The 144,179-nt window shown below is 37.8% G+C and overlaps 1 protein-coding gene across 1 annotated transcript; it reads right to left on the bottom strand.

Annotated features, from left to right (window-relative positions):
• Positions 1-31,334: 31,334 nt before the first annotated feature.
• Positions 31,335-89,232, bottom strand: LOC149185285 (uncharacterized protein At2g34160-like). Its single transcript, XM_089417876.1, has 5 exons — positions 88,774-89,232; positions 53,635-53,683; positions 47,292-47,354; positions 31,824-31,888; positions 31,335-31,697 (listed from the first exon to the last, which is right to left on the bottom strand). The coding sequence occupies exons 1-5, from the start codon at positions 88,972-88,974 to the stop codon at positions 31,596-31,598; spliced, it is 480 nt and encodes a 159-aa protein (XP_089274002.1). The 5' UTR covers positions 88,975-89,232; the 3' UTR covers positions 31,335-31,595.
• Between the last annotated feature and the right edge of the window lie 54,947 nt (positions 89,233-144,179).

The following is a 144,179-nucleotide window of genomic DNA, read 5'->3' as shown; positions in this document are numbered from 1 at the left end:
TTTTGGTGTTGTTTATTAAATGATCTAAGTGATTCAAAGCTAGTGGTGAGTATAATTTCCTATATCAATGTGTTTTTCAACTGGTTCAAAGCATATTGGGACTTATTGTGTTGTTGGTGATTAGAATTGCCTCTACATGCTTTCCAGTTAGTTAAGACTCACATTTGAGTCTTAGTCAGTCGGTGGTGGGTAGAATCATGTAAATATACATGCTTTTGGGTTGTTTGTGGGCATATTTATTATAAATCTACAAGTTTTTCATCATATTATTATGTTCATAGACTATATTTAACTTTCACCTATACCATCTTTACCCGACATCATACTGACAGATAGTCACGAGTGCACAAGCAAGAATAACAACACATGGAAGAAGTATATTCTAAACTTAAGTGTTTGATGTGAAAGACAAGTGTTGTGATGTTGATTAAGTTTTCTATAATAGATGAAATGCTTCTAGTGGTCCAACAAAGAAATATTTGAATATGTTCATGAGTCATAGAACAAGAGCAAATCCTTCTTTAAGAAGAACATGTTTTCTATGATGATGGTGTAGCATGCATCCCTCTAGAAGCATATGATAAAAGATAAAAGATATCCAAGAATAGTTGATTGTCATGGGTTGAAATATGGTGGAGGAAGACATGGTGGTAATCACATTAAAAATTCTATCATTGCGAACGCTTTATTAAGACCCTAAACATCATTTCTACAATATTAACTCAAAGTTTGATAAGCTTTTCAATAAGCTCTTATAGTAGTATAGATGGAAGAAATAGTTCAATAGTAGCAGTGTGATAGATGGTTCCATGTAGGCCTTTGCTACCAAATTAAAGGGACGAGGAAAATGGACCAAGAAGAATAGGCATAGTAGTGGTGAGGATATCGCCAAGGATTAGAAGACCATCAATTACCATTAAGGTAGGCCATTTGAAGAACCACTACAAACAAGAGGTTGGATGGCCAAAAACTCAAAAGGAGTCCCTCATCAATACGCTCATGTCATAGATCATATAAAGGAGTTAACCTTCCATTATTTTATGGCCACACAAGCATGTCACCCCATGTCATTTGCTTGGTTCATTGATTTAGGTGCATCACGCCATTTCGCCAAGTAAGACTAGTTCACAAAGTACGTGCCTTTCTTTCAAAGATCTATATGGTCTTTGGAAAAATAAATGTGCAAAGTTACTTTGGAGGAAAAATGTTAAACCTCCTCAAAGTACAAGGATGGAGCTTAATCCACTTTAAGTTATTCAGATTATGTAACATTACCCCCAACTAGTGTCAACTTCAACAATCACAAGTGCTACATAGTTGACAAGAATACCAAGAAGTCTATTACTCTTTGTTGACGACCATGGATTTTTCATAGAAGTGGAGATACTGGATAGGTCACACTGCATACAATAACAACCAAGAGTGCATCATATATCAATGCACTATGGCATCACAGGTATGGACACCTTAACTTGACCTACCTCTTTGAGTTGGCATGAGAGAATATGGCTAATAAAATTCCAAACATTCAATAGATCTAAGGAATTTTTGGAGCTTGCAAAGCAGGGAAACAACATAGAGCAACATTTAATGAAGGACAAGGGTGGAGAACACAAAAATCCCTTCAACTGGTTCTAATTCATGCAAATATTTTTGGACTAACAAACATGGCACAGTCAAAAGCTAAGTATTTCATTTTATTTGTTGATGTTTATAATAGGAAAATTGGGTGTATTTTTTGAAACTAAAAATCCAAAGTGTTTTAACAAATTTCAAAAGTTCAATGTTTTAGTAAAAAAGGAGTCACTTGTCACATTACCTCTCTTAGGCCTAATAAGAGTGGTGAATTTTGTAAGGACAAGGGTGGAGAACACAAAAATCCCTTCAACTGGTTCTAATTCATGCAAATGTTTTTGGACTAACAAACATGGCACAGTCAAACGCTAAGTATTTCCTTTCATTTGTTGGTGTTTATAATAGGAAAATTGGGTGTATTTTTTTAAACTAAAAATCTAAAGTGTTTTAACAAATTTCAAAAGTTCAATGTTTTAGTAAAAAAGGAGTCACTTGTCACATTACCTCTCTTAGGCCTAATAAGAGTGGTGAATTTTGTTCTAAAGAATTCAATAAATCTTATTCTAAGCAGGGGATCAAAAGGCAGTTTACTACACCTTACTCTTGACAACAATGGGGTTTATCAGTAGTTGAGATGTGGAATCATATTATTATAGAGATGGCTAGGGGGGTTGTTGTGGCCACCAACAACCCCCCTCTTTGTTTAGTATTAGCAATAACACTAAGCAAATGGGGACCCTTAATAAAAAATTCAAAAAATAGTTTATAAAACTTTTTGTATTCTACTCCTTGAAATTATGTCGCATCGTGTGGAGAAGATAAAACACCCCCTTATGAGCATAATAAAAACTGCGAAGAAGCGACGCGAAATTCATCGCATCGCACACATTAAGAAGTGCTCTTAAATGAAAATCTTAAGAAATCTCCAACGGCCGATGTGCGACGTCACATATCGCAATATCGCATAAGCATCACACAATGATTTAATGACTCACGCGATCTGCGATAAACGCGATCTTGCGATATCTGCAATCTGCGATAAACGCGATCTGCGATAATCCGATCTGAAAAAATTTGCGATGACACATCTAGGTAATGCGATGACGCGATGCTGCTATCGCCCATCGCAAATTTCCTCGTCTCAACATTCAAAAAAAAGCAGTCTATAAACCAAAATTAGGCTCGTGCCTTAAAGGAAATTAATGAACATATGCCAAAGTGTCAGTGAAGGACAGTTTTGTGTTTTTTGAAGAGTCAGTTCACGATGGGTGTCATGATTTTATACATTCATAGAGGTTAGAGCTTTCGTATCAGTATTTATTATCATTACTCTTTTCCTTTGCGTGAACTTCAGGAATGAAAAACAGGAAACAATATGAAGCAATGAGCAGGAAACATCTAAGGAAAAGGGGAAAGCGTTAATGCTCGGAGAATAGAGAAGAGATGCCTTCATGAACGGATGTCGCATGCAACAGAACCACGGATTCCAGAGTATCACTCAACAGATGCTGAGGTCGATAGGTGGTTCAACATTCAGGGTCAGAAAGCTCACAAAAGCAGCATGTTTACAAAAAATCCTGAAACTTCTACCCAGTAAAGGAAAAAGGCGCTAAAGAAGGAAAACGCACCAGAAAAGCCTGGATCAAAGAACAGAGGCAGTTTTCGATGCGCGATTAGTGCCTAGCGCTAATCGCGCATCGCTAAGAAAATTGTTCAGAAAGAAAAGTCCCTAACTTGCTTAGTCATTCACAAGTCCGGAAACTGAAATAGCAAAAGCAGAAGCAGTTTGAGGGAAATTTGGGTTGTTGCCAAGTATATACGCAGTAAATTTTCCCAACCAGAAGATAATTCTCAAAAATATCTTCTAGTGTACTAAAAAGTGGTGCCAGCGCTTGCCATTTCTGTTTGCATAACTCAAACAAAAGCAGAAGGCAACCAGCCGACTCTTCCCAGGCGAATGTTGAATGCTCGCAACATTTAAGGAGCAAATGCAGAAATAGTTAGGAATTAGATTCAGTTTTTAGAAATAGTTTTGCTTTAGAAGAAGGGCGGTCATTTAAACCGTATCCTAAATTTATGTAATTAAGTTAATTAGTTAGCAGTATTTAAACCCTTCTCATGCATTTGGAGAAGGGTCCAGAAATTTGTCAAAAAACTTGTCCTCAGAACATGCACTTTTGCACCCTCGGAGGGGGTCTTTGATGAATGGATGGATCAAGGTTTATTAATGTTTGCATTTGATATCTGCTACTGATGTTGCACTTCTGTACTCTTAGTAGATGTTAGAGCAAGGAGAGATAAATCATTGTTGCTTGAAGCTTATGAGTAGGATCAGTCATAAATGGTACTTTTATCTCTTGACCATTTCTGCTTATATTCTTAAAGTGATATACAGTTTTAGTTGTTTATATGTTATTGCATGAATGTGTGAGTTACTATTTGGCACTTTTGTACGGTGGAGCCATTTGTTTATGTCTGATATATGAATAACTTATTATGCGATATGTTGTTCACAACTGTTTTGCCTAACTTTCTATGCAAAGTAGTTCATCTTAATTGATTTCTATTCTTATGATAGCTGAATGATCTTTATTACCAGTTATTGTTTGAAATCTCTTTAGATCGCATAATAGAAGAAATACACCCCGGGTTAGCATAGATTAGATGTGTTGTTTTTCATTAGATTACAATAGCATAGATTTAGTTTAAAAGTTTGAATTAGATTAGCTTTAAGTATTCTTAGATCAGCAACATCCAACTCTGCACACACACACACCCTTAGATTGGGAAACTGGTCCCATTATCCCCAGTCGGACCCGCTATACCAAACGGATAAGGAGCTGCCAACCAAGGTCCGGACCGGGTGGGTATCCCCCTTGTTGTCGACCCGATTTTCGGGGCTTCAACATATCTGGCGCTAGAAGGAGGGCCCGAACTATGAATGGCACCTAAATCAAAATCTAAATACCATTCTGAGAGTAAATCGCCCTCATCAACTCCCCCGACTTCCCCAGTACGTTTAAATCCAGAGTCAGAAGTCGCTCGAGTATTAACCGCTATTATGCACCCTAATATTTCAGACCAATCTACCATTGAACCCCCTGAAGTTCAAACTCTGATTCACAAACTCTAGGGATTTTCCATTTCTACTCAGAGGTCTGATAAATCTCAAAGCAGTGTGACTTCGCAGTACAATCCTGCTCATCCCCTGACCAGATTAAAGAGTGAAAAATTTGGCATCCAGCCAACTGAATTGCCTCTCCCCACCAGGAAAAGAGCGAGGAAAACACCACAAGAGTCTGACAGTGAGACTCTTTCATCTACGTCATCCATTTCAACTCCCTCACCGCAAAGTCAGCCACCCACATCTTCATCCCAAACCATCATCCATCCGCTTACTGGAACTCCCACAACCCCTCTTCAATCACCTACGATCATAGTGTACTCATCCTCCCAGCCACAGGGATCATCTTCTGCACTTTCATTCACTAGCAACTCAACGATGGCCCAGTCTCCATGGAATAATCCTGGGGCAGTCTTAATGCCTCCACCCTTGAGTCAAATACCGGCCCATCCTGAGAAATGGCTACCCAAATTCAATCCAGAAGCAGGCATGCTAGCTGAAGAACACATAAACAATTTCATGCTTTCTGTCAATCTCAACGGAGTTACTAACGAAGATGTTGTTGTTCGGCTTTTTCCCTATACAATGCAAGGAACAGCCGGGTCATGGTACTTTTCATTACCCTCCGGGTCTATCACAAGTTGGGACATTTTCCAAAGTCAATTCCTTACCAAGTTTGGTGATGACAGATCAACGGAAACGTTAATCAATGACCTATCCAATCTTAAAGCCGAGGCTAGAGAACCCATCAAAGATTTCAATTTACGGTTCAATAAGATCCTCAACAAAATTCCCACTGCTTCCCAACCCAGCGAAGAAGTACGATGTGAATGGTATATTACAGCCTTGCCATCAAACTTAGCAATCTTCGTGGATAGGGCAAATAAAACAACCTTAGTTGAAAACTTGACAGAGGCGATAGCAGTAGAGAAACGCGTAATAGCCCTGGAAAAGAGATCTGCGATAGAGGAACGCAAGTCTAAAAAAGTCACCTTCAAGGAAGACTCCAAGAAGAAACAAACGAAAGACCCTTTCGATTTGGAAGGATTGCAAAAAGTATTAAAGACCATGTCCAATGAGATGACTGACATAAAAAAACAAGTAGCAGAAACTTCTTCGAAAAAGCCCTATAGAGCTTTTAAAAGAGGTCCTTCGATGGATGTGAAACCACCCAACGCTATTTCAAATGTCGAATCTGAAGAAGAGGAAGAAGAAGAGAATACCACTGAAGGTCAAATTGATGACGAAGAAGTTGTGGAATTACAAGGAATGTGGGATTTCATCCTCCCACAAGAAGAAGATCAAGAAGCATTTCCGGTTAGCACACGAAGCAAAAATCAACTTGATCCTCCCCAAACTACCCCTAAGCAGAAGAGCACAAGCTCTACAGCAAAAGATAAAGTCGCAACAAAAAAACGACCACTAAAGCGACTCAACCTAGCCCGGTCCAATCAGATCAAACAACTCCATCAAAAACACTAATAGTGTCGGATGAAATGGAATACAACATTATTGACGACATGAAAAAGACTAGGGCTAATATTACCCTTTACGAATTGAGCAAATTGAAACATCAACAGAAGATAATGATGAAAGAATTACATTTCGTGCCTATTACATCTTTGCCTACAACTGTAGCTTCCCACAACATGGGAAAACCTCCAACCAACACGATTAATAAGATTGATCCTAATGACATCGCCTTGATTAGAGGAAGATCAAGGTCTCACACTCCCCCTTTCCTTCTCACTTATGAAATTTTCAATAAAAATGTGCACAATTGTTTGGTAGATTCTGGTGCTTCAACGAATATTTTACCCAGATCAATATGTGCCAAGTTAAATGTTCAACCACAAAAATCCGCAGTGCGCATAGTTCAGCTTGATCGATCTCAAGTCGAAGTGATTGGTGAACTTAATCAAGTAACCATAAGATTTTCATCCAACCCAAAGGTATGTCAGGTTATTGACATTCTAGTGGCTGATATCCCAGAATTCTATGGCTTGATTCTTAGCAGGGATTGGTCCGAAAAACTCCATGGATACTTTTCAACCGACTGGTCACACATGTGGTTACCCTATAATGGTAAACCGAATCAAATAAAGGTTGAACGAGAGTTACACCAGAAGTACATAGTAACGGAATTGGAGGGAGAAAATGAAGCAGTAGCGTATAACAACAGTATCATAGGCAATTACTCGGTAGATTCTTTTCTCGGCAATTTCAATGCTCATACATCACCTTACTTAGAAAATTCAGTTTTGTCCCAAGTCGAAAATTTTTCCCAAACTGATAATTCAAAGTGTGTTAATTTTGTAGATAAACCTGTAAATACATCTTTGTTTTGGAAATTATATTTTGATGGCTCTAAATCTAACGAAGGAGCAGGAGCAGGATGCGTTCTGATTAGTCCAGAAGGAAATAAGACCATGCTTACGTGCAGACTCGAATTCGATTGCACAAACAATACAGCAGAATATGAGGCCTTGGTGCAAGGCCTATACAAAGCAATCGGGTTGAACATCAAGTATCTTCAAGTCTTCGGAGACTCTGAGATTGTTGTCAAACAGGTACGTAACACTATTCATTGCCTATCAAGTCATTTAAAACACTATCAATCTTTGGTGTAAGATCTGACTGAGCATTTCATAGCATTCAATATTTCTTCAATCCCGAGACTCCAAAACGCAAGCGCAGACCTTTTGGCTAGCGTAGCCTCTAGGCTTATTCCCTCCGAAGAGTTTAGTCCAGATAGATTCTCAATAGAATTAATCTTTAGACCATCCATCCCTGACAACATTACAAATTGGAGAGTATTCAACGAAGATCCTGATATTGTAAATTTCCTCACTTCCGAAGGATCCTACTCCAATCAGATAATTGACGAAGACCATCACAATCGACTAATACAACAAAATGGCATTGATAATGCTATACCGAAATCGATGGTTAAGTTAGAAGACCTATACGATTTAAAAAATCGGTTTAAAAGGTCTACCAATTCAAAGCTCTACAGTTCAACTCTGAAGTACGAATTAGTAAACCTAGGAACCGACGATAAACCACAAAACATTAATCTAGGCATCGGCTTAGCCTGTGAAGAAAAACTAGCGTATATTCGTCTTTTGAGACAATATAAAAATGTCTTTGCCTGGAATTACGATGAGCTGAAGACGTACGACACTTCTATCATTCAGCACACTATTCCTATGATTGACAACGAAAAACCTGTCCAACAAAAACTGAGAAAGATCCACCCCAATTTAGAAAATCAGATAAAAACAGAGCTAAATAAGTTGTTAAAAGCCAGAATAATTTTCCCCGTCCGACATTCCAAATGGGTCTCCAATATGGTACCCGTTAGAAAGAAAAACGGAGATATTAGAATCTGCATCGATTTTCGAAATCTCAACAAAGCCTGTCTAAAAGACAATTTTCCTCTCCCACCTATGGAGCAGATATTACAGGCAGTAGCAGGCTCAGAACTGATGTCTTTCTTGGATGGATTTTTAGGATATAATCAAGTGCTGGTACATCCCGATGATCAGTTGAAAACCACATTCAGAACTAAATGGGGCACATACGCATATCGGAAGATGCCATTTGGTTTGATCAATGCCGGTGCTACATTTCAGAGAGCCATGGACATCGCATTCAAGGGTTTAGTCAATAAATCCGTAGTAATTTATTTGGATGATATAACAGTGTACTCCAAGAAACGAAGCGACCATCTCAGAGACTTAAAACAGATCTTTCAACGATGTTTAAGGTATGGGATTTCACTGAACCCAAAGAAATCTTTTTTCGCACTAAGTGAAGGGGAACTTCTAGGATTCATAGTGTCAAAATCTAGTATTCACATCGAGCCTGACAGAATCAAAGAAATTTCTGAAATATCCCTAACTCATAATAAAAAAGCCATGCAATCTTTCCTTGGTCAAATCAATTTTGTAAAGAGATTTGTCCCAGATTTTTCACGAATTGTGTCTCCTTTACAAACCATGATTAAAAAGAATTCAAATTTCAAATGGGGTCAAGATGAACATGAAGCATTCAACCTGATCAAACAAGCTATCATTAATGCTCCATCTTTAGCAACCCCGAATTTTTCAGAATCTTTTATCTTATACACATTTGCCTCAGAGAAATCACACGCTGCGATTCTAACTCAAGCAAATCAAGAAAAAGCGGAAGCTCCAATCACATTTTTTAGCTCGAATTTACAACGTGTTGAACTCAACTATTCAGACGTGGAGAAACAGGCATATGTTGTTTTCAAAGCGATCAAATATTTTAGACCTTTCTTACTTAAAACCCATACTAAGGTCATAGTACCGTTTCCAGCGGTAAGAAATCTTCTAGTACAGAAGGATGTGGGTGAGAAAAGAGCAAATTGGATCACTGCTTTACAAGAATACAACCTTGAGATCAAGCCAGCAAACATTGTAAGAGGTCAAGGCTTCTGCAAAATGTTGGCCGGAGCATCACAGATTTCTGAAAATTCATCTGAACAGGTACAACTGTATGAGGTAAGCCTAAACGATGCAGAATCATTATATGCTGACATCATTTATTACCTTAGGAATGGATATGCTCCATCACACCTAGATCACACTAAGAAAAGAGCTCTGAGATTGAAATCTAAACAATATCAGCTCATAAATGATGTTCTTTTTAGAAAGAATTATGATTCTGTTCTTCTTAGATGTCTTGAGAAAACTGAAGCTGAAAAAGTTTTGCAAGAACTCCACGACGGACCAGCAGGCGGGCACTATGCTGGAGATGCTACTGCACATAAGATCTTACGTGCAGGATATTACTGGCCTATGTTGTTCAAAGACTCACACTGTTACGTAAGGAAATGTCAAGTCTGCCAAACAACTGTTGGAAGACAAAAGAAGTCGTCCCTGCCACTACATCCGGTAAACATCGAGCAACCATTCAGTCAGTGGGGCTTGGACATAATAGGTGAGATCGTTCCTCACTCTTCTAAGCAGCATAGATACATCCTCACGGCAACAGATTATTTTACTAAATGGGTAAAAGCAGTTCCTCTCAAGACAACTAATTCTGAAAATATTATTGAATTCATAGATCAATTTATAATCACTAGGTTTGGATTTCCAACGGCTTTAATGTTTGATAATGCATCATACTTTTCTGGAAATGCAATGACTGAGTTTGCACTTAAAAGAGGGTTCAAACTGAAATATTCGGCCAACTACTATCCGCAAGGTAATGGGTTAGCTGAGTCAACAAATAAAAACCTAATCAGGATTATTAAAAGAACAGTTGACCAGAACCAAAAGAATTGGCACAAATCTTTGGTAAATGCTTTATGGGCAGATAGAATAACGAAGAAAGCTTCAATCGGCACTTCTCCCTTTAATTTAGTTTATGGGAAAGAAGTGGTTCTTCCAACTCACTTAGTCATCCCCTCTTTGTCTTTAGTACAATACATCGATGAAGTATCTACTTCCTCCATACAACTAAGACAAATGGAAATAATTAAATTAGAAGAACAACGAGAACAAGCTAAGAAAACCCATGCTCATCACCAAGCACTAATAAAATCCTCTTTCGATTCAAACATAATGACCAGAAAAAGTTTTCAGATGGGAGATTTAGTTTTGAAATGGGATAAGGCTCATGAAGAAAAGGGCAAACATACGAAATTTCAAAAGATGTGGCTTGGTCATTTTCAGATTGTTGAAGTCATAGGTCCTACATGTGTGTTGCAGGATTTAGCAGGTAGAAGGGATTCTTTGCCTGTTAATGGACAAATCCTTAAAATATATTTTCCATAGAAGATTATTCTTCTATTTTTGTAGAATAGTTTTTCTTTTCTTTTTCATAATAAAACCAATTGTGAGTGATTACTACAGGTATTCGCGGAAAAGACACCAATTCTCTTTCAGATTTTGAGCTTTTGCTTGTATAAGTAGCAAAAAATTTTGAAAATTTGATTTTTATTATTGACAGATACAGTTAAAAACTTTAGCCTAGATATGATACTAGTTTCAACTTCAAAATTTGATGAAAGCAACCTTTAGCGAAGGAATTGTTTTATATCAGCACAATGAAAGGTATCAATAGCAAAATAAGGCTTCTCTGTAAGACTGTTGTTTTCAAACTCTATTATTGTCGTCCAAAGCTTTCTTAAGGAAAAACAATGACTTCCTCCCCACTAAATAAAATCGCAGCATTCAGAGGAACAATCCGAGAAACACTATATCTCAAAGAATAAGAGGTCTCATCACGAGCCAGCTTATCATGATCACAGATATTATAACTTGCTGACTTTGCCAATACTGTCCACCAAAACAGGGCAACGACTCAAGATTGTTGCAATCAAAAGACAAGGGGTCTCATCACGAGCCAGCTTGTTCAGCAAAAGTATAAATCAAGTGAATGACTGTGTCATAATTTTGGCTACCAAACCAAGACATTGTTCTTTGAGAATAAAAAAGGAAAAAGTGTCGATGTGGATTTTTCTTCGAAGGTTGTAGATAGCCTTAAGCAGGATAAAGGATCATTGCTGGGTAACAGGTAACCCTGTCGAGGCTATAGACGCCTGCTGGCAACAGAGGCTCTACCTACGACAAATGAGCATATTTTAAAGCCAGCACACAGAGAAGACTTTATTTCATCTTTAAAAAGACCAAGTAGTGGCTGATATAAGTACAAGAACAAGCCTGAGGAAGCAAACAATTAGAATAGAAAGAGGTTGAAACAAAATATCATTGATAGGATAAGGCATAATGTACTCTATCTGTCCATAACAAAGCTTAGATTTATGAAAAATTTTCTGTTTTGAAAGTTTAGAAAAATTCAATAGAAAAGCAGAGATAGCTGGTTCTTCCAAGTGAATCGCCATTGTTGTGGCCACCAACAACCCCCCTCTTTGTTTAGTATTAGCAATAACACTAAGCAAATGGGGACCCTTAATAAAAAATTCAAAAAATATTTTATAAAACTTTTTGTATTCTACTCCTTGAAATTATGTCGCATCGCATGGAGAAGATAAAACACCCCCTTATGAGCATAATAAAAACTGCGAAGAAGCGACGCGAAATTCATCGCATCGCACACATTAAGAAGCGCTCTTAAATGAAAATCTTAAGAAATCTCCGACGGCCGATATGCGACGTCGCATATCGCAATATCGCATAGATTTAATGACTCACGCGATCTGCGATAAACGTGATCTTGCGATATCTGCGATCTGCGATAATCCGACCTGAAAAAATTTGCGATGACACATCTAGGTAATGCGATGACGTGATGCTACTATCACCCATCGCAAATTTCCTCGGCTCAACATTCAAAAAAAAGTTGTCTATAAACCGAAATTAGGCGCGCACCTTAAAGGAAATTAATGAACATATGCCAAAGTGTCAGTGAAGGATAGTTTTGTGTTTTTCGAAGAGTCAGTTCACGATGGGTGTCATGATTTTATACATTCATAGAGGTTAGAGCTTTCGTATCAGTATTTATTATCATTACTCTTTTCCTTTGCGTGAACTGCAGGAATGAAAAACAGGAAACAATATGAAGCAATGAGCAGGAAACATCTAAGGAAAAGGGGAAAGCATCAATGCTTGGAGAATAGAGAAGAGATGCCTTCATGAACGGATGTCGCATGCAACAGAACCACAGATTCCAGAGTATCACTCAACAGATGCTGAGGTCGATAGGTGATTCAACATTCAGGGTCAGAAAGCTCACAAAAGCAGCATGTTTACAAAAAATCCTAAAACTTCTACCCGGTAAAGGAAAAAGGCGCTAAAGAAGGAAAACACACCAGAAAAGCCTGGATCAAAGAACAGAGGCAGTTTTCGATGCGCGATTAGTGCCTAGCGCTAATCACGCATCGCTAAGAAAATTGTTCAGAAAGCAAAGTCCCTAACTTGCTTAGTCATTCGCAAGTCCGGAAACTGAAATAGCAAAAGCAGAAGCAGTTTGAGGGAAATTTGGGTTGTTGCCAAGTATATACGCAGTAAATTCGCCCAACCAGAAGATAATTCTCAAAAATATCTTCTAGTGTACTAAAAAGTGGTGCCAGCGCTTGCCATTTCTGTTTGCATAACTCAAACAAAAGCAGAAGGCAACCAGCCGACTCTTCCCAGGCGAATGTTGAATGCTCGCAACATTTAAGGAGCAAATGCAGAAATAGTTAGGAATTAGATTCAGTTTTTAGAAATAGTTTTGCTTTAGAAGAAGGGCGGTCATTTAAACTGTATCCTAAATTTATGTAATTAAGTTAATTAGTTAGCAGTATTTAAACCCTTCTCATGCATTTGGAGAAGGGTCCAGAAATTTGTCAAAAAACTTGTCCTCAAAACATGCACTTTTGCACCCTCGGAGGGGGTCTTTGATGAATGGATGGATCAAGGTTTATTAATGTTTGCATTTGATATCTGCTACTGATGTTGCACTTCTGTACTCTTAGTAGATGTTAGAGCAAGGAGAGATAAATCATTGTTGCTTGAAGCTTATGAGTAGGATCAGTCATAAATGGTACTTTTATCTCTTGACCATTTCTGCTTATATTCTTAAAGTGATATACAATTTTAGTTGTTTATATGTTATTGCATGAATGTGTGAGTTACCATTTGGCACTTTTGTACGGTGGAGCCATTTGTTTATGTCTGATATATGAATAACTTATTATGCGATATGTTGTTCACAACTGTTTTGCCTAACTTTTTATGCAAAGTAGTTCATCTTAATTGATTTCTATTCTTATGATAGCTGAATGATCTTTATTACCAGTTATTGTTTGAAATCTCTTTAGATCGCATAATAGAAGAAATACACCCCGGGTTAGCATAGATTAGATGTGTTGTTTTTCATTAGATTACAATAGCATAGATTTAGTTTAAAAGTTTGAATTAGATTAGCTTTAAGTATTCTTAGATTAGCAACATCCAACTCTGCACACACACACACCCTTAGATTGGGAAACTGGTCCCATTATCCCCAGTCGGACCCGCTATACCAAACGGATAAGGAGCTGCCAACCAAGGTCCGGACCGGGTGGCTATCCCCCTTGTTGTCGACCCGATTTTTGGGGCTTCAACAGGGGTGTATGTTGTAGAACAAGTGTGTTCCAAATACGCTTTGGGTTGAGGTAGTGTTCACAATAATATACTTGTTGAATAGATCTCCAACAGTAGTGATAAACTCTAAAGAAATCATGGCTTGGAAGAGAGCCTAAAGTTAACCATCTTAATGTATTTTATTCTACTGCCTACAGTTGATTCCAAATGAAAAGAGAACCCAAGTTACATCCAAATAGAAAAAAGATGACAATCATGAGCTAGAATGATAATCATAAAACCTACAAATTAGTTGATATTGACACCAATTAGATGAGCTTTGGTAGAGAAATTATTGTGACGAGGAAGTTGGAACTTTTCACACTTCTTTGAGTTCAGAATTATTAACCAGTGGTGACTAATGATTTATGTGTCAAGCTTCAAGTAGTTTGAATTGAAAGGGGGAGATTCTAAGGATGATAAGTCTTTTAGGACAATAATTTCTAATATAAATAGCCGCAATCAACATTCAAATGACATAGATATAGGTGGGATAAGGAAAATCCAACAAGAGATCCAAGTGGTGGCACAACACCATTAGAGATGCTTAGATAGTTGAAATGATTTGAGGGATGATTACTAAGAGAAAAGAGCAAATAGAAACCAAATAATCACTTTGTTTTGATGGTCAATGTTCAAGAACTCTATTAGCCAAACTTTCTTGAGGCAAAAGGGAAACCTAAACGGGAAAAGGTCATGGAAACTTAACATGATTTTGATATCAAACTTGGATCCTCACAACTCTTTCGTTAGTGAAGAAACTTGTTGCTTGTAAAAGGGTTTTCAAGCGCAAAGTATAAGTACAAAGCACGATTAGTTGCAAAAGGGTTATCTTAGTGATAAGGCATTAACTACAAGGATACCTTCACACCTACAACAAAGATGAGCACCAACCAACTTGTTTTAACCATGGCAACACAATTTGACTGGAAGATCCACTTGATGGATGTGAAGAGTGCCTTTTTTACTAGGAATTTGTAGGAAGAGGTCTACATGTATCAACCACAAGGTTTTTAGGATTCAAGTAGGGAGCATTTGGTTTGTAGATTGAAGAAGACTCTATATGGTTTGAGTCAAGCATTTAAGGCACAGTACATCAAAGTCGAGCTCAAGGAGGTTAAACAGAGAATTTTCTCTAAGATCTATGGCATAATTAATATATTGTTTCAAGTTCAAAGATTTGTGGTCTTTGCACTTGTGGAAGCTGTCTTGTAGTCTTGATGTCTTGTTGAAAGATCTCTATAAGGAAAAGCTTGTTTTTGTAAAACCCCAAACTCTGGGCTCTCTTGTTATTTTGCTCTGTGATCTCTAATTTCTTATCACTGTTATCTATTGGATTTTCTAAAGTATAATTATTTAATGGAGAAAATGAATTAAAAATGTTGAAATAAATTAATAAGTAATGATCAATAGTTTAGAAATATGGCCACTTGGTGTTTCAACCGGGGACACTCAATTTGTACAATAAAAACAAAATTTATCAACTAGGTGGGTATGCAAATTCAGATTGGATAGATTTTGTCAATGATAAAAAAAACCCACAAATATGTTTTCAACATTAGCATGGGTGCAATCATTGGACCAACAAAAAATATATATAATAGCATTTTCATCTATTAAAGAAAAATGTTGATTGGTGAAACAAGTGACACCAAACAATACCAACACCCTTGTTATGTGACAAACAATCATAAAGAGATGTTTCTTAAAAAGTAATAATAATTATTGTTATTATTATTATTAATTCTTTATTTATTTAAATTCTAAAAGTTACTTTCAAAATAATTTAAATTTTAAAATACAACATTCCAAAACTGAAAATGCTAATTTTAAAAATCAAATCTGTATTTAAAAATATATATATATATATATATAATTAAATTTAACAAAAAAAAATTAATATAAGAATCAAATCTCAAATAAATACTATTTATAAATGTTTATTAACCAATTTTTGTAAAAGATATACTTGTTTCCACTTTCGATAAGAGTAACCTCAATATTTATGCACAAGTTTTTTAATGACACAAATATATTAATATCAAATTAAATCATTTCATATAACTTTTTAATGAAACAAATATATTAACATCAAATTATGTCAATTTATATAATTTTCTAAAGACACAAATATATTAATATCAAATTAAATCAATTCATATAATGTTTTAATGACACAAATATATTAATATCAAATGAAATCAATTCATATGATGATTACGTTTAATGAAACAAAATTAAGTGAAAAAATTAATTTATTGAAAAGGAAAAAAAAAAAATATATATATATATATATATATATATATATAATTATAATTATAATTATAATTATTTAGAACTTATAATAATATTAACACATTAATTAAATATCTATAAACATATTTTTAATGCATTTAATTATTTTAAATTATTATTATTTATTATAATAAAAAAATACATATATATATAACACTAAACCCCAAAGTTAGAGATAAGGTAAAATTTCATAAAGGGAAAAATCCAAACAAGTTTCCATAAAGGGAAAAACCCAAACAAGTTTCCATAAAGGAAAAAACGCAAATCAAGACAACTACAAGATAGCTTCCACAACCACAAGTGCTAAGACCACAAATCTTTGAACTTGAAACAATATTTTAACTATGCCATAGATCTTAGAGAAAATTCTTTGTTTAACCTCCTTGAGCTCGACTTAACCTTGACTTAACCTTGAGCTCGACTTAGAAATAGATCTCGGATGGTAATAAAACTTGAACAAGGTAAAACTTAGACTAGTAATAAGATCTTAGACTAGTAATAAAACTTGAAGGACAAGGTAAAACTTAACACCTCCTTGAGCTCGACTTAGAAATAGATCTCGGATGGTAATAAACTTGAACAAGGATATTGTGCACTTAACCTTGAGCTCGACTTAGAAATAGATCTCGGATGGTAAGATCTTAGACTGGTAATAAAACTTGAACAAGGACAAGGTAAAAGTTAACACCTCCTTGAGCTCGACGTAGAAATAGGTCTCAGATGGTAATAAAACTTGAACAAGGTAAAACTTGAACAAGGACAAGGTAAAACTTGAAAACCTTAAGCTCGACTTAGAAATAGATCTCGGATGGCAAGATCTTAGACTAGTAATAAAACTTGAACAAGGACAAGGTAAAACTTAACACCTAGATCTCGGATGATAAGATCTTAGACTAGTAATGAAACTTGAACAAGTTAAAACTTGAACAAGGACAAGGTAAAACTTAACATCTCCTTGAGCTCGACTTAACCGTGAGCTCGACTTAGAAATAGATCTCGGATGGTAATAAAACTTGAACAAGGACATTGTGCTCAGCTTAACCTTGAGCTCGACTTAGAAATAGATCTCGGTAAAAAAACTTAACAATACAAAAAATATATATAATAACGTTTTCATCTATTAAAGAAAATTGTTGATTGGTGAAACAAGTGACACCAAACAATACAAAAAATATATATAATAGCATTTTCATCTATTAAAGAAAATTGTTGATTGGTGAAACAAGTGACACCAAACAATACAAAAAATATATATAATAGCATTTTCATCTATTAAAGAAAAATGTTGATTGGTGAAACAAGTGACACCAAACAATACCAACACCCTCCTTATGTGACAAACAATCATAAATAGATGTTTCTTAAAAAGTAATAATAATTATTGTTATAATTATTATTAATTCTTTATTTATTTAGATTCTAAAAATTACTTTCAAAATAATTTAAAATTTAAAATACAACATTCCAAAACTTAAAATGTTAATTTTAAAAATCAAATCTGTATTTAAAATATATATATATATATAAATATAATAATTATTATTATTATTAAATTTAACAAAATAAATATAAATATAAAAATCAAATCTCAAATAAATACTATTTATAAAAGTTTATTAACCAAATTTTATAAAAGATACAAATCCCAATATTTATGGACAGTTTTTTTAATGATACAAATATATTAATATCAAATTAAATCAATTCATATAATTTTTTAATGAAACAAATATATTAATATCAAATTAAATCAATTCATATCATTTTTTTTAAAGACACAAATATATTAATATCATATTAAATCAATTCATATAATTTTTTAATGATACAAATATATTAATATCAAATTGATTTAATCAATTCATATGATGATTATGTTTAATGAAACAAAATTAAGTAAAAAAATCAATTTATTGAAAAAAAATATATATATATATATATATATATATATTTTGGAACTTATAATATATTAACACATTAATTAAATAGCTATAAACATATTTTTTAATGCATTGAATTATTTTAAATTATTATTATTTATTATAAAAAATACATATATATATATATATAACACTAAATCCCAAAGTTAGAGATCAAGGTAAATTTCCATAAAGGAAAAAATCCAAAAAAGTTTCCATAAAGGGAAAAACCCAAACAAGTTTCCATAAAGGAAAAAATGCAAATCAAGACATTAAGACTACAAGATGGCTTTAAGACTACAAGATGGCTTCCACAACCACAAGTGTAACCTTTGAGCTCGACTTAGCAATAGATCTGGATGGTAATAAAACTTGAACAAGGATATTGGATCTCGGTAATAAAGATATTGAGCTCGACTTAACCTTGAGCTCAACTTAGAAATAACCTTGAGCTCGACTTAGATGGCAATATCTTAGACTGGTAATAAAACTTAAACAAGGACAAGGTAAAAAAAATAGATCTCGAATGGCAACTTAGAAATAACCTTGAGCTCGACTTAGATGGCAAAGATATTGAGCTCGACTTAACCTTGAGCTCAACTTAGAAATAACCTTGAGCTCGACTTAGATGGCAATATCTTAGACTGGTAATAAAACTTAAACAAGGACAAGGTAAAAAAAATAGATCTCGAATGGCAACTTAGAAATAACCTTGAGCTCGACTTAGATGGCAATATCTTAGACTGGTAATAAAACCTGAACAGGACAAGGTGAAAAAAATAACCTTGAGCTCAACTTAGAAATAGATTAAGATCTTAGATTAACTTAGAAATAACCTTGAGCTAGATGGCAACAGGACAAGGTGAAAAAAATAACCTTGAGCTCAACTTAGAAATAGATTAAGATCTTAGATTAACTTAGAAATAACCTTGAGCTAGATGGCAATATCTCAGACTGGTAATAAAACTTAAACAAGGACAAGGAAGGACAAGGTAAAGACTGGCTGGTAAGGACTGGTAAGGGTAAGGTAATAACTGGTAATAAAACTGGTAAGGGTAAGGTAATAACTGGTAATAAAACTTGAACAGGACAAGGTGAAAAAAATAACCTTGAGCTCAACTTAGAAATAGATTAAGATGTTAGATTAACTTAGAAATAACCTTGAGCTAGATGGCAATGAAAAAAATAACCTTGAGCTCAACTTAGAAATAGATTAAGATGTTAGATTAACTTAGAAATAACCTTGAGCTAGATGGTGGTAAGATCTTAGACTGTTAAACTGGTAAGAAAACTTAACGTAAAAAAAATAGATCTTGAATGGTAAGATCTTAGACTAGTAATAAAACTTGAACAAGGACAAGGTAAAACTTAACACCTAGGTAAAAATGGTAATAAAAGGACAAGATAAAACTCGAATGGTAAGATCTTACAAGGTAAAAAAAATAGATCTTACAAGGTAGGATCTTAGACTAGTAATAAAACTTGAACAAGGACAAGGTAAAAAAAATAGATCTTGAACAGTAAGATCTTAGACTAGTAATAAAACTTGAACAAGGACAAGGTAAAACTTAACACCTAGGTAAAAATGGTAATAAAAGGACAAGATAAAACTCAAATGGTAAGATCTTATGGTAAACTTGAACAAGGACAAGATAAAACTTGGATGGTAAGATCTTATGGTAAACTTGAACAAGGACAAGGTAAAAAAAAATAGATCTCGAATGGGTCTAAGGATCTTAGACTGGTAATAAAACGAACAAGGACAAGGTAAAAAAAATAGATCTCGAATGACAAGGTAAAAAAAATAGATCTCGAATGACAAGGTAAAAAAATAGATCTCGAATGACAAGGTAAAAAAATAGATCTCGAATGACAAGGTAAAAAAATAGATCTCAAATGACAAGGTAAACTCAATGACAAGGTAAAAAAAATAGATCTCTCGAAAAAATAGATCTCGAATGACAAGGTAAAAAAAATAGATCTCGAATGACAAGGTAAAAAAAATAGATGATCTCGAATGACAAGATAAAAAAAATAGATGATCTCGAATGACAAGATAAAAAAAATAAAAAAAAATAGATCTCGAATGACAAGGTAAAAAAAATAGATGATAAGATAAAAAAAATAAAAAAAAATAGATCTCGAATGACAAGGTAAAAAAAATAGATCTCGAATGACAAGGTAAAAAAAATAGATCTCGAATGACAAGGTAAAAAAAATAGATCTCGAATGACAAGGTAAAAAAAATAGATGATCTCGAATGACAAGGTAAAAAAAATAAAAAAAATAAAAATAGATCTCGAATGACAAGGTAAAAAAAATAGATCTGGAATGACAAGGTAAAAAAAATAGATCTCGAATGACAAGGTAAAAAAAATAGATCTCGAATGACAAGGTAAAAAAAATAGATCTCGAATGACAAGGTAAAAAAAATACAAGGTAAAAAAAAATAGATCGAATGACAAGGTAAAAAAAATAGATCTCGAATGACAAGGTAAAAAAAAATACAAGGTAAAAAAAAATAGATCGAATGACAAGGTAAAAAAAATAGATCTCGAATGACAAGGTAAAAAAAAATACAAGGTAAAAAAAAATAGATCGAATGACAAGGTAAAAAAAATAGATCTACAAGGTAAAAAAAATAGATCTCAAATGACAAGGTAAACTCAATGACAAGGTAAAAAAAATAGATCTCTCGAAAAAATAGATCTCGAATGACAAGGTAAAAAAAATAGATCTCGAATGACAAGGTAAAAAAAATAGATGATCTCGAATGACAAGATAAAAAAAATAGATGATCTCGAATGACAAGATAAAAAAAATAGATGATCTCGAATGACAAGATAAAAAAAATAAAAAAAAATAGATCTCGAATGACAAGGTAAAAAAAATAGATCTCGAATGACAAGGTAAAAAAAATAGATCTCGAATGACAAGGTAAAAAAAATAGATGATAAGATAAAAAAAATAAAAAAAAATAGATCTCGAATGACAAGGTAAAAAAAATAGATCTCGAATGACAAGGTAAAAAAAATACAAGGTAAAAAAAAATAGATCGAATGACAAAAAAATAGGATCTCGAATGATGTAAAAAAAATAGATCTCGAATGATGTAAAAAAAATAGATCTCGAATGATGTAAAAAAAATAGATCTCGAATGACAAGGTAAAAAAAATAGATCTCGAATGACAAGGTAAAAAAAATTGATCTCGAATGACAAGGTAAAAAAAATAGATGATCTCGAATGACAAGGTAAAAAAAATAGATCTCGAATGGTAAAAAAAATAGATCTCGAATGACAAGGTAAAAAAAAATAGATCGAATGACAAGGTAAAAAAAATAGATCGAATGACAAGGTAAAAGGTAAAAAAAATAGATATCGAATGACAAGATCTTAGACTAGTAATAAAACTTGAACAAGGACAAGGTAAAAAAAAGACTGGTAATAAAACTTGAACAAGGACAAGGTAAAAAAAATAGATCTTGAATGGTAAGTAAAAAAAGGACTGGTTATAAAACTTGAACAAGGACAAGGTAAAAAAAATAGATCTAGGTAAAAAACTGGTAATAAAACTTGAACAAGGACAAGGTAAAAAAAATAGATCTTGAATGGTAAGTAAAAAAAGGACTGGTTATAAAACTTGAACAAGGACAAGGTAAAAAAAATAGATCTTGACTTGAACAAGGACAAGGTAAAAAAAATAGATCTTGAATGGTAAGATCTTAGAACTTGAACAAGGACAAGGTAAAAAAAGACTGGTAATAAAACTTGAACAAGGACAAGGTAAAAAAAGTCCTGGTTATAAAACTTGAACAAGGACAAGTTAAAAAAAATAGATCTTGAATGGTAACAAGGTAAAAAAAATAGATCTTGAATGGTACTTGAACAAGGACAAGGTAAAAAAAATAGATCTTAAATGGTAACAAGGTAAAAAAAATAGATCTTGAATGGTAAGATCTTAGACTGGTAATAAAACATGAACAAGGACAAGGTAAAAAAAAGACTGGTAATAAAACTTTGAACAAGGACAAGGTAAAAAAAAACTTGAACAAGGACAAGGTAAAAAAAAGACTGGTAATAAAACTTTGAACAAGGACAAGGTAAAAAAGGACGTTATAAAACTTGAACAAGGACAAGGTAAAAAAAATAGATCTTGAATGGTAAGATCTTGGTAATAAAACTTGAACAAGGACAAGGTAAAAAAAATAGATCTTGAATGGTAAGATCTTGGTAATAAAACTTGAACAAGGACAAGGTAAAAAAAACACTGGTAATAAAACTTAAACAAGGTAAAACTTGAAGGACAATGTAAAACTTAAACTAATAAAACTTGAACAAGGTAAAACTTAAACAAGGACAAGGTAAAACTTGAACAAGGATATTGTGCTCGACTATGAGCTTGACTTAGAAATAGAGACTATGACTATGAGCTTGACTTAGAAATAGAGACTATGAGCTTGACTTAGAAATAGATCTCGAATGGTAATAAAATTTGAACAAGGACAAGATAAAACTTGAAAACCTCGGATAGTAAGATCTTAGATACTTAACACCTCCATGAGCGACTTAACCTTGAGCTCGACTTAGAAATAGATCTTGATGGTAAGATCTTAGACTAGTAATAAAACTTGAACAAGGACAAGGTAAAACTTAACACCTAGACTAGTAATAAGATCTTAGACTAGTAATAAAACTTCAAGGACAAGGTAAAACTTGGAAAACTTAAATAAAACTTGAAGGACAAGGTAAAACTTAACACCTAGACTAGTAATAAGATCTTAGACTAGTAATAAAACTTCAAGGACAAGGTAAAACTTGGAAAACTTAGAAAAGATCTTAGATACTTAACACCTCCATGAGCTCAGACTTAGAAATAGATCTTGATGGTAAGATCTTAGACTAGTAATAAAACTTGAACAAGGACAAGGTAAAACTTAACACCTAGACTATTAATAAGATCTTAGACTAGTAATAAAACTTCAAGGACAAGGTAAAACTTGGAAAACTTAACACCTCCTTGAGCTCGACTTAGAAATAAATCTCGGATGGTAATAAAACTTAAACAAGGTAAAACTTGAACAAGGACAAGGTAAAACTTAAACTAATAAAACTTGAACAAGGTAAAACTTAAACAAGGACAAGGTAAAACTTGAACAAGGATATTGTGCTCACTAACTTAACACCTCCTTGACACCTCCTTGAGCTCCTTGAGCTCGACTTAACCTTAACCTTGAGCTTGACGTGAGCTTGACTTAGAAATAGATCTCGGATGGTAATAAAATTTGAACACAGACAAGATAAAACTTGAAAACCTCGGATGGTAAGATCTTAGATACTTAACACCTCCATGAGCTCGACTTAACCTTGAGCTCGACTTAGAAATAGATCTTGATGGTAAGATCTTAGACTAGTAATAAGATCTTAGACTAGTAATAAAACTTGAACAAGGACAAGGTAAAACTTAACACCTAGACTAGTAATAAGATCTTAGACTAGTAATAAAACTTCAAGGACAAGGTAAAACTTGGAAAACTTAACACCTCCTTGAGCGACTTTCTCGGATGGTAATAAAACTTAAACAAGGTAAAACTTGAACAAGGACAAGGTAAAACTTAAACAAGTAATAAAACTTGAACAAGGTAAAACTTAAACAAGGACAAGGTAAAACTTGAACAAGGATATTGTGCTCGACTTAGAAATAGATCTCGGATGGTAAGATCTTAGACTAGTAATAAGATAGTAGACTAATAATAAAACTTGAACAAGGACAAGGTAAAACTTAACACCTAGACTAATAATAAAACTTGAACAAGGACAAAGTAAAACTTAACACCTCCTTGAGCTCGACTTAGAAATAGATCTCGGATGGTAATAAAACTTAACAAGGACAAGGTAAAACTTGAACAAGTAATCAAACTTGAACAAGGTAAAACTTAAATAGATCTCGGATGATAATAAAACAACAAGGATACTAGATCTCACTAATAAAGGTAAAACGGATATTGAGCTGACTTAACCTTGAGCTCGATTTAAACAAGGACAAGGTAAAACTTAAATAGATCTCGGATGGTAATAAAACAAGGATACTAGATCTCGGTAATAAAACTTGAACAAGGTAAAACGGATATTGAGCTTGACTTAACCTTGAGCTTGATTTAGAAATAGATCTCGGATGGTAAGATCTTAGACCTCCTTCCTTGAGCTCGACTTAGAAATAGATCTCGGATAGTAAGATCTTAGACCTCCTTGAGCGAGCTCGACTCCTTGACCTTGAGCTCGACTTAGAAATAGATGATGGTAAGATCTTAGACCTATCTCGGTACCTTGAGCTCGATTTAGAAATAGATCTCGGATGGTAAGATCTTAGACCTCCTTCCTTGAGCTTGACTTAGAAATAGATCTCGGATAGTAAGATCTTAGACCTCCTTGAGCGAGCTCGACTCCTTGACCTTGAGCTCGACTTAGAAATAGATGATGGTAAGATCTTAGACCTATCTCGGTACCTTGAGCTCGATTTAGAAATAGATCTCGGATGGTAAGATCTTAGACCTCCTTCCTTGAGCTTGACTTAGAAATAGATCTCGGATAGTAAGATCTTAGACCTCCTTAAGCGAGCTCGACTCCTTGACCTTGAGCTCGACTTAGAAATAGATGATGGTAAGAACTTAGACCTCTGGATCTCCGTAATAAAACTTGAACAAGGATATCGAGCTCGACTTAACCTTGAGCTTGACTTAGAAATAGATCTCGGATGGTAAGATCTTAGACCTCCTTGACCTTGAGCTCGACTTAGAAATAGATCTCGGATGGTAAGATCATAGACCTCCTTGAGCTCGACTTTAACCTCCTTGAGCTCGACTCCTCCTTGACCTTGAGCTCATAGATCTGGGATGGTAAGATCTTAGACCTCCTTGAGCTCGACTTAACCTTGACCTCACTTAGAAATAGATCTCGGATGGTCATAAACATGGTAAAACTTGAATAAGGATATTGAGCTCTTAGAAATAGATGGTAATAAAACTTGAACATGGTTAGAAATAGATCTCGAATGGTAGTAAAACTTAAACAAGGATATTGAGCTAGACTTAGAAATAGATCTCGGATGGTAATAAAACTTGAACATGGTAAAACTTAACAAGGATATTGAGCTCTTAGAAATAGATGAACATGGTAAAACTTGAACAAGGATATTGAGCTAGACTTAGAAATAGATCTTGGATTGTAATAAAACTTGAACATGGTAAAACTTGAACAAGGATATTGAGCTAGGCTTAGAAATAGATCTCGAATGATAATAACATGGTAAAACTTGAACAAGGATATTGAGCTCTTAGAAATAGATCTCGGATGGCAATAAAACTTGAACTTGGATATTGAGCTTGACTTAGAAACAGATCTCGGATGGTAATAAAACTTGAAACAAGGATATATATCTCAAACCCTCCAACACTTTATCATGGAAATTTTACCACTTTATCACGGAATTTCTTAATTTGTAGATAGGCTTTGTTACAATACCATGGTTTATCAATACAACATGTTTCTATGACACTTGTCATGACATTTGTATACATCACTTTATCATGGAAATTTTACCACTTTATCATGGAATTTCTTAATTTGTAAATAGGCTTTGTTACAATACCATGGTTTATCAATACAACATGCTTCTATGACACTTATATGACATATTTATACCATGGCTTATCATACCACATGCCTCAAAAAATCAAAACTCAATTTGTAAATAGGCTTTGTTACAATACCATGGTTTATCAATACAACATGCTTCTATGACACTTATCATGACATATTTATACCATGGCTTATCATACCACATGCCTCAAAAAATCATAACCCATTTCATATGACACCATTTTTTAATTAAAAAGTTTAATTGAAAAGGAAAAAAATAAATAAATCTCAACTTTTGATTTGTGTATACTACTAAAATTAGGAGTTGTCTTTAGTGCGACTTTTTGGAAGCTTTTATAGTGGTTTTTCTAGTTTCTCTAAAGTCAGCATGAATTTATTGAAATCACAAGCTTGATGGGTAATCTTGTGCAATCCAAGTTCCCTAAAGGTTTTCTAGGGTGCTGAATCCATATATACAATCAAAAAACTAGTTTAAATAACACAAATCAAGATTTCACCTCAAATTTTTCCACCAGATTCCGGCGCTGGAAAGTCCAAAAAATCGCACTAAAGACAACTCCCTAAAATTATTCTAAATATTTCATGGAAATTAAGTCCAAAACTAAAGACAACTACCTAAAATTATTCTAAATATTCCATGAAAATTAAATTCCTACCATCGACACTAGAAATAGACATTATACATACAAATGTTAATAGAAATAAATATATCAACATTATACATACAAATGTTAATAGAAATAAATATATAGTTAAGACAAATAGAAATAAATATATAATTGAGATGAATATAATAGCCACATATTTTAAAAGAAATAAAAAGTAAATTGGATTAATTCATTTTAATCCATTCTAAATTACTTGAAATAAACATTATACATGCACAAGTTAATAGGAATAAACATATCAAAATAAATATATAATTGAGATGAATATAATACCAAAGTAAATTGGATTAATCCATTCTAAATTACTTAAAATAAACATTATACATATAAATGTTAATAGAAATAAATGTTGAATTGAGGCTTCTGTGATCCATATCAAGTTTAAGAGACATATCAAGTTTAAGAGAAGATCTTCGGCGAAAATCACAAGATAAATCATTTGTCGACGCGTTTCGAACCAACCAGTGTGGTTCATCGTCAGGATAAGTTGAAGAAACAGATCCAGCTTAGCATGTTAAATAGTCTGAGCAGAGACTCCAACGGCTAAATCGACCAATGGCTAATTTTGACCTACGGACCCAGGTCAAATTACTATTCATTAATTTAATAATATTATTATTATAATATTAATAGAATTTTTTTTTTTAAAGATTAATTAATTTATTAACTTTTATATATATATATATAGATTAAAGTTATAATATTAGGATTCAAAACAGATTAGTTTAAGAAGATAATTCAATTATTTATTTAAATTATTCACTAATCAATGTTAATATATATATATATATATATATATATATATATATATATATTTTATATTAACATTGATTAGTGAATAATTTAAATAAATAATTGAATTATCTTCTTAAACTAACCTGTTTTGAATCCTAATATTATAACTTTAATATATATATATATAATAGTTAATAAATTAATTAATCTTTTAAAAAAAAAAAATCTATTAATATTATAATAATAATATTATTAAATTAATGAATAGTAATTTGACCTGGGTCCGTAGGTCAAAATTAGCCGTTGGTCGAGACTATTTAACATGCTAAACTGGATCTGTTTCTTCAACTTGTCCTGACGATGAACCACACTGGTTGGTTCGAAACGCGTCGACAAATGATTTATCTTGTGATTTTCGCCGAAGATCTTCTCTTAAAGAAATAAATGTATCGAAATAAATCAACATCATACATACAAACGTTAATAGAAATAAATATATAATTGAGATAAATATAATAGCCACATATTTTAAAAGAATAAAAAGTAAATTGGATTAATCCATTTTAAATTACTTGAAATAAACAAAATAAACATTATTTATGCACAGGTTAATAGAAATAAATATATAATTGAGATGAATATGATGATGATAGTTAATGCTAAGACCAAACTTGGTCTATCGGACCTAAAGAAACCAATTATTTATTTTGATTTAAGATTTTATTCCTATGCTCAAAAAATTTGGAGAGAAGCCTCCCGAGTTCATTATAAATTTGACATTGTAAAAAGCTAGGAAGGTCAGTATTGTAACAAAGATTGTGAAAGTGGGATCCTATAATTTTGACATTGTAAAAAGCTAGGAAGGTCAGTATTGTAACAAAGATTGTGAAACTAAGATCTAATGTGGTTGTACACGGGGCACTCTAAGAGGAAGTGATTTTCATTCTCGATGTTCCTGTTCTCACATATATGGCAGATCCTTTCCATCCATGGTGTTTTAAGAACTGCCCAACGACCTATTTCACTATGGAGCTCATGAGAATTCGTTCTAATCTTTGCTATATTAATTTTCTTCTTTGAGCTAGTTAAAATAGAGAGATACTTTTGATCTTCTAGGGTGAGGTTGATGACCTTCTTATAATAACTCAATTTTCTTTTAGCCGCTAAATCTTTCTCACACGACATATTTTCTTTGAACTTAGAAGTAACAATTTCTTTAATGTTATTAATGTTTTGCAATGTATCATTCTCGTTGATCTCCCAATAGTGTAACCAGGCCCTTGTGTTTTTATGCCACCCCCGATTGAGCCTTAGGTGGTTTTGGCTGGAATTTAAAGCTAGCTTAAAAAGTCTATGATCGTCTATATTATTGAGTTTGTGCTTGTACAGCAGAAACCTTGTGCTTGTACAGCAGAAACCTAACCATAGTTAGGCTCTCAATAGGGAAAAGACTTGCTTCTATAAAAAGAATAGGATAGGGTGTATTACTTTTAATTTTCAGGTTATAAGTTATAAAACGCTTCTGCATTTGTTCAATCTTTCTCCATGATTCTCTAGAGATGCTGCAACCCCAAACCATACATTTTTTCTTTGAACTTAGAAATAACAATATCTTTAATGTTATTAATTTTTTGCAATGCATCATTCATGTTGATCTCCCAATAGTGTAACCAGGTCCTTGTGTCTTTATGCCACCCCCAATTGAGCCTTAAGGTGGTTTTGGCTGGAATTTAAATCTAGCTTAAGAAGTCTATGATCGTCTATGTAATTGAGTTTTGTGTTTGTACAACAGAAACTTAACCATAGCTAGGCTCTCAATAGGGGAAAGACCTGCTTCTATAAAGATAATAGGATAGGGTGTATTACTTTTAATTTTCAGGTTATAAGTTATAAAACACTTCTGGATTTGCTCAATCTTTCTCCATGATTCAAACTTAGAAGTAACAATATCTTTAATTTTATTAATGCTTTGCAATGCATCATTCATGTTGATCTCCCAATAGTGTAACCAGGTCCTTGTGTCTTTATGCCACCCCTAATTGAGCCTTAAGGTGGTTTTGGCTGGAATTTAAAGCTAGCTTAAGAAGTCTATGATCGTCTATGTAATTGAGTTTTGTGCTTGTACAACAGAAACCTAACCATAGCTAGGCTCTCAATAGGAGAAAGACCTGCTTCTATAAAGAGAATAGAATAGGGTGTATTACTTTTAATTTTCAGGTTATAAGTTATAAAACACTTTTGGATTTACTCAATCTTTCTCCATGATTCTCTAGAGACGCTGCAACCCCAAACCATATAAGATAACCGGAGTGACTAAAGTTTCAAAGAGGAACTTCTTTTTATAATAGCCACGTATTTTTAAAAAAACAAAAAGTAAATTAGATTAATCCATTTATGAGAAAAATATAAAATAACTAATTTATAAATAAATAATTATATTACCAGTTATATAATTAAAGTATAAAATAACTAACTTATAGTTAAATAATTATATTACTAGTTAAATTGAAATATATTCACTTTATAATGGTATATTAAGACGTTTTTTATTAAATTTCAATATTGGTTGAAATTTAAATATAAATTAGAAGAGTTTTTCACCATTGAACAAGATTCAATTTCCATGAAAACACAACTTAGACACAGGTGTTCTAAATTAGAATCGAGTTGTAATTGTCCAAGGAGTTTTTCACCATTGAACAAGATTCAATTTCCATGAAAACATAACTTAGACACATGTGTTCTAAATTAGAATCGAGTTGTAATTGTCCAAGGAGTTTTTCACCATTGAACAAGATTCAATTTCCATAAAAACATAACTTAGACACATGTGTTATAAATTAGAATCGAGTTGTAATTGTCCAGGAGTTTTCCACCATTGAACAAGATTCAATTTCCATGAAAACACAACTTAGAGACATGGGGCACCTTGATGTAATAATTAAATATATAGTTGCACCCAAAAATAATATATTAAATGGTCTTTTAAACCAACACATAAGTGAATTAAAGCCCAAAATGTAATAATTTAATATGTAGTTGCACCCAAAAATAATATATTAAATGGTCTTTTAACCCAACATATAAGTGAATTAAAGCCCACCTCACAAATAAGTGAATAAAAGCCCATCCCATGTCCTTTAAAACAGTTCACGCAATATAAACCAAATGATAAAATAAGACACATAAGTGAATCAAAGCCCACCCCTGTAATAGTTTAATATGTAGTTGCACCCAAAAATAATATATTAAATGGTCTTTTAACCCAACAGATAAGTGAATTAAAGCCCACCCCACAAATAAGTGAATCAAAGCCCACCCTATATCCTTTAAAACAGTTCACGAGGTATAAACCAAATGATAAAATAAGATGCATTGTTAAAGTACTCTTTTGAAAAACCCATGGGCACACAAATTCAACTATGTTAAGAGTTAGTCTGGCTCAGGCCGGATACAATCTGCAGGTAATATTGGTTGGCTTAGGTGATCGTCTTAATCAAAAACTAGTCCCACAAATCAAGGAGGACAGCCAAACAAACCCAAAAAAAAATCGATTTGCAAATTCCATTGGCAATCTAATAGAAATATGCAACTTTTTTCTTTGGCATCCCAACCCAGAACAATTCTCCTATTTACTGCTCTAAATAAATCACCTAAACCGGAAATCTAAAGTTACAAGAATCAAATATTTGGAAAAAACAGATTACAGTCTTCAACTGAAGTCGCTTAAGACAATATACTAAAAGATTATTTTGTTTTCCCTTCATTGTTTTGCCCTCTGCTAAATTGTGTTTTGGCATCCCATTGTAAAAATTCAAGTAAACATCAAGTTGTTTAATATATATAAACTTTAAATATGATTTCATTAGCAAAAACTACTATTTTAATTTTGCTTTTCCAAACATAGCCCCAGAAACTTACTGGAATGCTAGAAATTTCAGGCATACAACAGAAAGTTGACTACATCAACTTCCAGGCAAGATATCACGAACTGAAACTTTTTGTTAGTCATCTAGAACCATGAAATGTTTTCATGCGAGTCATGAAACCGCTTAAAGAAAGATTGTATTTACACTCGAGCAACAAAACAAATCCCTACAAGAAACCAATATTTACACTCCAGCAACAAAACAAATCCCTACAAGAAACCAATCGCAAAACAATGACATGGTGTTACAATGCCCACTCTGAGTTCGGGTTAATAAGCTGATGAACCACTAAGGATACATCACTCAATTATGCATGCTCACCTGCACGCACTTTTCTCAGTTGCTTACAACAACACAATTTACAGCACTCTTACAAGACAAAAGCAAACCCATTTCCTAAATTTCAATATGAAACAGCCGCCCACCTACAACAACAAGATAAAAGAATTGACTTTCATCCTAAATAACAGTGCTTCAACACCAAAGGCCTGTCAAAATGTAAGGTAAAAAACCACATAACTCATCATCTAATCTTTAACCATGTACAAATTAAGACCGGGCAGGGCCATTTTGTCCTCAAAACAAACAACATTTACTGGGGACTACTATTTTCATCCCCACCGAGTTGCCTCTCCTCGGAAGCAGCAGCCATCAGCTCATCAAACTTGTCAGCTTTCGTGAGTATTATTTCAACCTATCCAAATGAGCTATCAGATACCACATTTCTCACAGATTGAAATTGAAAAATGCATTATGTGACCAAAATAGGTCAATAGAAAAATGTTCTTTCACGAGTGTTTTTACATCAAACATGATATACCTTGGCTTTCTGGATGGGCCTTTCCCTTGTTTCATCTTTCATTTCAACGGTGGATGTCAAAATCTCTGACAAGTCAGATAACCATGCAAACAAATATGAATTAGAAAATTTACAGACAGACCGGAAACATATGAAGCGATCACTTACTTTAACATGCTTTTTGTAAGATATATGAAGCGATAAAGGACATTACTTTTAAGTGTTTTTTGTAAGATACATTGCAATGGCTGTAGACTTCATGGAAAAGAAATACGCATATTCCCTACGAATATGTATTTCTTGAATAAAGAAAAAACCGATTAAGTTCTGAAGAAGGGATTATAAATTATAACGCCGTAGGTGTGACTAAGGGAAAGAGTGTTTGACGGTTAGATAGAGGACTACTACTGTACTTCCAGGGTGACAGATGAACCTACTTTCTATCTTCGGTAGACCTGATGGAAAAGAAAGAAACCCCTTACATAAAGAACAAACAATTAAGTTATTTAAAAAGGAATTATAACTCCCTAGGTGTGACGAGACCTCCAGACTATTAGACGGTTAGATAAAATACTTCCACTACTGCTCTTCAAGGTTGACCGATGAGCCTGCTTCTATGTTATTGTCTCTCATGGCTTCAGATGAGCATGTTGAGAAAATTAGTAAAAATAGAGGCCACCTTCAATAATGGATCTAAACCATAAGGGGAAATCCAGATAGCAATTCTGTACAACAGACAACAATATCTGCAAAAGATCAAGAGAACCATAAAATGAAAATTAACAAAAAATTATATTATGACAACTGAAAATAACGTACAGAAGAACCAAGATTATATTATGAAACAAGGATACACTAAATCTACACATCTGTGTTGTAATTCAGTTAAAGTTTAACAAGGAATCGCCAGGAGGTTGCAGGAACAAATGCAGAAGTTAGCTCAACATATTAAAAGATGCAGAGAAGATTGACACCAGGGTTATAAGACGTATAGTGGAGAAAAGCCCCTAATGGACTAAAAAGACCACTGTCAAATCTGTGCTGTATCTTAGTGCGCATTATACAGGAGAGACCTCCACAGTCAAATCTGCGGTGTATCTTGGTGCATATTAAATGATACAGGAAAGACAGCCACTGTCAAATCTGCGGTGTATCTTGGTGCATATTAAATGATACAGGAAAGACAGCCACTGTCAAATCTGCGGTGTATCTTGGTGCACATTAAATGATACAGGAAAGACAGCCACTGTCAAATCTGCGGTGTATTTTGTGCACATTAAATGATACAGGAAAGACCTCCACTGTCAAATCTGCGGTATATCTTGGTGCATATTAAATGATACCCGACAACATTTGATACGTGAGACAAAGAGGCTTGAGATTCTATCAGATCCAGACTGCACATGTAACAACAGTTCACATACCCTGTAACTCCCTCACGACAGTCTTGCCCATCATCTTGTCTCACGAGCAATAATTACACTTCAGTCCCACACAAGAGTGCTTGCTCTGAACCCGTCACTTCTCTATAGTCTTTAACTGGGCCACAACAACAAATACTCCAGTAGAAAATCAAGACTACCTGCTCCATCATGAACTTCAAAATTTAAATAACTTGGTCATCATCATGAGCTATAAATGTGATCACTCTTGACCCTATAAGGCTTACAAATCCACATAGAGCCCACAACGAACAGAATTCCCACTCTCTCAACTAGCAAACAACCTCCCTAGCTAGTCCGAGTCCCCATGACCTCCCCTACTGCATCCCTGTCACTATCAAGTCCTAGTCTGTGCAACCACCTACCAAGTCCATGTCCCTATCAAGTCCTAGTCCGTGCGACCTTGCAAATTCCCTATCGAGTCCCTGTCAAGTCTCTGCGACCTCACTACAGATTGCCCACTCTCTAAACTAGCAAACAACCTCCCTATCAAGTCTCTGTGACCCCTCGCAGTCAACAGTTCTAGAGTTAACTTGTTAAGCCAACGTAACCAAAACACCCACTCACTAGCACATGACCAAACCAAGCGTTACACATGCCACACTGGGACTTACAGTCATACACACTTTTATAGCAATACATACAACTACATGAACTTACAAATATCTAATACACAATCTTTACATCCTTGGCAAGCCCGTGCTAGAAGGAAAAGGCATGCTTCAAGCTAAACTAGGGCCATGAGAACTGACCCCATGAGTATGCTTCGGCCATAGTGATTTTGATCTCATCCCCCAGAAGTTGAAGTGGTAGTCAGAGTGAACTTGCTTGACACACTGAAAATCATATCCTTAGTCTTACCACAATTAAGTGTCAATTCCAGAACTGGAAAAAGTGTCAATCTGTTTCTGCAGTCCCTTGAGTGGAGGCAAAGAGACACACATCATTGACAAACAAAAAAAACAGAGATCAAAATGTGGTGTAGACAGTATTGATGATAAAGAACACAATAATAATCAAGTGAAGCTATCCGATGGTCCATCAGAGACAAAAAAGAAAAGACATCAAAATGTCGTACAGACACTATTGATGATTAAAAAAACACAATCATAATTAAGTGAAGCTATACCATGATCCATGATTCTCAGGGATAAGCTGAGGACCACAAAGATGTTGAAAGGCGAAGGCATGACTCCATATCTCACCAGAATTCGGGATGTCCGTGATGGGCTAGCAGCAGTAGGTGAGAAACCAGATGATAGTGAACTTGTGCGAATAGCACTAAATGGGTTTACTAGAGAATGGGCAACATTTGTTTAAGGAATCACTAGACAAGACAAAATACCTGATTGGGAGAGCCAGTGGAGTGACTTCACACAAGAGGAGCTAAGGCTCAGTCTTGCCCAAGGTTCCACCAGCAGCAATCGCAAAGCGCCAAAGCTTGAGAAAGAAGAGAATGTAGCCCTTGCATCAAAAAGGAAGGCAAAGAAATGTGACAAGGCTCAAAGGGAGGAGAAAAGAAAAGAAGGATGTCAGACCAGGAGGTAACTCCTCAAAAATGCAATGTTCCACCAAGACTCCAGGATGGGGAGACGCGGGTGCAGGGAGACGCACACGGGGGACGTGTGTAGTATCCTCAAATTTTAGGGAAATTTAGGGGGAACGGGGGGACGTCCAAGTATAAATACAATGATACATACATAATTGAATTAAATAATGAAATACATTGATCCATACTCATCATCCTTACTAATACATACATGATTCATCCATAGATCACAAGATTCAATAATGAAATACTCCAATCCATATTCATTATTCGTTATTCACCATTCTAGAATCTACATTGATTTAAAAATTAAATTCATCATTCATCATTTTAAATTCTAAATTGATTTAAAATTAGAATTCATCATTCATCATTCTAAAATCTAATTAGTACTAAGCAAAATAGACTATAATAGATACTGAAATCTGAATACTGGAATAGTAGATTGATATAACAAAAACTCGGAGTGATGAGTCTAAAAGTCGCTCTAAATTTTAAAGTACAAAGAGGGCTTGGTGCTCTTGATTAAATACTAATAACATACCTTTGGACATGACAAAATGCAATGGAAACATTGCAATCCATCGAATCTGGAATAGTAGATTGATATAACAAAAACTCGGAGTGATGAGTCTAAAAGTCGCTCTAAACTTTAAAGTACAAAGAGGGCTTGGTGCTCTTGATTAAATACTAATAACATACCTTTGGACATGACAAAATGCAATGGAAACATTGCAATCCATCGAATCCTGAATTCCTGAAAAACTATTAAGTCTGCTGGATTTTGAGTGAGATCTATAATTCTACTTTCTCCATATGAAATCCAATGAGGCCGGAAGCACTCTCAAACATCCTGAGTCATTTCATGGTAATGTTAAAAATTTAAGTAAAAGGATGAAAATGAAAGATAAAGGAGAATGTCACTTTACCATGAATTGCATAGCATTAGCAGGGAAATATGGTCAAATACTAGATTTTCCCTATCATAAATCATTGTTTAAAAGCAAATTAAATCGATGACACATAGCCCATATTGAGGGGACGCCCAGGCATCCCCCTTTTGGGGATTCGTGTCCCCCACATTGGGGAAATGTCCCCCCTGCGTCTCCCCGCGTCTCCCCAAAAGGGGGATGTGGGGAAACGTTTCCCCAGACATCCCCCCCGTCCCGGGTGCGTGGGGTGCACGCACCTGACCTTGGGGGACACGTCCCTGTGGAACACTGCAAAAATGAGATTCTATTATTCATTTAGGTTGTTTGTTATTATTGATCTGAAATGGGGCACTAAAGGCTTCTTGTCAAACTTACAAGAACCTCTCCCACTCCAAAGCTTATATATTCCCAGATCTATATTATAATTGACAATTTGCGAAATTAAAAGAACTTGAAATAGGTGTATGCTTATGATTGTCCTTAACTGTTTATGTGCTTGGAGTTCATTTGCTTATGCTGAAATAAAACTCAGATAACAGTAAATAAAAGCAGCAAATAAACATCATACATAGCAACAAGATTCAGCGAATAACCAAACCACATAGACAGCTAGTTTAATATGGAGTTCACCCTAATATCTTGGGCTACGTCTCTTTGAGCTCTAATCAACTCGACTAGGCTCTTTGGGATTATGGCTTCAATTCTTTTACAAGTTCCACACTCAATTCCATTGGTTTACAACTGAACCTATGGGTTTAGAATACCATCTTATCTCGCTGGTTGTCCTTACTCTGCAAACAGATCTAAGCTTCTCTGGACTTGACTCCTTCAATCAGTGCTCTGAGCTTCTTGAGCTTCTGGCTTCTCTGACTCCCTCAGAATTCTCTTAACTGTCTCTGGAACTCCTCCTTCTGTCTTCAACATGCTCTGGACACCAACAACAGCATGATCATTTGATCTCTTTGTTGTTCTGCAACTTCACTACAACATCATGGCTCTTAGAAGTCTGCTTTGAGCTCTCTGGCTCTGCGGCTCTGCCTCCAACCTCTGGTGGCTCTGCCTCTGTCAAGCACTCTGGTTCTCAGCTCTAGCTCTTGGCTCTAGCTCTCGGCTCTAGCTCTCGGCTTAGTGACTCTCTAGCTCTTGGCTCTCTGGCACTTGGCTCTCTCTGAGCATTCCTCTGCCTGACCCTCTAAGAATCCTCTTTCTCTGTGCTTTCTGTGTTTTACTCGGCCTCTGCACATCCCTATCAATTTTTTTTCTCTGTGTATTTGTAACCATTTGGTTACAGTCCTCCATCATGGAAAACCACACGTTTTCACAAAAGAATCAGTTTCTCATGGAAATGAACCGGCAGGCACCGGAAACCCAACCGTTCAGCCTTCCTCCTGCATAAATCCTGCATTCGAACACATAACGCAATACATAGGGAAAACTAGCGAAAACACATCATTGAGCGTTTAACCGGACTTCAAATAATATAGAATCGCCCCTATAAACCTGTTAGGTCCGTGTTCTTCATCGCTCATCGCAAATCGCATTGCATAAGGCCAAAACCCAATTACACGGAAATACAAAGAAAATCCGCAAATCCAGATTTCAAATAATATGAAATCGCGTCTATAATCCTTATCGGGTCCGCCTTTGGTCGCAATATCGCAATCGCATTGTCACATGGTCAAAAACCCAAATACACGGGAATACACAGAAAATCTAAAATTCCGGATTTCAAATATTATTCAACCGCGTTCATAAACCTCATCAGGTCCGCGCTTTGTCGCAAGTCGCAATCGCACGTCGCATTGGCATTGGCTCCTTGTATCGGGGATTCGCTGATCATCGATCGTCGATATCGGCGCATTGCTATCGGCCCCAATCGCATGTCGCATATCACAATCGCAACGGCCCCAGGGGTCTTCCCTTTGACTGTGCCGATCGCCGATCGCCGACCATCGCATATCGCAATCGGCTCGCCCAGGGTCCCGATATCGCATGGTAGCCTACCTCCGATCCGATATATCAGAGATCGCTAATCGGGGGTCCTTAAGGCCTTTGGTCTAAGTCCTCCCTTTGAACCTTCCGATGCGATTTTTCCATAGAAAGCCTTTATTTCTCTTAAGTCCCATTTATATAAGAAATTGCCTCCTTTTCTAAGGATAATGGCAAATTTTTTTTACAACAACTTTCTAATACGAAGTCCATTTTAGCCCATTCAAATTGCGTTAGATTCAGAATGAAGAAATCTACGCAATGAGACTATTTCCAAGAGCATCCTTTGACTTTCATTTTCCTCTGTGAGGAATAATTTTTAGACTTAGAAGTCTATTCTAGATCCATTTTGGATCAATTATATACATGAGGGAGTGACTATTGAGTTTCATCTCCCGATGACTCTCTATTTTCTCTATTATTTATTTACACTATTTACAGTTGTTCACCCAATCCCTATGATTAGGTGTCAACATTCCTCCCCCCTTAATTTGAAGGGATATTTCAAGCTTCTCTCTTAAGCGCTTTGGTGAAGATGTCTACAATCTGCTCATTAGTGGAACAATGGCGAAGATGGATTGTTTTGGCCTCAACATGATGTCGAATCAAATGATATTTTGTATTGATGTGCTTCGTTCAATCATGGAACTTTGGGTTCTTGGCCAACTTTATTGCCAAGGTATTGTCAATCATGAGCGGAGTCGAATGTACTTGTTTTACCTGCAAATCTTCCAGAATTTTCCTGAGCCACACAATTTCTTTTGTTGCCTCAGCTGCTGCCACATATTCTGCCTCTATTATGGAATCTATTGGAACTAATTGTTTGCGTGATCTCCAGGAGAAAGCTCCTGATCCAAGACTCATAGCATAACCCAAAGTAGATACCCCAGTTTCTTTGTCTCCATCGAAGTCTAAATCAGAGTATCCAATCAAGCTGAAGTCGCCCACCTGTGTATACTTGAGTCCAAAGTCTTGAGTTCTACTTTAGAACTCTTTTTGCAGTAGACCAATGTCCCTCACAAGGCTTTTGCATAAACCTAGAGAGGATTCCAACAGCAAACGAAATGTCTAGTCTGGTAGTAGTCAAGTAGTTGAGATTTCCTACAAGCTGTCTATACTTTGTTGCATCCTCAAATTCTTTTCCTTCAATGGATGTGAGCTTTAAGTTTTGTTCCATTGGAGTAGTCAAAGGATTGCATTCAGCCATGCCAAACCTGTTCAACAGATCTCCAATGTACTTCTTTTGAGAAAGGAATATGGACTTCGAATGTTGAGTTACTTCAATACCAAGATAGTAATGAACATAGCCCAAATCAGTCATTTCAAAACCTTTCCTCAATTCCTTCTTTATGGATGCAATGTAGCTCTCATTGTTCCCTGTCATCAAAAGATCATCTACATATACCACAAGATATACAACTGTTTTGCCAACTTTCTTGACAAACAAAGTTGCATTATCAAAATAATAATGTTTGAAATTGAGTTTCAGAAGATGCTCAATTAGTTTTTCATACCAGGCTTGCGATGCTTGTTTAAGGCCATACAAGGATTTCACAAGTTTGCATACTTTATGTTCATGTCCTTTCACAACAAATCCTTCAGGCTAGGACATAAAAACATTCTCTTTTAGATCTCCATTCAAGAAAGCAGTTTTTACATCCATTTGATGGACTTTCTAACCGTTTTGAGCTGCTATGGCAAAGAGTGTCTGGATGGTAGCCCATTCTACTGTGGGGGCAAAAGTCTCCTCATAATCGATCCCTTCCTTTTGTGCAAAACCTTTTGCCACAAGCCTGGCTTTGTGCCTATCAAGTGAGCCATCAGCTTTATACTTGTTTTTGTAGACCCACTTGCAGCCAATTGGTTTAGTTCCCAATGGAGGATCAACCAGCTTGCAAGTGCCATTCTTTATCAAGGCATCATACTCCTTTTGCATTGCTTCTTTCCATTCATCATGAGAAGCAACTTCTTTGAAGGAAGTTGGTTCAAAATCTATAGACAAATTCAATTGACAATCATAAGAAACATCCATTTCAACAGGTGAATCAAAGTCATCTACATCACCTCCATTTTGCTGGGTTGAATTTCTAGTTCTGTCTTTCCAACCTCATTAGGATGAACACTTTCAAGTGTCTTTGTCAGCCACTTTGGGGAACCTTTCTGAGATGGTCTAGGCTGCTCAATTGATTGAGTTGGGACTGAATCAAGATTGAGTCTCCCAATTCTGTCAATCACATCACTCAAAGTATCATCTGTTGTTAGAGTTTCATGTGGGGGAGAGAGTGCTTCAAAAGAAGATTCCACAAGTTGATCAAGATGTGGAATCTGATTATCAAATTCTTGAAATGATTTCGCATTTGCGAATCTATCCAAGCGATCAAGTTGTCGCTCAACAACATTGTCAGTTTTGGATGATTCAAGAAAGATTACATCTCTAGATACAACAAACTTTTTATTGACTTCATCATAGAGATGGTATGCTTTGGAGGTGTTTAAAAACCCCAGGAAGATACACTTACGACTCCTTGCACCAAGTTTGTTTCTATGTACCTTTGGTATCAAGGCATAACATGTGGAACCAAAGACCCTAAGATGATTTACCGAAGGAATGTTCCCGTACCACATTTCATAAAGAGTCTTGTTTCTAATAGCATCAGATGGACATCTATTCTTTACATATAAAGCACATAGAACTGCATCAACCCAAAACATCAATTTTACATTCTTGAAAAACATCATGGAGTGCACCATATTTAAGATTGTCCTATTCATTCTTTCAGCTACTCCATTCTATTGGGGATTATAAGGCACAGTTGTTTGATGTTTGACCCCATGTTGGCGAAGATAGTGTTCAAATTCATTTGAAGTGTATTTTTTTCCATTATTAGTGCGAATAGAGCCAATATGAGATTGTGCATCATTTTCAATCCATGTATGAAAGTTCTTGAATGTTTGAAAAGAATCAAATTTGTTCTTCAATAAATAAACCCAACACATTTTGGTGTAGTCATCAATAAATGCCATCATATATTTATTTCCATTTGCAGAAGGACCAGGCATTGGACCACATAAATCTGAATGAATGAGTTCAAGTTTTCTATGTGCTCTAGAATGTGAATCATGAAAACACTATTTGTTATGCTTTCCTAGAATGCAAGCATCACATTGCTTAAATTTCCTAGGAATTGTAGGAAAACCAGTAACACCATTTTTCTTCAACGAGTGGAGGTTGTCATAGTTTAAGTGTCCAAATCTAACATACCATAATAAACTTGATGGAAATGTACCTTCTTCATAATGAGAATTGTATGAGAAATTTTTTGCACGAGCAAAGGTACCCTGCAGCTTGAGAAGCCTTTCTTCTTCTATCCCTATCATGACAAGTGAGTGGTCTGATGCTTTTCTCACCTCAACCTTGCCATCAAACATATGAATGGAGGGTCCTTACTGGCGAATGTGGACCAAGGACAACAAGTTTCACCTCAACAAGTTTCACCTCAATGAATGCATTTTTTTTTTAAATGTTGTGTACTGTAAAAAATATACTTTTGCTGCAAAAATTTACTCCTGATGGTAAAAAATCTAATTCTGATATATATATGGCAGAGGTATATTTGATGGTATTTGAAGCAGTATAGCGGGGTATATACTAATTTTATATACCCTTAATGTGTGGTTAAGATCCAAGACAAAAATCGTGTCCTACAATTTGATCCAAGGTGTAGGTCCAGAATAATTATTGCAAGAAACAAAAACAAAAACAAAAAACTCAAGTGGTACTGTTCTACCGCTATCATACTTCAAAATCCACGATCTACAACAAGCTGTGTAGACAAAAAAAATGCATACCACTGATCCTTGGAAAACACTGACTTCCAAAGGAACGCTCCAAGCATTAAATCAATACCCCAATCAAAAATTCATCGCCCATAACTGCAAAAAAAGGCATAAACCAAACCCAACCTATGCACTACAACAATAAATATCAGGCCAAAAACTGCGAGTATGGAGGCCAACAAGTCAGATTTCTACAACTCTGTGGAAGCGGCGGAGGTGGTATAATGTATCGGAGCCGCAAAGCATGAAAGTGGTGGTATCGATGGACTGATATTGCATTTAAAAAAAATGGAATTCAATACTCAATTTCCACACGACCAGGGCTTGACAAGTCTCGGCGCTCAAGCTTGTGAAAAATTGCCTTTAGATGCGGGCTTGATGCCCTGAATTCGCTCAAACGATGGCTCATGCCCCAGCGCAAGCGGAAGTAACCACGACAGAGAGCAACAAAACGCCAAATTCGAAAAGGGCTCGGCTTTGGAAACAGTGACCAATGTGCAGAGGTATGCCAACAGTCTCGTTTAGGATCGCGTATTACCTCGCTAGTAAGGGTTGGCAAGTGGTGCAGCCAAGCTGTTAAGTTTGATGATATTCCGTGGGGAGAGTGGGGAGACGAGTCATTCAGGCAAGAATAGAAAATGCATTATGACAGTGTAAGTAAGGTGGGTTCAGGCCTCAGGAGCATGACAAAGGTGTCAGTGCTACAAAATAGGCAAAACATAAGCAAGAGGGAGTTACAAGGGAAAACTGTAATGCCAAAAATAGCGTAGCCAAAAATAGCGTTGGCTCTAATAGGCAGAACATAGGCAAGAGGGAGTTACAAGGGCAAACTATAATGCCAAAAATAGAGCTGGCTTTGATACCATGTCAGAGCAGGAGGTAACTCCTCAAAAATGAGATTCTATTATTCATTTAGGTTTTTCATTATTATATACATGAGGGAGTGACTGTTGAGTTTCATCTCCCAATGACTCTCCATTTTCTCTATTATTTATTTACATTATTTACAGTTGTTCACCCAATCCCTATGATTAGGTGTCAACAAAGGAGTTGTCGAAGATCAAATGCTTCAAGTGTGTTGAGTTCGGTTACAACAACACCCAATGTCCAAGAAAAAGGACAAGAAAGGGGCAAAGCTTCGACAGAGATAGATGAGTTAACCTCCAGGTTGAAGGAGTTTGCATTGATAGAAGCTATACCTCCAGATGCAGGAGGAGTATGATAACTTCAGAGTTGCAGGATTGGGCATGGTCCGAGGAGGACATCATCAAACAAGTGTTTCCTCATGGATTATTACCTTTGCTATAGGGGCCAACAATTTTCAATAGCAAGAAGATCAATGTCAGTTGGGGTAGTCAGATCTTGAGTGACAGTGCAGAGACTATTTGCATTTAGTTACTAGAGGGGTGTGGAGATAGATGAGCGCAGACAGTTACTCAATAGACAGTGCAGAGATTAGTTGCAATCAAAGACTCAAAAGACAATTGCAGAGCCTATACAGGGACACAATGGATCTGAATGTTAGTACTTGGTTGCAGTAGTTGCAGCAAAAGCAACAACATGAGAACAGATGCATCGCCTGCAATGCAAGGAGGCACAGTGCAGTGTCAGCGACAACACAGATGCAGGGTGGTTCAGCTACAGGGTTAGCAGATGAATTAGAGTATACACAATGGTTGGACAGTGAGAGCTAGTTGTATCACAGTTGTCAGACTTCAAGATATTCATGAGGTTGATGGATATAGTAGTGAAGTGGAGAAGACAAAGAACACCTTCCTCGCTAAGAGGGAGTGTTAGTTTTTGGTAGCATCAGACAAGTGTTCTGGTCTCGACTTACTGTTAGGAGGCTAAAGAACACAAGGTCTCCAAAAACCAAAAAAGGTTTTAGGAGGAAAGACCTAGCGACTACTCAATGAAATTAATTGATCAAAAATTAAAAAATGCCTAACTTAGGGAAATCAATTAATTAAAGGCAATTAATTGAGAAAGATCAAGAAAGCTCTAGAGGCTCACACAGATCAAGTCTAAGATGATCTTAGTCATTGGTAATGATTTAATCATCGTCGTTGGCGATCTAACGAGAGATTATAAGAGCAGGTCGATGGGTTGAGGAAAGATACATCAAGCAAGAGGGAGAGCGAGTTCCTTAGGCAGGATAGAGTTATCCAATACAGTGATTCAGCAATAAGAAGAGTTCGAGCCAGAATCAGTGATTGAGGAAGCAGCTACAGAGAGGCAAGGATTTTCCTAGTGTCAAAGAGCCAACAGTACAGAGGCCGAATTATCTATAGAGAGAGGTCGAACAACTAAAAACCCCAGTTGAAGTGCCAAAAAGAGATTGTTTCAGTTGTTGGAGGCCAGAAGATCACCCGAAAAGCAAGAGATTTACTTCTAGAGGCAAAGGAAGGCAGGACAACTGAACTGGAGCTAGCTAGCAAGCTATGAAAATTTCCCTAACCAGGCAGTGTAAGGGAGGCCAAGTTATTTCTCAAAAGGGAGAAAAAATCTCCATTATATTTTGTCGAGAGAGCTAGGTAGGTGCAAAGACGTGAGCAGGCAAAGGGAGGCCAAGTTATTTTTAGAAGGGACAAAAAATCTCCATTATATTTTGTCGAGAGAGCTAGCTATGTGTAAATTTCCCTAAGGGAGACCAAGTTATTTCTTGGAAGGGAGAAAAAATCTCCATTATATTTTGTCGAGATTATTTGCTAGAGGATTGCCAGTTAGGCATCGAGTTTATTGTACTCAAATTTCACTGTTGCATAACTCAATTTTTACTATATTTTGTTGAGATTATTTGCTAGAGGATCGCCAGTTAGGCATCAAGTTTATTGTACTCAAATTTTACTGTTGCATAACTCAATTTTTACTGTTGCATAATAAAATAAACCCTCATCTACTGCACCGATTTTCCCTTTGGGGATTTTCCAGTGACTATCCCTTCGGGGATTTTCCAGTGACTATTAGTCCAATACTCAAATTTTACTGTTGCATAACTCAACTTTTACTGTTGTATAATAAAATAAACCCTTATCTACTGCACTGATTTTCCCTTCAGGGGTTTTCCGGTGACTATTAGTCCAAAAATATTGGTGTCACTTTTATTATGTGTGCATCTATTTTATCAGTTCCAACATTTCTTTAGCTTCTGCAAAATTTATTTGTGAAGAATTGTAATGTGATTTATTCAGTATTAATCAAAAAATTAATAAACTACTGACTAGTTAGAAGAGTAAATTACAATTGTTGCAATTTTGCAGAATTTATTTGTGAAGAATTGTAGTGTGATTTACTCGGTATTAATTAGAAAATTAATAAACTACTAACCAGTTAGAAGAGTAAATTACAATTGTTGCAATTTTGCTATGAAGAATTGTAGTGTGATTTATTCGGTATTAATCAGAAAACTAATAAACTACTAACCAGTTCGAAGAGTAAATTAAATCTGTTGCAATTTGAGGAAATTTCACAGATGCAAAAGTTTACCAATTTCTCTTTGCATGTGGCATACCATTCAATGTTCTTCAATCACCTTATTGGCATGAAATGGTTACCACCATCAATGATGCCCCTAAAGAATGCAAGAGCCTTGGGTATGACAAAGCTAAAACCATGGGACTTGATCTGGAAAAAGTCGAAATCAAAATAGTTTGAGTAAATTCACAAATGCTTGAAATGAATATGGGGTATCCATTGTATCTAATGGCTGGAAAAATGTAAAATGAAAGTCTTTGATAAGTGTTCTTAGTGTGTCTGCGAGTGCAATCTTCCTTTCATCTGCAATCTTCCTTTCATCTCATGACTACTCAGATAAGTTCAAGACTAGGATCAACATTACAGAACCATTAATTCAAACAATTGAACCTATTGGGTCATACAATGTCATCCAAGTCATTACTTAATAATACTTCTAACATATTTTGTTCTGGGTGTTTGGTTCACACAATGAACCCTTTGATGCGTGACATTATTAAGATAACACAACCTGAATACAAATGCATAGGTGCATTGTACAAGAGAAAGTACATGATAAGATTTATTACCAATCATGAAAGTGTCCAAGTGTCCATAGCCTTTTTCTACAATCACTCAAGGTTAGGGCTATTGAAGATTGCAAAGACTAGATTTGCTAGCTATTAACTCACCTTCAAGCACCTTTTGAAGGTAAGAGGCATCGGCTAGAATGGTATCAAGTGAATCATGGCAGGTATTAAAGGACAGGGCTGCAACCACATCCGATTTTTAAGAGGTGGAGGAAATCATTCTTGATGATCAATCTTGGGCAAGTGTGAGGTATGTTTTGCAATTTACCAAGCCCATTCATAACATGATTCATTTTGCAAATATAGATGCATCGGTGATTTGGGGGAGGTGTATGAGCAGATGGATATCATGCTAGGGAAAATCAATGATATTGTTCAGTCGAAAGATGCCATATTGTATGAACGTATTCACAAAACATGTGGTCAAACAGTGGGATAATCTTAATGTTCCACTCCATGCCTTAGCATATGTCCTTACGCCAAAATACTACTCTCCATCTTGGTTGGCCAAACCTGCACCTAGGAGTGGGGTTAGGAGAAAACCCCATACAAATCCAGAGGTACAAAATGGGTACATGCTAGCATTAGACAAGTTGGTCCCTAACAGGGAAGAGTGTGCTAGATTACGTGGAGAATTAAGCAAATACTTCAATCAAACTAAAATGTTTGGTATTTTGCATGCAATTGATGATAGCGATACACTAGACCTCGTTGAATGGTGGAACATGTATGGCTCTAGGGTACCTTAGGTAAAAAGCTTGGTTTATGTACACTACAACTTGAGTTTGTTGACACATTATTGTGAGCAGGCTCGATTTGATAGAGCATGGGACAGCAACCCAAAGGAGGATAATTTGGAGGATGAAGCCTTACATTTAGAACAATTGGAAGCAAAACTTTTGGACGATGAGGATGATGGTCATTAAGCAACAGCAATAGCATCAACAACAATGCCACCCCCATTCACTAGCATGGCTCAAGTTGCCGCCACCTCCATTTACAACATTGCGTGGAGGTCATGTGCCTTTAGTTCTGACATGGATAAAGACCATTGTAAAGTCAGACTATGCAGGAGGAGACTCCCATTGTTCATAGATCACGAAAAAAGAAACTAGAATTTTCTTGTCGCAAGAAATTGGAGTAGATATTGAAACTTTGAAAATTTAAGGTTGATGAGAATAGTTGGTGAAGATTATAACTAGTAGATGATTGATGTTATATGGTTTAATCCATGGTTTTATGCTCTTTATAAATAATTCATCATTCTACATGCTTTTCGACATATATGCATCAAAATATATAAAAAAAAATGCTCCCGAAAACACTCCCAACCCGAAAGCTTCTGAAAATTGTCACTCCCACTCCTGCTCCCACTTCCAAGCAACCTTGATTTGATAAAACAAAGTAATTTATTCAAAAAGATGCTTTGTTTTTAACATTTTTTAGCCAAAAAATATACAAGTTATTTTTTTAAATTGATGACAATCATAATAGTGTATATGGCTTGTGTGCTAAACATCATAAGTTCATGTCTTTGGGAGAGACCTGTAGTTCAGAATTTAGTATTTATCACTTGATAAAATAAAGTCTATGTTGGCAATACTACTGCAGAAACAAACCAGCCAATCTAAAATATCACATGTAAAAGTTTCTACTAGGAAATACTGCAGGGGCTACTTACTACCAAGAAATCTTACTTTTCTCAATGGCCAGACCATTGTTCTTTAGTATTTCTGCAACAGTAACAACTGTAGCAATAGCTGCAAAAACAACAAGAGGCAACATTAGGGATTTTAATTGAAACAGCCTTGCCAAAAATGCAAATGCAACTGAACAATAAATAAGAAAAAATTTATTGTTCTTCCTTAATAATGCAAATGAATTTCAATCCTAGTCCTTTTAAAATTTTAAATACACACAAAATAATTCCCATGCGCAAAAATCTAAAGATAAGCATTACATGCATCTCTAAATGATAGTACAAAACATTACAAGCAACCAAAAACCCATCACCATTTGATAAGCACCCTTAAAAAATAAATTTACCAAATAGTCCTAGAAATGACTACTATGATTCATACCCAAGAATTTGCATCATTTGCCTCGTGCTTATGTATAGAAGTACATCCATGCATGTGAAAGTGCTTAGTTATAGTTAAATGCAATAACCCAAGAAACAATGTCACAAACAATTTGCATAATTGCCTCAAGCTTGCATGTAGGGGTACATGCTTGCATTGAAAATATTTGCTTCTAGGTAAATATGTAGAGGATATGATGTTAATCTCAACACCTGGAAAGATCACTAAACAGGAATTTGCTTTCCCATAATACTAGTCGAAACTTGTAGGTCTTTATGAAACGGTGCCAACTTTCCATACCTTTATTGTGTCATCAATTGATTTGTCATCTCCTTCAACATTGAGTATGCAACTGAGAAACTCATAAACTTTGCATAAGTATTTCTTGTCTCGAGCCAACTCCTACAATTGATAGTCCAATAATGGACCTTTGAAGATAGACCTTTGTTAACTTTAAATGATATTGTTTCCTTTTTGAATTTGTATCGATGACTTGAGGAACTTTTAGAAGTGCTACTTGGATGATGTTGGTATTCAAACTTTAACTAAAAATCACCACCACACCTTTTAAGAGTTACAACCATTTAAAGAACTCCCCCTCTATGTTATCCACCCTTCTTTTGATCACATAATGCATTACCTGCCAATCATATTTATTAACGGCAATGCAAACCACAATTAATTAATTTTCCTATGACAACCACTTACATTATCACTTGACACAACCCTCAAAAGCACTTTTGACATTGTCATTTCAAACAAAGAAGACAGCAGCTTGATTTTGTGCAATGATGGCAGAGCAGTGAGAAAACACCCTTTCACAGACAAACCAACACAAATAGTGATGCAAGGCAGCTATGATTGATCAGAATGTGTTGAACTTTATGACTAATTTATGCCAAATTTTTGTCTTGATGTGACCCCTTCTTTTGCTTTAATGTGCTTGGTGTAATGTCTTGCACAACCAAGTGTACTTTTTTCTCTGCATTTTTTTGTTCCGTCCACCCTAATTTGTTTTTTGAAACTCTATGCAATTTCCACTAACTTGTTTTGCCACCTGAGATGGTTTCAAGGTTTGATGAATGCCATACCAACATATTCTTAGTTACTAAGTCTTCTCAATCTGTATTCTAACACAAATCATTGGTTAGGATGTTAAGCTTTTTCAAGTTCTACCATATTATAAGGTTGACGAATCTGAGTCTGAAGACTTTGAGCCAGATGATGTTTAAGTAACTCTTGTTGACAATCCCATTTCTAGTAGTGCTGAATCGGTGATGAGATTGATGAGTGATCATGTGGATCGATGGTTTGTAGTAGGTTAGTGGCCTAGTAGCTTGTACCATGGTTGTACCCATTAGAGCCTCATTGAATATGTATTGTGTTGCTGATATATATCACACTTAGATGAGCAAACTTTGCATATTTTGTCTCTAATGGTTTGGAATCATGGTTTAAGAATCTTAAAAATAATTTTTTCATAAAAAATTAATAATTTTATGTATTTTTTTTAAAACTAGTTCATTGAATCCAGTTCGATCCAGTTCTAGTTTGAAACATTGTTTTGATATGTAGCTGGTTAAGTTTTTTTAAACCTATGTAACCTACCATGCCAAATGAAGAGAAAGGAAACCCTTAAAACGGTTTGAGCTCAACTCCTCTCAGAATAAAAAATAACAATTTTCCTAGATCTGTTAGTTCTCCAACGAATGCAAAGTATTATTCCTCAACAAACTCCTCATTAAATTAGGAGTGAGCTATTGGGATCCATTCTCACTTACTTGAAGAAACAATCAAATAATCATCCTCCCCCAAGGAAAACAATACAATAATGTTTTCACCTTAATTAACTCCATTGAATCATTTAACAAAAAAATAGGAACCACCTCCAAAACGAATGCAATAAATTGCTATTCCTCAACAAACTCCTTACTAAATTAGGAGTGAGTTGTTGGGATCCATTCTCACTTACTTGAGAAACAACCAAATAATCATCCTCCCCCAAGGAAAACAATACAATAATGTTCCCACCTTAATTAACTCCATGGAATCATTTAACAAAAATAAGATAAATGGAGTTAGTTAGGAACCGCCTCCAAAAATAACCAAGAATAGAGCAAGCTTCTTAAAGTGGTCGATTGACTTTGATAGGTCTTTCATGATCTCTTCCTCAAATAATGAGGAATTAGCCTCCAAAATGGACCTCTATCAACAATGCATAAGCGAGTAATAAAATATCCAATCAATAAGTAAACTATGAGTCAAACAATAAATCATGAAGGTGTCTCCTTAGAGAAATCGAGTGTAATGCAACATATCCAAGGAAATGAGCCCGGCCAAGCATTAAGAGACTATGTAGTATGAAGTTTGAACTAAGGTATGGTTACATCGCCTACTAAATAAATATGGCTGTCTCCACTCATGCAATAATATGTGGGGGCTTAGAAACGTGGGATGGCTCCTCTACCCACTCAAAACATGTGATGCCACCTTCAACGTGAGTTTTACAACATCATATAAAAATCATTTGACCCATTGTAGGCTCAAATCCCCATTTCATCAGAGATTCAACTGCCCAATGAATATATGGTTGACTTGTGGATTGAAATGTGGAAGTGACCCATCATTAAAATACCATTGTTTGCCCTACATGATGCCATCCTCATAGATCATGGGCTCACACTTGCAAATGGCTAACCAATGTTCTCGTGGGATGAGAAAAAGCAGCTAGCATCAAAATTTGGCTCCATGTAATACAAGTGCCATGTCACATGTATAGTAACCATCATGTCATCACCTTGCCACAACTTCCTCAACATAGGTCGATAACCAAGGTTTCATGTTATGAATTGATAATAGGAGGTAATGGGAGGTGGTTCCCATTACGATCTATTAAAATATGACATCATCTCCATCACATAGAAAAGGGGCAGCCCACATACACATTAATTAATATTTTCTTAATCAATGTTTAAGAGAGTACTTCAAGGGTCAAGGAGCTTGAGGACCCACGACTTTGTGAAATAAGTGGGGATATGTATGTATGAAGGGATCGGCAAATATACCCACCCTCACTATGATTTAAAGTGCAAAATGGGTTAGCCCTATTAAAATTATACTTTCCTCCATATATGTGCCATCAAGAGGAGTATAGATGATAAAGGTTTTGTACCATGATGATTGAGTGGTATCTCCCAATACATAAACAAAAGTCATATGTATGAGTCTTAAGATGAATAACATAATATGAATCACCCACCAATGATACACCAAAGAACATCCCATTACTATTAATCAAGGCATCGAGTGAAACCACAAACTCTTAACCTCAAATCTCCATCAACCATAGATATGCAACCATGAAGAAGGAACCAAGCCAAGATGAAACAACACAAAGGACCGAGCCTGATGTGGCAGCAGCTGCAGCTGCTACAGAACGACATGTCAACAGTGATCGACGTTGGCAGGGTGGGTTGGTTGGTTGGTATACTGGTGGCCCTTTCATTATAATTTCTGCTGGTGAAAATTTAAATTTAAACACACACAAAGTGGCATAATGGTTGTCAGGAAGCTGGCAGATAAGTTGGCAGCAAAAACCTGTAGCATAGACAGTGTGAGGCAATGGTGGCAGCAACAGCTGACTCTGGAAAAAGCGGCTGGAGAATTTGTCAGCAGCGATGTCAAACAGTGATGTGGGCAGTTTTGGAGGCAGTCAAGGCTAGTCTGTAGTGGAGAGAGGCTGCAACTCTTGGATGACTATGACAGCTGCAGCCCCCTTTTTTTAATTTATTTTATTTTTTATAACTATTTTCTTTTGTTTTTATTTTTTTTAAATCATGTGTGTGTATATATATATCCCCCTTTTTTAATTTAATTTTATTTTTTACAACTATTTTCTTTTGTTTTTATTTTTTTTAAATCATGTGTATGTGTGTTATTTTTTTATTTTAACGAAAAAGTGCCAATTTTTTTGTCCCTTTTTTTCTTCTTTCTTTAACACTTTTTTTAATTATTTTTTTATATTTATTTTTTAGTATTTTATTTTTAATGGCCAAAGGCCTGACAGCAAAATGGAGAACCTCCAACAAGCTTGTGGCTTGAAGCCTCAATCATACTGCAACAACCTTGACGAAAAATTGATGGCCAAAGGCCAGGATCAGAGAATGTGACTCTAATACCAATGTAACGAACAAAGTTCGTTTACACTTTGATACCAATGTAACAAACAAGGTTCGTATACACAGTAAAAATATTCAGAATATCTAAAATATAAAAATACCCATTATAAGACCAAGTATTATTTATATAAAAAATGTCGAATGTATATGAACCAATGTAACAAACAAGGTTCGTATACACAGTAAAAATATTCAGAATATCTAAAATATAAAAATACCCATTATAAGACCAAGTATTATTTATATAAAAAATGTCGAATGTATATGATATGATATGTGATTACAAATGAGGGCCCGCTTATATACCTAGACAGGTACCCCTTCATAAATGGTCATCCTTTAAGACATGCATCTTCAGTTAACTAATTATATTTAATTAATCATTATTTACGATATTATTATTTATATTATTATATTATTTTTATATATTATATTCATAACAAATTAACAGCTCCAAGCAAAAGGGCACCAGCCCTCAAGAGCCAAACAAGTAATATCTTTTTAGGATTTAAGCCCAGACAGGTAGCTATAGAAACTCCCTGCTTTCACCTACACAGCTCACCTTTTGTGACAATTTAGAATTCAATATATATAGGTTTATTTTACTAAGTGCCGAGTGCTAACCACCTATCAAGATGTAGGTATTTTATTACGTTTTATCTAGGGGTGTGTACCCACTCCTGACTCAAATGGACATGATCGATTTCACTCATTAACAGCTCCCTAGCAGGAAGGAACCAGCCTATGAGGAGCAAACATGTCACTTTTTAAGGATTTGAGCACTGTTGCAGAGCTATGGAAGCATCCTGCTTTCACCGACCCAACAGAATGTTCTTTAGTTGATATGATATAATGATTTTTATATATTATGTTTATGGTATAATATCTTCTAATATTGATCTTATGCCAAATTCTATAACTAGGAGAGTGTTAATCCTGATTTAAGTTAGAGGTGCTGTAAAATTCACTGCCACCCTTCCACAGGGAATAGATAAAAAGAAACAAGCATTCCCCACGTGATATTTATGTGTGGGATATAAAATTAGTCCGTTCATCAAGTATTTGAAGGAACCACAGCTGTCTATTTAATAAGCTCATATGCTAAAACCCTGCACCAAAAAAGACCCAAAGAGAAGATAACTGCAAAGTGTCTTTTGTATATAAGACCTCTGTTGACAGAATAAGCTGAAGCCCTTTTACATGCAGAATGGTGCAAAACATTGAGGCTGGAATACGCTTTCAAAACTTAGAAACATAAAAGCTTAGAGCGTTATTAATTATGCAAAATAAGTAGACGTAGAAGAATGATAATGCTTCCCGTCAGTTTTCCTTCAATGATACAACCCGTCAGTTTTCCTTCAAGTTTTCCTTCAATGATACAACCCGTCAGTTTTCCTTCAATGATACGACGTAACAACACAGAACTGGTATAAGAAAACATTAGTCCGACAATATAACATATACCTGATGTAAGAATGGAATGGAAGATTAAACACTTTACTGCTGGAAAAATACTCCCACCAACATTTAAAGATGTAACACTAATGAAGGCCAATTAGTAGCAGAAAGTACTGAAGGTCAATTGGTGCCAGAAACACTCTCACCGTAAACAAGCAAACAATTATCTATAATGTTAATGGTATAGAAAGAAATGAATGAAGTTCCTTTCAAATTAGGTTTTAAGCCACAGCCAGATATTAAAAACAAAGAAAACTTTAATAAATGGACAAAATCTATTCTTTCCATTGAGATTTCATGAGAATGTAGAAAAGTTCATGTACCCATTCCCAAAGCCGACAGCTCCACTTCATCATGTTGCTGCAGATATCTCTGAAAGAAAAAATAGTATTCATGAGTTCCAGAAACAGCAGCGCTTCATATTCCCAAGGCAAATAAGCATACTTCAAATCATTAAAATATGATTATGTATTCATTTGATTGAGTTGATTAAAACTAAGCACATTTGAATAAATGATTCATGAAAATACGTCCAATTTCTATTAGCTTTTACTTACCCTTCAGACAAGTGCACAAAGAATGAACATGTCATACAATATATTTCAATTTAATAGAAGTTTCTAGCAGTGTAATCTGAATAGTATTTATAAATCATTTGTTTATTCCTACTACAGTTACTACAATTATATTTATGACATAGGAAATGCATATAACTTGCAGTCAATAAAAGAAGCTAGCACACACAATCAAAAATGTCCATCTGATTAGCTCTACAAAAATTCATGTGTTATGCAAACTAATGTTTTATGCCTGAAACAGTAGACAGAGTGCCAACTATGTTATATAGATCTCAACCATCATTCTCCATCTAGGGGGGAACATACAGACGTCCCCCTTCTGGGGGAGGGGGATGCCCAGACAACCCCTTCTGTGGAAACATGTTAACATTTCCCCATGTGTTTCCCCCAAAGGGGGATGATGGGGACGAGATTCTGGGGTGAACCAAAATCCCATTTCCCCAATAAAATAGTCTTGTGGCCTGTGGGTTATGGGCCCACTACGCTTCCGCTGCGGATTCTTGCTCCACCATGACCAGCCAATCCTCAGGGATTCACCTGCACTGAAAAAGTGAGATTACAGGATCTGTTGTCTTCAAGCGCTTGAATGACCCAACCCAATTCAAGCTCTCCCCGCACTCGCTTCTTGTTCTCTGTTAATACTGCTCTTCCCAACTGTTTTGGCAGTGAAGCTACGCCAACCACATATATTCGATCAACAATGACTTGTGTTTCGTAGACTAGAAACTCTCTGCCGCATAAGATATGGTGACCCGCTAATTTGCTGAATGCCAAGAAAACGATATCAACGTCTTTCACCAGATTTGCTTGCAGTCTGCTTCCTTCAACTAAGGTCGGATCCCAAACCTTAGCAGTGTTTACAGTGTTGGTGAGTCCTTCGAAGGTGGAGAAGGCAAAGAGACACCGAAATCCGATCTCCTGGTCTCCATCTCCGCCTGAATACAGCCCTCAATTCTTCATAAAACTCTACCGAAAAACGTGCACACTCACACGCTTATTCTGTGGCATTCATATTTTCATTTTCAGCTGAAAAGAAAACCGGAAAACAATTCAAACAAAAACATACAAAGGCACAAATTCAACAAAGAGGCATTTTCTTTATTTACAAACTCAGATTACAATTTAAGGCATCTCAGCCTTAATCAAGAATTCTCCAGCAACTACATTTTTCCCTCTCTCACACGCACAGGTTTTTTTTCCTCTCTTTTCTTGATTCACTAATGAATCCTTCAGTTCTTGTTATACATACATTCAGTTTTAACTGATTTTTTTAACTAAAATTAGTTCATTAACCAAATCTTGTTCAAGGTTGGCCTGGTTGTCCATGTGGTTGTCCACGTGTCTCTTTCTCTAATTTTTTTTCATCAAGGGTTCGGATGCTCCTGCATCAGGGGACATGGGGAAAAGTTTCCTACGTGTCTCCCCATCCCCACAGCGTGGAAAATATGGGGGCATGTCCCCATATGAGAGACACATCCCCATGGAACACTGAAAAAAGGGACTGCATTTCTGCACCTGTTGTACTTGTACCCATTGTACACCATACAAAGTTCCATAATCTAAACAATGGGGATTTCACTAGAAAAAGGGAAAAAATCAAGTAAGCAAATTGGAACACTCAATGAATTGTAGTGCATCTACTTGTGAAGTGCCATTGTTTGTTGTTAAATGTTGTCTCAATGTTCTCATGCGTAATTCAAAGTAGAAAACAAAAAAGAAATGCCTTCAGTAAGAAGTCTAAAATTTATTTTAAGCATCCATGGCATCATGAGTTGCAACTCTGCTGATTCCCTTAATTGAGAATGGCTTTCCCAAACTACAATGTTTCCCTTTCTCTGCTTACAAATAAAGACAAACTCATTAGGCTTCAAAAATATTTTTGAGAGTTTTGTTTTAATGATAAAATGACATGAAGATCAATAAAACTGAAAGTGCATTTGAAAGTGAATTCCTGAAGGAGCTTATCTACAAACTGCCCTGGATACACTGGAACAATTAATGACAACAGATCTACCATATTCTGAAAGCTTTAAGTAGTTTATTACCATAGATCTTAGGTTTAAGGATACTAACATAGTGCTCAAAATTATGGGAATAACTAAAACAGAAATAGAAGGAAAAAGCAAATAAACACACCATCCACAAAACTGAACACAAAATGTGACCTGGGAAACCCAATATGAACTAAAACCCAGCTAGGAGGTTAAGCCTATGCTCTGCTCTCTTTTTCTCAGTTATGAAATGCAAGTAGAAAGAACCAGGCACTCATTAGGGAGTTGCCATGAATACTGTCACCTGAATGGCTTCTACAGAAATCTTCTACCTCCCTTTGGTAGGATTCGATATCCCATTCCTAGATGCTCTACTCTACTGTGGAACAATAACAACACCAAAAGAATGGTTCCCCTTCCCTTCCTAGTGGCCCGGTATTTAACATAGCCTTTTTTCCTTCTACAAATTTGTTGGTTTTTTCATTACCCCTAGGCATTACAGCTATAACATTTTGTTTGGCCAATGAACCACTCATCTTGTACATCCTTCTCCTAGACTGCCTCTTCATTCTTTGGAGTTGGCCATCTAAGGCTTTAGATTAGTATGCTCTTTTACTTCCTGATTTTTGTCTTATATGGGAGCCACTTTAGCACTCCCATTTTGTACCGACATCATTGTACCTAGCACAATTCCATTGACATCAGTTGGACATTAATACATTTATCTTATCTTATAATGATGCTTTTGAGTTAGAGACACCAACTCCCAGAAGGTCCAAACTTGTTTTATAGAGCCGCCATGAGGAGGGCCATGTTGCGAGAGATATCAATGACTTGTTCTTCCAACTTTGAACATCTCTCATCTACCTCATCCCAAGGGTTGTTATGACTAGACTTATCTGTCATTGCTAGGGTTCAAAGACATTTTTCTTAAGCCAATTCCTAGATCCTACAACTTCCCATGAAACCCTGAAGAATACCGCTCTAATACCAATATGATCTTTTATCATTAGAACAATCCATCACAACAGATCTTACAATATTCTAAAGATCTTTTGTCATGTAATTTATTACCTTAGATCTCAAATTTAATTTAGATCCATCCACAGTATTGGGATCACCTTGTTCCCTATCAAGAAATCCTATCCCAATATCACATCAAAGTCATCCATGCGCATCACAATGAAGTCCAATAAACCCTTCCATCCATCAATCTAAACTAGAAATCTTGTTGCCAATCCACTTAGATTTTGGCCTTGGAATTCACTACCTTCACCATTGTCCTACTTGGGCTACCTGCATCCAAGCTGCTCTGCTAAACTTGCATTCATGAGATTTTGTGAGGCACATGTATCAACAGGTGCTAGTATTATCCTTTTGTTGATCACAATGTTCACAAAGACAACCTGTGCCTCCAACTGTCTTCCTCCTTCCCCAAGACACCAAATCCTCATGAAAGAATCATCATGAGAACAATAATCACAAAAAGCTAACATACCTCTTTATGTGCACATCTCCATACTATTGATATACCAGGCCAAATATACCTCTTTGATATGAACACCTTGAGCCAATTCCTAGTGGAGCCAAGGCAAGTGCATTGGGTAACAACAAAGCAATGTTCAAGTACTTGAGAGGTACAGTGAAGTATGGTTTGAGGTATCTTGGTGGTGACGGAGTGAGGCTACAGGGATATATAAACTTAGATTAGGCAGGGAGTGCAACAAACAAGAAGAGAAACTCAGGGTGTTACTTCAACCTTGGATTAGCAATGATATCATGGTTCAGTAGAAAGAAGAATTCAATAACACTAAATTAAGCTGAGGAAGAGCATATGGCAGCAAGTATGGTGAGTTATGAAGCCATTTGGCATCGGAAGTTTCCTGCAAAGTTGTTTAATCAAGGGTTGGAGTTTACAATGATATATTATGATAATCAAAGCTGCATCAAACTCTTTAAAAATCCAATGTTCCATGGCAGGTCCAAACTTATCAAGATTAGATATCACTTCAATAGAGATAGGATCCAAAAGGGAGCAGTTAAGCTTTAGTATATCTCCATAGATGAGTAGGTTGCAGACATTCTGACCAAACCCTTGGCTAAAAGGAAGCTTGTATTTTACAGAGACAAGATTGGAGTGGTGCAAAATACCTTCTTCGCTAAGAGAGAGTGTTGATGTTTGTAGCTTAGACAAAAGTACTTTCGCATAGGTCTAAGTGTTAAGACGTGTGGAATTCTTCACCTTAGCAAATTTAGTTTAATTAAAGGAATCATTAAAGTGAAACGCTTTTTATAAAAGTGAGTTCAATATCTAAGAAAATGTAAAGTTTAAATTGGAGAAGTAAATGAACCTAAATTGTTGATCTAGACTTCATCTCAACTACCAATTTCATTGAGATTATGATTATCGAGAATTAGTCATCAATGGTTAATTGATTCAATCAATAACTCAAGATTTTAAAGGCAAGCCTAAGTGAAGGAGAAAGACACAAGAACAAGAACTCAGTAAGAGATTAAGGCACAAAGGATAGCAACACAAGCCCAAAGAAGATAAAAACAATGAGTAGCAGTAGCAGAGATCAGCCAAGTGTAGGCCATACACTTCAAAGGGAGAGAGGGATATTGTACTTGTCAATGCAAATTTAGGCTATATAAAGGTCATACAATAAGTTGGGCGCATAGAGTGGAGGTCAATTTCTAAGAGGATCAGCCAAGTGTAGGCCATACACTTCAAAGGGAGAGAGGAATATTGTACTAGTCAATGCAAATTTAGGCTATATAAAGGTCATACAATAAGTTGGGCGCATATAGTGGAGGTCAATTTCTAAGAGGATCAGCCAAGTGTAGGCCATACACTTCAAAGGGAGAGAGGGATATTGTACTAGTCAATGCAAATTTAGGCTATATAAAGGTCATACAATAAGTTGGGCACATAGAGTGGAGGTCAATTTCTAAGAGGGCCATTTTTCCAGTTAAGGGAGCACTTGTAAGCTTTGATATTATTTTAACAAGCTGATTTGAAGGGGAAAAAATTGTGCTTTTTCAGAGATTGGTTTCATTTGCTTCACTATAATTTATTTTACAATTTAAAAGTCCCTAATGGGTGCATCATATTCAATATACTAAATTTAAATTTAAATTTGTTTCTGGCAAGGAAATTACTAGCAAGTAACTTGCAATTTTAATATTGAAGACCTTACTTGAAGAGCTTTGCTTGGAACCCTTTCTCATCCACTACGTTACTATTATTCAACATCCACATGGCCTCTCAAACATCTTGATATGAGAATAGATGGCAAGAAGAGAGGGTGGGAGTTGACTTGGATTGAGGGCTAATTAGGGACATCATATAGGGAGGACGCAAGGGTAAAACATAGATTTTGGGTCTAGAAGGATAGGAGAATGGTGAGGGAAGAAGGTGACCTTAAAAAGTATAGGGGAACAAACAAGGGAAGCTCTCAGCTCATGTCTCCATTGGGAAATGAAGAGGCATTTCTTATGATGTAGGCAATGATACGCAACTTTAAGATGCAAGTAGAATGGGAAAGTATAAATGAAGGTGTCTCAAAGTTGATGGAGTTCACAATCATTGTCATACCATTTATTGAAGGCACCAAATTTGGTTTTAAATGAAGGTGAAATGGAATTGGTGTGATGGGGGTAGGATTGAAGAGCAACTTCCCAAATGACGAAAAAATAAAAATGTATTTGGCATCGACAAAAGTGAGGCATGCAAAAATGGACTTAAACGACAACCTCTAGTGGAGATAAGAAGTAAAGATGTCAAGGTCACCCTCATTAAAGAGGGGTGGTTCAAAGCATATCGAAGGGGAATCACAAGGATTATTAATATGTAGGGAGAATGATAGAAGGGCTTGTTCGTCTAACACAATGAGAATCACCAATAAGTGTTGGATGAAGTCAAGTAGAGTTTGGCTTGCCAAGATATAATCACCTACACTTGCACCTTTGTAGGTCAACAAAAAAGAGTGAGAATCAAGGAGGTTGGGAAAGTCATTAAGGATCAATAGCTCATGGGATCCATCAAGCTAGTATAGATATTTGTCACCTTGTGAGAGGCCCTACTGCATCAACTAATGCCCACTAGAGTCTTATTAAATCTGGATTTATTTCTAGATGCAAAGCACATCCCCAATGCAATCATGAAGAGGACTTTGAAGAGAATAGGTATGGCCATCAGCACAAGATGCAAGAAGATGTAGCTAAGTTTATAAGAGGATGTATGCTTTGTTGTACCAACAAGCCTAGTAACATCTATACTATCCCTTACTTCTACCCACACATAAATAGGAAACCATTTCCATGGATTTTGTGGAAGGCATACAAACAACTAGGAAGGAAGATGACTATCTAGCAATTTGTTTTAGTCATAATTGGTAGTTTCTATGATTCACTATAAACAGCAAACTAAGAAGAAGCAGCTGCAATTCCGACCTAAGCACCAGACTATTGATCAAATCTTTGCACTCAAGACTATCATTGAAGAAGCTTGACATCGCTCTTCAAAAGCTTATTGTTGTTTTGTAGACTACCAAAAAAGTTGATTGTTCCCATAAAGGCTTTATGCCAAATACTTAGAGACATTGGCATCTCAATGACCCTTTTGTCAACCATCATGCATTTATGAGTCAATCCTTAGTCATCTTTGAACAACATATAGGATATTAAATTTTATTTAGGGTACTATTGGGGTAAAATAAGGTTGCCCTGTGTCCTCAAGATCTACATTGAGAAGCTAAAGTCCTTGCATAAGCACATTCAATACAATGACAATTGCCTTCTACACCATGTTTTGATTTCTATCTTGATGTTTGTGGAGGATGTGATCCTTACATCCTGATAGCCTCATCCCCAAATGAATTGCAAAGACAACTAGATGCCCTAATCCTTTTCTATGATCTTTGTCAATTGATGGTCAACCTAAGTAAAACCAAGGCTATGATCTTCAATGTGTCAAAGAAAATCCTCTTTGATCACCATTTTGATTTCAAAGAGGAGTAGAGCGAGATCACCAACTCATATATTTAGTTTGTGACATGTGCTTCAGCCCAAACCAACAAGGGTTGTAGATCCTTGGCCCTTATTAAGAAGCAATGTTTCCAAAACCATTTTCAAAACAGATAGGCCAAGATGTCATTCATGGGCACTCTTGTCCGATCCACGATTATATATGTTTCTGAGGGTTAGGGATATTGAAAAGTGCAACAAGAAATGCTAAAAATAGCACTGCTATAAATAGCAATTCAGCCATTATGGATCTTAGCTACAATGGGTGAAAAGTGAAAGTGCTAAAAATAGATTTTCTAAAAATAGCATTTCGGGATCCCTTCTTAGTTTAGTCAGTCCCTGGACTAAACATAGAAAGTAAAATTCGAATTTGATATTAACAGCAGTTTGTAAATTGATTAATTAATTCATCTTGAGTTATTTAGTTAAGGAAAGTCAAACTTGAAGTCTATGTGAAGACATGCAACAGTTTCTCCTTTGATTGAGGGATTTATCCATCAGTTAAAGAGATAAGAGTGAGTTGTAATATGGAGTTGTAATTAGTTGGCTCACTTAACTGAGTCAAGTCCAATTAGATTAATTTAGTAGTTTGTTAAATTAATGAGAATTCAGTTAGTTAATGCTTGCATGCATGTAACTACTGTATTTCAGATAACTGAGTATTCACTCATGGATAACTCATGCATGTCAATTCAATCAGAGAACCAGATGAGATTAGATGGAGTGACAGTGTACTATCAGTTGCTAGGATATTCCTTGGTGAATATTCCTTGCATGCAGAAGGAATATTATTCCTTATGGATTGCGCAATTGGACCTGAAGTTACAGTGAGTGTGATGAGGCCAATTCACACGTGATATCATTGGACCCCAATCAAAACTACGCAAGGAGGCTTGGATGACTTGAGGAAGATATATTCTAAGTCTATTGGGTCTGTGAGCAGTGTTGTTTGATTACAGAGAGAGTAGGATAGCCTAAGAGCTGATTCTTTTTGTAACTTGAACAAGACTTCCACTTGTATGATAATACAAAGTTGGGGTTTTAGGCTGGTGCTTTCCCCAGTGTTATATCTTCGGTGTTATGGTTGATTACTTCTCATTCTCAGTTATATCTGTTCATGCTTGATGTTGCTCATGTTCGATTAAGCTTCCGCTAAATTGTTTGTAGAAGTAGATCAAGTGTTTTGCTTTAGTACATTGCATTACCAGGTGATCTATAGTGGGAATTTCTACATGGTATCAGAGCAACAGTGATCAAGGAAGAACAGTAAACAAGCAAGAGAAGTTCGAAGTTTGGTTTCTAAATATTGAATTGAGTTCTTATCACATCTATTTCACCAATGGCGTTCAGTGGTTTAAGATTCGAATATGCCCTTGATGGCAGTTCGAATTATATAGCCTGGAAGGATCGCATGGAGGCAGTATTAGAAGATAACAGTCTAAAGGACTTCATTGATCAAGAAGTCTAGATGCCGACTAATGCTACTCAACTAGCAGAATGGAAAAAGTGTGTGGCTAGAGCAAGGAGAATCCTCCTAGAGGGAGTTCGAGATCACATTGTCTCGAGCCTCCATGGGAAGGAGACTTTATTTTCGATGTGGAAAACATTGAAAGATCTTTATCAAAATAGCAGCGATCAGAGGAAGCTAGCGCTGAAAGATAAGCTTTGAAAGATCAAGTGCGAAAAGGGCGACTCAATCTCTATGTTCCTGAACAAGCTCACCACCTGTAGGGATGAGTTTGGAAGCGTAGGGATCATGACAGCTGATGACGACATGGTGAGTCTAGCACTCCTCAGTCTTCCTAAGAGCTGGCATAGCTACCAGGACTCGATTGATGGAAGAGAGAAACTGCCAGATTGGGAACGACTTTGGTCGAACCTAATGCAGGAGGAGATAAGGCGAAACACCAGGGATGGATCTTCATCAAAACAAGATGATGAACAAAATCTAGCTTTAGCGAGTAAAGCTAAGAAAGGGAAAGGGAAGGCGTCCCAATCCAAATCTTCTCATGGTGGGAAGAAGGTTGACAAGTCAGGTGCGATGCTTTCACTGTCATGAAGTGAGCCATTATGCAATGAATTGTCCACAAAAGAAATCCAAGAAGGGTTCCTCCAAGGGATCTGATGGTGATGCATTAGCCTCACAGTTTGAGCAGGATTTCTCACTTATCTCATGCATGGTTTCATCCATGGTGGGATGTGTTTGGTACCTAGACAGTGGAGCTTCTTTCCACATGTTGGGTGACAAGAAGCTTTTCAGTACATTGGAGGAGAAGGATCTCCAGATGCGGATCGAGATGGGCGATGATGGAAAGTACTGTCTCCAGTGAAGGTACAGGTGTGTTTCAGAGGGAGCATGGTGCTCCTCTCACCCTATCTGTTGTTAAGTATGTACCAGGTTTGAAAAAGAAACTTATATATGTTGCTATGCTAGAAGATAAAGGCTATGATATAGTCTTTAGTAAAGGAAAAGTTTTCCTGAGGCATATCAACACCGGACAGACCAAGCGAATTGGGATTCGAGTAAAGAATCTCTACAAGCTGGAGGTAGATGACTGTGTTGCGCTGAGTTCCAAAGCAGAGGTGGTGCAAAGCCAAGATGTTGGCAAGCTATGGCATGGAAGACTAGTCCACTTGCATCACGAGGCCTTGAAGATCATGCAGCAAATTTCTACCCGCTTACCCAAGGGAAAACTGGAGCAAACAGATACATGCAAAGAATGCACCCTGGGTAAGTATGCAAAAGATTCCTTTCAGGATCGGGATAGTAGAGCTGAAGCAATCCTGGAGCGAGTTCATTCAGATGTATGTGGACCATTCTCTACAGCCTCCACCGCTAAGCAAAGGTACTATGTTATTTTTATTCATGATTTTTCTCGTAGATGTTGGATCTACTTTATGCAAAAGAAGGATCAGACCTTCTTGAAGTTTTGTAAGTTTAAAGCCGTGGCAGAGAAAGAATAAGGAAAGAAAGTAAAGCCTTGCAAAGCGACAATGGTGGAGAGTATGTTTCCCAGCAGTTTAAAGACTTCTGTGCTGCAAAAGGAATTAAATGGGAACTGACAACACCTCATAACCCACAACAAAATGGGGTGGCCGAAAGGAAGAACAGATCTATTGTGGGAGCAGCTCAAGCAATGTTGCATGACCAAGGCCTACCACTTCATCTGTGGGCTGAGGCATGCAATACAGCAGTGTACCTTCAAGACAGAAGTCCTCATCGTATCTTGGGGATGAAGACACCTATGGAGGCTTTTTCAAGGAAGCGACCAGATGTGAGTCACTTCCGCATCTTTGGATCATCAATTTATTGTCATGTGACCAAAGATGCTCAAAAGAAGCTAGACCCAACAGCTAAGTTGGGGATACTTGTGGGGTACGCGGATACACCCCACAACTATCGTGTGTTTCTGCTTGCCAGTCAGAGGACCATAGTGCGCAGGAATCTAAAGTTTGACGAGCAAAGAACCATGCGAGTGTCACTTGAGAGGGAGCTCAAGTTGCATGGCGATGAGGAACTTTTAGTTCCAAAGGAGGAGGAACCTCCTGATGATGTGGATCAACCACATGCAGAGGATACAGTAGTGGAAACCACCACTCGTGGAGAGTCTTCCAGAGACAGGTGGAAACGCTCGCGGGAAGCTGACAGAAAGATGCTAGATGTGAGAGAGAATGTGGGGCAACCATCCTCTCAGCACAGACAAAGGAGATCTCCCGAGAGATACACTGGCTACATGGCCCTGGTTGGGGAGTGTGTAGCGACCGAAACCTTCTTCTTTTCAGGAGGCAGTGCAGCAACCAGTCTGGGTTGATGCAATGGTAGAAGAGTATGATTCTATCATACGAAACAGTGTGTGGGATGTTGTCCCTAGACCTGGGGACAAGTCAGTGGTTAGTTCTCGATGGCTTTACAAGGTAAAGCAGGCAGCTGATGGCAGTGTTGAGAAACACAAGGCAAGGTTTGTTGCCCGAGGTTTCTCACAGGTTGAGGGGATCGACTACGATGAGACCTTTGCTCCCGTAGCAAGGTACTCATCTATCAGATCGATGCTAGCTCTATCAGCTCAGATGGGTTGGAAGATCCATCAGATGGATGTGAAGACGACGTTCCTCAATGGGAAGATTGAGGAAGAGGTATACATTGAGCAGCCCAAAGGATTTGAGACCTTCGATCGCAAGTCGCATGTTTATCGACTCAAGCGAGCACTATATGGGTTGAAGCAAGCACCCCGTGCTTGGTATACCAGGATCGACAGCTATTTCACCGGATTAGGCTTCACCAAGAGTGAAGCAGATGCGAACCTTTACCACATCATGGTAGAAGGTAAGCCATTGATTATTGTACTTTATGTCGATGACCTACTTTTGACAAGTGATGATCAACTGATCAAATCACTTTTGACAAGTGATGATCAACTGATCAAATCTTGCAAGGAGGACCTTGCAAGAGAGTTTGAGATGAAGGACATGGGCCTCATGCACTACTTTCTAGGCATGGAAGTGTGGCAGAAAGATGGGGAAGTATTTGTGTCTCAAGGCAAGTATGCCAATGAGATACTCAGGCGCTTTCACATGGAGAAGTGCAAACCCATGCAGACTCCTCTAGTTGGGAACTGGAAGAAGGAGGATGCTACTTCAAGTGAGGTAGTAGCTGCTACTGTTTATCGACAGCTGGTGGGTTCACTTATGTATTTGGTGAACACACAACCCGACTTATGCTTTGCGGTGAACCAGCTGAGTCAAGCTATGGTTCAGCCTACCAAGCTATTTTGGAAGGCAGTGAAGCATGTGCTGAGATATCTCAGAGACACTACACAGTACGGATTGTGGTACAGACAGACAGAGGGAGTGAAGCTGCAAGGCTTCACGAATGCGGATTGCGCTAGTAGTCCATCAAACCGGAAGAGCACCTCTGGAGGAATCTTCATCCTTGGTTCAGCTGCAGTTTCTTGGTATAGCAGGAAACAGAGATCAGTTGCACTTAGCTCAACAGAGGCTAAATACATGGTTGCTAGTCAGGCAGCATGCGAGGCCATTTGGATGCGGAAGATTCTAGTGGGATTGTTTGGTCAGATGATAGATCTTACAGTGATATACTGTGATAATCAGAGTTGCTTAAAACTCTCTGAGAATCCAGTGTTTCATGACAGGTCCAAGCATATAGATATTCGTTACCATCATATACGGGACTGTGTGGTCAAGAGGATTATGATGTTGCAGTATGTTTTGACCGAGGAGCAGGATGCAAATATTTTGACTAAGGAATTGTCAAAATGCAAGTTCGAGTTCCACAGAAACAGGATCGGGGTTACTGATAATCCCTTTCTTGTTGAGAGGGAGTGTTGAAAAGTGCAACAAGAAATGCTAAAAATAGCACTGCTATAAATAGCCAAGCTATAAATAACAGTTCAGCCATTGTGGATCTTAGCTACAATGGGTGAAAAGTGAAAGTGCTAAAAATAGCTTTTCAAAAAATAGCATTTTGGGATCCCTTCTTAGTTTAGTCAGTCCCTAGACTAAACATAGGAAGTAAAATTCGAATTTCATATTAACAGCAGTTTGTAAATTGATTAATTATTTCATCTTGAGTTATTTAGTTAAGGAAAATCAAACTTGAAGTCTATGTGAGGACATACAACAGTTTCTCCTTTGATTGAGGGATTTATCCATCAGTTAAAGAGATAAGAGTGACTTGTAATATTGAGTTGTAATTAGTTGGCTCAGTTAACTGAGTCAAGTCCAGTTAGATTAATTTAATAGTTTGTTAAATTAATGAGAGTTCAATTAGTTAATGCTTGCATGCATGTAACTATTGTATTTCAGATAACTGAGTATTCACTCATGGATAACTCACGCATGTCAGTGCAATCAGAGACCCAGTTGAGATCAAATGGAGGGACAATGTACTATCAGTTGCTAGGATATTCCTTGGTGAATATTCCTTGCATGCAGAAGGAATATTATTCCTTAAGGATTGCGCAATTGGACCTGAGGTTACAGTGAGTGTGATGAGGCCAATTCACACATGCGATATCATTGGACCCCAATCAAAATTGGGCAAGGAAATAGGTGCCTTGGAGGACTTGAGGAAGATATATTCTATGTCTATTGGGTCTGTGAGCGGCGTTGTTTGATTACAAAGAGAGCAGGATAGCTTAAGAGTTGATTCTTTTTGTAACTTGAACAAGATTTCCACTTGTATGATAATACAGAGTTGGGGTTTTAGGCTGGTGCTTCCGCACTGTTTTCTGTGTTATGGTTGACTACTTCGCATTCTCAGTTATATCTGTTCATGCTTGATGTTGCTCATGTTTGATTAAGCTTCCACTAAATTGTTTGTAGAAGTAGATCAACTGTTTTGCTTTAGTACATTGCATTACCAGGTGATCTACAGTGGGAATTTCTACAAGGGACCTAGTTTAAAGTATAGTTGGTTTTTGTTAAAATTGGCAACTAGGGCAAAAATCCAACTTGGATAACTCACATGATGGAGATGATACTTTTATTGGATTTCTCTTTCCGAGAGGTGCAAGATTGATTTAAAGATCATCTCATTCTAACAAGTATAAATGGAATTATGAATTTATTTCTTCTATGGACAAATTATCAAGGTCGGCCAAAAGTCAAATGTAGGCTCATGAAGTCCAACAGACGTGTCTCTTCACCCTCAACATTGTGTATATATAGAGGAGTCATTTCCCTCATTTGGTCATTCATCACTCGCACATCTTTCTCTCTTCATCTGATTGGGTCGTACGAATTTCAGGGCGGCCTATTCCTCTCCACATGTGGAAAAATTTGACTAGGTTTTCTAATTTCTACATTGACCAAGTTGCAGCCAGCTTTGATCAACATTGATCAAGCAGTGTTTGACTTTGTTTGAATGCGTTTTTTGTGGGAATATCTCAGTTTGGGCAGGCCACATATTTGGGCACAAAAACCAAGATTTTCAGGGTTGTTTGACCAGTGTTGACTACAGCAAGTTTGACCACATAGTTGACTATACGTTGACCAACTTTGACCAAAATTTCCAAACTGTATTGGGCTGATTTGGACTATCCTTGAAGGCCGAGTTGACTAGGTTTGACCGCGCTGATTTTGGAGGAAGATTTTTGTTGGTTTGACTAGCATTGACTTTCTGGTTAGGGCATCCTGTTGACTACAGTTTGACTGGACTGTTTTATAGTGATTGGACAAGTAAATTTTGTTGAGATTGCAACAAGATGATGGAGCTTAGTGAAAAGAATCGCCTTCACTAAGTGGGCCCGCAGGCTATTTTTGGCGCAAGTCTATTTTTAGACTATGTCTATTTTTAGACATATGGATCATGTCTATGTTTATGGATGATTGATCAAGTTGGGAAAAATAGATGGACTTCTATTTTTGATGAAAGTGTGAGTGATCACAGTGTGAGTGATCAAGTCTATTTTTAGACTGGCTGTCAAAAAATAGAAAAGTCAAATATTATTATCTCACAATAATATTTGGACTATAAACTTAATCTTATTCTCTTGGAGCACTTCAGTTTGAGCTACGGAAGTGGCACATGCAGCTGTCAGAAGGAAATTCGTTTTTCTTATGAGTCAGTTGAGTTGTTGCATGCATGACTTCAGTTAGAACTCAAGTGAGTTGAGTTTAGTTGACTGGAGGTACAGTTGATGGAGTTGTGTTCAGTTTAACTTAGTTAAACTGGTTGTAGTTAGTCTAACTGCAGATAGACTAATGATGAGTTGTTAAACTAATTATTAACTCATAATACAACTAAAGAATACATCAGTTAACTCAGTTGCATGTCAGTGCATGTTCAGTTCAACAGGGACAAGTGGTAGAGAATCAGATTGCTATCAGTTGTGACTATAGTTGTGCACCAGATCTTGCACAATCAAAGGATTGAGTATGCCAATGAGTTTGCTCACGTATTTGGCCCGCATTTTAGCCTTTGCTCACGTCCACAAAGAGTGAGTGACTATTTTGCAGGTGAAAATCGAGTTTGGGAAGCTATTCTCATGAGTTCTCGAGCAGGTATTGAGCAGTGGAGGCAGGCAAGCAGTGGAAGAGATTTGGAGATCAAATCTGAGCTGTATTGTGTGTAACAGGTGGAGATACTTGTGAGAAGTATTATGCTGTGTAATGTTACATGACTCAATCAATATAATATACAGATAGTGTGGGGTTTTTAGCGAGATGCTTTCCCCGGGATACATACTGTGTTTATGAGTTTGATTGATGCTTCTATGTGTGCCTGTGAATGTTTCTGCTTCTGTAAATTGATGATCAACGTAGAGGAGATTATGTATTATACATGTTCCGCTTATAATTGTATGATCAGGATAATCTCTGTGAATATGTGTTAAATTATTCAAAATTTCTACAAATTTTGTATGATGTCTATTGAACTTTTGAAGAATAATAAGAAGATTTGATCAAAGGGTTTCCCCACATTGGGCTTTCTCCTTGGCATCCGCCAAATATTATTTCCTCGTCTTGGCTTGTCTTCTACTTATTATTTATGTTCTATCTGCATTTACTATTATGTTAATGTGATTTCTAATCTGGACATTCATATTGGGCTAATAAGAAAAATTGAAGTAAATTGCCCTAAAGCATAAACATACCATTGTTATCTAAAATTAACATGGTATCAGAGTTGAGGTGAAGACAAAGCCCAAACAAGAGTGAGAAGAGCAATCACTAAGATTTGTTGGACAAGGACAAGATTCAATGGCCTCCTCATATTACTTCAAATCTTATGACAAGCTCAATGATAAGTCTGATTATCATGCAAGGAAGATATCTCTTGACTTGACTTTGGAAGAGCATGACGCTATGGATTATGTGCAAGAAAAGACTGTTGAGCCTCCTTCAATTGTTGAACCTCCTTCAAATGCATCGACTGCCGCTAAGACAAAGTACAAGAAAGGTGAAATCAAAGCTAAGAAGATCATCAAGGGTTCTATTCATAAGCATTTAGTTGCTTACATCTCTGATTTGGGCACATCTAAGGAAATGTATGAAAAATTGGTTAGCATCTTCAAAGCTAGCAATGCAAACCAAGTTCTCTTCCTCAAAAACAAATTGAAGGACATAAAGAAGGGAAGAGGAGAATATATCCAATCCTACTTCATGAGGATTACCGAAATCAAAAATGATCTTCTATCAATTGGATAAGTTATTGCTGATAGGGAGCTCACTCTCATTGCCCTTGGAAGTCTCCCTCGTGAATGGGATGTGTTCAACACTACTATCGTCAACACTGATCAGGTTCCAGGTTTTGATGAATTGTTGACTAGATGTACTCAAGAAGAAATGAGAATGATAGAGAGAGGCATGCCTTCAAATAGGAATGATCCTACTGCATTCTCTGCTCATGCTAAAAAGAAGAACAATGCAAGTTCAAAGAAGCAATGTCAAGGAAAACTAGGATTCAAAGATGGAAGGAATAGGCAGACGCTTCATTTGTAACAGGTTTGGCCACTATGCTAGGGAGTGTCCTAATAAAAGGGATACACCTTGGGATAATGACAACATCAACCGCAACAATTTCAGGGGCAACAACAATCAAAGGAATGTCAGATTCAACAACAAAGGAAAAAGGAATGCTCCCGCTACTCAACATGGAAATGGTTGACCTCCCAAAAGATCAAGAAACTCTAGGTATGATGAATCTAATGTTGTAGATAACAAGCAAAAAGAATTTTATCTTATATATGCCCTCTCTACTGCCTCTCCTCCAGATACCTTGGGAAATTAGTTGATTGCTAGTGGTGCCTCAAGGCACTTCACTAGGTATAAGGAAGTTCTTTCAAATCTGATGGAAAAGGATACAAATTTGGAAACCATTCTTGGAGACAATGCCACCTATCCCGTGAAAGGAGTTGGGAATGTTACTCTTCAATTAAATCAAGGTAGCACCATTCATCTACCATCTCGGCAATGGAGGACAAAGGATTCAAGGTGGCATTCATTGATGGAAAGGCACATGTTTGGAAAAGAAATTTCAAAGAAGAATTTACAGGATTCAAGGTTGATAGCCTATATCAAGTTGGAAGAAGTCCATTGGGAGCTATGTCTTGTGACACATCTCTTCAATCTAAATTATGGCACCTAAGGTTTGCTCATCTACATTATAAGGCTCTACCCAATGCAAGGAAGATGGTGATTGATATGCCCAAATTTAAAATAAAAGACAAACGCTATTTTGAAATTGGTTCATTCTAATCTACCTAGTATGTTACCCGTGACATCTTTGGGAGGATGTTTATATTATGTTATCTTTGTGGGTCACTTCTCTCGCAAAACTTGGATTTCTTGAAGAAGAAGGAGAAAATGTTCACATGGTTCTGCTCTTTCAAATCCTTGGTTGAAAATCAAACAAAGAAGAAGATCAAAATATTGAGGACTAATAATGGAACCGAATACGAATCAAATGAGTTCAATGACTATTATAGAGAAGTTGGCATTAAGAGGGAGACTACTACCGCATATACTCCTGAGAAAAATGGTGTTGTTGAATGGAAGACTTGTTCTATTATAGAAGCCGCTCGTGCCATGCTTCATGATCAAAGCCTTCCAAAGTTCCTATGGGCAAAAGCTGCCAACACTACCGTATGTGTTCAAAATAAATGCCCTCATCAAGCCTTGGACTCCAAAACTCACGAAGAAGTTTTCACCAGTAAGAAACCCGATGTTTCTCACTTTAGAATTTTTAGTAGCCCCATGTATTTTCATGTGCCGAAAGAAAAGAGAAGCAAATTTGATGCATCTGGGAAGAAAGGGACATTTGTGGGCTACAACGAAACTTCTAAGGCATATAGAATCTATGAGACTAGTCAAAGAGAAGTGGAAATAAGTTATGATGTCACCTTTGATGAAGATGTTTCCCTTGGGAAGATTAGGAACCCTCCTATTCCAAGGAAAGACAGAAGCAAATACAGGAAAGCAGGGAGAATCGCAGGATGAGTCGATGCCCGATGGTGAAGGACCGATGGATCCCACTGATCTACCTCCCCATGAGCCCTCCTCCTAAAAAAAGAGACCCTCATGCCTTAGGGACATTCTCGAAGATGCCGAGAGACATATTGCACCAAGGGGGACATTTCATGAAAGTAAGAAGTCGAATAGGTACCAAGGGTACTTAACTGCTATGAGCACCATTGTTCAAACTACGCCTTGCACATCCAAAGAAATTGTGAAGCACCAAGTTTGGAAGGATGCTATGAACGAAGAGTATGAGTTGATTATGAAGAATGATGTCTGGGGTGTGGTCCCTAGACCCAAGGACAAATCTGTAGTCACCTCGAAATGGCTCTACAAGATCAAGCATTGAGCTAATGGAAGTGCTAAAAAGTTCAAGGCCAGGTTTGTTGCTCGAGGCTTCTCTCAAAAGGAAGGTGTGGACTATGACGAGATATTTGCACCAGTTGCCCGATATACCACCATCCATTCGATCATTGCCCTTGCTGCCTCACAAGGATGGAATTTACATCAAATGGATGTCAAGACCGCCTTCTTGCATGGTTCACTTAAGGAGGAAGTCTACGCTGAACAACCCGAGGGGTTTGAAGTTCAAGATCATAAGACACATGTATGCAGGTTGAAGAAAGCCCTCTATGGGTTGAAGCAAGCTCCCCAGGATTGCTATGAGAGGATCGACAATTATCTGATGAAGTTGGGATTTACAAGAAGTGAAGTTGATCCGAACCTTTACTTTAAGGTTGAAAATGATAGACCTCTCATCCTGGTATATGTGGACGATCTCTTTCTGACAGGTGCAAACCCTCTTATTCATCAATACAATAGGGAGTTGGCTTCTGAATTCGAGATGAAGGTTCTAGGATTGATGCACTACTTCCTAGGCTTGGAGGTCTGGCAAAAGCCAGGTGACATTTTCCTTTCACAAGCAAAATACATTGTGAAGCTACTTGCAAGTTCATGACTACTCTAACGGAACTTAACTTCAAGAAGTTATGCGGAAGTGTTGTTGGGCCCAATTTGGGAAATCAATCTGAGTATTGTCAACTCGTGGGGGCCTTGAATTTTCCTTTCCCAAGGAAAATACATTGTGAAGCTACTCGAAAGACTTGGGATGGTGGACTGTAAGTCCATGACTACTCCGATGGAACTTAACTTCAAGAAGTTATGCGGAATTGTTGTTGGGCCCAATTTGGGAAATCCTTCAGAGTATTGTCAACTCATGGGGGCCCTGATGTTTTTGGTGAAGTCTCGTCTGGACATATGCTTTGCAGTGAATACATTGAGTCAGTTTATGGTCGAGCCTCATCACGTACATTGGATTATTGCCAAGAATCTCTTGATATATCTTCGGGGCACAATCACTTATGGACTAAGATACACTGCAGGGATTTTCAGGCTCCATGGTTATTTTGATGCTGATTGGGCTAGCAGTGTGGTGGATCGTAAGAGCACATCTAGATGTTGCCTTTCACTAGGTTCTACTTCAATATCTGTTGCTTTGAGCACCGTCGAGGCCAAATATATTGCTACTTGTATGGCCTCGTGTGAAGTTGTTTGATTGATGAAGCTCTTTAGTGAGTTGTTTGGGCATGTGCTAGATACTACCGTGATCTACTGCGACAACCAAAGTGGGATTCGTCTTTCTAAGAATCTTGGGTTTCATGACCGCTCCAAGCATTTTGGTATCAAGTACCACTTTATCCGAGATATGGTACAACGGGGAGCAATAATGCTTCGTCACATTGGGATCAAGTCACATATATTCTTACGAAGCCCCTGGGGAAGGTCAAATTCTTAATCTTCCGTGAACGACTTGGATTCGTGGAGAGACCCTCTTATGAGGGTCCCATTTTAGTTGGATATTGAGCTTTGGGAGCTCCAGGGGGCTTGGGGGTACTTCTTGGAGCTATGAACGATCATAGGGTGAGTGGTTCACCTTCCCCTAGTGGTGCGTTGTGTACAAAGTGAGTCGTTCACCTTCCCCTGTGATACCCCATGATGATTGATATATGCATAGGATGAGCGGTTCACCTTCTCCTATGGCATATGAGCAGGATGAGTGATTCACCTTCTTTTGTCGATACATCCTACACCCAACACCCATGCAGTCTGGGACTCATGGGAAGTACTTCTCATCTAACCAATGAGTTGGGAAATGAGGATAGGGACCATAGTACTATCGATGGACGCATCGTGCACTACCGTACTCCCTATGCTAGGATGTTTGATATTGATTTGGGATCAATGAAGACTAACTTTGGGTCAGTGGAGAGTGGTATGATACACTCTCGATCATTTCTTCTTCATTATTTCTTCATGGTTCATCAAAGTAAAGCAGGGATGTCAAAGATGGTACAGGTTGTCAGATGGTTTAGCAAGTGGCTTTCTCCATAGTTGAGAGGGAGTGTTAAAATTGGCAACTAGGGCCAAACTCCACCTTGGACAGCTCATATGATGGAGATGATATTTTTATTGGATTCCTCTTTCCAAGAGGTGCAAGATTGATGTAAAGATCATCTCATTGCGACAAGTATAAATGGAATTATGAATTTATTTCTTCTATGGACAAATTATCAAAGTCGACCAAAAGTCTAATGTAGGCTCATGAAGCCCAATAGACGTGTCTCTTCACCCTTAACATTGTGTATATATAGAGGAGTCGTTTTTCTCATTTGGTCACTCATCACTCGCACATCCTTCTATCTCTTCATCTAATTGGGTCGTATGAATTTCAGGGCAGCTTGTTCCTCTCCACACATGGGAAAATTTGATTGGGTTTTCTAATTTTTGCATTGACCAAGTTGCATCCAGCTTTACAATCGTTGACCGGGCAATGTTTGACTTCAGTTGACTACATTTTTGTGGGAATATCTCTATTTGGGCATGCCGCATATTTGGGCACAAAAACCAAGATTTTCTGGGTTGTTTGACCAATGTTGACTGCAGCAAATATTTGGGCACAAAAACTGAGATTTTTTGGGTTGTTTGACCAGTGTTGACTATAGCAAGTTTAACCATAGAGTTGACTATGCGTTGACCAACTTTGATAGGGAATTCCCGACTATTTTGGGTTGATTTGGATTGTCCCTAAAGGCCAAGTTGATTGGGTTTGAGCGAGCTAATTTGGAGGAAGATTTATGTTGGTTTGACCAATGTTGACTTTCTGGTTAGGGCATCCTGTTGACTGCAATTTGACTAGATTGTTTTATAGTGATTAGGCAAGTAAATTTTGAATGTTGTACTCTCTCTCTACTCAACTTTTGAAGAATAATAAGAAGATTTGATCAAAGGGTTTTCCCCACATTGGGGTTTTTCCCTGGCATCCACCAAATATTGTATCCTCTTGTCTTGGCTTGTCTTCTGCTTATTATGTATGTTCTATCTGCATTTACTATCATGTTAATGTGAGTGCTAATCTGGAAATTGATATTGGGCTAATAAGAAATTTTGAAGTAAATTGCTCGAAAGCATAAAACACACTATTGTTATCTAAAATTAACAGTTTTCAATAGAGAGAGTATAGATCATACTCCTCTACTACATCAATCAATGCAAAAAAACAATTCCTTGACCCATCAATCTTGTAAAGTTTGGATCTCACCTCTTCCAAACTGAGACGGTGTTTGGTCTTATCTCCCTTCTACACCTTGTTCAAAGCTTTGCTGATAAAGTGAAGGTTTGTGACTAGCATCCATACTTAGCCTATTGTTCATCAAAGTATATTGCAATAGCTAGTCCTTCAGTTCAATCCCAGTGTTGGTACATCAAAGTGTCAAATATCCTTGTTCCAATAGGTGTTATGATGGACCAACTTCCTCTATTTAAATATTCCCTATGTGCACCCCTGACCACCTCTTACCAACCAAAGAGGAGATAAAAATATCATATGAGAGGAAATCTATAGGAAGTATATCTAGGTCACTTAGATAAAACCTCATGGCAAGTACATATAACGATAGTTTTCAATGTTGAGCACATCAAGGTGATGAGGAATGGACTCATTATTTGACCCCATTATGCACTTTACCATTGGATGCACACCTTTCAAATCCCCTTGGGACAATTCAAAGTTGGCTCTCACAAAGTAAAGATAGAGATTAACCACCAAATTGACCAATCAAAAAAACCTACTAGTTGTGCCAACTTTGAGAGAATGAGATTGAGGAGCATTTCATCTTCCATTGCCCCATTTATCATGAGATCCGTAGGCAATTTCATTCCCTGTTTAGGGGGATGTAGACCCCCACTAGATTCTTTCAATACCTAGATCAAAGATGTGTAGCCATTTCCATGTGAGAGACACTCAAAAATCATGCCCACATTCTCCAAGGTCCTCCTCAACCAAATCATATTCAATGGAATATATCCTCCTTTCTGATACTCCCATCAGCTAGGGGCACCATGACACAAACTAACTGCAACATTACCTCAAACTACAAATTGAAGTGAACCTGAGGAATCATTCCCCTTGCCCAAAGACCTCAAAGACATCACCAAACCAAATCTCATACCAACAAGCAACCAAGGTCACCTACACACCAACGACAAGTTACTTCTTCTTGACAACAACACAACACAAGGTCCAGATCTTCCCATAGCTCTCCCTCAAGGTAGATCTAGATTTAGTAGATTGTGACCTAGTCCTTGGCTCAACTTTTACTAGCATCTTTTTGGGTTTGCACTTTTGCTATATTCACTCCTCTCATTATTTTGTGATCTCAACATTGTAAAACTTGGATTTCTAGATCTGATTTCACAAAAATTTAATTTTTAAATTTGACAAGAATTTGTATATTTTTATTTTCAAGTTTGACAAGAATTTGTATTTTTTTATTTTTAAATTGACAAGAATTTGTATTTTTTCTTTTAATTTTTAAATTAAGAATAAGCATTTTTTCCATGTGTGTGTTTTTTCCATATTGGAATTTTCTTTCAAATTTTTTTAAAGGTAGAAGGTAAGCCATTGATTATTGTACTTTATGTCGATGATCTGATTTTGACAAGTGATGATCAGCTGATCAAATCTTGCAAGGAGGACCTTGCAAGAGAGTTTGAGATGAAGGACATGGGCCTCATGCACTACTTTCTAGGCATAGAAGTGTGGCAAAAAGATGGGGAAGTATTTGTGTCTTAAGGCAAGTATGCCAATGAGATACTCAGGCGCTTTCACATGGAGAAGTGCAAACCCATGCAGACTCCTCTAGCTGGGAACTGGAGGAAGGAGGATGCTACTTCAGGGGAGGTAGTAGCTGCTACAGTTTATCGACAACTGGTGGGTTCACTTATGTATTTGGTGAACACACAACCCGACTTATGCTTTGCGGTGAACCAGCTGAGTCAAGCTATGGTTCAGCCTACCAAGCTGTTTTGGAAGGCAGCGAAGCATGTGCTGAGATATCTCAGAGGCACTACACAGTATGGATTGTGGTACAGATGGACAGAGGGAGTGAAGTTGCAAGGCTTCATGGATGCGGATTGCGCTGGTAGTCCATCAGACCGAAAGAGCACTTCTGGAGGAATCTTCAACCTTGGTTCAGCTGCAGTTTCTTGGTATAGCAAGAAACAGAGATCAGTTGCACTTAGCTTAGCAGAGGCTAAATACATGGTTGCCAGTCAGGTAGCATGCGAGGCCATTTAGATGCAAAAGATTCTAGTGGGATTGTTTGGTCAAATGATGGATCCTACAGTGATATACTGTGATAATCAGAGTTGTTTAAAACTCTCTGAGAATCCAGTGTTTCATGACAGGTCCAAGCATATAAATATTCATTACCATCATCTACGGGACTGTGTGGTCAAGAGGATCATGATGTTGCAATATGTTTCAACCGAAGAGCAGGATGCAAATATTTTGACTAAGGCATTGTCAAAATGCAAGTTCGAGTTCCACAGAGACAGGATCGGGGTTACTGATAATCCCTTTCTTGTTGAGAGGGAGTGTTGAAAAGTGCAACAAGAAATGCTAAAAATAGAAGATGCTAAAAATAACACTGCTATAAATAGCCAAGCTATAAATAATAGTTCAGCCATTGTGGATCTTAGCTACAATGGGTGAAAAGTGTAAGTGCTAAAAATATCTTTTCTAAAAATAGAATTTTGGGATCCCTTCTTAGTTTAGTCAGTCCCTGGACTAAACATAGGAAGTAAAATTCGAATTTGATATTAACAGCAGTTTGTAAATTGATTAATTAATTCATCTTGAGTTATTTAGTTAAGGAAAATCAAACTTGAAGTCTATGTGAGGACATACAACAGTTTCTCCTTTGATTGAGGGATTTATCCATCAGTTAAAGAGATAAGAGTGACTTGTAATATTACGTTGTAATTAGTTGGCTTGGTTAACTGAGTCAAGTCCAGTTAGATTAATTTAACAGTTTGTTAAATTAATGAGAGTTCAATTAGTTAAAGCTTGCATGCATGTAACTATTGTATTTCAGATAACTGAGTATTCACTCATGGATAACTCATGCATGTCAGTTCAATCACAGACCCAGTTGAGATCAGATGGAGGGACAATGTACTATCAGTTGCTAGGATATTCCTTGGTGAAAAATTCCTTAAGGATTGTGCAGTTGGACCTGAGGTTACAGTGAGTGTAATGAGGCCAATTCACACATGTGATATCATTGGACCCCAATCAAAACTGCACAAGGAAATTGGAGGCTTGGAGGACTTGAGGAAGATATATTCTATGTCTATTGGGTCTGTGAACAGTGTTGTTTGATTACAGAGAAAGCAGGATAGCTTAAGAGCTGATTCTTTTTGTAACTTGAACAAGATTTCCACTTGTATGATAATACAGAGTTGGGGTTTTAGGTTGGTGCTTTCCCCAGTGTTTTCTGTGTTATGGTTGATTACTTCTCAGTCTCAGTTATATCTGTTCATGCTTGATGTTGCTCATGTTTCATTAAACTTCCACTAAATTGTTTGCAGAAGCAGATCAAGTGTTTTCCTTTAGTACATTGCATTACCAGGTGATCTACAGTGGGAATTTCTACAAGGGACCTGGTTTAAAGTATAGTTGGTTTTTGTTAAAATTGGCAACTAGGGCCAAAGTCCAACTTGGATAACTCATATGATGGAGATGATACTTTTATTAGATTTCTCTTTCCGAGAGGTGCAAGATTGATTTAAAGATCATCTCATTCTGACAAGTATAAATGGAATTATGAATTTATTTCTTCTATGGACAAATTATCAAGGTTGGCCAGAAGTCTAATGTAGGCTCATGAAGCCCAACAGACGTGTCTCTTCACCCTCAACATTGTGTATATATAGAGGAGTCATTTTCCTCATTTGGTCATTCATCACTCACACATCTTTCTCTCTTCATCTGATTGGGTCGTACGAATTTTAGGGCGGCCTATTCCTCTCCACATGTACAAAAATTTGACTAGGTTTTCTAATTTCTGCGTTGACCAAGTTGCAGCCAGCTTTGATCAACGTTGACCAAGCAATGTTTGACTTTGTTTGAATGAGTTTTTTGTGGGAATATCTCAGTTTGGGCAAGCCGCATATTTGGGCACAAAAACCAAGATTTTCAGGGTTGTTTGACTAGTGTTGACTATAGCAAGTTTGACCACATAGTTGACTATGCGTTTACCAACTTTGACCAGAATTTCCAAAATGTTTTGCGCTGATTTGGACTATCCTTGAAGGCCGAGTTGACTAGGTTTGACCGCGCTGATTTGAAGGAAGATTTTTGTTGGTTTGACCAGCATTGACTTTCTGGTTAGGGCATCTTGTTGACTACAGTTTGACTGGATTGTTTTATAGTGATTGGATAAGTAAATTTTGTATGATGTCTACTGAACTTTTGAAGAATAATAAAACGATTTGATCAAAGGGTTTCCCCACATTGGGGTTTCTCCTTGGCATCCGCCAAATATTATTTCCTCTTGTCTTGGCTTGTCTTCTGCTTATTATTTATGTTCTATCTGCATTTACTACTATGTTAATGTGATTGCTAATCTGGACATTCATATTGGGCTAATAAGAAAAATTGAAGTAAATTGCTCTAAAGCATAAACATACCATTGTTATCTAAAATTAACATGGTACCAGAGTTGAGGTGAAGACAAAGCCCAAACAAGAGTGAGAAGAGCAATCACTAAGATTTGTTGGACAAGGACAAGATTCAATGGCCTCCTCATATTACTTCAAATTTGATGACAAGCTCAATGATAAGTCTAATTATCATGCATGGAAGATGTCTCTTGACTTGACTTTGGAAGAGCATGACGCTATGGATTATGTGCAAGAAAAAATTGTTGAGCCTCCTTCAAATGCATCGACTGCCACTAAGACAAAGTACAAGAAAGGTGAAATCAAAGCTAAGAAGATCATCAGGGGTTCTATTCATAAGCATTTAGTTGCTTACATCTCCAATTTGGCCACATCTAGGGAAATGTATGAAAAGTTGGTTAGCATCTTCAAAGATAGCAATGCAAACCAAGTTCTCTTCCTCAAAAACAAATTGAAGGACATAAAGAAGGGAAGAGGAGAAGATATCCAATCCTACTTCATGAGGATTACCGAAATCAAAAAATGATCTTCTATCAATTGGATAAGTTATTGCTGATAGGGAGCTCACTCTCATTGCCCTTGGAAGTCTCCCTCGTGAATGGGATGTGTTCAACACTACTACCATCAACAATGATCAAATTCCAAGTTTTGATGAATTGTTGACTACATGTACTCAAGAAGAAACGAGAATGATAGAGAGAGGCATGCCTTCAAATAGGAATGATCCTACTGCATTCTTTGCTCATGCTAAAAAGAAGAACAATGCAAGTTCAAAGAAGCAATGTCAAGGAAGACCAGGACTCAAAGATGGAAGAATAGGCAGATGCTTCATTTGTAACAGGTTTGGCCACTATGCTAGGGAGTGTCCTAATAAAAGGGATACACCTTGGGATAATGACAACAACAACCGCAACAATTTCAGGGGCAACAACAATCAAAGGAATGTCAGATTCAACAACAAAGGAAAAAGGAATGCTCTCCCTACTCAACATAGAAATGGTCGACCTCCCAAAAGATCAAGAAACTCTAGGTATGATGAATCTAATGTTGTAGATAACAAACAAAAAGAATTTTATCTTATTTCTGCCCTCTCTACTGCCTCTCCTCCAGATACCTTGGGAAATTAGTTGATTGCTAGTGGTGCCTCAAGGCACTTCACTAGGTATAAGGAAGTTCTTTCAAATATGATATAAAAGGATACAAATTTGGAAACCATTCTTGGAGACAATGCCACCTATCCCGTGAAAGGAGTTGGGAATGTTACTCTTCAATTAAATCAAGGTAGCACCATTCATCTACCATCTCGACAATGGAGGACAAAGGATTCAAGGTGGCATTCATTGATGGAAAGGCACATGTTTGGAAAAGAAATTTCAAAGAAGAATTTACTGGATTCAAGGTTGATAGCCTATATCAAGTTGGAAGAAGTCCATTGGGAGCTATGTCTTGCGACACATCTCTTCAATCTAAATTATGGCACCTGAGGTTTGCTCATCTACATTATAAGGCTCTACCTGATGCAAGGAAGATGGTGATTGATATGCCCAAATTTAAAATAAAAGACATACGCTATTTTGAAATTGGTTCATTCTAATCTATTTGATATGTTGCCCATGACATCTTTGGGAGGATGTTTATATTATGTTATCTTTGTGGGTCACTTCTCTCGCAAAACTTGGATTTCTTGAAGATGAAGGACAAAATGTTCACATGGTTCTGCTCTTTCAAAGCCCTTGGTTGAAAATCAAACAAAGAAGAAGATCAAAATATTGAGGACTGATAATGGAACCGAATACGAATCAAATGAGTTCAATGACTATTGTAGAGAAGTTGGCATTAAGAGGGAGACTACTACCGCATATATTCCTGAGAAAAATGGTGTTGTTGAATGGAAGAATTGTTCTATTATAGAAGCCACTCGTGCCATGCTTCATGATCAAAGCCTTCCAAAGTTCCTCTAGGCAAAAGCTGCCAACACTACCGTATGTGTTCAAAATAAATGCCCTCATCAAGCCTTGGACTCCAAAACTCACGAAGAAGTTTTCACCAATAAGAAACATGATGTTTCTCACTTTAGAATTTTTATTAGCCCCATGTATTTTCATGTGCCGAAAGAAAAGAGAAGCAAATTTGATTCATCTGGGAAGAAAGGGACATTTGTGGGCTACAATGAAACGTCTAAGGCATATAGAATCTATGAGACTAGTCAAAGAGAAGGGAAATAAGTTATGACGTCACCTTTGATGAAGATGTTTCCCTTAGGAAGATTAGGAACCTTCCTATTCCGAGGAAAGACAAAAGCAAATACAAGAGAGCAGGGAGAATCACAGGATGAGTCAATGCCCGACGGTGAAGGACCGATGGATCCCACTGATCTACCTCCCCATGAGCCCTCCTCCTAAAAAAGGAGACCGTCATGCCTTAAGGACACTCTCGAAGATGCCGAGAGACATATTGCACCAAGGGGGACATCTCATGAAAGTAAGAAGTCGAATAGGTACCAAGGGTACTTAACTGCTATGAGCACCATTGTTCAAACTGAGCCTTGCACATCCAAAGAAGTTGTGCAGCACCAAGTTTGGAAGGATGCTATGAACGAAGAGTATGAGTTGATTATGAAGAATGATGTTCGGGGTGTGGTCCCTAGACCCAAGGACAAATCCGTCGTCACCTCGAAATGGCTCTACAAGATCAAGCATTGACTAATGGAAGTGCTAAAAAGTTCAAGGCCAGGTTTGTTGCTCGAGGCTTCTCTCAAAAGGAAGGTGTGGACTATGATGAGATATTTGCACCAATTGCCCGATATACCACCATCCGTTCGATCATTGCCCTTGCTGCCTCACAAGGATGGAATTTACATCAAATGGATGTCAAGACCGCCTTCCTGCATGGTTCACTTAAGGAGGAAGTCTATGTTGAACAACCTGAGGGGTTTGAAGTTCAAGATCATAAGACACATGTATGCAAGTTGAAGAAAGCCCTCTATGGGTTGAAGCAAGCTCCTGGGCTTGGTATGAGAGGATCGACAATTATCTGATGAAGTTGGGATTTACAAGAAGTGAAGTTGATCCGAACCTTTACTTTAAGGTTGAAAATGATAGACCTCTCATCCTGGTACTTTATGTGGACGATCTCTTTCTGACAGGTGCAAACCCTCTTATTCATCAATACAATAGGGAGTTGGCTTCTGAATTCGAGATGAAGGTCCTAGGATTGATGCATACTTCCTAGGCTTGGAGGTTTGGCAAAAGCCAAGTGACATTTTCCTTTCACAAGGAAAATACATTGTGAAGCTACTTGTAAGTCCGTGACTACTCTGATGGAACTTAACTTCAAGAAGTTATGCGGAAGTGTTGTTGGGCCCAATTTGGGAAATCGATCTGAGTATTGTCAACTCGTGGGGGCCTTGAATTTTCGTTTCCCAAGGAAAATACATTGTGAAGCTACTTGAAAGACTCGGGATGGTGGATTGTAAGTCCGTGACTACTCCGATGGAACTTAACTTCAAGAAGTTATGCGGAATTGTTGTTGGGCCCAATTTGGGAAATCCTTCGGAGTATTGCCAACTCGTGGGGGCCCTGATGTTTTTGGTGAAGTCTCGTCTGGACATATGCGTTGCAGTGAATACATTGAGTCAGTTTATGGTCAAGCCTCATCACATACATTGGATTGTTGCCAAGAATCTCTTGATATATCTTCGGGGCACAATCACTTATGGACCCAGATACACTGCAAGGAATTTGAGGCTCCATGGTTATTCTGATGCTGACTGGGCTGACAGTGTGGTGGATCATAAGAGCACATCTAGATGTTGCCTCTCACTAGGTTCTACTTCAATATCTGTTGCTTTGAGCACCGTCGAGGCCGAATATATTGCTACTCGTATGGCCTCATGTGAAGTTGTTTGATTGAGGAAGCTCTTTAGTGAGCTATTTGGGCATGTGCTAGATACTACCGTTATCTACTACGACAACCAAAGTGGGATTCGTCTTTCTGAGAATTCTAGGTTTCATGACCGCTCCAAGCATTTTGGTATCAAGTACCTACCACTTTATCCAAGATATGGTACAACGGGGAGCAATAAGGCTTCGTCACATCGGGACTGATGATCAAGTCACATATACTCTTACGAAGCCCCTGGGGAAGGTCAAATTCTTAATCTTCCGTGAACGACTTGGAGTCGTGGAGAGACCCTCTTATGAGGGTCCCATTTTAGTTGGATATTGAGCTCTGGGAGCTCCAGGGGGCTTGGGGGTACTTCTTGGAGCTATGAACGATCATAGGGTGAGTGGTTCACCTTCCCCTAGTGGTGCGTTGTGTACAAAGTGAGTCGTTCACCTTCCCCTGTGATACCCCATGATGATTGATATATGCATAGGATGAGCGGTTCACCTTCTCCTATGGCATATGAGCAGGATGAGTGATTCACCTTCTTTTGTCGATACATCCTACACCCAACACCCATGCAGTCTGGGACTCATGGGAAGTACTTCTCATCTAACCAATGAGTTGGGAAATGAGGATAGGGACCATAGTACTATCGATGGACGCATCGTGCACTATCGTACTCCCTATGCTAGGATGTTTGATATTGATTTGGGATCAATGAAGACTAACTTTGGGTCAGTAGAGAGTGGTATGATACACTCTCGATCATTTCTTCTTCATTATTTCTTCACGGTTCATCAAAGTAAAGCAGGGATGTCAAAGATGGTACAGGTTGTCAGATGGTTTAGCAAGTGGCTTTCTCCATAGTTGAGAGGGAGTGTTAAAATTGGCAACTAGGGCCAAACTCCACCTTGGACAGCTCATATGATGGAGATGATATTTTTATTGGATTCCTCTTTCCAAGAGGTGCAAGATTGATGTAAAGATCATCTCATTGCGACAAGTATAAATGGAATTATGAATTTATTTCTTCTATGGACAAATTATCAAAGTCGACCAAAAGTCTAATGTAGGCTCATGAAGCCCAATAGACGTGTCTCTTCACCCTCAACATTGTGTATATATAGAGGAGTCGTTTTTCTCATTTTGTCACTCACCACTCACACATCTTTCTATCTCTTCATCTAATTGGGTCGTATGAATTTCAAGGCAGCCTGTTCCTCTCCACACGTGGGAAAATTTGATTGGGTTTTCTAATTTTTGCATTGACCAAGTTGCAGCCAGCTTTGACCACCTTTGACCAGCCAATGTTGGACTTCAATTGACTACGTTTTTGTGGGAATATCTCTATTTGGGCATGCCGCATATTTGGGCACAAAAACCAAGATTTTCTGGGTTGTTTGACCAATGTTGACTGCAGCAAATATTTAGGCACAAAAACCAAGGTTTTTTGGGTTGTTTGACTAGTGTTGACTTAGCAAGTTTAACCGTAGAGTTGACAATGCGTTGACCAACTTTGACAGGGAATTTCCCTACGATTTTGGGTTGATTTGGACTGTCCCTAAAGGCCGAGTTGACTGGGTTTGAGCGAGCTAATTTGGAGGAAGATTTACGCTGGTTTGACCAATGTTGACTTTTTAGTTAGGACATCCTGTTGACTACAGTTTGACTAGATTGTTTTACAGTGATTAGGCAAGTAAATTTTGTATGTTGTACTCTTCTCTCTACTCAACTTTTGAAGAATAATAAGAAGATTTGATCAAAGGGTTTTCCGCACATTGGGGTTTTTCCCTGGCATCCGCCAAATATTGTGTCCTCTTGTCTTGGCTTGTCTTCTACTTATTATGTATGTTCTATTTGCATTTACTATCATGTTAATGTGAGTGCTAATCTGGAAATTGATATTGGGCTAATAAGAAAAATTGAAGTAAATTGCTCAAAAGCATAAAACACACCATTGTTATCTAAAATTCACAGTTTTCAATAGAGAGAGTACAGATCATACTCCTCTACCACATCAATCAGTGCAAGAAAACAATTCCTTGACCCATCAATCTTGTAAAGTTTGGATCTCACCTCTTCCAAACTGAGACGGTGTTCGGTCTTATATCTCTTCTACACCTTGTTCAAAGCTTTGCTGATAAAGTGAAGGTTTGTGACCAGTATCCATACTTAGCCTATTGTTCATCAAAGTATATTGCAATAGCTAGTCCTTCAGTTCAATCCCAGTGTTGGCACATCAAAGTGTCAAGTCTCCTTGTTCCAATAGGTGTTATGATGGACCAACTTCCTCTATTTAAATATTCCCTATGTGCACCCCCAACCACCTCTTACCAACCAAAGAGGAGATAAAAATATCATATGAGAGGAAATCTATAGGAAATATATCTAGGTCACTTAGATAAAACCTCATGGCAAGTACATATAACGATAGTTTTCTATGTTGAGCACATCAAGGTGATGAGGAATGGACTCATTATTTGACCCCATTATACACTTTACCATTGGATGCACACCTTTCAAATCCCCTTGGGACAATTCAAAGTTGACTCTCACAAAGTAAAGATAGAGATTAACCACCAAATTGACCAATCAAAAAAGACCTACTAGTTGTGCCAACTTTGAGAGATTGAGATTGAGGAGCATTTCATCTTCCGTTGCCCCATTTATCATGAGATCCTTACGCAATTTCATTCCCTGTTTAGGGGGATCTAGACCCCCACTAGATTCTTTCAATACCTAGATCAAAGATGTGTAGCCATTTCCATGTGAGAGACACTCAAAATTCATGCCCACATTCTCCAAGGTCCTCCTCAACCAGATCATATTCAATGGAATATATCCTTCTTTCTAATACTCCCATCAGCTAGGAGCACCATGACACAAACTAACTGCAACATTACCTCAAACTACAAATTGAAGTGAACCTGAGGAATCATTCCCCTTGCCCAAAGACCACAAAGACATCACCAAACCAAATATCATACCAACAAGCAACCAAGGTCACCTACACACCAACGACAAGTTACTTCTTCTTGACAACAACACAACACAAGGTCCAGATCTTCCCATAGCTCTCCCTCAAGGTAGATCTAGATTTAGTAGATTGTGACCTAGTCCTTGGCTCAACTTTTACTAGCATCTTTTTGGGTTTGCACTTTTGCTATATTCACTCCTCTCATTATTTTGTGATCTCAACATTGTAAAACTTGGATTTCTAGATCTGATTTCACAAAAATTTAATTTTTAAATTTGAAAGAATTTGTATATTTTTATTTTCAAGTTTGACAAGAATTTGTATTTTTTTATTTTTAAATTGACAAGAATTTGTATTTTTTTTAATTTTTAAATTAAGAATAAGTATTTTTTTTCTATGTGTGTGTTTTTTCCATATTGGAATTTTTCTTTCAAATTTTTTTAAACCAATAAGTATTTTTTCCATGTCTGTGTTTTTTCCATATTGGAATTTTTCTTTCAAATTTTTTTAAACCAATGGGTCACCAACCTAGGCCAGTCACCCGAGGATATTATTTGACAGTCTCATTTCAACAGCTGCAGATGATGAGGGCCATTAGCTCCCTTCTAGTTATAACTTTGCTTACTGATACTTTAATTTATGTTTAAAATTAAAAATTAACTTCTGTGTGTTGCAGATACACCTACATCCAAATCTTTTTCACTTTTACTCTCTAGGGGTTTCCCTCCCTGGATAACATACCTGTAGGCTCAGGTTATGTTGTTTTTTTCTGTTGTAGCATTTTCATTTTAAGGAGCCTCTTGCAGTCCCCTGTTTTTTTATGGATTTCTTATCATTACTGTAATCTCCAGTTCCTTGGACCTAGTTTGGTATTTGGTGCAATATAATATAAATTCTATTTCATTTTTTCTCCTCTTTTCTGGGATTTCTAGGAAATACCTTATCTTAATTTAGATTTTGGAATTAAAATTGATCACTGTAAATGTATGTTTTACTCTCAAGGACAATGACCTATATTGATCATTAATGGACACGAACAAAAATTCAAATATATTTTTAAATTTCATGAAAATATAATAACTTACTTATAAATACACCTTCACAATTTCTCTTGGCGAGGAAGGTACGTTACTAACAAAAAACAAAAAAACTACCAGGATCCATAGCGTCATCTTAACGTTATGTTAAGGTGATCTTACTTTTATTACTTCCAAGGAAGAGATCGGCTTATGCTATATTTTCACTATGATTAAATAGGAAACAAGGTTATCATGAATCAAGGATATATTTTAACTATGATTTACGATATTTTTTAACTGTGATAAAAGATAAATGAAGGTAACTGGGATTTACAAAGAAATTATATTGGCATTTGAATAACTATTATGTAAATAAGAGAAATAAAATAGGGAAAATGATTCATAACATGAAATAAGAAAAATGTTGAAGATTGTTGGGGTAAAAGTGAGAAAAGTAACGTAAGTGAAATCATAATTCAGTTTTCATTTTCACTCGGACGAAATTCCAATTAAATCCATTACTCAATTTATATTTTACAGCTCAGAGAAAAAGTACAGGAAGCTTTTCGGCCACGTTTAAAATTACTTTCAATAAATAAATTTAAATAATACAAAAAAACGACTGAATCATCCATCGGAAATCCAAGAAAACGTATCACAAACCTTTAAAGCCCTGACGAAATGAAGAAAAAAACAGCAGCAGTGGTTTGAAATGAAGAAATCAGAGGCCGTCACATGGAAGTAAATGTAGAGAGTGTCGAAGTTAAGAGTGCCTTGGCAAGATTTACGTAGAATAAAAAACAAAATTAATAATAAAAAAACAAAAAAGCGACTGAATCATCCATCGGAAATCCAAGAAAACGTATCACAAACCTTTAAAGATCTGATGAAATGAAGAAAAAAACAGCAGCCGTGGTTTGAAATGAAGAATCAGAGGCCGTCACATGGAAGTAAATGTAGAGAATGTCGAAGTTAAGAGTACCTTGGCGAGATTTACGTAGAAGAACAGGGGCTTCTTAGTGTTGGAGACTTGAATCCTGTTCTTCTTGTAGTTTTCGTTGGGCGTGGCGTTGTTGTTATTAACGACAGCCGCCGTCAATTTCTCCACACCTACGTTTACTTCCTCCACCCCGGGGTGGGCTTGCTCCTGATCCTGAACCTCAGCCTCAGCCTGCGCCTGCATCTTCTCTTCTTCTTTAAACCCCCGTCACAAAGAATTGCAATGAAAACACGACAGTTCGCTCCCTTGCGCGTTTCTTAAACCGAAAGCAAAGAGGGAAATGCAATCGCAATAAATAGGAGGAGGCGGGCACTCCCGCTCGCTCTGTCCTCAACACCCGGGAAAGGCCGTTACAAATACCTTCAAGAACCTCGGTGTGAACGTGTCCGTGTTCTGGGACACCACAGCAATCTGTCCACGTGTTGACGCCCTTGCACGCCACTTGTTTGACTGCCAAACGTCGTTGCTCATTGGAATTGATTGGAAGTTGAATACCATTCGTAATTGGTGATACGAGTACTTGTCACAGGCCCCTTTGTTTGGTTGAGGATCCCTATCTCTCTGTAAAAACGATTTGTTTGCGGTATATTGTTTGGATCCGACTCGTGCAACTTAAATTTTTTTTTTTTTTTTTATTACCAAATTATTTCAAATAATGAATTTTATTTACCGATTTAATTTAATTCACCGATTTTGTAATAATGCGTTTTATTCAACGATTTTGAAATAATGGATTTATTCACCGATTTAAAACCAAATACAGTTGCCACTCGTACAATTTAATTTCTTGTTGAATTTTATTATCAAATTATGGATTTTGTTCACCGATTTTGAAATAATTGATTTTATTCACCTATTTAAACCCAAATAAATGTTAAAAGATATAGATGTGGCTGGTACAATTTAGATTCTTGTTGAATTATTATCAAATTATGGATTTTATTCACCGATTTTGACCTAACGGATTTTATTCACCGATTTTGACCTAAGGGTTTTTATTCACCGATTTTGAAATAATGGACCAAATACATGTTAAACAGATATAGATGTGTTGCGATGAAGTAGGTCTCCGGAGTTGGATTGCTTACATGGCTCTGGCATCTATTAATTATTTAGAAAGTAAATAAATTTTATTTTGATTTTATTGATTTGTTAAATTCAGTAGTAATGAAAATATATGTCTTTTAAAGATTTTTATTATATTTTTTTCTTTATTTGTTAATTTTTAAAGGAGTGGTTTTTAGTGCGATTTTTTAGAGTTTTCGGTGTCAGAATCGGGTGGAAGATTTTGAGTTGAAATTTTGATTTGTGTTATTTAAACTAGTTTTTTCACTGTACCGAGAAAACCCACAAGAAAAGCTTCCAAAAAGTAACTCGATTTTTAAATTATATTTTTTAATTTCATTTTATTTTTTATATGATTTTTTGTTAATTTTTTTTACTATTAATGATTAACCTTGTTAAAGTTTTATTATTAATGACATCATCAAGAACTTATTTGGTAACAAGTTAATCAAACTCTATAGGTTCCAACATCTATAATTTGTAATAGAATTAATAAGTGCCCAACCTCTAGCTAGATGACTTGTATTCATGAGCTTCGTAGTAATGTTGTGGCTTATGCCATATATGATACCAAATGCTCTTAATCGTATTTTGACCATATACCTCTAACCTTAACTCTAAACCTTATGCACACGAGCCACATGCAAGAAGATTTTGAGAGTCAAAGGCACATTAGTTTTGACAAAAGTAAAATGGATATCTTCTTAGTTTTGACAAAAGTAAAATGGATATCTAAATTAAAGAGAGATTTAGATTTCTTACGTATAGTGATAACATTGATCACATCTACCACAGTTTCACTACAACCCTTTTCACTAACATTAATAAGTTCTCTACCGAGGTGTCCTATAAAAAGAATAATAGAATTTCCAACCCTTGGTATGATAATAATTGCAAAATTGCTAAGAAAGTGATTATAGATACTCCTAACAAAACCATAAATCTAGAAAAAATTAATATGTACAAGGCTCTTATCAAAAAGGAGAAAAGATCCAATATAAATAGGAGGCAAGAGTTCTTCTTCCCCTTTCTAAAATTAAGCCTAGAAAATTTTGGGGGAAATTTCTAGTTCATAAAACAAAGGAAAACAATTTGATCCCCTTAAAAAACTAGGATATATATCTTAAGAATTTTTATGATTCCCCTCACACCATGGGCATCATCTTGAACACTCCTATAGAGGGGGATATCTTCTCTTTGGAAGACGTGGAGTTCAAGATTAAGTGGCTCGCTAATGGAAAAGTTAGGGATATTGAGGGCTACCAAGCTTAAATTTTCAAAATGGGAAGATTTGTCCTCAACCCTCATATACGCAAACTCCTCAATTTGGCAGTAAAACAAGACTTCCCTAAGATTTGGACACAAAGCCTTATTGTCTCTATCTTTAAAAGTGGGGATGAAAATGTTCCCTCTAACTATACAACCATTAAGATTAGCCACATTTTAGCCAAACTGTATGGAATCATGTTGGAAAAGAAGATTATCCTTTCACTTGAAAGGCAAAAAGGAGTTAAGGACAAACTGGATTTATGAGGCATCACTCAACTGTAAACCAACTTATTACTCTTAGGATCATTGCAGAAGAATGTCGCAATAATAAAATTGATCCCTTACGTTGTTTTGTGGAATTTAGAAAAGCTTTCAACATAGTTCCTCGGGATAAGCTATGGAAGAGGCTAGAAGAGATAATGGTTCCTCTTGAGTTGAGGGTTGTTGAGACTAGACTATACAAGAATGTTATTGCCAAGCTTAGGACCACTGAGCATTGGTCAAAAGAAATTAAATGCAATACTGGAGTTAAGAAAGGGTGTTCCCTATCCCCTACCCTTTTTGGCATTTACATTGACAAGCTAAAAGAGTGTTTGGAAGTAGCAAGATGTTATGAAACCAACTCAAGAAAAGATAGAAAAGATAGATCAACGCCTTAGAATTCAGCCTCTTCGAGGCGAAAACCTCCTTTATATTACATAAATGAACAATTCTTGGATGATACAAATGAAAAGACCTCCTTTCTATATATAGGAGTCTAAGGGGTGATAACATAATTAGAGCCGACATAACAATAATAATGTAAGGGCACAATAATAACAATAGTGGGCTTCTATGGGGCACAATAGTAACAATATGGGCACTCCATGGGTACATCAATATAATAAGTGGGTTATACTAATAACAATAAGGGGTTACACTAGTAGTATAGGGGCCTAACATGCCCCTCTCCTTCAAAAAGTGTTGTCCTCAACGCTTGAGTAGTTCTTGATGCTTCTATATAAAATTATTGTCCTCCCATGTGGAATATTCAGCGGGTAAGTTCTTCCACTTGATGAGATACTCTGAAATTGATCGATTTCGTAGCTGCCGGGTTCTTGTTTCTGTGACTACTCCAGGTTCCAATATGATTTTTCCTTCCTCTTCAATTTCTAGCAATATTGTTTGAATTGGGATCTTTTGCAACTTTTGAATAAGTGGCCATACTTCTTCGTCCTTCTTCCATTCATCCCTTGCTTCGTTTATCCAATCTGTTTGGATAATATAAATAGCATAAAACAATGCTTCCACATCCTCATCCTTGAAGAGTCGTCCCATTCGGTAAGGTCGCCATTTTTTAAGTGCATGTAGTATTGCCAACATTTCCTTCTCATAAATAGCTTGCTTGAGATGTAGCAGTAAAAATACCCAATCACCTACATCAAAACATTTTTCACTACGATGTTGATCTACCTGTTGTTTCGTTTGATTTTGCACCGAAGTGGCGTTATCCTTTAAAAGTTGGAGAACTTGTTGTTGATGCTCGATGTGATCTTTCACTGCTTGAACCTTTTTCTTCTTGATATGTCCTTCTATCTCTAGAGTTTGAGGAGTGGTAATTTCTTCCAATCCTTTACAAGATATGGTCGGATTCATTTCTTGATGCTCGATGTGATCTTTCACTTCTTGAACTTTTTTCTTCTTGATATGTCCTTCTATCTTGATAGTTTGAGGAGTGGTAATTTCAAACAATGAATTACAAGATATGGTTGGATTCATTTCTTCTTTCTCGATGTGATCTTTCACTTCTTGCACCTTTTTCTTCTTGATATGTCCTTCTATCTTGAGAGTTTGAGGAGAGGTAATTCTTGCCAATGCTTTACAAGATATGGTCTGATTCATTTCTTCTTTCTCTGGGGTGGGGTCCTGGCGTATATCTTCTTCTTTTGATGTTTCTTGATCCTTTTCTTCCTCCTCTTCATATTCTATGTAAAATAATTTCTTCTCAGCACACTTATGACCTTTACTGCATTTGCTATCACAATTGTAACAAAGCCATTTTTCTCTTTTTTCTTCCAATTGTTGTGGTGTAACCCTTGTAGGTTGTGGAAGGCTAGGAGAAAAAACACTTCCATATTTATAGTTGTGAGGGGTACGCTTCCTAGTTTCCATAATTTTGCTTTCCACTATGTCACAATTCCCTTTTACTCTTTCCAATTGTTGTGGTGTTGCTCTAAAGAAGGTGTTGCTCTTTGTATCCTCATAATGTGCTATCATTTCCTCCATGAAAATTGACCACGTAACAAGTTGTTTACGAGAACAAAGCCCTTTGTACCATAAAAATTGATCTGGTTCTAAATATGAAGATGCAATACATACCTTTTGTAACAGTTGTACACCATGTAGATCAAAATATTGCTCCATCTGAAGTATCCAATTTACCGGATCCTTGCCATCAAACTTCCTCATCTTGCTTTTTCTTGATTTTAGGAGCTCGACCTTGAAACGACTGTAACTCTGTACTTTCAGATCTTTAAGTTCTAAAATTGTGACCTATAGTAGCCCTCTGTGTCCTCTTTCCAATGCCACCAGTCTGATCCAAATTGGATTCTCTAAGGAAGAGTTATGCACAATCTCCCAAGATGACCTGATTATAGACCTTTCCAGAAGAGCGAACTTGTATGAAGTGCCACGTGTCACTGTTTCGACCTTTGGATCTGAAAAATGCATACAAGAAACTACAGTCTGTCCTCTTTCTGTACCTTCTTACGAAATTTCAATCCGATCCCCAAAGAGAAAGTTATGACGATTTTCCCCAGGTCACCTGTTTTGAATGTAATTCAGGAGTCTGAAAAAAGACCAACTTCCTCAAATCATATCTCTGCAAATATCGCGCGAAAAGCTCTGAAATTCGGACCCAAGGTTCAACGCGATTTCTTCTCAAATGGGTTTTTTTTTGCGACTTTTGAAACGTCACAGAAAAAAAGTTATAGTGAAAATGTCACGATGACCTGTTTGGAGCAGCGAAACCCTAGAATCCAAAGCTCTGATACCAAATGTTATGAAACCAACTCAAGAAAAGATAGAAAAGATAGATCAACGCCTTAGAATTCAGCCTCTTCGAGGGGGCAACCTTCTTTATATTACATAAATGAACAATTCTTGGATGATACAAATGAAAAGACATCCTTTCTATATATAGGAGTCTAAGGGGTGATAACATAATCAGAGCCGACATAACAATAATAATGTAAGGGCACAATAATAACAATAGTGGGCTTCTATGGGGCACAATAGTAACAATATGGGCACTACATGGGTACATCAATATAATAAGTGGGTTATACTAATAACAATAAGGGGTTACACTAATAGTATAGGGGCCTAACACAAGATGTGATAACTCCAAACTCTCTATTATGGTCATTACTCTTCTCCTTATGTTGATGATATTGTTCATCTAGCTAGGAGCTATGACGTTCTCAACAAGCAGCTTAGAATCCTCCAAGATTACTCCTCTAAGATGGGTATGGTTGTTAATACTGACAATACTAAAGTAATGATAATTGAATCCAAAAAGATCAACTATGATAATAACAAATTGGAGAAAAAAATTTCATGCAAGTATCTGGGAAGCGATATTCATCATTAACTCCACTCGAATTGTAACATCGAGAAAATGACAATTAGGGGATGGAAAGCTTATTATGGACTTGAAAACAATTGTAAGTTGACATATCTTTGGGTATGGAATATAAAAAAAAATGTCCCTCTTTGAGACTCTCGTCACCCCTCTTATTTATATGAATGTTGTTGAGATTGCAACAAGATGATGGAGCTTAGTGAAAAGAGTCGCCTTCACTAAGTGGGCCCGCAGGCTATTTTTGGCGCAAGTCTATTTTTAGACATATGGATCATGTCTATGGATTGCAGGTTGTTGTTTATGGATGATTGATCAAGTTGGAAAAAAATAGATGGACTTCTATTTTTTATGAAAGTGTGAGTGATCACAGTGTGAGTGATCAAAGTCTATTTTTAGACTGGCTGTCAAAAATAGAAAAGTCAAATATTATTATCTCACAATAATATTTGGACTATAAACTTAATCTTATTCTCTTGGAGCACTTCAGTTTGAGCTACAGAGGTGGCACATGCAGCTGTCAGAAGGAAATACGCTTTTCTTATGAGTCAGTTGAGTTGTTGCATGCATGACTTCAGTTAGAACTCAATCAGTTGAGTTTGGTGGAGTTGATTGTGGAGTTGATGGAGTTGTGTTCAGTTTAGCTTTGTTAAACTGGTTGTATTTAGTCTAACTGGCAAATAGACTAGAGATGAGTTGGGTGAATTAGTTATTAATTAATTCACAAGTTATTAACTCATAATACAACTAATGAATACATCAGTTAACTCAGTTGCATGTCAGTGCATGTTCAGTTCAACAGGGACAAGTGGTAGAGAATCAGATTGCTATCAGTTGTGACTATAGTTGTGCACCAGATCTTGCACAATCAAGGGATTGAGTATGCCAATGAGTTTGCTCACGTATTTGCCCCGCATTATAGCTTGTGCTCACGTCCAACAAAGCGTGAGTGACTATTTTGCAGGTGAAAAACGAGTTTGGTGAGCCATTCTCATCAGTTCTTGAGCAGGTATTGAGCAGTGGAGGCAGGCAAGCAGTGGAAGAGATTTGGAGATCAGATCTGAGCTGTATTGTGTGTAACAGAGGTGGAGATACTTGTGAGAAGTATTATGCTGTGTAATGTTACATGACTCAATCATTAATATACAGATAGTGTGGGGTTTTTAGCGAGATGCTTTCCCCAGGATACATACTGTGTTAATGTGTGAATGCTCTTGATGTTTTATTGTTATTGATGCTGCTATATTGTTGATCAACGTAGAGGAGCTTATGTATTGTGTATGTTTTCTGCAATAGTACATGATCATGATAATCTCCATTGAATATGTGTTAAATTATTCAAAATTTATACAAATGCGAGGTTTGAGGTTGCAGTATATCTAGAGAATCATGGAGTAAGATTGAGCTTATCCAAAAGCATATTATAACCTACAACCTCAAGTTTAAATGAAATACTCCCTACCCTATCCTCTTAATTGAAGCTAGCCTTTCCCCCATTGAAAGCATAGATATGATTAGGTATCTCTTGTATAATAAGAAACTATACAACATGGAAGCCAACAAGTTCCCCAAAATTGCTTCTAACTTTAGCCAAAACCCCCACCTTCAGCTCAAGCAACGCCAGCATAAGGATGTCCTACCTTGGCTAGACCATTGGGAGGCAAAGGAGGAAATCATCTTAGAGAATAAGGATAATATTAAAAATATTATACTTCCAAATTTAAGGATAAGTTGTGGGATGATAAGAAGTTGGAGGTAAAAAGGAAGCTAAGGTATTATAAGGAGGTGATCAACCCTAATCTTGATAACTAGAATTATCTTTCTGACTTAACCAATGTCAAGAATAAAATGAATATTGCTAAGATAAAAACCAATTCTCATGAGCTTCAAAGTGAAATCGAGTGTTGGTCAATTCCCAAAACATCTTGGGATGAAAGAGTTTATCACCTTTGTTATAGTAAGAGGATTGAAGATGAAAAACACTTTCTCTTGGATTGTCTAACTCTTACATCCATTCTAATTTTCAAAATCTTTGCCACACTACCAACCTTCTTGACTTGTTAAGTCAGCGAAACTATGGCAATCTAGGAATGCTTCTCTCCTTTCTTTTCAATCATAAAAATAAAATATTAAAAATATCAATTAATCTCTTACTTTATTAAACTTTGATAAATCATATTAATCTCAGTAAACATCAATAATCATCATCATAAAATTTTAATTATTAATAACCAAATTGGAATATTTAATAGAGTCACATAATAAAAAATAAATTAATAGAACCATAAAACTCAGTGCTTTTTGAAATAATAATTTAATTCATAGTTAATCTCATGTGTTTTCTTGTAAAATTAAACTCTTCCTACATTGAGCCTAATGGAAGGGAAGTTGCCTCTTAAACATGGAGGGGGTAAATTCTTAAATATGGGAGTTAAACTTTTAAATAGAGAAGGGTAGTTACCTTTTAAATAGGAAATGAAGGAAGGAAGGAAATTATTTTAACATCCACGAGGCTAAAGATAGCCTATGGGACATATTGCTTCTTCATTTCATCCACTTGATGTATTTGGCCCTAAATAGATTATCTCAAGAGCTAGCTATCAGCATATCTGCATAACTTTCCTTGTTGCCTTTGAATGATCTGATAATGATCATAAACAAAACTGAAGTAGAATTGAATACTGCCAACAGTGAATTGATTGTTAACTCGATCGCTTAATGTGGAAGACTGAAGGAAAGCAATTGATTTAAGACTTAATCAAGAACTTAAGAAGCATCATTAAACATGAAATTGCAGCAAAGAACAGAGATAGAAGACAACAAACATTGATTACGGAGTTCGTCCCTGTTGGACTACGTCTCCAGGTCTGCTTTCAAGATGGGCATCCATTTTATTAAGGATTGATCCAAGGAAGTATTTACACAGAAAAACACTAGATTGAATGTGCTCGCAGGCACCTCTGGTCTCTGTCAACAGAAATCTCTCTCTCCTAGCTTTCCAATGCCTGTCTTGGTTCCCAATTCTGCCTCCAGACGACCAAGATACACTGAAAACAAAACTGTCTCTCTCTCTCAGAATTTGAGTACAAAGTCTTCAAAATCACTCTAATGTCTTCTCCATGAGTAAAAGGATGAATTTATAGGCTTTGCAGGTTCATTCGAACTCCTTTTGGCTAAACTTGGCATGAATGGTTAGCATTAAAGGTTCATGGGTCTCGATCTTGTCACATAGTGAAACATAGAGCTAAGGTGCATGGTGGTTGTATTACAACTGTGCATAAACCATTAAAAACCCAAAATAAACCATATTATAAAAATAACCCCTAGCGGTCAACTGACAGCACGAAGAATTGAACTGCTAGCATGTGACTAGTGAGCGGTCAACTCAGTGGCGGACACCTCGTGGTAAATCATCAACAGTTGGAATTTGTGTATCTTCCTTTGGATCCATGATCATCGGAGATTCATACAACTTTAGATTTCCACATTTACAACTGAATAAATATGCATGTAAGGAGGTAAATCTAATCGAAATACATTATTTCCAATCTTTTCTACAATCTTGAAAGGACCATACATAATGGGTTTCAGTTTCTTACCTTCACCTTTCAACATGTCTTTACTGATATACAGCCATACCTGATCCATGACCTAAAAATGATGATCGACTCGATGCTTGTCATGGTGCATTTTGTACTTGGCCTGACTCTTCTCTAATTGATCCTGCACTACTTCATGTATTTGTTGTATTCGTTGAATGAACTTAACTGCTATATTTGAATCATCATGTCCATTCACTTTATATTCTTCACCAAACATGAAATCCATTAGTGACTTTGGTAGATACCCAAAACATGTTTCAAATGGAGATCAATTAGTTAAAGAATGTAAGGCTCGATTGTAAGCATGTTGCACATAAGGTAAAGATTCATCCCAAAACTTAGGATGTTTGTTGCAATAACCTCAGAGAATATGTATCGCTGTCTTGTTCACCACTTCTGTTTTTTCGTTGGTCTGTGGGTGAAAAGTTGTGCTCTTCTTTAGCTTTGTGTCCATGAGTCCCTACAAAGTGGACCAAAACTCTCGTACAAAACGAGTGTCTCGATCATAAATAATGGAAGTAGGTAACCCAAAATGAACCCATACCTGCTCAAAGAACATTTGTGTGGTCTGTTCAGCTGTCACTTGCTTTTTGCACGAAACATAAATGCACATCTTGCTAAATCTATCAACCACAACATACATGTAATCATGTCCTCTCTTGGACATAGGAAGTCCTCCAACAAAGTCCATGGAAATGTTGTCCCATGGTCGCAAAGGAACTGGAAGTGGCATATACAATCCAATCTTTCGATTGCTTGGGTTACTTGTCGAACACATCACACATCCTTTAATGTACTTAACAATTGTTTCATACATGTGAGGCCAGTAACAATACCTTTGAATTTGTGCCATTATCTTGCTTACTCCAAAATGTCCTGAAATGCGAGAAGAATGTGCTTCCTGAATAACATGCGCCCTTTCTGTCTGTGGTATGCACAACTTACCCAAATGATATAACAACCTGTCATGAATATGATAATCGACTTCTTCCATCTAAGTAACATGAGTTAGTGATTCATAAATATCTTTGAAATCAGCATCTGTACTATATTGTTCTAAATAATTTTCATGTTTTAAAGAACTATTATGCAGCACTACTGAAGCATTCAAAGATGGCCTAGACAACATATCAGCTACTTTGTTTGTTACACCTTTCTTGTACTTGATTACTAAGTGAAATTGTTGAAGAAATCCCATCCATCTGTAATGACGATATTGTTGCGACTTAGTTTGAGACTGAAGGTATTGAAGCAATTGATGATCTATGTAAATCATTGTTCCCTTACCCATTAAGTAGTGTTTCCATTTCTTTACACTTTCAACCAAAGCAAATAGTTCTTTATCACATGTCAGATAATTTATAACTGCCTTAGAAAAAGTTTTGGAATGAAACAAATTGGTTTGCCTTTTTGAAGTAAGACTGCACCCATTGCATAACCACTAGCATCTGTTTCAATTTTGAATGGTTGTTGAAGATCAGGTAAAGCTAAGATTGGTGCTATGACAATTTTCTGCTTAAGTTTATCAAAATCTTTCTTTTTTTTTGTTTCCGTCCCCACTGAAAGGAAACTTTAGAACCTATTAAAGCATGTAACAGTGATGCAATCAAAGAAAACTGAGCAATAAATTTTCTCCAATATTGAACTGCACTTATAAAACTCCTAACTTCAGTCACATTCCGTGGCCTTGGCCATTTAACAATCAGATCGATTTTAGCTGGATCTATTTTCAAATTTCCACCTCCAACTATGTAACCAAGATAATTCAATGAAGTTTTCCCAAACTCACATTTGGAAAGTTTAAGGTACAATTTTTCCCTGTGCAACACTTCGAAGACCTGTTTAACATGCCTAACATGCTCTTCCATACTGGAACTGAAAATCAAGATATCATCTAAGTAGATTATGACAAATTTATCAATGTATGGGCGGAATACATCATTCATAACCCACATGAAAGTTGTTGGAGCATTACACAAACCAAAAGGCATTACTAACCATTCAAATAGTCCCTGCCTAGTTTTGAATGCAGTTTTCCAGATGTCATTTTCTGCAATGCGAATTTGATGATACCCACTACGCAAATCCAACTTAGTGAAATAGACAACATTTTTCAACTGATCAAGTAAATCATCTATCCTGGGAAGAGGATACATGTTTTTTATTGTGATTTTGTTTAAGGCTCTACAGTCGACACACATTCTCCATGTCTCGTCTTTCTTAGGAACCAAAATTATGGGTGAGCCAGATGGATATTAACTGGGTCGAATGAAACCTTTTTCAATCAAATCTTGGATTCGTTTCTTGATTTCTTTGTTCTCTATAACTGACATGCGATACATTCCGACATTAGGAAGAGGGGCATCAGACATCAATTGTATCTCATGTTGTATTTCCCGTTTAGGAGGGAGATGTTTTGGTTATTTAAATAGACTTTGAAAAGATTCTACCACTTTAACCAAACTATCTTTAAACTGATATTCACAATCTGAACAAGCATCATGTTGATCCTTATGTTGTTCTTTTACAACCATGAGTACATATCTCTTACTTGAACTTATTAATCACTTCATTTGATTAACAGTAACTAAATCCAAGTGTGTTTTGAGTTTATGTGCCCTGACAATGTATTCAATTCCATCTTTCTTAAGATGATATTTATGCTCTTTCCTATGAAACACAACATCACGATCATAGAGATAAGGACTCCCTAGCACTACTCCACATATGTTTGTTGGAATCACATCTAAATCCACTTCATCAATGTAATTAGTTGTGATGGCAAATTTTAAGCGGCACTGCTTTGTGACATTAATCTGAGTCTCTTTATTTAACCAACCTAATGGGTATGTTCTAGATGATTCTATGTCTCCAAACCCAATAAACCTTCAAATATTAAATTTGCCTGTGATCCACTGTCAAAAAATGTATCTATTTTTTGTGCTTAGAAGTTATCCTTATATGAAATAATTTGACTCTTTTATCCTCATTCAAATGATTTATGTTTGAAGAAGATGCAGAAGTACTAGAACTTGAACCAATGTCAGAAGTTTTACCTGTCGAAACCATTGCGGTTATTTTCCTTTCATTACTTGAGTCGAAGCCCAAATCTTGTTGGATTTTTGCATTAACCTTCTTTTCACCTTTCTTCTTCTGGAATTTCTTTGGTCTGATTTTTGGGTGAAGTTTACAACAATTGGCTTCATCATGTCCAATCCTCTGGTAGTGAGTACAAGTAGGTCTTTCACTTTCCTTCTGAGTTGTTGTTGTTTTCTTTCCCTTCGAATTGCTCTTCCTCTTGTTGTCTCTGGAATCCTTGATTTCCAACTATCTGGATGCTTTTGGTGAAAAATTGAATGGTCTACCACCTGATTCAATATGTATGGCTTGAACACACACTTCATCAAAATCATCAGGATTAAACATCAATAATGTATGTTGTAAATATGAATGTAAACTGCCAATGTACTTTAATAAAGTTTTGCATGTATCCAATGGAATACCAAGCGCCAAAACTTTCTTCCTGAACTCCTGAGTAAGCTCTTGAACATTCTGCCCTTTACCTTACCTCAAATGCTGCCAATCAATAACATCTTGCTGCATGTATCACAAAGGATAAAAAAAAATTCTAAGAGCTTTTAAAAACTTAGACCATGAAGAGATGACTTTACCTTTCCACTTTACATCTATTTGAGTTTTACTTTCCCACCAGATTAAAGTTCTTCCCCCATTCTAAGTGTAGCTAACTGAGTTTTTTTTTTTCATCAGAAATGTTCTGAATTCTACAATACAATTCTAACTGCTTAATCCAGTTATCTAGCTTTTCAAGATTCATTTCGCCATCATAAATAGGTAGTTCAAATTTAACATCAAGTTTCAAAAGAGATGATTTCTTAGGTTTCTTTTCTATTTCACAATCAGAACTGGAAGGAGAAGAAGAAGATGATGATGATGGAGGAGAAGGAGGTTTATTAGCCTTGCCTTTTCCCTTGTCCTTCTTCGATGTCTTTGAAGAAGAAGTTGCATCTCTCACCTTATTATCTTTGTAGAGTTATCCCAACATTTGTTGCATTTTCAAAAACATTTACTGAAACTATTCCTGATCCATGACCTTCCCTTCAGGAGTTTCACCTGCATCGGATCTTGTCATTGTCGATCGATGAGTGACTTTTCGCTTTCCAATTTCTGGATTGAACTCCTCAAGTGTTCCTTCTCCACGTCGCGACCTGGACCTGGTTAACATTCACTGGCAAAAATTCTACAAAACACAACTTGCTCCGATACCAAATTATATGATCTAATAATGATCATAAACAAAACTGAAGTAGAATTGAATATTTGCCAGCAGTGAATCGATTGTTAACTCGATCGCTTAATGTGGAAGACTGAAGGAAAGCAATTGATTTAAGACTTAATCAAGGACTTAAGAAGCATCATTAAACATGTAATTGCAACAAATAATAGACATAGAAGACAAAAAACATTGATTACGAAGTTCTTCCATGTTAGACTACGTCTTCGGGTCCGCTTTCAAGATGGGCGTTCATTTTATTAAGGATTGATCCAAGGATGTCTTTACACAGAAAAACACCAGACTGAATGTGCTCGCAGGCACCTCTAGTCTTTGTCAACAGAAATCTCTCTCTCTCCTAGCTTTCCAACGCCTATCTCAGTTCCCAATTCCGCCTCCGAACAACTAAGATACGCTGAAAATAAAACTGCCTCTCTCTCTTAGAATCTGAGCACAAATTCTTCAAAATCACTCTAATGTCTTCTCCATGAGTAAAAGGATGAATTTATGGGCTTTGCATGTTCATTCGAACTCCTTTTGGGTAAACTTGGCATGAATGGTTAGCATTAAAGGTTCATGGGTCTCGGTCTTGTCACATAGTGACACATAGAGATAAGGTGCATGGTGGTTGTATTACAACTGCGCATAAACCATTAAAAACCCAAAATAGACCATATTATAAAAATAACTGATGAGCCCCAATTTTGGTACAATTTGGGCTCATTTTGGCCTATCTACTTGCTCAAACCATTCATTTTTATTGCTTATGCATGCATTTCTTAGTTTATTCATGTTGTTTGTAGGAAGAAGGGTAGGCACTCTCTCTACGTGACTGATGCATGTTGATTCCAGGTTTTGGCATTAAAAGGGAGAAAAAGACAACGAAAAAGGAGTTAAGGAGACAACGAGGTGGCACTGCGGGTTTTGGGAGAGGATGTCCACGGTTCTAGGGACATCCCTCGTGATTCCCATCAAGAACTCCGAGCTCTAAATCCATCTCCCCTCTGAGCTTAAAAAACGGCCAGCTGTTCTACAGGAACAACAGTTATAAACTGCTCTACAGGAACAACAATTATGTCCATCCTACAGGATCAGCAGTTAAACTCTAGTTGGACAGCCGAGCTCCTAAAATGTAGGACACTTGTTGGATCATCATTTTTGTATAAGTATGAAGGCTTTAGCCTTAGATAGGTTGTTGAAACTCTCGTATTGCTATTGTAATTTTGGAGCACAGTTCAGTTTTCGTTCCTTTTTGTAAGCCAATTTGGCATGATATCAGTTATGAATAAAGAAGGCAGTTTGTGATCTAGTTCTGAGTTTTTCTTAAGGAGACTATAGCTCTCAGGTTAGGGCCCAACCTGAGAGCCATAGATCCCCTCTGCTGTAGTGTTGTTTCCATTTCCTTTCAGCACTGTGAGCTTTCCATTTACACATGCAATTTGAATTACAGGTTGTTGAGTTGGTCTTTTCTCATGAAGTAGATAGGAGTTTGCTTATAGTGAATTTGTTTCCATTTGCTTAGTGTAGCAGAGGATAAATATAATCGATTGGAGCTCCAACAAAAAGGTTGTTAAGGCTCACTGCCGTCTCATCTGGGATTGGAGTGAAGTCCATGATTAACCACCAAAAATACGCATTTCTTGATTCCATGATTGCTGCCAACACAAACACGTTAAGTTAGATGCTTTTACATGATTCACACAGGCACCACACTTCCTTACCACAGCTTCATGCACGTTCTCTTTCACATTTCGATTGCTGCTCATTGAATTTACAGGCACAAGTAGTTTAGGTTGATGCATTTTTGGTTAAGTAACAGTCATAATCATTTGTTTCACTTACACTGCTCTCTCTCTCTCTCGTTCCATCACTTTGTCCTCCATCTTGATCACGCATGCAGACATCTCTTTGACCCCTGCTCCGCTCTGTTACCTCACCAAGTCTTTCATTCCTCACGTGTTTCCATTCTCTAGCCTTTCATTGACATAGCCCTTCACCTTCCATCCTCCTCCCTACACTCACTTCCCATCCTAATCTTTCACTTCTAAAGCCATCACCAGCCTCATCCCTACCTTACACATCTCCCTCTACCATTTCATCATCCCTCCATCACTCCAAACACTCACGGTAGGTCATCCTGTAGCCATTTATAGACATCCTGTAGAAAACAGAGTATCCTGTAGGATTCTCCACAGCCATCCTGTAGGAGGCCACTCTCTCGGTTGCTGAGCATCTGAATGCGAGGAACCTCTGTGGATGGGTGCTAAGGATCCCTAGGGACCTCTCCTAGCCTCCCCAACCTATCCCACGCTTTCCTTCCTTCTCCATCCCATCTGCACAACCAAACCCTAGTTAGCTCAAGATCACCATCATCCCACACACACTTAAAAGAAAATACAAAAACATAACTTTCATGATGCAAGTAGTTTAGAATGATGCATTTTCATTTATCAGAGGTAGTGACAGCATTGGTAGAAGTTGCATTTACATTCCATGCATTGTAGAGGTCAGACTAGTTAAATTAGGGTTTCCTAGGTTTACATGCTTTGATTTGCTTTCAGTTCATTTTTGTCAAGTAGAATAGCTTTCCTTTGAGATTAGCTTTCGTCCATCAATTAGCAAGCTTCTTCTGAGAGCCTATAGAAGTTGGCTTGAGCCCTAGCGGACTTGTGCCAGCTGACCAAGTGACAGCTGCGACAAGAGCTAGTACTTGTGCATATAGCACCGTCGCTTCCAAGTTTGTACGAACTACCGGGTTGATAAAATGAGAGACAGGAAGCCCCAGGAGTTGTAGCATTATTGCTACAATACTGGAGCTCACCATCTTTTTGGCGCCGTTGCCGGGGAAGCGTCAGAGTATTAGTAATTGTTGCTTTTCTTCTACTTCCATACTCTTACTTCTGCTCAGTAGTTTACTTCATTTCCCTTTTTGCAAAAGTAGCTTAGCATTTCTTGCTTTCCTAGATTAGCATTTCCTGCTTTCCTAGATTAATATTTCCTGCTTTCCTAGATTAGCTTTCCAATTTTGCAATTTCATTTGAGCAATATAGTTAGTTGTAGATCACTTTGTTTCAGTTTTGCAGGTACCAAAGAAAAAGCAAAAGCACTCAAAACAAAAGAAAAAAGTCCTTTCCATTTCATGCCTCGTAGGAACCGTGATAGATCAGGCAAATTCCTACCAAACACCCCCACCACATCACTGAGTCACCCTTCACTCTTCTTTGGTGACCGTGACCTAGAGGAACCTATAGGTGAACATCCGAAGATACATCAAGACCCTATAGAAGAAGAAGAGTTAGAGACCACTCCATCTGTAGCCATGGCTGATAATAGGAGAGAAGATGAGAGAATAGAAGGAGCTTTCCCCATCCGAGAGACCAATGGAGAGATGAGAATGAAAAACATTAGCCCCTCTGCTTTGCCTCACTTCCATGGACTGACCACTGAGGATCCTGATACCTTCTTATTTGAGTTTGCTGTCCTTTGTAGAACCTATGACTATACTGAAGATGAGCAAAAGCTGAAGCTTTTCCCTTCCACCCTTAAGGATGCAACCCTACGCTGGTTCATGGGATTACCTGGGAATAACATAGCTACTTGGGCTCAGATGCAGCAAGCCTTCAATACCAAGTATAGGGATTATTGTAGGTCCAAGGAAACTGAGGGGGAGATCTTTTGAATGACCATGGGGAATGATGAGTCTTTAGAGGATTATGAGGAGAGGTTCCAACTTAGTTATAAACGGGCCAGGTGCACACTTGACCCTGAGTCCCTCAAGTTGGTTCTACTCCGAGGAGTCCCTGAAGATCTCTTAGACACCCTTCACATGTTAGCTGGGGGGGACATTTACCAACTGCCTTATGAGGACATCAAGACTGTGTTCCGAAATCATTCTAGGGCAGCTAGGAAAAGAGGTAGAGGAAATCTCCTCTCCACTGGTGTCCCCTTCTCCAAACATGAGTTTACAAACCAATTAGAAGATCTTAAGAGTGAGGTGAGACAGACCATTGCCATGCAGCTGGACACATTCAGGATCCAGCAGAAGAAAGAAGAAGCTGAGAGAGCCTTGGCTATCTTCTGTCCTAGGTGCACCAGAAGACACCCTAAGAACGAATGCCCATTGCATTCGGTTGAAGTGTGTTTTGTTTGTGAGGAAGACCATCCTACCAATCAGTGTCCCACCTTACCTGGGTTTAAAGCCATGTACCAAGGGACTGAAGCCCCCACTGAACCTCTCTACTTCATCAATCAAAGGAGGCCTCAAGGATCTAGACCTTATCAGCAGGGGATGCAAGGGGCATCTCAAGCCTATTACAACCCCAACCAATCGACTCCTATGCCTTCCTGGGGTCCCCCTGCTCATCCTTCTTGGTCCATGCCTCCTCCATGGTCTTATCCACCTCAGTATCCTACTCAACCTCCCTCTCATCCATATCACTCACATACCCAGTTGCAGCCTCAATGGAGTGCTCCTCAGTCGGGGTGGAGGCCCCAATACAACACTCCTCCTGCCATTTTGCCTCCACCACCAGTCCAACCTCAGCCTTTACCTCCTGCTCCTCCTAGGCAACCTCAGATGCCTGCTCAACCGAACCCGAACCCCAACAATAGACAGGCTCAGCAGGTATATACTGGGGAGACCTCATGCCCTACCTATGCTGTGGAGATCCAGGAGATCAATCTTAGATCTGGAAAGACTCTTCCAGATCGCCAACCTCCTCCCCCAGAGGATGAGGAAAACCATCAGGAGAGTGAACCTAAGCCTATCCCGCCCTTTCCTGAGAGACTAACAGCCACCACACAACCTAACCCAGAAGAAGATGAGCTTTTGGGTGAGCTCAAGCAGTTGTGTGTAAAAATCCTACTCCTCCAAGCCATCAAGGATGTGCCTATATATAACAAGCTGGTTAAGGAGAAGTGTTTCAAACACCCAGGCAAACGGAAGAAATATGCCTCAACTATCAATGTCATAGGACAACTGTCTGACCTGATGCTAGGACAAGTCATCTGCCCAAAGTACCTAGATCCTGGAAGCCCTGTAGTAGATGTTCACATCAATGGCACCATTATCCCCCACACCTTGATTGATCTGGGGGCAGCCATCAATGTGATGACCAGAGATACCATGCTTAAACTCAATCTTCAGGGTTCCTTGAGGAAGACCTCGACAGTACTGCAATTAGCAGATCGCTCCACCGTGACTCCCAAAGGGATTGTGGAGGATGTCTTGGTCTCTATTGATTCTTGGGAATACCTTGCAGACTTCCTGGTTCTGCAACCAAAGGCCAAGCTTACTGGATACCCTTTCATCTTGGGAAGGCCTTGGTTAGCTACTGCAGATGCTTACATAAGTTGTCGGGCAGGGAACATGACCATCAAGAATGGTCCCATGTCCAAGCAACTTGTCCTATACCCTCCTGCCCAACCTTCTTTAGAGCATGATTTACCACTCTGGTTGGAAGAAGGAGAAGAAGACGAGGTGTATTCAGCACCTCTGTGTACCATAGAAGCCAATAGAAGAGACCCTCCTACCGAGGATGATCTGATTGAGACCCTGATCCAGAATCCACCTTCTAGTGCACTATCTTTAGAGAAGTTGGTGGAGGATGCCCAAGCTAGCACCTCAGTGGACCTCTGTACAACCGACCCTGTCACTCCCAGAATCAAAAGTGTGGAGTTTGGCCCTGAGAGAGCATTAAAGATCAGCTCCTCCCTATCTCCTTCCCAGGAGAAGGAGTTGTGTAGCCTATTGGCCAGCCACTTAGATGCCTTTGCTTGGAGCTATAAGGAGATGAAAGGAGTCCATCCCTCGGTCTGTACCCATCATATATACATCAAAGAGGATTGTAAACCAGTTAGGCAACCCCAGAGGAGGATGAATCCAGCCCTCAAGGACATTGTCAAGGAAGAGTTGCAAAAACTGTTGGATGCCGGATTCATCTACCCCATCTCAGATAGTGAATGGGTGTCCCCTCTAGTGTTGGTTCCCAAGAAGAATGGGAAGTGGAGGATCTGTGTAGATTACCGTGAGCTGAACAAAGCTACCAAGAAAGACCATTTCCCCCTACCCTTCATAGATCAAGTGTTGGATGGACTGGCAGGAAAGAAGTTCTTCTCTTTCCTGGATGGGTTTAGCGGGTACAATCAAATCCAAATCAGCCCGGAAGACCAAGATAAGACCACCTTCACCTGTCCTTGGGGTACTTTTGCCTACAGAGTCCTCCCCTTTGGGCTATGCAATGCTCCTGCTACTTTTCAGAGAGCTGTCTTAAGCATCTTCTCGGAGTTGGTCCATGATGCAGTGGAAATATACATGGATGACTTTACCCCTTATGGGGCCAACTTCCAGGAAGCATTGTCCAACTTGGGAAAGGTCCTCACCAAGTGCACTGAGATGAACTTATCCCTTAGTCCTGAAAAATGTGAATTCCTAATGACTGAGGGGACCGTGCTAGGCCATACTATTTCTTCCCAAGGATTGCAGGTGGATCCCAACAAAATTGCTCTCATCAAAAGGATTCCACCTCCTCAAAAAGTAAGGGATGTCCGGAGTTTCTTGGGATTAGCAGGATACTACCGGAGATTCATTAAGGACTTCAGCAAGTTAGCCTCACCATTGTTTGGTCTGTTGGCAAAAGATGTGGAGTTTAAATGGACTGACGAGTGTCAGAAGAGTTTGAATGAGATAAAGGACAAGTTGGTGTCTGCACCAATCTTGAGAGGTCCAAACTGGGCCCTACCTTTCCACATCCACACTGATGCCTCAAACAAATCCATAGGTGCAGCCTTAGGACAAGTTGAGGAAAAACTTCCATATGACATTTACTTCGTTAGCAAAAACTTGTCCAAAGCCGAGCTGAACTACATTGTAACCGAGAAGGAATTCTTAGCTGTGGTCCATGCACTGAACAAGTTCCGTCATTATATTACCGATTACCAGACTTTTGTACATACTGACCATGCTGATATTAGATACTTGATGAATAAACCAGATGTGAATGCTCGTATTATTAGATGGTTACTTTTATTGCAGCAGTTTGATCTAACCATTGTTGATAAACCAGGGAGAGAAAATGTTGTTGCTGACTTCTTGTCTAGATTGGATTTGTCTGCAGATGAAGATGGGACGGTGGATGATCAGATGCCTGATGAGCATCTGTTTGCTATATCAGTACTCTCTCCATGGTTTGCTGATATAGCAAACTACCTTGTTTCAGCTCAGTTCCCTCCGCACCTCTCTTCAAAAGAGAAGAGCAAAATCATCAGAAAGAGTGCCTCATTTACATGGATTGGGGGCAACCTGTTCAAGCTTGGCCCCGATCAGATCTTAAGGCGTTGTGTAAGGGAAGAGGAAGTCTTTGACATCCTCCTCACTTGTCATGATGGGCCTTGTGGAGGACACTTTGCAGCAAAGAGAATTGCCTTCAAGATTCTGCAGGCAGGCTACTATTGGCCCACACTGCATCAAGATGTCAGAAGATATGTCAGCCAGTGCGACCAATGCCAAAGAATGGGAAAACCGACCCAAAGGGATGAGATGCCTCTCCAACCTCAAGTGACTCTTGAGCCATTTGAGAAGTGGGGCATGGACTTTGTGGGTCCAATCAATCCCTCTTCGAGGCAAAGATCCTACATCATTGTATGCACTGACTACCTGACGAAGTGGGCAGAGACCAAAGCCATCAAAGCAGCAACAGAAGAAAAAGTGGCTGAGTTCTTGAGAGAGAACATCTTCTATAAGTTTGGCTATCCAAGAGAGCTGGTCACCGATCAAGGGAGCCAGTTCACCTCCCACTTGGTTGAAGATCTCCTAGCTCATCACAAGATCAAGCATAGAACCTCCACTCCCTATCATCCTCAAGCAAATGGGCAGGTGGAGGTCACCAATAGAGCATTAGAGGGGATCTTGACCAAAGTGGTGAGCAGCAGCAGAAAGGACTGGGCAGATCGCCTGGTTGAAGCCACCTGGGCTTACAACACCACTTGGAAGACCACCACCGGCTTCACACCTTATGAGCTGGTCTATGGGAAGAAAGCTTTGTTGTCCATTGAGTTTGAGTATAACACTTTGAGGATGGCAGCTCAGCTGGACTTAGATCTCAGCCATGCACAACAAGAAAGGTTGTTGCAGCTGAATGGACTGGATGAGCACCGCATGCAGGCCCTCCTTCACTCAGAAGTGGTTCAACTTCAGAGGAAGGTGTGGCATGACCAACATCTCCATGACAAGCAATTTCAGCCGGGAGATTGGGCTTTGTTGTATGACTCCAGATTCAAAGATTTCAAGGGGAAGTTGAGAAACAGATGGCTAGGGCCATATGTAGTGGAGCAGTGCCATGACAATGGATCTGTCCTCATTCGAACCATTGATGAGGAAGCCATTCCCATGCTCGTCAATGGGCACCGATTGAAGATCTACAGGAAGCCTCCCTCAAGACAAGAGTTTATCAGCACTATGGAGAAATCTGTTTTGGTCATAGAGAAGGGTTCTGCCTCCATTTTGGGCATACCCTGAAAAAAAAAAAGAAAAAAAAAAGAAAAAAAAGAAAAAAAAAGAAAAATTAATAAAGATCCTTGGGTGAAAACCTCTCTGAGGCGCCCAAGGCAGGCAGTAGGGGTGAAAACCTCATTGAGGCGCTCCTATTGTCTTCCAGAAAAAAAAAGAGAAAGTTTAAGAAAAAAGATCCTTGAGTGAAAACCTCCCTGAGGCGCTCAGGGCAGGTAGCAAGGGCGAAAACCTCTCTGGGGCGCCCCTACTATCTTTTCAAAAAAAAAAAAAAAGAAGAAAAAACAATAAGCACAATAAAAGTTTTGCATGCAGATGTTCTATGGAGGAGAAGAAGCCTCTCCACTCCAAGCCAGGGGCCTTCATCATGCTATCAAAGGATGTCATCAACACCTCCTCCAAGAATGACAATGTTTTTCAAGGTATGTGCAATTTTCATCATGATTTGGATCTTCTACAGGAAGATACAATTTTCTACAGGAACAGACAGTCTTCCTACAGGAAGACGCAGATCTTCTACAGGAAAGTGCAAAATTTCTACAGGAAGCTCTGTGTTCTACAGGAAACTTCCTGTAGAAGGTTGCGACGGCCGAAATGTGTTTCAAATGAAGATCTAGCGACTGAGGAATGGATTGAATGCATGCATGCCACTGATGGCACCCCTGAACATTGCTATTATCTTGCTCGACCATCCTCGTCGCCATGCAAACAAGATCCCTGCAGCAGCACAACAAAGCAATGAGTTCTCGTGGAAAAAACATCTGTCAAAGAAAAACCAAGCACCGAGAGCCATACCACATCCACGTTATGCATCAGAAGCGCTGGGGTCGTGATCGAGAAGCCAGAACCGCCAGCATGCAGCATGCACCCAAGGAGGTGAGACTGTTGCAAGGCTCCCGCGGGAATCCTGTAGCAGTCAAACCTGCAGGAGTGGATGCCATTTATCGCCCAGCCATCTGCAAGAAAAAAAGGCGCATGCAACCAGAACGTCCACCACAGCGCCAGCATCCCGTGACCACGAGCCTCCGGACTGTGTAAGCTACATGCAGTAGGTAGATCCGTCGTCCAAAAACCTGAAATCATATGCAGACGCGCGCAGGTAAGTGTTCTAATCCTTCTCTCCATCAAATCGCATGGATATTGCTTTGATCTGTTTTGCATGGCATAAAGGTGAATGGTTGAGCAGCCGTAAGGCTAGTTGACTGGCCACATCGACTAGTAAAGGGATAGTAGGATGATGAGGTGGCAGCCACAACAAAGGACACACGCAGCACGCACGTGAAGATCAGTCCCGTCAACCGTGAAACGAGTCTAACCGAAAAGGGCGGCGGCAGATCTGTGGGAATGAATGCGGCAGCAAGCGAATGTGCAGGCGGATGATGGGTGACGTCACCCAACGGTCCGGCGGGGCCAACTCACCCCCCGCGCCACGAGCTGCGCCGATTCAAAATCTAATCGGCTCGATTAAGCGTGTATATCCATCAACTTCACTTCAAGACTCGAGTAGCTCCTCTGATTACCTCTGCATGTTGATACGCCAAGCTCTCGGCTACCTGAACGCTGGTAAGGCACCTCTCGACCGCTGTCCAACTATAGCTCCCTCCGAAGTCTGCGCACTGCTCCTACAGGAACAGTTTCTACAGGAAGCAGTATCTACAGGAAAGCAGTATCTACAGGAAGGTGAAGTCTTCACGTGAAAAAGGTGGCGGAAAAGAGGTAACCCTGAAACTCCTTCCGCAATTGGTTTTCAAAGGTGGCAAGGTCATTATTCACAGTCTGGTCATAAAAGATATTGGATTACCGTGCCTATACTATCGCTTCTACAGGATAGCAGTATAATTCGACTGTGGTTTTGTGAATTCATTGCATGCTCTGTCTATAAGACCGAATTTCCTTTGTATCTACCGCCTTTTGTCAATACCACTGTGTTCGCCATGCCTGGTGGGTTTATCAGGCGAGAACCCACAGATTCCGCCAAATTAAGGAGAAACCCGGCAGTGGTTGAGCTCTTCACTAGAGCACAATGGTTGCCTTTTTGTGATAAGCTACGAGGCTACGATGATGAAGTAGCCGAGGAATTCTTGCAGGCCTTGAAGCCTAAATCCCCGACACTAGCCACGGTAAGCTTCCGAGGCCTCAGCCTCCAACTCACCCCAGAGCACATAAGTCGAGTCACGGAACTGCCCATGGGTCTGCCGTGGGATAAAGAAGAGCGGAAGCAGAGCCAGCAAGCAAAGAAGGAGTTCTTCCCGCCTGAAGAATCATTCACAGAGGACAAAAATGGGGTGAAAAGGACAAGTCTGTTGCCACCGTGGAACGAAGTTAGTTTGCAAATTATGAAATATATCACCTGTGAGGGCCGTTACAGCATCATATATGCGTATCACTTCAGGCTGTTGAATGAACTAAGACACCAGATTGACCTCCCTGCGGCACAGAGGCTGAGCATTCCTTACTTTTTACTGCAGTCCTTGATAGAGTGCTCTACAAAGCTCAAGGACGGAATCCCTGATCAGATAGCCCATCATGGGCTGATAAAATTGCTTGTGGAGGACGCTCTCCACTCATATAAAGTCCCCCTCGCATGGGAATCATTTAGGAACTTAACAAGAGAAGGGGACATAAAAATGTTGCTTGAAGAAACGGGGTCCTCTAGCGGTGAAGAAGAAGAGCCCGTAGCCAAGAGTAAGAAAGGGAAAAGCAAAAAGGTCCCGACTCCATCACAGAAGAAAGAACGAAAAGAGAAGGAGGAGGGAAAGGATGACAGAGCAAAAGAAGACACCCCCATCCTGTCAGCAAGGGAACAGAGGTTGAAAAGCAGGGCAGTCAAAACTGAGGTGGTCCCTGCCAGCCCAAGCACCTCGTCAGCTCCTGCAGGCCTTAACCAAAAGAAAAATCCATGCAGCCAAGAAATAAAAGGTGGCGGAAGTTGCATCTACAAGAACGCAAGCACCGGCTTCTACAGGAAGCCCGAAAACACAAAAACAGGCTTCTACAGGAAGCCCGAAAACAAAGACAAAGGCTTCTACAGGAAGCCCAAAGATCAGTAAGGAGCAGGCTTCTACAGGAAGCTCAAGAGCAACAACCAAGGCTTCTACAGGAAGCCCGAAAATCATTGGAGGACAGGCTTCTACAGGAGGCCCAAAAACGGAGACAGAGGCTCCTACAGGAAGCCCGAAAGTGCAACCACAGGCTCCTACAGGAAGCCCGAAGACAGAGACAGGGGCTCCTACAAGAAGCTCGAGATTGGAAAGAGGGGCTTCTACAGGAGGCTCGAAGGTCATTGAGAAACAACCTCCTACAGGGAGTCCGAAGACAAAGAAAGAGTCTTCTACAGGAAGCCCGGAAGTGGGCAAAGCAGGGTCTTCCACAGGAAGCCCGAAGTCTAAAAAGGAAAGGCCCCCCACAAGGAGCTCCGAGAGAGCAAATCGCAAGAAAGAGAAGGCTGGCATTCTTGAGAAGGAGGCAGCAGTGGCACTAACTGCCCTCAGCACACCTCCAAAACCGAAAGAGAAAAGGGAGAGGGAGACCCCTCTACCACCTGAAGTCAGGAGGAGCAAGAGGATGACCACGGGCAAGCCACAGCCTCCACCCGGCAGCCAAACCACTTCAGGGGATGTACCTACTTCACCCAGTCCAAGGACTCCCTCTAAAACATCGGCCACCCCAGAAAAGGGGAGCCCAAAAATAACCTCCTGGACTCGAAAGATAGGCCAGTCACCTTCCGAAGCCCGACTCAAGGAAATGGAAAAGGGGAAGGAAGCATCACCTTCATCACCACCAGGGGCAGAGAAGGCAGGGCCATCAAAAGCAGAAAAGAAAGAGCCTGTTCTGGTCCCGAGTCCTCAGCCAAGGACGAGAAGCAGGAGCAAGGTTGCTCAAGGATGAGCAAATGGTTCAGCTGGGGGGTGATGATGAGCCCCAATTTTGGTACAATTTGGGCTCATTTTGGCCTATTCTACTTGCTCAAACCATTCATTTTTATTGCTTATGCATGCATTTCTTAGTTTATTCATGTTGTTTGTAGGAAGAAGGGTAGGCACTCTCTCTACGTGACTGATGCATGTTGATTCCAGGTTTTGGCATTAAAAGGGAGCAAAAGACAATGAAAAAGGAGTTAAGGAGACAACGAGGTGGCACTGCGGGTTTTGGGAGAGGATGTCCACGGTTCTAGGGACATCCCTCGTGATTCCCATCAAGAACTCCGAGCTCTAAATCCATCTCCCCTCCGAGCTTAAAAAACGGCCAGCTGTTCTACAGGAACAGCAGTTATAAACTGCTCTACAGGAACAACAATTATGTCCATCCTACAGGATCAGCAGTTAAACTCTAGTTGGACAGCCGAGCTCCTAAAATGTAGGACACTTGTTGGATCATCGTTTTTGTATAAGTATGAAGGCTTTAGCCTTAGATAGGTTGTTGAAACTCTCGTATTGCTATTGTAATTTTGGAGCACAGTTCAGTTTTCGTTCCTTTTTGTAAGCCAATTTGGCATGATATCAGTTATGAATAAAGAAGGCAGTTTGTGATCTAGTTCTGAGTTTTTCTTAAGGAGACTATAGCTCTCAGGTTAGGGCCCAACCTGAGAGCCATAGATCCCCTCTGCTGTAGTGTTGTTTCCATTTCCTTTCAGCACTGTGAGCTTTCCATTTACACATGCAATTTGAATTACAGGTTGTTGAGTTGGTCTTTTTCATGAAGTAGATAGGAGTTTGCTTATAGTGAATTTGTTTCCATTTGCTTAGTGTAGCAGAGGATAAATATAATCGATTGGAGCTCCAACAAAAAGGTTGTTAAGGCTCACTGCCGTCTCATCTGGGATTGGAGTGAAGTCCATGATTAACCACCAAAAATACGCATTTCTTGATTCCATGATTGCTGCCAACACAGACACGTTAAGTTAGATGCTTTTACATGATTCACACAGGCACCACACTTCCTTACCACAGCTTCATGCACGTTCTCTTTCACATTTCGATTGCTGCTCATTGAATTTACAAGCACAAGTAGTTTAGGTTGATGCATTTTTGGTTAAGTAACAGTCATAATCATTTGTTTCACTTACACTGCTCTCTCTCTCTCTCGTTCCATCACTTTGTCCTCCATCTTGATCACGCATGCAGACATCTCTTTGACCCCTGCTCCGCTCTGTTACCTCACCAAGTCTTTCATTCCTCACGTGTTTCCATTCTCTAGCCTTTCGTTGACATAGCCCTTCACCTTCCATCCTCCTCCCTACACTCACTTCCCATCCTAATCTTTCACTTCTAAAGCCATCACCAGCCTCATCCCTACCTTACACATCTCCCTCTACCATTTCATCATCCCTCCATCACTCCAAACACTCACGGTAGGTCATCCTGTAGCCATCTATAGACATCCTGTAGAAAACAGAGTATCCTGTAGGATTCTTCACAGCCATCCTGTAGGAGGCCACTCTCTCGGTTGCTGAGCATCTGAATGCGAGGAACCTCTGTGGATGGGTGCTAAGGATCCCTAGGGACCTCTCCTAGCCTCCCCAACCTATCCCACGCTTTCCTTCCTTCTCGATCCCATCTGCACAACCAAACCCTAGTTAGCTCAAGATCACCATCATCCCACACACACTTAAAAGAAAATACAAAAACATAACTTTCATGATGCAAGTAGTTTAGAACGATGCATTTTCATTTATCAGAGGTAGTGACAGCATTGGTAGAAGTTGCATTTACATTCCATGCATTGTAGAGGTTAGACTAGTTAAATTAGGGTTTCCTAGGTTTACATGCTTTGATTTGCTTTCAGTTCATTTTTGTCAAGTAGAATAGCTTTCATTTGAGATTAGCTTTCGTCCATCAATTAGCAAGCTTCTTCTGAGAGCCTATAGAAGTTGGCTTGAGCCCTAGCGGACTTGTGCCAGCTGACCAAGTGACAGCTGCGACAAGAGCTAGTACTTGTGCATATAGCACCGTCGCTTCCAAGTTTGTACGAACTACCGGGTTGATAAAATGAGAGACAGGAAGCCCCAGGAGTTGTAGCATTATTGCTACAATACTGGAGCTCACCAATAACCCCTAGCGGTCAGCTAACAGCGCGGAGAACTAAACTGCCAGCATGTGACCAGTGAGCGGTCAACTCAGTGGCAGACACCTTGTGGTCTATTGCCAGCGGTTCCGGCCTTCAAACTGCGGTGGTGATTGTTAACTGCCTGTTTACATGAACCTCCATGCGACGATCTTCTCCGTTGCGGTTAGCACCCAAATTGCGCGGTGAACGTTACTGCCCATTCACATTGCCAACTGTGTGACAGTTCCGCTGCGGTTCTCGCGTGGTTAATTGTGTTTAACATTAGTTTGTTTTATCATAAAGTACGAGAGTGGGTTTTTGCAATAGGTTATGTCCTTTACATATGCGCTAGGTATTAGGTTAGGATTTAGATCTTAGCATAGACTTTTGCCACCTTAGCTTAGGTTTTTGTATTACTTAGTGATAGGTATTTACCACCATAGTTTAACCATTACAGTTTGTCACACCATGACAATTTTCCATGATGAAGAAAACCATCATTGATATTTGCACCATGAAGACTTAACCACCACCATGAAGAACTAAAGATGAACTAGACTTCCATGTCGACTTGGACTAATGTAAGATCCTCCTGGATCATTGAAGGCCTCACATTCTAAAATGAAATGTTATTCTGTTTCCACTTTTCCGGAAGAACAAAAAATGCATACTCTTTCCTCCCACACTTCTTTTGGCCTTTTCCAGTGCCCTGTTTCACAACGGAGTTGATGAGAATTAGTACTTAACTGAGCAATAAGAATTTTGGCTCTCCAAGATATATTGGCCTCTATGTATGTTTTTGGTTGATGACTATGAGTGGGATTAAACAGTTCGATATAATACTTTTTTTTTCTTCCTAGCTCCTTATCCCAAGTATGCTTGTGGAACTTTTCCATAACAAAAGCTTTTATCTCTTTGTTGTTTATGGGACACGCATTCAAGCAAATACCCCATTTACCCCTTTTTTTTTTTTTTTCATATATATATATATATATATATATATATATATATATATATATATATATATATATTATTATTTTATTTATTTATTTATTTTATTTTTTTTTGCACAGAATTTGTCATTAAAGACAACCTTAGGCCATCTACCCTCTTCTATTTGCTCAATTTTTTTTAAATACCTTATGAATCGCACCATAACAATTGCTTCAATAGGAGAAGCCTTTGTTTCACTTAACAAGATAGCATAAGGAACTGCACTTTTAATCTTGAATTTGTTTGTAATCAAACACTTCTTAGTTTTATCAATTTGTTTCCACTAGGATGTACTGCTGGCCCATAGTTCACAACCATAGAGAATCTCTAGAAGCCAAAAAAGAGTTTGAGTGGTTTTCCAGTCCCATATGTTATCACCAAAATAAGAGTTTACATTGTTCCTAATCATGGTCTTAGATAAGTGTCAAGTCATTTTATGTTTTAATGGGTAGGTGATAGGTTAAGAGTCTCAAAAGTCTCATTTTCATATCCAAATAAAGTTTAACAACCTTATTCCATGTCTCAGAAGTCTCACATTCTGTTTAGAAACTCATATCTTAAACCATTTTGAAAATTTTCTGGAATTAGCCTCGAAACCACGTTTTTGTAGCGCAAACAGTGTAAAATGTCTGTTTTGCGCTACGAAAACGCTGCTCTTTTCGTAGCACTTTTCCCTGCACGCTACGAAAGCGCGGATTTGTAGACAGTCTTGTCAAAACATCAATTCATTAAGATTCCATTAAATTTTCATTATTAGGTGTCAGCTAGGAGTCAGTTCTTAAGCATGTAGCCATCCAAAATTCATCATTTCGAATTTAGGGGTCATCATGATAGGTAATTTCAAATTCGAAAGGGTTGGCCAGTTTTTTTATTGCAGTTTGCATGCAAACCCTCAGACAGATTGTTTTTTTTAATGGTAAGCTTACAATAATTTCTTACCAAAGTTTCTCTCATCCATAATTCAAGCGAGGCTGATAAACAAAATTTCAAGTGAGGTTGGTTTGTTACAGGAATTCAGAGGCAAAGATGACAGAAGAAAGGAAAAGTCACAGGTCTGGTCACTGTTTAAGAATAGAGCCTGAAAGCACCGAGGTCATAGCCAAAGATAACTCAGTTGTGGAAGCCTTCAAGAAAACAGGATGTTGGAAGTTTTGTAAAAAAATGCATGGAGGACATACTCAGGTGACAAAGGAGTTTGCACTACATTTCACTGGCTCAAACACAAAGGTTGGAATCCTAAACTTGTAATTTTCTCCAGAGATCATAGCTTTGGTGACAGAGATTCCTAGGGGCCAAGATATATGGTTCAAAAACTTCAGATTCAACATGGAACCATGTAAAGTGTTTCTAAAGCCAGAGTTTGCAGAAACAGACTTAACCAAGGCAATTCCAAGGAACTACATCAAAGACATCTATGCCAACTTGCTCTTCAACATTCAACGTTATTTTACCTGTGAGGGCAGATATCATAAAGTTTATCCATATCATTTTAAACTCCTGTTGCATTTTACTGGTATGATTTCTTTAGATTTGCCTTACTTCCTGTATCGAAGTATAGCTAAGATGGCAGATAAAGTGCAAATGAAATCTCAAGGATATGAAACTTCCCTTTTTCATCATGGTCTAATTAAACTGATAGTTTTACATGAACTCAAAAGGATCAACAGAGAATGGTCTTCATTTTTGTTTTTATGTGGTTTTGGAGTGGAAAATCAAGATACAGGCATTAGCCCTAAGGTTAAAGAAACTCCATCAGCAGAAACCAACAAGCCTGTAATGTCTAGGTCAAAAAGATTTGTTAAGATGAAACCTAGAAAGTAGGTGAAATAGCAAGTGAGAAAAACATCAGTGGTTATTCTTGAGACTCCTAAATCTGCAAAGGAAAAGATAGTTGAAGTTAAAGAAATGACACACGAACAGTCAGCGAACAAACCAATTCAAAGAAGATTGACTAGAAGTCAAATTGCAAAGGAGAAGGATGAATCAGTGATCTCGGGAGAAAGTCCAAGCTTGAAGGGTAATTTAAATGACATTTTAAAAGCTATTGATATTGCAAAATCCCCTTTGGTGCAGGCATATGTCGTAAAATTTGATGAAGGAAAGTCGAAGAAGATGAAATCCTCTAGGAAACTGGAATTTGAGGATGATGTTACAACATTTGTGTTCAAGCCCAAAAATCCCTTAACCAGGCAATCTAAAAAGATGCAAGAGTCCAATATTGAGTTAGGGAAAACAGAAGAAGCTTCCGTTGTTCAGGAAGAGTTGATAGACCTTTCATCACCAATACCTGAAGGTGACAAAAACAGAGTTTTTTCCACTCAAACAAAAAAAAACCAATTATGAAGAAATGGAAGAAAGGTTAAGAGCAGCTAATAATGAAATTGCTAGACTAAGGATGAGAGCAAGAAGGCACACTACTGAGAAGACAGATTTCAAAAGGATAAAGGCTCTCTGGGAAGTTGAAAAAGTTTCCAAACCAGAAATAGTCAGCAGTGAAACTCAGTACTTTACTTGGACTGTTCCTGCAATCAAAGAAGCCAGATTTGTAAGGAGGATGAATGCTCAGTTGAGAGCTACTAATAGGAGATTGAAGAGACAGATTGAAGACCTAGAAATACAGTTAACAAAATCTGAAGAAAGGCTACAACAATAATGAAACAGGGTGATGAAAAAGGGCAGTAAAGGATATATCTTAAAACAGTTTTGGTATTAAAAAGAAGGTCATCTGTGAAGAAGAACATCTTATAAGGTTAAGTTGTTTTGATTTTTGGTGATCATATCAGTCTTTATGAAATTTTGAAAATCCCCAAACTGCAGATTTTTGAAAACTGTGTTGAAAAAAGAGCATACACAGCAGTTTCGTAGCGCGCTACGAAACTGCTGAAGGTGACCTTTTAGCACTTTATAGATGTATTTCGAAGGTAAGGTCTAATAAATTTCAAGTTTTGATGTTGCTGGTAGACATATGAGGATCATAGATGAAGTTTTAGATGGCAGTGATGCAGAAAGAATGGTTCAAAGAAGTATTTCATAAGTGATATAAAGTTGCGCTACGAAAACAGACTATTTTCGTAGCACAGTCATGTTTCATCCTCTTCTCCATCTGTTCAAGGTTCCCTTTTTTGCACAGGTGGAAAAATGAAGTTTTAATGGATTACTGACATATGCCACATATATAAAACAATCATCAACGCCAGCAAGACTGCTGGAAGAAAAACATAAAGGATTAAGGGCTTAAAAGGAGGAACTCTGTCTCCTTGTTTTTAGGACAGTGAGGTCATGAATCAGCAGGGTTTGCAACAATACTGGAGACATCATAAAGTTTGAAGACATGGATTAGCAGTTGATTAAAGAATGTATTTAAGTCATGGATAAGGTTGTTGAAGCATGTTTTAGGAGTTTCACTCCTATTTGTATTAGGACTCTTAAAGACAGTTAGCTGTCAATTTGTAATTAAGAAGTTTGTTTTATGAATAGATAGGTGTCAATGTTAGGAATTCGAATTCTCCTAAGGATGGATCATAGAATCCAAGGTTGTAAAAACTCTATATAAAGCATGAGAATCGAATTCCTCAGGGTTGGTAATTTTATTAGCAAAAGAAAGCTGTGTTATTGTAAGAAACTGTGGTTTTTCAAACTTAATACAAAGATCAGTTTTACTACTCAAGATTCACAAGGGGTTTATGTGTTTGATGTTTTTATGGCCTTTTTCAATTACTTATTTGTAGTGGTATGAGCTTGTGATACTTAGAATTCATTGGAAAATTCTCTAACTTCCTTCACATGCTTGTAAACTGTGTTGATTCACTGTGTTACTGTTTTACTTATAAACCTAAACTCCAAGTGCCTTGACTTCCATGTTTTGCTGATCATGATGTTTTGTTGAAGACTATCTTGACTCCATAGCCCAATAGATGTTTGCTAATCTTTGATTCAACCAGTTATGCATTTTTGTCCATTTTATTCCTAGAGTTAGCCATCTAATCATTAATAAAAAATCTTAAACCTATTGAGAGAGCCCTCTCAAGTTGAGGAGGCTAAGCCTCAACCAAAAGATTGGTTTGAAAGAGTTACTCAGAATCTACTTGATCAGCAGCCTATCAGGGTCAAATTTTGTGATAACACCATAAATCTACCTCTCTACACCTATTTTGAAAAGCATAAACTGATTTCCAACCCCCCAAAGTTATTTTCTTTCTACAACCATCCCAGCTTAGATTTTTGTTGAAGTCATATTTGAGGTATTTGTAATCTACAACTTCTTCCAGAATCTTTCCTTCAAAGTAGAACTTATGCTGGTTATGTTTTCTTTTCTTAGAGAAAGCCACTACTTTCATTTTGTTGATATTGACTTGCATCCCCACACTTCTACAAAAATGCTCAAGAGCTAGTAAGTGCTCTTGCAAACCAAGAGCTGATTAGATACCATCACCCCCTTGCGAATTTAACCACTCCTCAAACTTGTCGATATATAAACCAAAAAGGGTAAGAGACAGTGGACAACCTTGCTTGACCCCGATATCGCTTCTAAAACTTTCAGAAATGACTGCTGAAGTTCTAATTTTGACTTTCATCTCTTCATACAGCCTATGCACAACTACTCTCAAATGTTTAGGAACCCCAAGTTCCTCCTTTCTGTGCCAAAGCTTATCCTTAGGAACTGAGTCAAACACTTTTCTGAAATCAACAAAGCAACAAAAGACTTCTTCCTTTTTCTCCCAAACTTTTTCAATGATGTGCCTTAAAGTTATACAACGATCAATTGTGGAATGTTTAGGTCTAAAACCTGCTTGCCCTTTAGCATGCTTATCTCTTTCTTATGCCCACTTGCTAGTTTTATTTTCTAGCATGCTTCCAAATAGCTTTGCAAACAAAGGGTTTATCATGATGGTCCTATAATTGGAGGGATTATTGATGTCACCGCTCTTGAAAAGAGGTATTGCCAGAGTAGTTGTCCAATCTGTGGGAAGCCCCTGTTGTATGATGTTGTTGAAAATTTTGTAATGTGAGGTGCAAGGACCTTTGATCCCCACTTTAGATATTCTTCTTGGAGTTCAACTAAGTCTTTTGCTTTTCCAACACCCAACTTCTTGATAACCATCTCTACCTCTTGCACCGTGAAGAGTTCAATATCAGTGTTGACCAAGGGGGAGGGTCAACCTTGGGATCCTGCTCATAGAGTTGTTTTGCATAGTCAAACCATTTATAAGTTGTAATACTATTTCCAGTTTGTATCTTTTTCGGTTGGAGCTCCTTCCAAAATAATTTTGGATTTTTTTTCCCAAGGAAGATTAGTTCTTCCCTCCTTGAAAGCATGAAATCGGCCTTTTTCTTGCTTAATAATTGCTTGTAAGCTTTGAGCTTTATGTTATCCTTGTTTGACTCTTTACAAATTCTCCTTGGCTTTTTGCATTCCTCATCAAACCAAGCATTAACCGAAAAGCAATTTGTTTCAGACTTCTTAGTTTTTGCTCTTTTGCACTTTGCAAGTGCGCGTTGAATTAAATGTATTAATTCATGACTATGAAGGCTGTGAATTGTGATTTTCTCCTTCTCGAAGAGCCTCTCTAGTGTTGACACCTAATTAGAGGGATTAGGTGTACACCTGTGATTAATGTAAATAAATAATAGAGAAAATAGAGAGTCATTGGGAGATGAACCGAACAATCACTCCCTCTTGTATATAATAATGAACAACCTGAATGAATAAATGAGTTTTGATTTGAGGAGTTACCTCCTAGTCTGACATAGTATCACAGCAGGCGCCATTTTTTGGCTTTCTTTTTAATTTGTAACTCCTATTCTGTTTGGCCTTTGTTTTGCATCTTTTGCAAGCTGACATCTCTGTCAAATCCCTGCAAAATCTCATTTATCGTTTAATACATTCGTTGAAGTGCGTTGCATTTGAGCTAGTTGTTGAAGCCAAAGGTGCTGTAATGGCTTGGATTTCCTCCTGCTCTGGGTATGGTATATATACCCTTTCACATTCAAGAACCATATATCCTTTTTTGTATTCACATATATCCTTTTTTCGTATTCCCTTGAGCTGGATCTCAAGTGTTATAAATGCATATATATAAATATCATCGGGTCTGGTTTTTAGTCGCATATCGCAAATCTCTTGCCCCGATCAATACCGCTGCATATCTATGATGCGATCATACCCTTCATTAAACCCGCTTGGACATAGTTCCCAAGGTTTCACTTTATCTGGCTCATTCTCCACCGTTGATCTCAACCTCCAGATCCGACGGTTGACATTGATTTCTGTGAGGGGGGGACCACTTGCACGACGGTTACCCACTCGAAAAATGCCTTTTAATCTCCACCGTTGATCATCACCTCAAAATCCGACGATTTATAGCGATTTCGGGTAACTCTTAATCCACGAGAGTCGCCATGTGTCAACCGCTTAGTGGAATTTGGCGCTCCCCTCTCAATACCACTTACTGTTTTTTATACGCCCGAAATCCCGCTTGTAACCCGAAATCCACTTTTAGCCGTGGTTATCGCCCCGACTTGTTTTGCTTGCGATAACCGTTGATTACTTACCATCGACAACCCTCCTCCATTCATCTCTATCACTCATCTCCGCCGTTCATCTCTTCCATACAAAGCAACAAAAGAACTACAACTACAATCAAACTTTGATATTCGGGTGAACGTTGAATGTTGTTGGTATAACAATCATTTTACGAGTAAAATTTTGCAGCAACAATATTTTTCTCCACTGTACACAAATTTTACAATGCATTAAATTATATCTATTGTGGGAGTAGTTCTCAATGGAAAGGAGAATTATCCTGAATGGTCGCGGAAAATCAAACACACTCTTATTTTTAATGAGCTATGGAAAGGAGTGTGTGTTGGAGAAGGAGACGAAGCACCAGTCCAACCTACCTCAAACAAGGAGCCCGCCATTTGGGAAAATAAGAACAGCAAAGCCTATGCATTGATTGTAGCATCAGTAAGTGAAGAGGTAAGTCGACACATTTCGCCATTTTCAAATGCATTCGAAGCCTTACAAAAGCTGAAGGAACTCTACGACTCACACTCTGCACGTGAAGTTGTTAAGCTCATGATTAAACTCTTCACCCTTGAATTACAAAATAATGATCCTCTTTCTCTTGCATCTGAAGTAAAATCTATAATGCATGATATCAAAGTCACTAAGGTTGAATTGGATATTCCTCTGATCACTTTTCTCAAGGCACTTTATCCTACTTACTCCAATTATCTTGAGTCATTGCAAGCAAATGGAAATCTCAATGATATTACCTTTGACTCCCTTGTAAAAAAAATTGCTGAAAGAGATAAAGCTTTTGGGAAGAATACAGCCCCTGAATCTTCTGAAGAGGCTATGTGCCTTGCTCATAAAGAAAAGAATCTTGCCCAAGATTCTTCCAGAGGAAGAGGTGGTCGAAGAGGAAGAGGAAGATATTTCAGAGGCAGGGGAGGCAGACACTCTCAAGGAGAAAAGTTAGATTTGCATTGCATACATTGCAAAAGAAATGGATCACATGAGGCCTCCACATGCAAGTTACCTTGGGACAAAATTGAGCAACAAAGAAACCAACACAAAGGTAAAACTAATGACACAAACAAAGGTAAAGCACCTGAATCCGCTCATTATGTTGTGGCACAATGTAATATTGGAGTAAAAGAAGACTTATTTAATGCTTCACTTGCTTCTTCGAAAAATGATTGGTTGCTTGATTTAGGAGCAACTTGCCACATGACTCATAGAAAAGATTTTTTTAAGGAATTTACTGACAATGTTGATGGAGCAGTATACTTTGCAGACCAATCAAAACTCAAGCCATCAGGGCTTGGCACAATCAGGCTTAAATTGCCTGGTCTTCCAGACTTTCTTCTGCATCATGTTCTATATCTCCCATAACTGAGGAGAAACTTGTTGTCCTTGGTCCACATCCGCCAACAAGGTCACTCCATTCATATTTTTGATGGCAAGCTTGAGGTGAGAAAAGAATCTGACCACTCACTTGTCATGACGGGGATAGAAGAAGAAAGGCTTCTTAAGTTGCAGGGTACCTCTGCTCGTGCGCAACATTTCTCATGCAATTCTCATTATGAAGAAGGTAAATTTCCATCAATTTTATTATGGCATGCTAGATTTGGACACTTGAACTATGACAACCTCTGCTTATTGAAAAAAAATGGTGTTACTGGTTTGCCTACAATTCCTAGGAAACTTAAGCAATGTGATGCTTGCATTCTAGGAAAGCATAGCAAACAGTCCTTTCATGATTCACACTCCTGAGCACATAGAAAACTTGAACTCATTCATTCAGATTTATGTGGTCCAATGCCTGTCTCTTCTGCAAATGGAAATAAATATACGATGACATTTATTGATGACTACACCAGAATGTGTTGGGTTTATTTATTGAAGAACAAATCTAATGCTTTTCAAACATTCAAGAACTTTCATGCATGGATTGAAAATGATGCACAATCTCATATTGGCTCCGCACTGATAATGGAAAAGAATACACTTCAAATGAATTTGAAAACTATCTTCGCCAACATGGGATCGAACATCAAACAATTGCACCTTATAATTCCCAACAGAATGGAGTAGCTGAAAGAATGAATAGGACAATCTTAAATATGGTACGCTCCATGTTGTTCTTCAAAAATGTAAAAATGATGTTTTGGGCTGATGTAGTTCTATGTGCTGTATATATAAAGAATATATTTCCACCTAATGCTATCAGAAACAAGACTCCTTATGAAATGTGGTATGGGCACATTCCTTCGGTAAAGCATCTCAGGGTCTTTGGTTCCACTTGTTATGCCTTGATACCAAAGGTACATAGAAACAAACTTGGTGCAGGAAGTCATAAGTGTATCTTCCTAGGCTATTCAAACACCTCCAAAGCATACCGTCTCTATGATGAAGTCAACAAAAATTTTGTTGTATCTAGAGATGTAATCTTTATTGAATCATCCAAAACTGACAATGTTGTTGAAAGGCAACTTGATCACTTGGATAGATTCACAAATGCAAAAACATTTCAAGAATTTGATAATCAGATTCCACATCTTGAAGGGGGGATTTCTATACTAGATCAATCTGTGGAATCTTCTTCTGAAGCACTCTCTCCCCTGCATGAAACTCCAACAACGGATGATACTTTGAGTGATGTGATTGACAGAATTGGGAGACTCAATCTTGATTCAGTGCCAACTCAAACAACGGAGCAGCCTGGACCATCTAAGAAAGGTCCCCCAAAGTGGCTGACAAAGACACTTGAAAGTGTGTGTCCTGATGAGGTTGGAAAGACAAGAAATAGAAATTCAAACCGGCAAAATGGAGGTGATGTAGATGACTTTGATTCACCTGTTGATATGGATGTTTCTTAAATACAATGAAGACACTACTATCAAAAAAAAATCGAAGGCAGAAATATGCTTATCATCGAAAATTCTGCTTCATGCACATGGATGTCATTGTCCATCTCTCCTGGATGTATAATCAAAATTGATTTTCTGGCATCATCTTGAAAAGTTGACCAGCCAATGTTCTTAACAACAGAACACGAGCTCAGATGCTGAGGGTCCCCTATATTTCTTGAATCCATCCATTGTGCCATAGCTGGTCTCATACTATCAAAATGAATGGCAGCATCCGCCAGAACAGAATTGTTTAAAGCATTAGGCATAAGGCCTCTGACATAAGAACCATTCAGAGGCATTAAATAAGAATTAAAACCAGGTCTGCTACCAAAGAAATTGTTGTTTCCAAACTGAATGCTATTGACATAGGATCCATGTATTCCCAAATCTTCTAACACTGGCATAATTGCCTCTGTTGGAGGAACCTCTGAAGGAAATGGCCAATATTGACTCTCTGGATAAGGTACGTGTTGATAAATAGAGCCTGGATGTTGAAATTGATGACCATAAAAAATATTATCTGTGTTGAATGTTGAAATCGACGTCCATCCAGGGCTGTAAAAGGTCTGAGGAGGATAACCGCCATCGATTGATGGATAAAACAAAGGAGAAACCTCATGTTGAAAAACTGGTAGATGATATCCAATGTCATTTACAAATGCAGAATGCTGATATCCATCAGTCTCTGGTACATATGGACTATTTCCTCCATAAAAAGATACTTGTAGAGCAGGAAGACCATTCGGAGCAATATACGCAGAAGAGGCAACTTTTTTAATCACTATGAGATACAGACACCTCTTGTCATGATAGCGGTGATTAAAAAAAAAAAAAAAAAAAATCTTTTTCATGAAAACAAGCTTTGGGGATTTCAGAAGATAAACAGTCTTAACAAGACCAGTACTCGCATTGGCAACCTCCTCCAATATATTTCTCACATCAAAAATTGTTGGATTAGGTTCTTTTCGTTTTCTCTTTTAGGCCGCATCCTTTGAAAAGGGAGCTTCCTTCATTGTTAAGTCTCCGTTGACATCAACAACTAAAGGAGATAAGGCCCAGTCATGATAAGCAACAGGGCGCAAAAATCTTAAGAAGCCTGTCACTCGTGAACAAGGAGGAGAGAATGGGAATGGCCTGACAAACAAATATTTAACCAATAGCTCCACCGCTTCACCTGCCAAAATTCCAGAAAACATATGTGAACAAATCCATCTTTTGGCAAGCTGCACAGTTGGCCCATAAACTGGATACAAACCCTGTAATCCATTCTTTCGTATAGCTGAGTAACTATTTCAAATGTAAAGCCAGAAAGGTCATTCCACAAGTCATCAATTGCGCCCTCCGTCCCCAATATAACAGGCATTCAAACATGAAGCCACGCCAAGGCCTTAGAGGAACGTGTAGTCAAAATAGTAAATGTAAAGAATACTCCTCCTTCAGAATCTTGCCATGTGTCATAAAGAGCTGCAAAGACAAGGGGTTTTTTTATCCTGAAAATGTATATAGAATGGTTGCTTTTTCGCTCCATCCTTTTTCCACTCGTAGAAAACCTTCAACTGACACAAGGCAACGACAACTTGGAATAAGTAGACGAAAAGAAGCCTTCTCATAAACCGATTCTGATCGAGTATTGGTTTCAAAAAGGACCACGATTTTGAGACTTGGGTATGAAACAGAGTTTTGATGGACCTTCGTTGGTGATCATGAGAACCTGCCACAACAACTGTGAGCGCAAAGTAAAACTACCACTGAAATGTTCCCCTTCAAAGCATATGCAGACAACGGCAACCTTGACCTCCATTCGATTTCATAATGATTTATATTACCGCTATCCCCTTTTCACACATATATATATTTATTAATGCATCTCTCAGGCGCAACCTTTTCTTAGAATTTGAAATATCTTCCATTCCGTGCCCCTGTCTCAATCTGCTAGTCTGAGATTTATTTGATTTGGATCAGCTAAGGACATAAAGGAACAAGGCAATACCAATCGCGTAAAGACTGCCAAGGTCTGCAAGGAATAATACGGATCCCATGATCTCCTCAGTATCGATCTCAACAATATAATCAGAAATCTCATAAGCTGTAGCCCCAGCGTTTGCCAGAAATAATGAAGTGACAACCATGAGAATATGCATATTGCAAACGAACCATATAATCCTCTTCCTTCAATGGAGTACAGGCCCATATATAACAGCTTGACAAACCTCGTTTCCTGCAGTGTTTCCATCAATTCACCTTAAATATCTGTCATTTCCCAATTTCGTAGCGCAGCCAGTGCAAGGTCAGTGTTTTCGCTACGAAATCACTAAAACAGGTGGCGCTGCGAAACTGCTAACGGATTTATGCGCTGCGGAAACACTTTGCCCTTAAGCTAAACTGAAAAATTTTGGCAACACTATTTTCAGTGATAACAGATCACTTGACAAGCACAAAGCCAGGCTTGTGGCAAAAGGTTTTGCACAGAAGGAAGGGGTCGATTATGAGGTAACTTTTGCCCCCACATCGAAATGGGCTACCATCCGGACACTCTTTGCCCTAGCAACTCAGAACAGTTGGAAAGTCCATCAAATGGATATAAAAACTGTTTTCTTGAATGGAGATCTAAAATAAAATGTTTTTATGTCCTAGCTTGAAGGATTTGTTGTGAAAGGACATGAACATAAAGTATGCAAACTTGTGAAATCCTTGTATGGCCTCAAACAAGCACCACAAGCCTGGTATGAAAAACTAACTGAGCATCTTCTAAAACTCAATTTCAAACATTATGATTTTGATGATGTAACTTTGTTTGTCAAGAAAGTTGGCAAAACAATTGTATATCTTGGGGTATATGTAGATGATCTTTTGATGACAAGGAACAATGAAAGCTACATTTCATCCATAAAGAAGGAATTGAAGAAAGGTTTTGAAATGATTGATTTGGGCTATGTTCATTACTATCTTGGTATTGAAGTAACTCAACATTCGAAGTCCATATTCCTTTCTCAAAAGAAGTACATTGGAGATCTGTTAAACAGGTTTGGCATGATTGAATGCAATCCTCTTGCTACTCCAATGGAACAAAACTTAAAGCTCACATCCATTGAAGGAAAAGAATTTAAGGATGCAAAAAAGTATAGACAACTTGTAGGAAGTCTCAACTACTTAACTACTACCAGACCAGACATTTCATTTGTTGTTGGAAACCTCTCCAGATTTATGCAAAAGCATTGTGAGGGACATTGGTCTGCTGCAAAAAGAGTTCTAAAGTACTTGAAGGGAACTCAAGACTCTGGAATCAAGTATACACAGGTGGGCGACTTCAGCTTGATTGGATACTCTCATTCAAACTTCAATGGAGACAAAGAAACTGGGGTATCTACTTCAGGGTATGCTATGAGTCTTGGATCAAGAGTTGTCTCCTAGAGATCACGCAAACTATTAGTTCCAACAGAGTCCACAACATAGGCAGAATATGTGGCAGCAATTAAGGCAACAAAAGAAATTGTGTGGCTCAGGAAAATTCTTGAAGATTTGCAGGTAAAACAAGTACAATCGACTCCACTCATGATTGACAATACCTCTGCAATAAAGTTGGCCAAGAACCCAAAGTTCCATGATCGAACAAAGCACATCAATACTAAATATCATCTGATTCGATATCATGTTGAGGCCAAAACAATCCATCTCCACCATTGTTCCACTAATGAGAAAGTTGCAGACATCTTCACCAAAGCACTTGGAAGAGAAAAGCTTGAAAGATTCAGAACGATTCTTGGACTCACCAACATCCCTTCAAATTAAGGGGGGGGATGTTGACACCTAATCAAAGGGATTGGGCGTACAACTGTAATTAATGTAAATAAATAATAGAGAAGATAGAGAGTCATCGGGGGATGAATCGAACAATCACTTCCTCTTGTATATAATAATGAACAACCTGAATGAATAAATGAGTTTTGATTTGGGGAGTTACCCCCTGGTCTAACATCTAGCATCATTTTGAAGGTATTACAGTTTTTTGGGGTCAAAAAAATTCTTCCCTGTGGGAGATTTTGTTGGACATGCTGAATTTTTTACTCTAATTGTTTTTTTCCAGTCCAAGAGAAACATAAATAAATTGGCTTATGATCTGATTTTAAGTCCCACAACTAATCTCCAATCAAAACTTCATCCATTTTCTCACACAAACCATGTGAGCAAATTACATAATCTACTACACTTGCTCCATTGGAAGTATTGCAAGTGAAATTGCCAGACTTTGCTCATATAGTCAAGCCATTACAAATGACTAAATCAAAGGCCCCACATAGAGTAAACAATTGTTCACCAAAGAGATTACAGCCCTTGTCCTTTGAAATTCTTTTATGCTAATGATTACTCTCTTCTGTAAACCAAATAGGGTTGCAATCATCTTTATAGCAAAGAATGTTAGCTTGCTCACTTGCAGTCCTAACATTGAAATCACCCATTATAAGGACTTCACCTAGCTGCGAATATGTTGCAATATCCGCTTTTAAGGCTGCAAATGGATCTTTGTGGTCAAGCCCTCTACGTTTGTAGATTTTTTAAACTTGCTACGCAAAATAACATGCTGCAATTCTAATGTGGTTTCCATTTCCTGATATTTTAAACCAAATGAATTGCTTATTTGAGTCTTCTTTTTCTAACTGAATGATACGACCTTTTTTCTCCCTTACTAAAACCATGATATCCCTGCCCCCTTTGTCATTCCCTCCTGCCTTGTTCCACACTGTCGTCTTCCAGTATCCTTCAAACAGAGGTGTCTTGCACCTTTCACACTCATGTGTTTCTATGAGGCAAATTATGTCTTTATCTTCTGCAATAGGCCCTAACCCAGGTCCTCGTCTCCATGGGTAACCTTTGCAGTTCCAAAAAACTAATCTTAAGGATACCTGGGTATGACTTGATTGCTATTTATTTTGACATGCAAGACTGACATTTGAGTCTTTATCCCTGCTTTCCCATACTGACCTTGCTTCCTGATTTCTTGTTGAAGAGTTTGTTGCCTCTTCTTTATTACCATCTTGCTGCTCTATTTTGGAAGGAGGTCCAAATCACGCTATCACAACTTTGCTTTTATAAATCCATGTTCTCTTGCCTTCATCTTTTGTTGCCCTAACCTTTAACATTTCCTCCCTCCTTTACCCCTATTGTTTTACAATTAAATCTTCTTCTAGGAAAAAGCGAGAACCCCTCAAGAGATGCTTCTTGCTTAGAATGATATATTTATCACGCAACCTAGGCATGATGACTTTTATGGGCTTGGCTCTCTCCGTTAAACTTACCCACCCTCCATGCTTGGCATATTTGTCCTTGCCATAGCAACTTGTCTTTCAAGAAGTCTCTTGCAAGGTCAATAGTACATTCATTTTTCCCATAGTCTTAAACCCCTTTAATAATTATGTTTGTTGCCATATTTTGTTTTTCCTTGCCTTCTCTATCTTGCATGTTGTTAACCTGAATGTTTGTTTCTCCTTCCTTATTAGCAGTATTGTTAATAACTTGAGCCCAAGTTTTGGAAACTTTGGTGGAATCTCATTTCCTTTCTTCTCTTGCTTTTTCTTCATGGTTGTCTATTTAGGCAATCATTTTCCCTTTATCTGGGATGAGTTCGCATTCACCACCTCTATACTTTCAACTACAGATTTCTTTATGTTTTGTACATTCATTTCCATTATGTCTTCCCTATTAGGAGAGCTTTCTGTAGCAATGTCACGTGTTCTTTTAAAACTTTATTGCTTTCTGCTAAAGCCTTGTTCTCAACTGTTATTATATGAATTTTATGATCTCTTTCATGCTCTTTAGCTTCTAAAATCTCCAATCTTTGTTTTGCATTTAACAATCCTTTCACATAAAGATCAAATGACTAGGTGAGAGGTGTGGATGTGGGACTATATAAGGCAGAATCATCAATGACTTTTCCTCTGGACTTCTTGTTGCCACGTGCTTGTAGAGGGGACTTGTTTGAGTGCTTCTTGCGAAGGGCTCGAGTACTTTCCTTTTTACACTGTTTTTCCTTGTCTGCTTCCATTTTAGACGGGCTAGTCTTCGTTTTAAAATGCCCTGATATTGTTTTGCATTGACCCAAACCCACTTCCAGCTTTGGCGGATGAGACAATTTTCACTTGTCTTAAATCATTTGTCTCCACATGTTCTGAAATTTCTTATCCCTTTGTCATGTTTGAATGTATTTGTTGTCCAATCTGTTTCGAGAAAGATGTAGGTCTATAAAATGCCAAAATTATTCGCACTGCTCCCTGTTGTTCAGGGTATCACTGCTCGATACTTATGTTGCATAAAAACTCCTTGCGCTCACACTGCTCGCCGCTCTCACTATTGACCACGCTGCTCACACTGTTGTCCATGCTGCTCGTCAACATAATATTTCAAAGATAAAAATTGCAACCAGAACTCGACATCCATCCTTCTTAATCCTTGCTCCTCAACGAATCCAACTTGGTTAGGTTAAGGCAAACAGTGTGCAAAAATTTTCCGAATTATTATAACTTTGCAAATAAATCTCAGTCAAAGGAACAATAACCAAATTTATAAATTATCACAACTTAGCGCATAAATCTCAGTCAAATAAATAATATCCCTTTCTTTTCCGCGTACAGATATCCTTTCACGAACCACCGGAAGACGAAAATTCTGCTTCTAACAGCTATTGTGAGTTCATGATCAGGTTTCTTAGGTGTGCGTTGTGTAAGGTAGTAACCCGAACAAGGGCAACGCATAGTTTTTGTGGCATAGTATTGTTATACTTGTCAAAGTTTGAGCAATTTTTTCCAAAGAGAATGGTGCCGTCGATGTTGATGTAGAATATCGGCTTTGTCTCGGAAACACTCCGCGATGGTTGGGATCAGGGGTTAAATTTGACGCCCATATGCCTGTTTTTTGAGTTTTTACCCGTTAAATACGATTGGTTTCTAAATCTGCACGTAATCGCTGACTGGCCAATAATATTTCAAAAAGTCATATTGACGGGTATATGAAAAATTAACCAGTTTTAACTTTTATATATATATTATTTTATATATACACCGGGTATATGGAAAATTAACAGGTTTTAACTTTTATATATATATTATTTTATATATACACCGGGTACGTCGAAAATTAATAAGTTTTAACTTTTATATATATATTATTTTATATATACACCGCATACTTCAGTGATGGCACTCCGGAGTGCACTCATTCGAATTTCAAATTTGATTTCCCGCTTTGTTTTGAATTTCAAATGGACTTCACAGAGGCATCGATCTTCCGGCTGCGCGGCACGTGTATGTCTGTTTTTCGCTTTGAATTTTACCCGTCTCTGCATAGAGGTTGAGAAAGCTAACATATTTGAGGTGGGAAAAAATGGGGAACGAGAAATTCGTGAGAGCTCTGAAGGCCATGAAGCCTCTAGGCCTACGAGTAATGATGTATCTCCAGTCCTGAAGCGTTTGCTGAAGGTATACTTGCATTTTCAGCTGTATAATTCCATGTATGATAGTTATTGCATTTTGATTTTTTTTTTATTTTGGGCGTTCTGGTACAGGTATTTGACAATGAGTGGCCACTTACATGTAAGTAATTGGGCTTTTTGTTTCAGCACAAGAGAAAAGAAGGAAAGAGGCGGGGTAAATGGACAGTGGAAGAATTTGATGATGATTACGGTGATACTGAGAGTGAGTGTGAATGTGAATATGAATTTGTGCCTCCCTTGACTCGAGCTCGCAGTGCTTTGGTTAATAAACCCAAAAATGAGGAAATCGTAGACGTAGAGGAGGGTTTCCATGGTGGAAATGGTGTGTCCATTGAGGAGGAAGCAGCAGAGGCTCCCTCTTCCCCTCCCCGTAGAAGTTCCAGGCACAGAATTGGCTCTTTCGCTTCCTATGTGTCTGCCTCTGCCTCTGCCAGCGGCCAACGAGTTAGTTCACGGCTTCAAAACGAAAATGAGATTGAAGGGAGAGGGAAGAGAGTTGCCTGCGAGCCACCACCTTTCGTCCTGCCTCCGGCCACCATTGTTTTACCGAAAATTGAGGTCACTGAAGATTTGGAAAAATATAATTATGGTGGTTGTTTCGGTACTCCCATTGTTGAAGAGATCGATGAGAGTAGCAAGGGGTTTGATGATTGCCAGACAAGCGGTGAGCTGAAAAAGCCCGAAATTGAGCGGGATGGATGCACATTTCCCTTTCCGATGATGAATGTGGTTCCAATTACTGCTGTCAACGTCTGCCCAGAACCTAGTTCGACCAAAATGGTACTGTAAATTACCTTGTTTCTGTTAACGTGCATTACTATTTTCTTGAATTGAATTTTGGCTAGTAGTGTATGCATAAATATAATTATGAATATATATTTTTTCATTTCATAATATTAATTTTTGTTGTTTTTATATATATTTCCCATTTATTTTATCAGTATTTCTATTTTAAACAAAAAAACTCAGAACATTTGAACAATCTGGAAAATTTGCAGAAAAATTTGATCCGAATTGTACAACAAAAAATGAAAAATTTGAACAATTATGAGTACAATTTGAAATTAGATAAAACTTGTACAAATAAATTTTAAAAGTCATTTGATGGGCAGTTTAAAAATAAAAACGTCATAAAAAAATTCCTTGACGGGTAGGGTCACCCGTCAAATTTAACCCCTGGTTGGGATCAAATCACATTTGGGAGGGTACTTGCCTTTTAAGTTATGATTGTATCAATGACTTGGGCGTATTCCTGTCATTGTGATTTTTTTAAAAACTTATATTCTTATTCTTATTTTTATTTTATTTCTAACGAGTTAAAATATTTATATTAGATTATATTATATTAAAATATCTCTACCATAATGTGTTGCGTCTTTTAGTACAATTACATTACCTTACAACATCTTTACCATATTAAATTAGAAAACTTCTCCATATAACAAAACACATGAAAATTTAAATTTATAAATATAAATAATCACATAAAATTATATTTATTAATATTTTACACAATTTGAACACTAATTTACAAATTCAAATCCAAGACCCAAATTCATAACCTCAAATCCAAGTCCCAAAGTGATCAAATGCTTGTAGTCCACTTCTTTATTGATATCTATTTAGTTTAATTTAATTTAACCTTTTTTATATATTTATTAATACATGGTTTAGAAGTTTTATAAATATTTTCACAAGAATAATATTTGTAATTGAAAATTAGTATTATAGTGATATATTTTTAAGGTAAAACTTCATTCTATTTCTATATATACAATCTTTTTGTGGTGATAATTATAAGTAAGAAGATTAAAATGTATATAGATAAATGAATATTAGGAATATTAAAATAATTCTGAGAGTTAAAATAATATATTAATGTACATTGTTATGGATATTTTATTGGAATAGTTCATCACAATAGATCTGATAAAATTATTATAATTTTTACTATTTCTTATTAAATTAATCAAATTAGTTGAATGCCAGAAATAGAAATACACACACTATGCATAATAGACACAAATATTTTTTAAGGGAAATCCATACCGGAAAAACTTAGCTAGAAGGTGAGGTTGCTCTACTCTTTTTTCTTTGGTACGAAAAATGTCCAAGTACAAAGAAGATATATTCTCTCTAGAGTTACCTAATACTTATGGCCTATAAGGTTGTTACAAAATCTAACCCCCTCTATTTTTCTCTCTTACTTCTCATTCCCGTTTCCTCTACTCAACTGTGGAACAAAATATAATCACATAGAATGGAACCCCTACTCCTCCTAATGGCAAAATATTTAACATAGTTTGATACCTAACTAGGGGTAAGGTTTGACTCTCTCAACCCTCAACTAGAGTTACAGGTTTGAACCTTCTAGAAGGCTTCTTCAAATTACACATGCGGGTAACCTCATATCCATGAGTCACAAGGTGTTGGTGTGTCATCCACTCATACCATGGTGGTCAACATAGTAGGTCAACTTGCAAAGGGCATAACTTTTGCATACAATTGATATAATTTTTGCACCGTTTGAAAGGTATTTGAGTATAAAACAACGTCTCAGGGTATTTGAGAAAGGACCCTAGACCTTCTTCTTTGGAACATGTACCTTCCCCTTTGAAGCCTGCACCTTCTTTGGAACCTGCACTTGGTCCTCCTACCTTTTCTTCCCGTGATTTATAGGCTTTCCTGTCATCTTGTATAGACCATTCTCTCTAACTCCAAGTACAATGCCTGCGGAGATGGATCCTATGGGCCTAAGTATTTCCTTCCCATCCTAGAATAAGACTTCAAACCCCTTCTTCTCAATCATCGAGACATATATCATGCTATATCTAAGCCTTGGTACAAACAATACATCCTGGACCTGCATCACCCATCCTGTCTCCATCCTGAATGACACAACTCCCGATCCTCGGATCTCCTTCTAACTCTTGTCATCCAACACCATGTGCAACTTTGGGTCCCATTTAGCTAAAGTCTCGAAAACCTCCTATGACTCTGTCATATGCTTCGACACACCACTATCCACATACCATCCATCCTCATCGATAGTATCTTGCGATAAATGAGAGATCATGGAAAATTGCTCCTCATCCAACCTCCATGCGAGAGCATATATCTCAGAAGAGGTGGAAACACCGGTGACTTTCTTCCCTTTCTTCTTCTCATCATCTCCCTTCTTCATCATACATCTTAACGAAAAATGACCCATCTCGCCACAATTGAAACACTTGACTTTACGCAAGTCCTTCTTGTACTTACCCTTCATTTGTGTTGCAAGTGCCATGCCATCACCTGAAGCCCTCTTCTTCGGATGAAGATCCTCATCTCGCAACTCTTCCTAAACGAAGTCGTCCCATAGCCTATTCCAATATAGAAACTTCTCTCTGGAATTGATCCCCTTAATGAAGGGCTTCCATTCCTTAGTGAACCCTTCCCAATAAATACTCACCATATCAGAATCTGAAATAGCCACACCAATGAAAACAAGCTCATCTTTGACCTGAGACAATCTCGTCAGATATGAAGTTATTCCTTCATCTTGTATCATCTTGGTGGGCTCCAAATTATCCTCCAATACTAGTACCTAGTTCTCATTCTTATTTTGGAACAAATTTTAAACAACCATCCACATCTCATGTGCAATGTTCTTCCCAGAAAAATGAGGTATTAGGGGATCCTTCACACCATCAAGGATGATCAATCTCGCTCTTGTATCCAAATCCTTGTACACTTCCAGATCCTTTGTGTCAGTTGGCTTCTAGATGGCCTTCTCAGAAAAATCCCAGATCCTATTCACCTGCATGACTAACTTGATCCTTTCCTTCCATAGACTGTAATTGGATAACCCCTCCAATCTATCCTTGTACCGAAGACCAACCTGTAACTTTGAAATTATCGCCTACAATGTGACCAACTCCCTCTTAAGTTGTACTTCATTGTGCACACTCTGATTCATTGTCTTTCAATGATAGCTCGAACACGCTCTTATACCATGTTGAGTTTCGACGATATTGGGTCTAGGTTAGAATCTTAGAATCTCCGATGTTATCAAACCAAGAATCTCAATAGAACTACTTTTCACTATGGAACAATATACAACAGTAAATCAGACATGCACAAGTATAGACAACTTTTTACAAAATATTGTACAAATATGTACAGCAACCCAATCTTCATTATATTAGACCAACTGAGTAAAACAATCGTCTAGGATTCCCATACAAGGGATACAAGATATAATGTCAATCTCGTTGTAGTCTCTATGTCGTATCTCGTCCTTTTGGTCCTTCGCTTCCATTCTTCTCTCTAACTGCCCCTTATTCCATAAAAGGACAACACATAGAGTCTCCAGGAGGGCTGCCACCTATCACTGGTGCAAGTCACTTATGCTACAATGAACATAGGCTGATCCAATCTGCTCTTCTAGGTTGGCCAACAACTGAGCTCAAATTTTCCTTCTAGTAGCTTCTTTCGTCCATCAAAGAGCTACACATAGGCTTAACAACTTCACCCAACCTTCATCTATCAAGCTCTCTTTATGACTTCTTGTCAAGGGCTACTTTGGGTCATCAACACACTACCCTCCACCAGTTCAATGATGCCAAATAAAATTACTGTAAGATCTGGTCCTAAGAAAGGCTTCTATCCCCCCAAGTCAGCCTTTCTAATTGGCTCCCATAGGCTACATATAAATCTCATCCAAACTGATCTAAACAAGGATCCAACACGAGGAAAAAAATCAGTCAAACATACCCTTTGATTATTATTCGAAACTGAAGTGAACTGTTGTTGATGAGGCTGCCTGGTTAGGGATTCTCACAGCCACCTGTGAGCTCACTATTCCACCTTCTAACTGCCTCTCACAACTGTTGTCGTTCTATATTTTTGAGGTTGAGGGAGTGTTGTGCTACTCAACAACCCCCCATTTATTAGTCTAATGGTTAATTTGTTAATTAATAAATGGGGACCCTTTATAAAAAACTCTCCAATAAAAAATTAGCACTTAGATGCTTTCCTTTGAACTTTTAGGAATAAATCACGATATCGAGTCAAAACCCTCTAAAACTAGCAATTCCCGCCTTTTTGCATATCACTGGACCAAGTGCGTTGAAGAGTTAGTTAACAAATGAAATCTGCGAATTGTGATAAAATGAATCACCGCATTTGACTTAGACTTCATTAGACTTTTCATTAAAAAACTAAGAGTTAAGGCATTTCCTATAAGTAAAGCGCTTATCGCAATCACATATCGGCGTACACAAAGGACACAACTCGCAAAGCATGTTGTAACATGCGAAATGCGATATTGCGATAGAATGACTCAACCTCATCGCATCACATCAATTTATTTAAAGAGTCCAATCTTATGAAATGCGTGAGCTTCCAAAATGCAATAAAGCCCGGACCCAATAAAAGCAAATATTATAAATTGAGAGTTAAGTCCGCTACGTAGTGAAAAGCCACTTTAAGAAGTAATTACTCCTTCAAGAAAACTACGCTCCAAACGGTAAAGGATACCTCGCTTATCTCGCATCTCGCAAAATTCTAAAGAACTTTGAGAAAGCGCACAATCAAATATGCAATAATGCGATTTGTGATATTGCATCGCAATCGCAAAATCGGCATTCTCGCAGTTAAACCTGCCACCTTAAAGGTTTTTCCTTCCCGTTTGCGATGTGGTAATTTAATAAGTAATAAAAGCAATGATAAGGAGCCTTAGTGGCTATTTAATGAGTTTAATGGCATTTATGTTAAAGAGCGGCTTGACGTGATATGCTATCTTTTCTTTTGTGTAAAGAATAATAGCTCCTATCTTATCACCTTTTTGGGATTAACTATATTTATTATCACTATCATTCTCGCTTGTGTTTATCCGATAACTTCCGCTTTGCTCCATTTCAGGAAAACTCCGCAGAGAACATCATTAGAAACAATGGGGAAGAAAGGGAAGGGAACTGCATCTGAGAAATCAGAAATGGTGCCGCTTTTCTTTGATACTACATGTAGTAGAGATGGAGGAACTACGACATGGGAGGCCATGTACAACTTGTTAGAAGAACAACAACCCAGGCCACTGGTAACAAAGGCCACGATAGATGTTCATGACTCATCTAATGCCTCTTATTTCAAAACAACATGTTATTTCCTGCACCGCATAGCTGCAAGACCAAAAATAATCCCATACACAGACATGGTCAAATGGGTAATTGATGAGGTAGACATCACAGAGCGAACATTCAAGAATCACAGACAAGAGGTCATGGGGTCCTTCTCAACAGACAACCTACGACTAATGTACTAGTTACCTGAGCTGCAAAATTTCTACAACAAACAGTTCCTTAAGCAATTTGCTAAAGAAAATGAGGACCTGTCAGACATCACGCAGACCTGGAAATCAAGCGAGGGCAAGCTCAAACGGGATAAAACTAGTATTTACTCCACGAAATCCATTTCTACTCCCCATAGTTTTGCAGCAACAACGATATGTAGGTTATTTGGTAGACCTAATAGCACCAAGTTTTCCATGGATTGGATCCCATTGATACATGCAACAATGAATGCAACAATAATGAACTGGGCTCAAATTTTATCAGATAATTTAGCAAAACCCATTATAGAATATAGAAGAAAAAGAAGTTCCCCTTTAAGGGCTTATCCCCCGTTTTTCATGAGTGATTTTGTTATGGATGAAATTAGTTTTTTTTTCTCAATTTCCCAATATGGGATGGAAGTGGACTGTATAGAACCCACTACCCATCCATGTATACCATAAGATTTTGTGGGAATATCAATTCCACCCCCATTTTTATAAGATCTGTCAATGGGTTATGCTACCCATTCATAAAGAAGTTTATGACAACTGCCCCTAGGTTTTTCCAAAGAGGCCGAGGTAGATATCTTTCCAGTAGCCAGATGGTTTGGGGAAGAAACATTCACCTACATTAGAGACTTTTGGAGCATTGCTTCACCGCATGTCCTCCCATATTATGTTCCCGACAAACTAATGGCCAGAGAATTGCCTACCAAACAACAGTGGAAGGTGGATTAAGCAGAGGATTGAAAGAGCAGAAGAAGGCCATTTGGCCTACATTCCCATTACAATGTGGTGCTTTTTCACTACATGATTATGGACATGAACAAAAAGAAGCAGATATTATTAAATCTATGAAATTATCTACATTTCTGGGAAGATAGTATGACGCAAATGACACTATTAAGGATTTTACTTCTATGGTAAAAGTAAAACAGTTCACCCATGAAGAGTACACCTTCGATGACCTCTTCCTACAGGAAGAAAAAATTTCACAAGTTTTGCATATGGAATCTCTGCTTTTGACCCTGGAGGATGTTGAGGCTTTCCATGTGTACAGGAAAAAAGAGATTATTAAAGGTCTCATTGGACCTACTTGTAGATTGAACCAATAAGGGAGCCAACTCCCAGTGTAAGCTTGGAGGGCAACTCCAAAGAAAACTCTAAAGAAGAAACCCAAGAGAGATCTACGCACGAGTCAGAGCAATCAGAGCATCATTCTCAAAAGGGGGGGAGGAAACACAAATAAAGAATCTGAAAAATACACAACTAAAAGTACAAAGGAGACAGACGAGTAGGCCAAAGTAAAGAAACAAGTCGAAATTGTTTCTACTTCAACTCAGTCAGGTAAAGCCCTAGTCATTGACCTCGAAAAAGAATGGGAACAGTTCAACAAAAAGCTCCATACAGATACAAACCCTGAGCAAACATCTAGAATGCAAACTCCCAAGCAAACCCAGCATAAGCCCAATCCAAAAACAACAAAGGAAAGAAATACAGGCACTCAGGACGTTGAGATCATTCCTATTACTCCTACTTCAGAATTGTTTTAAGAATTGAAGAAATACCTCCTCTAGATGTATTTTATAGCCCTACCCACAAAGTTGTAGTCAAGAGACAAAGGAAGAAAAGAAAGCTGGACGTTGTAGTTGTTATGACTCTAGAAAATGAACCAATGGACATCGTATGGAAGGACTCACCTATCGACCCATCTGAGAATCTCACAAAACTATCACAATTCATGGGAGCCTATGCCACAACAACTATTGACAAGGTGACAGAGGTCCAAATGCTGCTTAAGGAGAAAGAATAGAGAATTTTGCTGCTAGAACAACAATTAGCCCAAGAAAAATCTAATCAGCAAGCATAATTGCAAGTAGCCCAACTCCAAAAGGAATTCGAACAGATGAGAATACAACATCAAGCCAGCTTAGCAGAAAAGGATTTGTAGATACAAGCCATGATAGATAAACTTAGAGACAATCCAAAAATCGACAAATTCATCAAGGAAGCGCTTAGCCTCAATTCCTTACTAATGCAGCAAAAGGAAGTATTTTGCCAAAAAATCTCGCAGATAAATCCTTATTGCGAGACCAATGATAAATTAACGAACCAATTTGTTGATATGAGGCTCGAATATGATGAAATCCACAAAAGGGTTTCTGAGTTTATCACCTGGAAAGAATCAGAGGATGGGAGGAAGGCTGACCTGCCAAAGTTGGAAGAGTCTCATAAAGATATTTTGTTCACAGATTGGGATTCTCAGTTGAAGTAGGCGGAAAGGGCAACAACGATAGCAACGATAGCAACAAACAATATAATAGAAGCCATTAACAAAAATCTTCATGGCGCCAATTTGGTCAAGGAATGTGTACCAAGATTTCTTCCTAATGCCAGACAGCTAGAGCAGCAGTGGAAACAGGTAGCGCAAGAAAAGGAGGAGGCAATCAAACAGTTAAACAGGCTGAATTGGGAGGCATACTGGCAGTTTTTAGTGAAACCACACAACCAATGGATGACTCTGAGATGTTTAACAACATCTACACAAAATATGGTGCCAACACTAACAAATGCCTTATTTTCTGGGTAGTTAAAATCTGCAATCGGCCAACCGCCTCAGCTCAAGCCAATGACTGATATTTGTGATCTTAGAGATCAAGTCAAAAGGAGCTAGTCATTTTTTTTTCTTTTAGTTTTATTTTTTCATATTCCGAGGAAGGTCATTTGGACCTCCTCAACTATTTTTGTAATAATCTATTTTAAGACATATAGTTTAGTATTT

The sequence above is a fragment of the Pinus tabuliformis genome, chromosome 3_2 (assembly GCF_031772625.1).
Source record: "Pinus tabuliformis cultivar Carrire ecotype Pingquan chromosome 3_2, CPIR1, whole genome shotgun sequence".
NCBI classification, from domain to species: domain Eukaryota; kingdom Viridiplantae; phylum Streptophyta; class Pinopsida; order Pinales; family Pinaceae; genus Pinus; species Pinus tabuliformis.
The sequence above is the reverse complement of the archived record's forward strand: the minus strand, read 5'-3'. Positions and strand labels throughout refer to the sequence as shown.

What these genes read in the sequence shown, in the direction of transcription:
- LOC149185285 (XM_089417876.1), bottom strand. Translation starts at nt 88,974, where the DNA reads ATGCAGGCGCAGGCTGAGGCTGAGGTTCAGGATCAGGAGCAAGCCCAC. An exon ending in TGGTCTGGCCATTGAGAAAA is followed by an intron (nt 31,889 to 47,291) that starts GTAAGATTTCTT and finishes CTGACTTGTCAG; the next exon opens with AGATTTTGACATCCACCGTT. An exon ending in GGCCCATCCAGAAAGCCAAG is followed by an intron (nt 31,698 to 31,823) that starts GTATATCATGTT and finishes TCATTTGGATAG; the next exon opens with GTTGAAATAATACTCACGAA.